General features: G+C 41.6%; 3 protein-coding genes, 2 non-coding genes and 2 pseudogenes across 8 annotated transcripts; 2 read left to right on the forward strand and 5 right to left on the reverse strand.

Annotated features, from left to right (window-relative positions):
* Positions 1–10,553: 10,553 nt before the first annotated feature.
* On the reverse strand, positions 10,554–45,937 carry Znf143 (zinc finger protein 143). 3 transcript variants are annotated; one of them, XM_032892920.1, is made up of 16 exons: positions 45,849–45,937; positions 36,316–36,435; positions 35,909–36,001; positions 34,843–34,926; positions 34,102–34,182; positions 32,179–32,375; positions 31,142–31,216; positions 29,462–29,581; positions 26,339–26,414; positions 25,181–25,306; positions 23,095–23,274; positions 20,269–20,496; positions 17,319–17,467; positions 14,302–14,463; positions 12,775–12,921; positions 10,554–11,685 (listed from the first exon to the last, which is right to left on the reverse strand). In XM_032892920.1, the coding sequence occupies exons 2-16, from the start codon at positions 36,425–36,427 to the stop codon at positions 11,602–11,604; spliced, it is 1,914 nt and encodes a 637-aa protein (XP_032748811.1). In that variant the 5' UTR covers positions 36,428–36,435; positions 45,849–45,937; the 3' UTR covers positions 10,554–11,601. The 3 variants fall into 3 exon arrangements, with proteins under 3 accessions (XP_032748811.1, XP_032748809.1, XP_032748810.1); XM_032892918.1 differs by having other exon boundaries at positions 34,102–34,185; XM_032892919.1 differs by lacking the exon at positions 45,849–45,937 and adding an exon at positions 45,338–45,482 and having other exon boundaries at positions 34,102–34,185.
* A 7,490-nt stretch (positions 45,938–53,427) lies between these two features.
* Ipo7 (importin 7) lies at positions 53,428–93,039 on the reverse strand. The gene is made up of 25 exons (XM_032892917.1): positions 92,795–93,039; positions 85,010–85,091; positions 81,985–82,138; positions 80,260–80,418; positions 74,791–74,947; positions 72,557–72,646; positions 71,437–71,531; positions 71,250–71,334; positions 69,415–69,549; positions 68,630–68,729; positions 66,642–66,718; positions 66,358–66,474; positions 64,052–64,141; positions 63,501–63,666; positions 63,184–63,344; positions 61,970–62,098; positions 60,706–60,772; positions 60,503–60,628; positions 59,870–59,967; positions 58,691–58,786; positions 58,195–58,415; positions 57,891–58,096; positions 56,615–56,821; positions 54,707–54,823; positions 53,428–54,161 (listed from the first exon to the last, which is right to left on the reverse strand). Exons 1-25 carry the CDS (start codon positions 92,876–92,878, stop codon positions 54,064–54,066), a joined length of 3,117 nt encoding a protein of 1,038 aa, XP_032748808.1. The 5' UTR covers positions 92,879–93,039; the 3' UTR covers positions 53,428–54,063.
* LOC116894960 lies at positions 63,753–63,935 on the reverse strand. The gene has a single exon (XR_004387154.1). It is a non-coding gene; the product is annotated as a small nucleolar RNA SNORA23 (small nucleolar RNA).
* A 9,729-nt stretch (positions 93,040–102,768) lies between the features above and the next one.
* LOC116893942 lies at positions 102,769–103,223 on the reverse strand (annotated as a pseudogene).
* A 7,538-nt stretch (positions 103,224–110,761) lies between these two features.
* LOC116895011 lies at positions 110,762–110,906 on the reverse strand (annotated as a pseudogene).
* Positions 110,907–128,157: 17,251 nt separating this feature from the next.
* On the forward strand, positions 128,158–143,096 carry Tmem41b (transmembrane protein 41B). Of its 2 annotated transcripts, XM_032892921.1 has the most exons (7): positions 128,161–128,501; positions 132,701–132,818; positions 134,632–134,760; positions 137,166–137,259; positions 137,822–137,926; positions 138,768–138,906; positions 141,567–143,096. In XM_032892921.1, the coding sequence occupies exons 1-7, from the start codon at positions 128,381–128,383 to the stop codon at positions 141,734–141,736; spliced, it is 876 nt and encodes a 291-aa protein (XP_032748812.1). In that variant the 5' UTR covers positions 128,161–128,380; the 3' UTR covers positions 141,737–143,096. The 2 variants fall into 2 exon arrangements, with proteins under 2 accessions (XP_032748813.1, XP_032748812.1); XM_032892922.1 differs by lacking the exons at positions 138,768–138,906; positions 141,567–143,096 and adding an exon at positions 137,499–137,529 and having other exon boundaries at positions 128,158–128,501; positions 137,822–137,930.
* Positions 135,638–135,770, forward strand: LOC116894982. The gene has a single exon (XR_004387173.1). It is a non-coding gene; the product is annotated as a small nucleolar RNA SNORA9 (small nucleolar RNA).
* Positions 143,097–144,179: the final 1,083 nt, after the last annotated feature.

The raw sequence follows: 144,179 nt of genomic DNA on the forward strand, positions 1-144,179 counted from the left end.
GAGGCAAAACACTCAGGCACATAAGAGAATGTTAAACCCCAGAACAAAAAACACCAAAACACAAACAACAGCACACCGTTTTTATTTATTTTCTATTATTTATTGGCCTCTCAGGCATAAGACTTATTTGATAACCTAGTGAACAGGGGCAGTGTCTGAGGCTGAAGAGAAGGCTCCATGGTTAAAGACTGCGTGTTCCTCCCGCAGGGGACCTGAGTTCCTAACTCCTGACTCACAAGTATTCACAGACCCAGCTCTAAGGTGTCTAACGCCCTCTTCTGGCCTCCACAAGCACCAACACACAGGACACTTAGTCACCCAGACAAGCACACGCGTATATGATGTTCAGAATACATCTGTAAAGAGAGCAATAGAAAAAAGAACTAACTAGTACCATAGTAATAAAACCTTCTGAAGGTACCCAGGTGTGGTACCAGCACTTGAGAGGCAGAGGCAGATAATCTCTGCGCCTTTGAGGACAGCCAGAGAGACAAAGTGAGACCCTGTTTCAAAAACAAAACAACAGAAATTCTCAAAGTTGTTGTAGGGACGGAGAATTCAGGGATCAAAAGAAGAAAGATGGGGATTGGGGATTTAGCTCAGTGGTAGAGCGCTTGCCTAGCAAGTGCAAGGCCCTGGGTTCGGTCCCCAGCTCTGAAAAAAAGGAAAAAGAAGAAAAAAAAAAGAAGAAGAAGAAAGATGAATCTGAAGGTCTAAGATGCCAGCCCCAGGCTGGGCTTCAACAATAGCAGGAAGAATTAAATCTTTTGGAGGGTTCTACCAGGATAGCCTTAGCCACAGTTTAGAAAACTGGTGTCCAGGAGAGGTGATCAAGGGAAAACCCACCCCTAGGAAGTAGGTCATAGCCTCCTTATAGACCCAAGGGCAAGACAGCAAAGGAGACATTTATTCTAACAGTTCCTGTCCATGAACATGGAATAGGGCACGCATCTGTGGTCCCTGATCTCAAGAAGCTGAGGCAGGAGATTGAAAATTCAAGGCAGCTGAGGCAATATAGACTGTGTCTTATAAGCTCTTGAGATGACCTAGTGGGCAGCATGTCTGCTACCAAGCCTGATAACCTGAATCTGACCCCTAGGACCCACATGACCAATGGCTGCAACCACAGAGCTTATGACCCACCTTCATTTTCATACGACTAAATGAAAATTAAAACGCAGTGGGGCTGGGGAAGTGACTCAGCACTGGTAGATAAGGCACTGGGCTGTTCTTACAGAGGATCCAGGTTAGACTCCTAACATTCACGTGGTGGCTCGCAACTATCCGTAACTCCAGACCTCCGCATGTACCAGGTTCACAAGCAATGCACAGACATACATATAAGCAAAACACTCGTTCACCTGAAAATAAAATAAACCCAAAAATATTTGAAGCAAATGAAAATGTAAACATAAGAAAATGTAAACCCAAGGGGGTCTGAGAGATGGCTCAGTGGTTAAGAGCACTGATTGCTCTTCCAGAGGTCCTGAGTTCAAATCCCAGCAACCACATGGTGGCTCACAGCCATCTGTAATGGAATCCGATGCCCTCTTCTGGTGCATCTGAAGACAACTACAGTGTACTAATATACATAAAATAAAAAAAATTTTAAAAGCCAACAAACAAACAAACCAGGGCTGTGGAAATGGTCTGGTAAGGACCCTTTCTGCACAAAGCATTAGGCCTTGAGTTTAGATAATGTCATATAAAAGGGAAATCAGATGGGTGGGTGTGGCCGTGGTTCCAGCATTTCCAGGAATATGTAGAGAGTGGTTGAAGAGACAGAGGGGCTTGCTGGCCTGGTGTCCTGAGCTTGATTTCCCCGGAAGTCCTATAAAGTCAGCACAAGTGAAGGGACTTCGTTTTCTTTTGTGTTTGTTTTGTTTGTTTTTTTAAGGCAGGGTTTCTCTGTGTACCCCGGGCTCTCCTGCTCACACTGTAGACCAGGCTGGCCTCCAACCCAGGGTTGTTTTGTGCACTGTGTATTCAGATGCTGATTACTGTGTGGAGATCTGTTGGCAGTTAGGAAGTTGGCATTGTCAAATATCTTCTGTCTCACTGTTGTGTAAGAATTGGTTTCCATCATCTCTGAATGGTTAGTAAAGAGCTGATCAGTCAATGGTTGGCTGGGCAGAAGAGGAGGAGGTGGGACTTCTAATCTCTAAGAGGAGGGTCTCTGGGAGCTATGAGAGAGGGGGAAGGGGAAGGGAAGGGAAGGGAGAGTGGGAAGGGGAGGGAGAGGGAGAGGGAGAGGGAGAGGGAGAGAGGGAGAGGAGGGAGAGGGAGAGGGAGAGGCCTGAGATGAGCCACATTGGCCCTGAGGTCACGGTGAGAGAGTTGCAGTGAGCAGATGGAGCGAGAGCTATCGAGAGAGAGAGAGAGACTGAGACAGCAGGTAATGGTGTTCCTGGCTGGGTTGCAGGCTACTTACCCTCTGCCCAGCTATAGTGCAAGAAGCTCTTTAATAAAAATATCAGCTCTTCTTGCCATTACTTCAGAGCAAGAAGTAGGTAGAGGGGTTGGGGATTTAGCTCAGTGGTAGAGCCGCTTACCTAGGGAAGCGCACAAGGCCCTGGGTTGGGTCCCCAGCTCCAAAAAGAACAAAAAAAAAAAAAAAAAAAAAAAAAAAAAAAAAAAGCGCCAGGGGAAAAAACCCGACCCCCCACCAAAGAAATAAAGAAGGGACCCTAAAAGGTTGCAAAAAACCCCGTAAACCAGAGGAGGGGGCGGGAAGCACAAAAAAAAGAAGAAAAAAACAGCGAAAGGCCCTGGGTTCGGTCCCCAAGCCCAAAAAAAAAAAAAAACGAAAAAAAAAAAAAAAAACAAAAAAAAAAAACAAAAAAAAAACAACACGAGGTGCACCCAAGCAGGGCATGTCTTTAATCACAGCTCTTAGGAGGCAGAGGCAAGCAGATTTCTGTGAGTTGGAGGCCAGCATAGCCAGCATAGACAAAAAAATGTCTACATATAGAGACACTGTTTTAAAAAAAAAAAAAAAAAAAAAAAAAAAAAAAAAGTGGGTTAGAGAGATGGCTCAGTGGTTAAGAGCACTTCCAGAGGTCCTGAATTCGATTCCCAGCAACTACATGGTGGCTCACAACCATCTGTAATGGGATCTGATGCCTCTTCTGGTGTGCCTGAAGACAGCTACAATGAACTCACATACATGAAATAAATAAATAAGTCTTTAAAATAAAAAAAAAAGTTAAGGGGGCTGGAGAGATGGCTCAGCGGTTAAGAGCACCCGACTGCTCTTCCAGAGGTCATGAGTTCAATTCCCAGTAACCACATGGTGGCTCACAACCATCTGTAAAGAGATCTGATGCCCTCTTCTGGTGTATCTGAAGACTGCTACAGTGTACTTATATATAATAAATGAAAAAAATCTTTAAAAAAAAAAAAAAAAAAAAAGTTAAGAAAAAGCAATAAAAACCATCCACTCCTGTTGCTGCAACAGAATAACACAGAGTAGTTCATTTATAGAGTCAGACATTGTAACACACACTTGTAATCTTAGTGTTTGAAGGCAAGCAGGAGGACCAATGCCAGCCTTAGCTACAGGAGGCTATTTTTTAAAAAATGATTGAGTACAGCCTGGTTTATATAATGAGTTTTAGATCAGCAAAGGGCTATTTAGTGAGATACTGTTTTAAAGAAAAGTCTCAGTTTTAGAGACTAGGATGTCCAATTATCTGCTAAAGATCTCACCTTTTTTACTTTAAAATAGACAAACCAGAAAAGAAAATGAAAACATGGCCTTCTTACCCTGTAGACCAGGCTGGCCCCAAAGCCATTAGCTTTCTTCCTGCCTCGGTTTCCTGGGATTGCAGGAAGGAGTTGTCGCTGCCCATTTATCCTTTGTTTTATCAGACTACAGTTTTCCAAAACAAATTTTTTCTTTTGTTATTTTTTCATTGCATATAGATGCCTGAAGTGCGGGGGGGGGGCGGGGGGGGTTGGGGGGTGAGGGGGGTTCTTGGGAAGTCCGGGAACTGGAATCTGTGAGCCACCTGAGGAGAGCGATGGGAACCGAACCCAGATCCTGTGAAAGAGCAGCGAGTGTTCTTAACCGCAGAACAGACTCCAGACTCAGTGCTTGAGCCTTCAGAGGGCAGAAGGGAAGGTTTTTTGGCTCTTACAAAGGTTAGAAAGACTCTGTCCCTGCCAAGGCCACACCAGAAATGCAGTGTCCAGCAGAGGTGGGGCTGTAGAGGACCGTCTGCGCTTCACCGTGCCTCCTGCGTCACAAGAGCAAAGCCCATCTATCTATACAGGAGGAAAAAGTCCTTTTTCGATTGCTGCTGCTGCTTTCTGATTAAAGAACGACACAGGAGACATTTCAGGATGTTAGAAAAGCCTCAAGGAAGAGGGAAACCTGTTTGAGCAGTTTTACCGGGTGAGCTGTTATCTCTGCCCTCCAAGGGCCCTAAAGGCACAAAAGCTTTTTTTCCTTGGAGCAAAAGTTTCCTATTTTAAAAGGCAGGCAACCGCCCAGGGCATCGAGATTTTAACTCATTCTTTTCCCCTTAGAACTGCAGGGTTTCCGCGACAAGTCAAGGGACTGAGGCTGCAACCCCGCTTAGAGCTTGTTTCCTGCCTCCTTCTTTGGTGCCTTGGGGCTCTGGATACAGGGTTCTGGGTGCCTGGGAGTCCTGGGCTTCTGAAGGAACCCAACAAGAGGTGAGACCAACCAGGGACAAAAGTGGGGATCGAATCTAGGGCAGTGGTTAAGTTTTGCACTGCTGTGACTCTTTAATATAGTTCCTCATATTGTTGTCACCGCCCTCAACTACAGAATTATTTTTTTTCTTTTTCTTTTTTCTTTTTTTTCGGAGTTGGGGACCGAACCCAGGGCCTTTCGCTTGCTAGGCAAGCACTCTACCACTGAGCTAAATCCCCAACCAGAATTATTTTTTTAATATTTATTCATTTATTATATATAAGTACACTGTAGCTGTCTTCAGACACACCAGAAGAGGGCATCGGATCTCAATAAAGATGGTCGTGAGCCACCATGTGGTCCCTGGGATTTGAACTCAGGACCTCTGGAAGAGTAGTCAGTGCTCTTACCACTGAGCCATCTCTCCAGCCCCGGAATTATTTTTGTTGCGATTTCATAGGTGTGATTTGGCTGCAGCCAAATGGAAAATGTATACACTTTGGAGACAGGAGTTTGCTGAAGGGGTCGCGACCCATAGGTTGAGAAGCTCTGATCGGGGTCTGGGTTCCTGGGTTCCTGGTAGGCAAGCACCTCCATTATGCCACTGAATTCCATCGCCAGCTCTGAGATGACTTTCAGGACAGATCTTATGTCTTTTTTTGTTTGTTTGTTTTGTTTTCTTCACTTGAAAGCAACAAATAATTTAACAACACTTCTGTTTTCATGATGAGCTTAGAGTAGAGGCGGCCAACTAAGAGGCCATCTGTACAATCTCTAAGGAAGGTCACTGAGATGGTTCAGGGTGCAAAGGCATTTGAATAGAATCAACACCTGCAGATTAATTATCTTCTGACTCCCACATAAGTGCACACACACGCACACACACTCACATGCACACTCACACTCACATGCACACACACTCACACTCACATGCACACACACACTCACATGCACACACACACGCACACACACACACACACACCCCATGACAAAAAAAAAGACAAAAAAAAAGGCTTAAAACAAAAGAAAAAGGTTTAAAAAAATCGAATAAAGATAAATAGGTATGTTAAATGAGAAAAGACACAAGGAGGACCACACATTTCCAAAACACAAGTTGCACATCTACAGCAGGAAAAGAGCTCAGACGAGTGTGTCCCTAGAAAGGCATGCTGCATCATCAGCGTGACTGAGGCCAGGATGAAAATACAGCTTCTCTTTGTGGAAAAAGCAGAAAAAACCAAACGAACAAGTATGGTATGATTTGTTTGCAGGAGTCAGATTCATAAACACAGAGTGTGGTTGCCAAGTACCCATGGCTGGGAGGGGGGCATGGGGAGTGTGGGAGAGTCCTACGCTTCAGTCTACGTGACAGATACACACACACACACACACAGAAGAAATTTACTTTATCCAGGCTGGAGAAATGGCTCAGAGGAAGAGGGAATCCTGCTTTACAGAGAATCTGAGTTGGATTCCCAGCACTCACATCAGATGGCTAACAACTGCCTGTGTAATTTCAGCTCCAAGGGATCTGATGTGGCTCTCTCCCAGGATGCCTGCATAGAGAGAGAGAGAGAGAGAGAGAGAGAGAGAGAGAGAGAGAGAGAGAGAGAGAGAGAGAGAGAGAGATGCCTTTCTGGCTGTCCTAGAACTCTGTAGACCATGACCATACTAGCTTTGAACTCGGAAATCTGCCTGGCTCTGCCTCCCAAGGGCTGGGATTAAAGGCATGTGCCACTCTGACCCTCCCCTCTCATTCTTCTTTCTCTGCACTACTCCCTGGTTCAGCAGCATTCAGTGGAGCGCCCACCCTACCTCCACTGCCCCCTCACAGCTCATTTGTGACCAGCGTTGGTTTGTCAATCTTTGGCCTGACCAATTGGGTTTGGCCCTGGAGCAAACTGGGCTTCATGTCCATGGGTTGGGATGGCCTCGCGCCTCAGGAGTCACTCCAGGTTAGACCATACCTCCATCAAAATCAGTGTGGTAAAACTGGGCCTCATCCCAGCAACAGGAGAGTTCCGTTCCTCTGTAAGGGAGCCTGGGTGGTGGGTGCTGCCCCTTCAGTGGGGCCCTGACCTCTTACCCTTCTGACTTACTCCCAGGGCGTATTCTGAAACAGTGGTCACAATTTGATTCCCAAAAAGAAATGCATTTTCTTTTGTAACACAAATGTTTTCTTGCCTTCAACTAGATCAGGAATACCAGCTACTGAATGACACATTAAGTCACACTTGGATTTCTGTTCCTGTAATCTAGAAAAGAATGCCAAGATTTCTTTCCTTAAGAAAAAAAAAATATGTGCTAGAGAGATGGCTCAGTGTTTAAGAGAATTGACGGGGTTGGGATTTAGCTCAGTGGTAGAGCGCTTGCCTAGGAAGCGCAAGGCCCTGGGTTGGTCCCCAGCCCGAAAAAAAAGAACCAAAAAAAAAAAAAAAAAGAAAATTGACTGTTTTTCCAGAGGTCCTGAGTTCAAATTCCAGCAACTACAACCATCTGTAATGAGATCTGATGTCCACTTCTGGTGTGTCTGAAGACAGCTACAGTGCACTTATATATAATAAATGAATAAATATTTTAAAAAAGAAAAATTACCACATGAATCTAGTGCCCGGGGGGGTCAGAAAAGTGCATCATATCCAGTAGAACTGGAATTACAGATGGTTAACAGCCACTATGTGGGTGCTGAGAATTGAACCCTGGTCCTCTGGAAGAGCAGTGTTCTTAACCACTGAACCATCTTTCCAGCACCTCAGATTCCTTATAGCTAGACTTCATACTCTTGTCACAGGACCCTCAACTGTGAGCAAGCTGTCATGCACATTTTTCTTACATACACAGTCCCTTTTATACAGTCTTCCGTAAACTCAGCCCTGAAAAGCATCCTGGATGATCCTTCCTCTGCACACTCAAGGCCCTGTTCAGTCTCTGGCTTCTCTGTTACTAGCCACCCCTCTGCTGCTACCTCCCCCTTCTACCTCTCCCTTCACTCTCTCCTTCCCTTGTGCCTGTAGGTTGCCCCCTCCAAACCCAGATACACACACACTCTCACACATGTGCCTAGGAGCTTCATACAGGCACTCGGGGAACCAGTGACAGTGGCGCTTTTCTCCCTCAACAATATTCTTCCCCTTCTCAAGGTGGTGAGTGGGGACTTTGATGTGGCTAACCTGTCCCCAATACAAAAGTGTGCCAGTCTCCTGTCCAGCCTAAACTACTAGACACATCAGACTCTATTTCCCTTAGTCCTCCGGGGAAAAAATAGCCTTCCCTAGTTCTTCAGGAAAACAAAGGCCTTTGTATCCCAAACTGAAATTACAAGGTTAACATGAAAGGTTCTTGGCTGTCTCCTTCGCCTTTGTTCGTAATAGCTCATTATCCAGGGCCACTGGGCGACTTACCCACATTTGGTAGGACTGTAACTCGGCGTAACTCTTAGGAGACAAACAAAAGGATGTGTAGGAGAACCTCTAACAGATCCAAGTAGAATAAAGTATGCCTGAGACCTACCACAGACCAAACTTTACAGCTTAATAACATTAACAGGCAATTTAAGTCTGGTACGTTCTGTCATGATTATAATTTAGATTCAACTCTTTTAAAAAAGTGGTAAATTTGTTATGTTGCTTTATGATAGGACTTAAGGAAAAAGGAACCAATAAGAAAGAAAAAAATGTAATGGCTCGATAGGTATCCATGCCTTTAATTCCCAAGGAGGCAAAGCAAGGAATCTCTGAGGTCAGTTTACAAGCCAGCCAGGGCTCCATAGTGAGACCCATCTCAAAAGAAACAAAAAGTAGGAGAAAGGAAGGAGAGTGTGGGGCTGGGTGCTCCATGGTTAAGAGAATGCTCTTCTGCCCGGTCTTTCCGAGGCCCTGGTTCAGGTCCCAGCAGCAGTATGGTGCTGCAAACCCTCTGTAACTCTACCAAACCCAGCATCGTCTTCTGGCACCAGGCACACTGTTCTCATCTACTGAGCCATTTCTAGAGCCCCACACTCAGAGTTTGTTGACAGCAACTGAAAGAGAATCCAACCATTTTGAACCATTTACCCTAGGCATGGTCTCCAGGGAGGTTCCTTAAACCATCCCTAGTCTGAGGCCTTTAAGATCCACACGGTGGTGTTACAGGTTTACATTTCCTTTGGCATCTGTGCCTGCCTCCCCCCACGCAGGACCTGCTGACGACCCTACAACCGACATTCCCTCACTCCTGACCCCACAGCCCTATCCCTGATCCCTCCCTCCCCGAACAATCCCACTCAGCGCTGACCTAGCTCTACAAGACGGCCTTTGTCCTCAGCAGTGATGTGACCTTGCTAATCTGTGTGGGGAGTGTGGGTGCCCCTCCGTGGTGACCGAAGTAAGTGCTGAACTAATCTCAGAGACTGTTTGGCCTCTGCTCCTGAGTGAGGCCTTTGTTGCCTCCAACTAGGATCAAAAGGAGTTACTCTTTAACAAGGCCTGGCTGCAGCCTGTCCTAGGGCACCGAAGAAGCCACTGTAGAAGAAGCCAGTCTTTAATGAGCAGGCTCACAGACGGGAGTTTGACCCGTCATGACCTTGGCTGCAATACGCCTGTCCCACAGAAGAAACAATTCATACTGTAAAATCTCATTTATCAGCAAAATAATGAGATACTGCCCAGTCATCCATGTCTCAAGGGACAACTCCCATGACATGGAAACACTGACTTACCACATTAGCTAAAGGAAAAAAACCCAGATGTTTCTAAGAACTTCAAGAGTGGGGTAGAGAAATGGCTCAGTGGTTAGTATGTTCTAGAAGACCTGAGTTCAGGTCCTAATACTCACCAGGAAACCCACAATTCTAGCTGCAGGGGATCCAGTCTCTCTTAGGGCAAACATACTCACGTGCACAAACTCACACTGAGGCACACACATACACATAACTTTGTATTTCTCCAGCCAGTGTTTCTCTGGCTGTCCTGGACTTGCTTTGTAGACCCCCGCCCTCTGAGCCTTGTGGAAATCATGTGGAGCACAAACAGTAGGCAACTGTTCCTTCCCTCTTTGTAAATTAACTCGTTAGGGGATGGAGAACGGCTCGGCAAGAACACTCTTGGTTCATCATGCACCTTTGGAGGATTCATTTTTGGGAGAACTCCTTTCTGCTGCTTCTGTTGAGACGCACAGCGGCTGGAGCCCACCTGGAAGGAGCATGCTACCTTGCTAGTAGACACTAGATGGATTGGGGACAAAGGACAGCAACCTATGTCCCATTTTCTCTGGGTGTAAGTAGGAGGTCCTTTTAACTTTATTAAGCTCTGGATAACAGGACCTATCAGAACTGTTCAGCTCAGCACTGTTCAGTCAATGCGGGTGGCAGGGGGCCTGAAATGGAGTACCCTGGAATCTGACTACAGCTGGATATAAAGGCTCAGAGTGGCCCGAAGTTTGGGTTTCTGTGCCGGAAGGCAGAAGTTCATGTGTGATCCACACGCTTCTGCCTCTCACGTGCTGAAATTAACGGCCTGAGCCACCACTGCCCAGATAAAATAAATCTTTTTAAAAAGCCTTTCAACTCTTGCCATTAGCAAAGAGAAACTATCAAACAAGTCACCGTGATAACCTCTACTCCAGATACTGAGGTATAATGGTATAAAACCCATACCATCCTGGACTCTATTGGAGGCATAACACCTTGGCTGTCCAATCTTGGCCTGCCTTGTGTTTTAAAACTGCCAAGCCTGGGTAAGTTGGAGACAATAGATCTTAAATTTTCACAAGCCCGTGGGACACAGCCATCTATAGAGCAGAGCTTGTTCTGTGCCTGTGTAGGACATACTCTTGGCCTGTGTGTTATGTTGTTACATCGTGGACCCCTGTGCAGCATTCCCCAACACCAGATCAAGTTAATGAAACAAACAAAAAGTATTGTTTTAAAAATTGCTGTATTCAAAGTCAATAATAAACTTTAAGGTAAATAAGCTTTAAAACAAAAGCTTAGGAGCAAAAATAAATAATTTACACAACTTACTAACCCAGTTTTTTTTGGAGTAAATCCATTCTCAGCCATAGAACTATAAGCCTAGGCCAGACCCGTGGGAAACTCTCATAGTTGATTATCATAAAAAACAGTAGCAAAAAATCAGAAGGCTGAATAGAATCTTTAACAACCCAAACAACAGATATACTTTGTTTTTGAGAAAGTATTTACTCTGTAGCTCAGATTAGCCTGGAATTCACGACATAGTCCAGGCCAGTCTCAAATTTATGTATGCCTCCTGCCTCAGGTCTTTAATGCTGGGATTACAGGCACAAGCTACCATTCCCAGCTTCAAACACTGGATTTAATGTTTAATTTAAAATAAGCAAACTTTGTAATTTTATACATAATCCAATGTAATGCTAAAATAATCAGCATTTTAGCTTGAAGAAATGTTATATTACAGGGATGGGAGACTATAAATGAAGTCTTCAAACTTTGAAATACAAATAAAAATGGGTGTGTAGTAGGACAAAAAAATCCAGACATTAACTGGAGGGACAGCTGAAGGCTTGCATCCTTTATTTTCTGTGATGGCTTTGGAGTTATGATTGTTTCACATGTAGAACCTTCAGCACATTAGATACAGCCTTTTTTCTTTTTCACAGTAAGTTAAAAGCTCATCTTGACTGTGTTAGGACCTCGCTGGTCTTACGGGTGGCCTCACAAGTCTGCCGTGTGATCAAGAGAAACATGAAGAACTGCCACAGGGCTCTCACTTCATTCTTCCTTGTACACAATGAATCACCATGGGAATTTATTCCAGGGGCTATGTACACAAAAGTGTCAAGAAGAAAACGTTCTCTACTCTTGCATAAAAATGTGTCCAGTGCTTCAGGAATGGGACTTCTGCTCTGCCGGGCCGGGCTTCAGGAATTCTGCCGCAGAGATGAAAGGCTCTTCTTCCTGCTTTATTGCTCTGTGGTTCTGAGTACTAATCATCCAACCCTGGCGTCTCTCCTTGCTGGATCCTAGATGCTATTCTAATAGCTTCTTCCAGAGATGGCTGCTCTCCAAGCTGAAACCAGAACACACACATCAAACATGAATAATCCAAAGCCCTAACCTGGCTAATGCCAGATAGTTGTTAGATGGCAGACTTGCAAGTTCACATGCGAAGTCACAGCCAATGAGTGGCTCCTCAGCAGCTCACTGCTATACCCAGGCACTAAGGAGAACTAACCAATGTCCATCCAGTAAACATAAGGAGACACCACCTCCCCTCTACAGAGGGTATCTGCATCTGGCATGTGGGATTTTATGTTCTCTACTGTGTACTAGGAGGGCCTTCCCCAGCAAATGCTCTTTCTGTGTTTTCTAACACGTCTCAGTTTTATACAGAAGGTTCTCCTCCAAGGAGTAGCTCCCTCGTGCTTTATAGAAACCTGTCTCCTTAGATTCCATCTTGATGGTGAAGATGGCTGTCTGGGTACATAAAAAGGTACATGTCTAACAATTTTTTCTTTTGGTGTAAGTTCTCCAAGAATATGCCAGGCAAGGGTGGAAAAGAACCATGTCAGTTTATGTTTTGAGTAAGGTCTCATGTAGCTTAGGCAAATGACCTCAACTTCTGTTCTTCCTGCCTTCACCTCTTGATGTTCAGATTATAGGTCTGTCCAACAGGCCTGGCTTCTGTGGTGCTGGGGACAGAGCTCAGGGCCTTCTAAACAAGCACTCTACCGAGCTACACGCCTGGCCCAGGGTGGTGGTTTGTTTTGCTTGTCTGAGGAAGGTTCTCTCTATATAGCCTGGCTGTCCTGAACTCACTGAGATCGCCCTCACCCTGCCTCTGCATCCTGAGTGCTGGGGTTAAAGGTGCATGCCACCACTGCCCAGCTTCTGGGCTTTTTGGTTTCCTTTATTAAATGTTTCCTTTATTTACATTTCAAATGTTATCCCCTTCCCCGTTTTCCCCTCCGGAAACCCCCCGTCCCATCCCTCCTCCCAGCTTCTGGTCTTTTTGAGATCACCTCCACCACAGTGACTGTCTTACATGTACTATATTAATTTAGGCACCTGGATGGTTCTGCACATGGTATAAACACAGAACAGCTACGTAAGACCCAGAGTTGCCAGCACCGCTGCTGTTCACCTAATCTGTACTCACCTGAACTGCAATCTGGGTGCCATTGGATGTTGCCACTAAGGTCAGAGGTCTGGTTTCTGTAGTTACTAAATGATGGCTATGTGGCTGGTGTCCCATTTCTGAAGAGGCCGCATGGAATGCTGCCAGGTCTTGAGCTACAATTGCAACCTTAAGTGAAGCAAAATAAACAAAACACATGAATAATTATATCCATAATTCAAAGAGATTAAAGTCCATCTTGTGTTGGGTACAGAGATGTATAGGCCTCACTTACTGTTGGGAAAGGGCGCATGCACTTTCTAGGCTGTACTCTCATTTGAGGAAGTTAAGGCTCAGAGAGCCTTAACTACTATCATGAAGCGAGCCAATGGCAAAACAGTTACAAGACACTGGAAAATGGATCTGTCATGCCTAACTCTCAGGAGAAGAGGCCCTTGAGGTTCTGTTACCCTAAGTAGATGCTGAGAAAGTTACAAATGTCAACTAATGCACACCATACATGCTTGCTTACTCCTGAGTATGGGTCAATTAGACAATTAGACTCCCATCTAACTGAGAGCCTGGAAGGACAGGTGGCATTACAGATCAATGGCATTGTCTCCTTAGACACAGTCCCCACCTGAGACTCATGGATCTCGGTAGTGTACCCTGAAGCCTGTAACTAGATAGGTTAACCCAGCTGCAGTTACAGCTTAAAATTCTATTATTTTTATTTTACGTGTGGCTGTTTTGCCTGCATGTGTGTCTGTGCACTCCTTGTGCACCAGGTGGGGAAGGAGGCCAGAAGAGGGCATCAGAATCCCTGGAACTGAGTCACAGATGTTATTAGTTGCCATGTGGGTGCTGGGTCTTGAGCCAGGTCCCCTGGACCAACAGCCAGTGTTTTTAACCACTGAGCTCTCTCTCCAGCCCTTTTTTGGTGGTGGTTTTGTTTATTTGCTTTTTTTGTTTGTTTGTTCTTTTAAGTATAGAATAGTTTATTCGGGGTATGGGGAGGGGAGTTAAGAGGGTAGTAAGGGGCAGAGAATCCCTGGCTGGCCTAGAAATTGGTGTGTACACCAGGCTGGTCTCAAACTCAAGAGATCTGCTTGCCTCTGCCTCCCAAAGTGCTAGGACTAAGGGCCTGCACCTGCATGTCTAGCTGTACGTGTGTGTGTTAAATTTACTTCTAATGTGTTTGTGTTTGTGGAAGTACATGCTATGTATGTGTGAAGGCCGCTAGATCACAGGCAGTTGTAAGTTGCTTATTGTGGGTGCTGAGAACTTGGGTCCTCTGGAAGAGCAGCAGCACCCACTCTTAACCACTGAGTTGCTTCTCCAATTACTCATTTCATCCTCCTGTGAACGTTATGGTGCTGATGTAACTATAACATCTGTAACTATTTACAGATGGAGAAAAAATAACACCACAGACTAATTGGCTAAAGAAGTTATAAAACTGGAAGTCAGCCTGAAGTTCACATTCCCAAATAAGAATGTACTGCCCAGCTTCTGAGCAAGTTTTGACATTGCTGAATGTGTTGACCAACAGTGAACAAAAACAATTACCTGCTGTCCTTCTGTGCCCTCAGCGGTGACCATAGCAACAGAATGTGTTCCTGCTGAGGAGATGACTGCATCGTGAGTGGGGACTGTGATGGGTGTGCCATCCTGTGTTACCATGGTGATGGTGTTGCCAATGGCCTGCATGTCGGCTTGAGATATGTTGACCTGCAAATACGGTGCATTTTACAAACCAGTCAATATTTCATTACATTTGGCAATCTTAACTAAGGACAGAGCCTAATCCTCACATAAGCTTCCTCTGTAGGAGCAAATAAACTTTGTAATGGAATATAATCTTTCATTCACCAGACAAGTCTATGTCTAGTGGGTTTTTGTATGTGTTTTAGACAGGGTCTTTCTGTTTCCCAGACTGGCCTGGAACACCGCAGTAATCCTCTTGCCTCAGTCTCCTGCTTACTGGGGATACAACTGCCAGCCACTACTCCCCCATTTCTGCTGTAATCTCGTATCTTCAGGGGTCTTGGGCCTAACTCTTCCTTCTCCAGCCATCTCTACCTTGACACCTTGCACTCTCACCTTGCTTAAATCTGTTCCCTTTTTTCCAGATTTCCTGTGTGTACTTCACCTTTCAACTTTTTTACAGACTTTTAAAACGTATCTTCCATCATTCTATCACCTCAACTCTGCATCTGACATGCCAACCACTACTGCCTCGAAATACCAAAAGCCCTGTTTCAAAGAACTGAGACAGGGGTGTGTGTGTGAGAGAATTCCAGGCCGGCCTGAGGTACATGAAACTGTTTTAAAAAGAAAAATTATGAAAAGAAAGAAAGGTGGAGTGTGTTAGCACACACCTGTAACCTCAGACCTTGGGGAGTGAGGCAGGAGGATTTCCCTAAGTTCAAGTCCTGGTTTACACATTAGTCTAGGTCAGGGTGGCTACCTTGTGTCAAAAGTCACCAAACCAAATCAAACACACACACACACACACACACACACACACACACACACACACACACACACAAACCCAAAAGTATACTGACTCTAGGAAGCAAGTTCTAATACAGATGGGCAGGAAGAAGGTTCCCATGGGAGACAGAACACAGGAGGGTAGAGATACCCCCATAGTCCAGGTGCCTTTCTCTCTCCCTTTTTACCAAAACCAAAACAACTCTAGTAAACACTTCAAAATCACATGAACGCTAAGTTCTTTTAGGTTATTGGCACCTACAAACAATGCCACGTCGAGCTCTCAGAGAATAACCAATTCCACTACTCTTCCTCAGAGAATTTAGAGATTCCTACTGAATCAACCGGACTCGATGAAACCAGCTAAACACCTATGGCTTCTGGTAAGGAAAACTGCTCCAATATGTGAATTTTACAAGCATTCCCTAACTTGCTTCCCAGGATGATGTCACATGTCCTCACCACCTCAGTCAGGCTCTGCTGATTTCTCATCCTCACCCCTGGAGGTAATTAGCTGCCAAGGCCTGGCCCTTCCCTGCTATGCTCACCTGGACCTGTTACCTGCTTGTCTGGGACAGGGTCCCACCATGCCATGTAGAACAGGCTGGGCTGGGACTCACTGAGACTTGCCTGCCTCAGGAATGCTGGGATTAAAGTCATTCACCACCACACCTAGCCAGACCCATTAACGTTAAAAATTATTTTCTTACGTAGAGCATTTTGTCTACATATACATGTCTGCACACCAGGAGATGACATCACATTCCACTATAGGCAGTTATAAGCCAGCATGTGAGTTCTGGGAATTGAACTTAGGATCCCTGGAAGAGTAGTCAGTGCTCTTAACTACTGTACCAGCTCTCCAGCCCAGACAGTACTTTTGAAGCTCACAATCTCCTTGGGGTCCTGATCTTTGTCACTCCACCTTTGAGCCACACCAACTAATGCCATTTGGATTCTATGGATGTAAAACCATACCAGGAAGTTTGGTAAGGTAGGACAGGTAGAGAACGGGAGCCTTGGCAGGCACACACCTGAGGCTTAGGTGACTCCCAGCAGCTTGACAGACTCCTGACTTGAAAGAGACTTGACCTGTGGTTGAGTAGGCCCAAAGCAGAGTTCTCCATGCTAATGAGGTACCTAGAGGCCCAGAGGGCGTTCCCAGACACTCCTCCATGCAAAAGGTATTTAATCTCAGGCACACCCTGAGAAGGGGGGTATGTTTTATGCATCCATTTCTACCACGACAGTAAACTGTTTAGAACCATGGTCTGCCTCTTTTCATCAAGATCTGCTGTGGGAAGCCATGAAGAAAGCCTTCTACAGAGCTAATCTCCTGTAGAAGGCTTCTCTGCCCTCCCAGCTACAACTACACCAAGCCAGTAGCTGCCATGCCAAGGACTGTACCCCCCACCCCCAGCTCCTGCATTCCTACCTCTCAGACTGCACTTTCCCACCTGCACATGTCTCTGTGCTTCCCTACAGTCCAGCACCCTCCCAGCAGGGGGCAGCAGTGTGCACAAAAGCTCCGAGTACCACCTCCCCAAGGCCTACAACCCTACATGGATGAAAATGTCCTCTACTGTTATTACTTCAGACAGTTCTTTTCAGCAGACCATGGAAGGTCTGTGGGAGATCTAACACTGCTGAGAGGTTGTGACCCCTTCCCTTTGGGGACGAGCTTTCACAGGGGTTGCCTAAAACTATTAGAAAACACAGATATTTACATTACAATTCAAAACCAGCAAAATTACAGTTATGAAGGAACAACAAAAATCACATTATGGGTAGGGGTCACCACAGCACGAGGAGCTGTATTAAAGGGTCACGGCTTGGGGTTGGGGATTTAGCTCAAGGGTAGAGCACTTGCCTAGGAAGCGCAAGGCCCTGGGATCGGTCCCCAGACCGAAAAAAAAAACAAAAAAAAAAAAAAAAAAGGGTCACGGCATTAGGAAGGTTGAGGATCACTGGCCTGGAAGCTTAAGTCCAAATCTCATGCTTTGCTACTCAAGAGTTTCCTCCATGAGGACCCAGCCTGTCTTTCAATTCAGAAATATATTTCACCTCCTTGGCCATTAGCAGGTACTTACGTGTTGAGTCCCATCCTGCGATATGAGTGTGACTTGTTGACTCAACCCAGACTGGGTTACTGTGGCTACTTGTGTAGATACGATGTCCTCTCCTTCTACACCTGTAACATATGTGATCTGGGACCCTTTAAGAACATCATCACCTTGACCTGTTTAAAACAAATGAATGATTTACTTGACCAGCCAACCGACCTATTAAGACAACATTAGAGATTTTAAATATGAAACAGAAAACTGAACTGAGAGCTAGGCCTGGCCACGGATGCCTGTCATTCTAGCACTTGGGAAGTAGAAGTAGTTCAAGGGCAGCCTTGGCTACACAGGCAGTTCAAGGGCAGCCTTGGCTACACAGGCAGTTCAAGGGCAGCCTTGGCTACACAGGCAGTTCAAGGGCAATCCAGGTTGTATAAAACCTTGTCTCAAAGAAAAAAAAAAAATCCCAAAACCAAAACCAACCAACCAAACAAACAAAAAAACCCAAAAGAAAGCAAAACCCTGTTTTTATACTGGGAAACCCTGAACAGTCTCAGAACCTCTTCTTCACAGTCCATCTTCACGTCTGCTAGGCTGGGCCAAATCAAACCACAGCAACCCAACCCGACCCAACCCTCCATCCACTTCAGTGTTCTGATCTGGGAGGCCTCTCCTTTACCCTTGGGTGTGATGGTTATGTGATACTGTGCACATATGTGCAGGGGACACAGAGGGGAAGAATTAAATACAGAGAGATTTGCCCTCTTGGCAAGGCAAGTCATTATCAAGCTCCTGAAGTCACTTGAGACCCATGAAGGTAATAAGAGTCTATAAACATTAACCACAAACCAGAATGGCCTGTACGCACAATCTACTGACCTACTCAATCTTTTACACACGTGACTGACAGCAATCTATCAGTACACAGTGACATCACCGTGTAAAGACTGTGCAATGGCTATGCAATGTAATGACTATTTGTGCTGAGGTTAATCATTTACGCAGTGACTAAACAGGACTCCATCTAGCTCAGGCACTTTTTTTCTTCCACAAAGAACCAGCGAGTGAATGAAGGTTTCAGCAGCAGAACTACTAGAGCAGGTGACTGACTGGGAGATCACTGACCTCTCTCTCCTCTCAACACTTGTCAGCTCCCATGGAGCAAGGAAGAAAGGGAAACTTTCCCTCTTTAAAGAAAATCTTAATATTGTACATACTAAATCTAAGAATTAGTATATGAAGGATTTCAGTGTCAAATGTAACTGTTGTGTGTTCAGATGGCAACAGTCACTGAGGTGTAATGTTCTTACCTTTTCTTTTCATAGTTTTCTATACACCATTATTCCCAAAGGTTACAAACCCAGAGATCATGTCAGAAAAAGCATAAATTTGTTTTTTTTTTTTTTTTTAAGTTCTTTTTTTCGGAGCTGGGGACTGAACCCAGGGCCTTGCGCTTCCTAGGCAAGTGCTCTACCACTGAGCTAAATCCCCAACCCCAAAATTTGTATTTTTTTTGAAAAGTAATCATAGTTTGGCTTTTGTTTTGTTTTTTTCTTTTCTCCCAGGGTTCCTCATTGTAGCCCTGGCTGTCCTGGAACTCACTTTGTAGCCCAGGCTGGCCTGCTTCTGCCTCATAAATGCTAGGATGAAGGCATATACCACTACTGCCTGGCCAATCATAGCTTCTCAAATATATTCTATTACAGGCTATTTTACAGAATGGAAAAACTTCTTATGTCTATCGACATATAAGGAGGAGACTAAAGAAGCTTGGAAAGACATGCTGTATGTCTTATAAATTACATCTGACATTATTAAAGCCTGCTTCTTCCCATGTGTGTGATGTGCATGCATGTACACGCAGAGGCTGGGAGTTAACATGAGGAGTCTCCCTTGATAGCTTTCCATATTATTCATCAAGGCAGGGTCTCTCAGTTGAGCCCAGAGCTCACTGATACAGCTAGTCTAGCCAGCCAGCATGCTCAGGGAGACCACCTCTGAATCCTAAGACTGGAATTACTGGTGAAATTCCAATAGGCATTTGTGTGGGTTCTGGAGATCCTAACTCTGGTCCTCACAGCTGCTGCTTGCACAGCACTTTAACAATGTGTCATCTCCCAATCCCCATTTTTTTTTCTAATTAAAAGGATTTAGCAGTTATATCTTAGTTTCTTTCTTGTTAGCAACTTCCAATTATGAAGTATGTTCTCAACACCCGTATGTAGTCAACACTGTACGATGTCTTCAGGACTTACGCCTCCCAGTGAAATGGAGACTTCTACTCTTTACCTAGGTGCAGTTGCTCATGCCTATAAGCCCAACATTTGGGAGACTGTAGCAGGAAAACTATTTGCAATTCAGGGCTAGCCTGGGCTACAGTAAGACTCTGAGGGAGGGTGGTGAAAGAAAGGGATGAATTTTGTATGCCCCTGGGCGTGAGACTGCTTAAAGGGTTTTGGCTAGGGAGCAAGCTCGCACTAGATACACTTGAGCAGATGGTACTTCTCTACGAACAACTTTTTTTTTTTTAACTTAAATATTTCTGAACATTTCTTTCGGGTGCTGAAAATGAGAAAAGAAGTCTTCGCTTTTCCCAGGCAGAACTGGCCAGGCTTTCTCCAGGGTGTCCAACATGCTCTCCTCTCGTAGATCGATCGCTCAGGCTTCCCCATGTGCCAAACCTTCCTTTTATCTCCAAGTCCCCTTCTTCCCTTCCCTCCCCCCAGGCATTCCTTCTTTGCCTCCTTCACTCCCATCCGCCTTCATAATCTTTCCAAGAACACAACATTTCTTCAGGAAGCGTTCTCTGCTCTCCCAGAAGATGCTAAGTTCCCCCTCTTCTACAATTCAGAGCACTGTGAGAATCAGGCTGGCATGATTATATGAATGAAACTGAAGGTTTAGAGAAGACAGCTTGGGTTATATGCTCATAACTGATTTTCCAATGCTAAACAGATAGAATTGTTAAAGCACTTACCTGGGGGAGGCTCGAAGAAGGCTTCCTGCTCCTCCTCAATGGGCTCTGTGTCATTGTGGGCTGTCCGTTTGTGCATGGCCAGTGTGGAGATCTGTTTGTATGTTTTCCCACAGTGGTTACAGTTGTATGGTTTCGAGTGAGTGTGAACGACATGATGTTTATACAAACTGGAATATTCTGTAAACCGTTTGTCACACCCAGGAACTGTACAGACATATGGCTTTTCTCCTAAATAAAGAAGACACACAATAAGGTCAGTTTTTAAACAGGTAGACGGTTACTCCACAGCTGTAAAAACAGACAGGCAAACCATCTGTCACCATAGCGCAGTGGCAGAGCACTCGCTCAGCATGCATGGTGCAGAACTCGACCCTAGTACAGGGGAGTGTGTGTGAGGTGTCCCTTTTCATCCAAAGATGAAATAGCACATAAGAAAAAATCCCTTATGGTTTTAACTTGGCTCAAAAGTAGTCTGAGTAGCTGGAGAGATGGTTCAGTGGTTCAGAGTGCTTGCTTCTTTTCAGAGGACAAGAGTTCAGTTGTCAACACCCACAAAAGGTGGCTTAAAACCAACTGTAAGTTCATTTCCAGAAGACCCAATACTGTTTTCTGGTCTAAATGACACTACACTCCTGTGCACACCCTTTCCCTCATATACATAAGGGCATGTGGCACACAACCATAATCCCAGCACTCGGGAGGCAGAGGCAGTGTCTGTCCCAAGCCAGTATGGATTACAGTGATTAAATACATGCAACACCAGGCCTGACTCCAACTATTACTGAACCTGAAGCTCGCTGGTTTGACCAGATTGGCTGACCTCCTGTCACTGCCTCCCCAAAGATAGGGCAACAGGTACATTTTGCTGTGCTCAGCTTTTTCTATGGGCGCTTGAATGCTTGTACAGCAAGTGTTTATCAAGGGAGGCAGCCCATCACAGTATCCGGTACTCTAGTGTTTGTATGACTTGTATGATAAGTGTGTATCAAGGGAGGTGGCTCTGTAGCCATCACAGTGTCTGGTACTATAGCATTTAACCAACGCTTTCAGTTTGGGGCTAGGTATCAGGAAGAGTTACAAACTAATCTTTAACTCTCCTTGTAAATTAAGAAAAAATTACGTATACATGTGTGTCCCTGTATAGGTGTGTGCACATGAGTGCAGGTGCCCAAAGAAGCCAGAAGAGGGCGTCACATCCCCTTGAGATAGAGTTACAGGCAGCTGTGAGCCACCTGATAGGATGTGTGAGTGTTGGGAACCAAACTCAGGTCCTCTGCAGGAAGTTGCTCTTGACTATCTCTTCAGCCCTTTATAAATAAAAACTAACAACAAAGGATTTTGTTTGTTTGTTTGAGACAGTTTTTCTGTGTAGCCCTGGCTGTCATAGAACATAGTACATAGAGCCGGCTGGCCTCCACTTTGCGGATCCTCTAACCTCTCCTCCTAAATGCTGGCAGTAAAAGTATGCGGCACCACACCCAGCTAGTTATTTAATTTATGTGTATGGGTGCTTATCCTACATATAGGACCATATACCAATTGTGTGCAGTGCCCAAAGAGGCAGGAAAAGAGAATCTTTTTCTCTGGAAGTGGAATTACTCATGGTTTTTAGCCTCCATGTGGGTGCTGGGAACCAAGTCTGGGTCTTCTGTTTTTGTTTTTGTTTTTTTTTTCCAGAGCTGAGGACTGAACCCAGGGCCTTGCACTTGCTAGGCAAGTGCTCTACCACTGAGCTAAATCCCCAACCCCATGTCTGGGTCTTCTGAAAGAGCAGCTTTTAACTACTAAGGCATCTCTCTAGCTCTTGTTTGTAACCTTTAAACAATTATGTTCACTTACTAGTGTTCGAGTGCATGTATATGGGCTGTCTTGCCTAGCCTTGAAGAGATTTGAAGTGCCAGGTTGGGAAGGGATATGGGGTGCGGGGAGTACCCACTCAGAGAAGCCTCCTTCTCTGACAGGAATGACAGTGGGAAAGGGGCAGTGACTGGGATATAAAGTGAGTAAGTAAAAAAAAATAAATAAATTAAACTTTATAAAAACTTGGCAGGTGATTTTTTTTCTTTCTTTTTTTTTGAGACAGGGTTTCTCTGTGTAGGTCTGGCTGTCCTAGAACTTGCTTATCTTGAACTCAAAGATCCATCTGCCTCTGCCTCCCAAGATGTGTGGTGCCACCACTGTCTGAGGCAGGTGATTTTCTAAACAGGAAAATGGCTGTCAATTATAACTTGGAATATCAGCCCAACTGCTATTTAGGCTGCAGCAAAAACCACCACTAGGTGGCACCAAACAGTAAAAGGGAACACTTTCACTGTAAGCCTTTTTTTCCCCTTTGTTTTTAAATGCCCACCTATGGCTGGCCTCACCTTCATTATATTGCTGAAGATGACCTTGAACTTCTGATCCTGCTTTTCCAGCTGCCTAGTGCTGGTATTCTGATGCTCAGAGCATTCCTCCTTCACAAGCTTGAGCTCCCTCCTGATGGCTGTATTGACTCACCTGAGCACTTGATCAGCATTATATAAATAAATGTACTGTTTTATATTCTGAATCTTTCCCTCCCTGTCTGCTTGCTTTCTCTCTTTCTTTCTCTCTCTTTCTTTCTATAGTTCTGGAATCAAAAAGAGACCCTTACTCTTGCAGGCACTGAGGCAGTTACACACCTGCCTGTGGCTCTGCCTTCCCAGTGCTGGGACTAAAGGCGTGCTCCACCGAAGGTGAGCTCATCGAAGTTTGAAGCTGCTTAGCTTCCTCTCATCATGTGAGCTGGAAGGAAGAGAATAGCCCAGGCCTTGAAAGACAGGGCAAGACAGAGGCAGTCATTACCTGTGTGTATCCTCACATGGTTTTTATAATTAGTTGCGCTGGCAAACGCCCTCCCGCATCCTGGTTCTGTGCAGTAGTAAGGTCTTTCTCCTGTGTGTGTCCTAATGTGTACTTTTCTGATATTTGACGTTGTAAAGGACCGACCGCAGCCTTCAATAGGACATTTAAAGGGCCTTTCTCCTAAAGATACAAAAGGGAATAAATTAAACAGTGGGAAAAAAAAAAACAAAAACAAAAAGAGATACACAGAGATGGAAATGTCACTTGGCTCTGTCAAATGTCTCATCACAGGGTCCCACCCCATCTGCAGCCTGCTGGCTGCCCTCAGTTTCCCTTCTAAGCACGGTCGTGTTTCTGAAGAGAGAATCTTCTGCTCAAAACTTGGCATTCAACATTCATCAGTGTCTGTGACTTTGGAAGACAGAATCATCAAGTAGGCACATAAAAAATGGAGCTGAGAAAAGCATGCACCAAAATGTCAGAGGAAGATAAAAGAAAAACAGGAATAGAACTGAGGTTCAATAAGATGGCTTAGTGGGGATAAATGCTTGCTGCCAAGCCAACCCAATGGAGCTGGATCCCTGGAACCTAAAGTTAGAAGTGAAGAATCAACTCCAGAAAAACTTCCTAACCCTATCATGTGCCATGGTGCACACATACGCATGCATGTACAAAAGTAAGTGCAGGGGTTGGGGATTTAGCTCAGTGGTAGAGTGCTTGCCTAGCGAGCGCAAGGCCCTGGGTTCGGTCCCCAGCTCCGGAAAAAAAAAAAAAAGTAAGTGCAATGAAATTTTATTTTAAAAAAGGATTAAGTATGAACCATAGGAGTCCCAGAGCTGATTTCCTATTTTATTTATTCTATAATACCACAGAGAAAAATAATATCTGGGTCCAGTGAGATAGCTTGGTAGCTTAAAGCCCCCGTGACCAACCCTACTAACAGGTTGAGTTGTATTTCTGGAAACCACAAGGTAGAAAGTGAGAAAGAACAAAGTTCTGTAAGCTGTCTTCTGATGTCCACACACACAGTGTAGTGTGTGAGCCCATAATAACAAATACAATAAAAAAAATTTTTGCTTTTTCTTTAATCTTGTGCCCCCACAGCAGAATTCATCAAAATATCTGCTGAATGGGGTTGGGGATTTAGCTCAGCGGTAGAGCACTTGCCTAGCAAGCGCAAGGCCCTGGGTTTGGTCCCCAGCTCAAAAAAAAAAAAATCTGCTGAACTTATACACACACACACACACACACACACACACACACACACACACACACACACACACACACACAAAATGGGAGACAGAATCAACCTCGCCCTCTCTGCCTCTGCCTCTCTGTCTCTCTTCCTCTGTGCAGCCCTCGGCTCTGTAGCCCAAGCTGGTGTCAAACTCAGAGATCTGCCTGCTTCTTGTCTGTGATTACCATATCTGACCTCAGACATTTTCTTTACCAGCAGAAGAGGGATCCTGTACCTTAAGGTCTGTTCTCAGTTTTGCTACTTATTAAATGTGTAATCCTAGGATAATAACCTTGGTGCTCAGGTAACCTTTGAAACTGAGAGGGTTGGTCATCTAGAGCTACTGAGCATATTTATGAGTCTTCAACTTGGACAGAAGTACACACACACAAACAGCAAACTGGATGGAATTTTAGGGATTTAATGACTGATAATGACTCCTTTCACCTTTCTCAGAACTCCATTCTTTCCCTCAGATTAAGAATTCCAAGCCTGAGGCTGGAGAGATAGCTCAGTGATTAAGAGCACTTCATGCTCTTCCAGGACTCTGATTCAATTCCCAGCAACCACATGACAGCTAACGACTATCTGTATGTAACTTTGGTTCTAGGGTACAGATACCCTCATACCAATGCACATAAAATAAAATTAAATACATTATTAAAAATAATAATAAAGTAAAAGGCATTCCTGGCCTAGCCTGATAGTACTAGCCTGAAATCCCAGAACTGAAAGGGCTGATGCAAAAGTATCCCAAATCCAAGGTCAGCCAGGCTAGGCTAGACCCAGGAATCACAAGGTACGGAAAGTATTGCTGGTCTAATTAGGGCATTCTGTTTGCACTGGTACCTGTATGGGTTCTGATGTGCTTCTGTAGGTCTCCTGAAGTTTTGAAAGATTTTGTACAATTATCTTCTGAACACCGATATGGCTTTTCTCCAGTATGAGTTCTGAAATGACTTTTTAATCCATAACCTTTAAGAAAATTAAGAAGACAATGTATCTATGTAATACTCCTGTACACGTCTTTTTGGATATTACCTATGGAAACATAAACTAAGTAGGGAGGATAAAATACTGGCAGACATAACAGGATGGTTGTGAAGAACATACAAGGCAAGTTAGCTGACGCCAGTACTCCCAGTTTACGGGGGAGCGGAAACAGAAAGACTGACATCAATTTGAGACCAGTGTGGAATGTAGTGCAAGACATTTCCTCAAAAAACAAACAACAAAAATACCCAGTATTTAAAAGGGTGGGGTTTGAGAGATACCTCCGTGGTTTAGCACTCTTGCTCTTACAGAGGTCCTGAGTTCAGCACCCCAGCAACAGAAGGCTTAATTCTTTGTGGCTCCCTAGGCCTGTTTTAGTTATATTTTTAATCAATTTTTTATGGGGGGGGGCACGGGACATGGCAGTTTTACTGCCATACTAGGTTCCAGGCTGGCCTCAAATTCATAAGACATTTGCCTGCCTCTGCCTCCCCAGTGCTGGAGTTAAAATCATATACTGTCACGCCCAGCTTTTAAAATTGTGGCTTTTATTTTTCCTGATAGAAGAAAACAGAGGAAGATATGAGGAATACCAAATACGAAGACACAGCTACATCTTTGGAGAAAAACAGTAATACAGAAGAGGGTTCAGAGCCAGCAGGAGGCAGTTAATAAGAGACTGAAGGGGCTGGCTGGATAGCTCAGAAGTTCGAAGTCTCAAGCACAGGACATGAGTGTGGGTCCCAGTACCCACACCAGCTGGTTCACAACTGCCTTTACGTCCAGTTCCAGGGGATCTAATAATCACCTCTTTGGGCTTATAAGGGCACCTGCACATACATGGTGCACATAAAGTCATGCAGGCATACATACATACAAATAAAAACAAATGCAAGGCTAAAACCCTGATCACGTGCTTTTTTGGACTCAGAAAATGGAAGGGGTCAGTTCCTGCCTCTGGCTTCCTCTGGGCAATCCTACTGAAACTAAGAAGTAAAGAAAATTTGTTTTTACCTGTTGCAAATGCTTTCCCACAGCCTGAATGCTCACACTGATAAGGCCGGTCTCCTGTGTGTGAGCGCTCATGGACCTGTTAGGAAACAAGCACAATTGTTTCCTTTACATGTTCTGTAAGCAAGACGTTCAAGATAAATCTACTTCTCCCCTCTACTAGTGAAGTAAATGGATCTGGTTCTCCCCCTTTCTCTTTTACCATACTGGGGATTAAATGAGATGCAGTAACTATTACTGAGCTCTATCACTAGTCCTGCTGTATATTTTAAAATAAAATAAAAGGCAACCTTTCTACAAAAACTATAGGACAATAATTTTTGAAGCAGACTCAAATGTTACAAAGCAACAAGGGCTTTTTTAAAATAAGGAACAGGATTGTCTGAGTGCTTTCAGAGTGGTCACAGGAGCTCCTAGGACACATGCAAAATGACAATGAGGAAGGCAGCACAGGGACAGGCTTCCCAAAGTGAACTGTGGCATGCTAAAAAGCCATGCATCTGAAGCAAGGCTACACTCTGCCGATAGGAGTGGCTTTGGGCACCTGCCCGCCACTGTCTGTCTCTGTCTCTGTCTGTCTCTCTCTCTCTATCTGAGCTGAAGTGTCATGAGTCCCAGGCTCACCCAACTCTCTATGTAGCCAAGGATGACCTTGAGCTCTTGATCCTTTCCTCCTCCCAAGAGGGAGGTGCTGAGGTTATAGGTGTGCATTTCCACAGGGTTCGTGGAGGGCCACAGATCCGCTACACAGCACCCTACTAACTGAGCTACATCTCCAGCTCTGCACCTACCTCTCTTTAAAGATTTATTTATTTCATGTGTGTAAATACACTGTCGCTGTCTTCACACACACCAGAAGAAGGCATCAGATCCCACTGCAGATCTGACGTAAGCTACCATGTGGTTGCTGGGATTTGAACTCAGGACGTCTGGAAGAGCAGTCAGCGCTCTTAACCACTGAGCCATCTCTGCAGCCCCTGCATCTACCTTTCTAAGCCTGAAGTTCCTGTCTGTAAAGTGAGGTACGCTATGACACTTGAGGACTCATGTCAATGGCCAACACTCCCTGAACCTTTAATGGGTCCATTCTTTTTAGAACTTTATTTGAACAGTATTACCTAATTTCCACACCATTCTGTAAGGGGATGTTATGTTATTGACAGAGTCTCGTGTGTCCCAGGATGGTTTTGTAGTGAGGACAGCTCACTTCAAGGACATCTGCCTCCAAGTCTTGTGCATGGACAAAGGGCCTATCCCACCATGACCAGGTTATATTGTGCTAGATAGTGAACCCGGGGCCAGGCAAGTACTCTACTATGTGCGTGACATCCCCAACCTGAGGTAACTAGATTTTTTAAATTATTTTTATTTTATGTGCATATTGGTGTTTTGCCTGCATGTATGTCTGTGAAATGGTGTGAGATCTTAAGAGTTCTACATAGTTTGTAAGATGCCATGTAGATGCTGGAAATTGAACCTGGGTCCTCTGGAAGAAGAGTTGTGTGACATTAAACCATGTAAGGAAGTTGGGCAAGACAGAGCAGGTTGAGACCCAGAGAAGCGGTAGGTACACATCTGAGGCTTAGGTGACTCCCAGCTCCTTGCCAGACTCCTGTGGCAAGCTTCTCACATAAAAGAAATCTTTCCTATAGCCACACAGGCTCAAAGCAGAGTTCTCCATGCTAATGAGGTACCTAGAGGCCCAGAGGGCGTAGCCAGCAAGCTTCCCATCCCAGACACTCCTCCATGAAAAAGGCATTTAATCTCAGGCCCACCCTGAGAAGGAGGGTATGGTTTTATGCATCTACTTCCCACCATGACAATAAACTGTTCAGAACCATGGACTGCTTCTTTTCATCAAGATCCAGGGTGGGGAGCCATGGAGACGGCCTTCCCTACAGAGCTGCAGCCTAATGTCCTGTAGAAGGTCTCTCTGCACTCCTAGCCACAATCACCACCAAGCCTGTATCCACCAAGCCAAGGACTGTCATCTCTGCTTGGACAAGTCGGAGCTCACCCCTGGCTTAGATGCTGTCCTCAGCCCTCGGGCTCCTGACTCTGTTCTCTGCTCTTTTGTGATTCCCAGCAGAGCCTGGATGTCCAAGAGCCAGTTCCAGCTTTCCACACCTCAGACTGCACTTTCCCTCCCCTAGAGTGGTGCCTTAGTGCTTTCCTACAGCCCAGCACCCTCCAAGGCAGATGAGGGTAAGCACAGTCAAACTCACTCAGGGCCACCTCTCTAAGCAACCTGTGGCAGAGCTGACCCAGGGCCTACAGCCAGTGCTCTTAACCACTAAACCATCTCTCGAGCCCAGAGATGACCAGTTTTATAGATTAGGGAAAATGGGGTTCCAAGAGGTCACTCGACATGTTTAGATTACACATTGATAAATAAAGGAAGTATGCTCTAAGGCCACTGTTCCAAATATACTTCCTGATACAAGGTAAGCTACTCATTAAATCTGAGCTATGTGTTAATAGTCATGGCATACTCTATTGTGTTTTGTTGCAATTAAAATAAAAACATTGAGGCTGGGTGTAGTAGCATATACCTTAAAAACAACCCCCCTCCAATTAATAAAATGTCAATGGGTATAGTGCCATGTACCGACAACCATAGAAAGTAAGAGGCAGAAAAGGAAGGATCCAAATCTAAGGCCAACTGAGCTACTCGGTGAGTTTAAGGTCAGTCTGAACTACATAGTGAGATGCTGTCTCACAAAACCAAAGACAGACCAGGCGGTGGCGGTGGTGGCGCAGACCTTTAATCCCAGCACTTAGGAGGCAGATCTCTGAGTTCAAAGCCAGCCTGACCTACAGAGTGAGTTCCAGAACAGTCAGGGTTATAAAGAGAAACACAATCTCCAAAAACAAAAACAAAAAGGTATGTTCTGTAACTGAAATGGAACTGTATTAAATTTAATGTAAACTATCTGCTAAGGAACATGCTGGAATTTGGGATACAGTGATAAAGCATCCAAGCTCTTAGAGAACCGACAGTTGTTGAGTTTGTCCAGGTTCTTGTGTAGTTGGTGTGAGTGTCAGTATCTTCTGAATGGAGTGAACAGGGATGTCTGGCAGTTAGTGTCTGCCATTAGTATGTAGAGTCCTACACCGTTCCTGTACCTTAAGATGGTGAGCTGTTGTATACAGTTTCCCACATCCATCATATTTACACCGAAACGCCTTTTCTCCACTCTGTTGAGATTTAGGAGTTACTCTCGTAGCATGTCCTTGTAAGACGATCTGGACAAAAACAAAATAAGACATAAGGCACTCATATAAAATACAACAGATGAAATTACAATTTTCACAATAAGAAAGACAAAGCCATATCAAGAGCTATAGCTCAGAGCATCCTGATGCTAAGAGTCTAGGAAGCTAGGGACTTCCTTCAAGTTAGGGAGATTCTCTCTGTTTTAAGGCTTCAAAAGTCAGTGTTCTGCAAGATTGCCCTTTGACCTCACAGATGTACTGCCACTTAGCAAACCTCTATCTACACGTATCTGTGCCATGGCACTACCTAAAACCCCAATCCTTGGGGGGCTAAGGCAGAAGTATCATGAGCTTAAGGCCAGGCTGAGCTCTACAGTAAGAGTCTACCTAAGATATCTAAAATCAACAAAATTTTCATTGTACATGGCTATTTCCTGATATACTCAAGGGGTCCATCTCAATAGTTATACTTTCTTTAAAAAGGAAATGGAACCTTAAAATAATTTTAAATGTATTTTTAACTTCAAAGACAATGGTAGAGAAAGTGTCAGGTCAATTGAATCCCCGTGAATCCCCATGTGATCTTAGTCTACACTTCAACTCAATAGAGGGTCATTTTATGGATCAACATCATACAAATGTAAACAATGACACTTGACCTATGCTCTTGAAGATTTCTATCTATTTCAGAAATTATAACACCAAGCAAGGGTTGGATCTTGTTTAATCCTAAATACTGCCAACAAAACAAATCAAACACAGAAATTTCTAAAACCATAAAAGTTGCAAATGGATTTACAGAAAGATGACCCAGAGGTTAAGACACCTTGCTGTGTACCAGAGGACCAAGTTTGATTCCTAGCACCATATCAGCAATTCATAACTGCTTTTAATTCCAACCTCACGGCGCATCACATGCCTCTGGCCTACATGGGATGCCAGTATTCACCTGCACACAGGACGCACCTGGACATCCAGGCATGCACACGTACACCTGAACATCTAGGCATACACACATGCATGCACACATACACCTGAACATCCAGGCATGCACACGAACACACCTGAACATCCAGGCATGCACACATACACCTGAACATCCAGGCATGCACACATACACCTGAACATCCAGGCATGCACACATACACCTGAACATCCAGGCATGCACACATACACCTGAACATCCAGGCATGCACACATACCAACATCAGGCATGCACACATATACCTGAACATCCAGGCATGCACACATACACCTGAACATCCAGGCATGCACACATGCATGCACACATACACCTGAACATCCAGGCATGCACATGAACACACCTGAACATCCAGGCATGCACACATACACCTGAACATCCAGGCATGCACACATACACCTGAACATCCAGGCATGCATAGGTATACACCTGAACATCCAGGCATGCACACATATACTTGTACACATACACCTGAACATCCACATGCCAGGCATGCACACATACACCTGAACATCCAGGCATGCACACATATACTTGCACACACACACTTTAAAAATTAAAAAACAAAACAAAAAACCTTAAAACAAATAAGACTTGGTTTTACATACCTGCATTTTTTTCTCTTGCTCATTTTCTCCAATCAGTCCTGTACTTGTCACACCTTCACTACCATCAATAGACACCTAAAGAAAAAAAGCAAACTTTAAAAGGTTTTATTATTTATTTGCAGTGCTAGGGACTGAATCTAAGACCTCACACACATTAGATAAATATTATACAAACGAGCTATTCCTCAGGCCCCAGTCCGGTATTTTGATAATGTTTTAGGCTGGGTGAGATGCAGATTTATTATTACTATTGTTGTGTATTTTAAAAATTCTCCCAAATTAAAAAGTAACAAAGCACTATTTATTATCATGGTGCTAGGTATTGAACTCAAGGCCCCAAGTTTTATACACAAGCACTGTAATACTGAACCATACTACTAGGTTCTCCAAATTGGGGTATGTACACGAGATAGGCTCTCATGTGGTGCAGTAGGTCCTGAACTCAAAGCACAGTCAAGGCTGACCCTGAATCCCTGATCGCTCTGCCTCCACATCCATAATGCTGGGATTACAGCCATACCTCCAAGTCCCACTCCCCACCCAAGCTTCTAATTATATGAGGTATATTTTTAGGGCAGGGTAAAAAAATTCAAGAATCCTCCCTATTTCTCTCTCTCTTTTAAGATGAGGTTTTATTATATGCTCCAAGTAGAGTCCTAAACTCCTAGACTTGAGAGATCTTCACTCAGTGTCTTAAGTAGCTGGGCCAACAGGCATGCACCCTCATGAGTACCTCAAAAACTAGTGGTTTTTATGTAAAATTCAAGGCTTTCCTTCACTTTTTTCTTTTCTTTTTTAAAAAGATTTATTTACTTTTCAAATGTTATCCCCTGGGCTGGTGAGATGGCTCAGCGGTTAAGAGCACTGACTGTTCTTCCAGAGGTCGAGTTCAAACAATGAACTTCTGACCTTCCCGTTCTACCTCCTAAATGATTTGTACAGTGCCAGTAGCGACTAGAGCTTCGAGCTCAGTAAACTCTGCCAGCTGAGACGCACTCCAGTCCAGAGGCTGGGACTGCAGCTGCACAGTGCCGTACCTTTGCTGCATACTGCTCCAAAGCACTAATGGTATCGGGGTCAATCGTGGCATCTCCCGTGTGCAGCCCCGCCACTGTGCCATCAGCCTGGATTGCCAAGATAGTGTCAGACTGTGGGACTTGCACTGCATGGTGGATATACGCTGTTGTACCGTCTTCCAACTGGACGGCCTGAAGGGAGCTCTGGTCATAACTATCTGAGGGAGGAAGAAAAAGGCATCATAGTAAAAGCATATTAGTCCACCAACCCTCTCGGCCTTCCCTTAGAGTTCACCGCCATTCCTTTGGGTCAGTCACCAATCTACAGAAAGACTTTCTACCATGAGCCCACAGTGACCACAATGGGCTGGGATGCAGGTAGTGATTTTATTATTGTCCTTCCTGCCCTGATTCTGATCTCTCAAGACTTAGTCTTCCTTCTGACGTAGACTGCAAGCAGGAGGCCCTCCTTGCATCCTATCTTTATTTCCTAGGGACTCTGCCTCTTGGCACACACCCTAGCCCCGTGTAGCTCTTCCCATGGCCTGTCTCAGACTTCCCTCCTAGAACATCTCCATCCCTTTGTGTAACTGACCCAAAAAGTACTAGCACTGCAGAAGTGCTCCCTACCAGGGACCCCAAAGCACATCTACAACACCAATATCTAACCCAAAAACATCCAATACCACAACTCCAGAAGCCCAGATTCAGCACAAAAATGCAAATATAGCTAAGCCAGTCGCCTTGCTGCAACAGACTGTGAGAGATGCAATTAAGCTGAAGCATGGGACAAAGACTTAAAGATAACAATCTTGAACATGTCCATGGGCCTTAAAGAAGATAGGAAAGAATGTCTTAAGACTATGAAAACACAACTAGAATATATTTTTAATAAAGTCATATAGCCAGGTAGTGATGGTGTACACCTTTAATCCTGGCATTTGGGAGGCAGAGGTAGGCAGATCTCTTGTGTTCAAGGCCAGCCTGGCCTACAGAGCGAGTTCCAGGACAGCCAGAGCTAAGCAGAGAAACCCTGTCTCAAAAAAAAAAAAAAAAAAGGGCTGGAGAGATGGCTCAGCGGTTAAGAGCACCCGACTGCTCTTCCAGAGGTTATGAGTTCAATTCCCAGAAACCACAAGGTAGCTCACAACCCACTATAAAGAAATCGTAAGCCCTCTTCTGGGTGGTCTGAAGACAGCTACAGTGTGTACTTATATATAATAAATAAATAAAATTAAAAAAAAAAAAAAAAAAAAGAAAGAAAAGAAAAAAAAAAATCAACCTCCCCGCTCCCCAAACCAAACCAAGAACCATCCTTCTGCTGAATCTAAAACACAAACTTCACCATCAAAGACAGACATCACCTCAGGATAAAAGGATGGGAAAGATGTTGCCTGTAGCCTAAGGTGTCCTGATGCTGTTCACTGTGGAGGTAAGGCTAACTTCAAAGTTGCAGTGATCTTCCTGTCGCTGCCTCCCAAATCCTCGGACTACAGGTTTAAGCCCCCATATCTAGAATTGACTACATGTCTTATATTCATTTAATCTCTACAAAAATAGTGTGAGTCAGAATTTACCACCTTTTCTGTATACATAGGAACCTGAGGTCTGGGACATTAAAGTCACTTTCCTTAGGAACATTAAGAAAAAAGCGTCCACATTTAACATTTAACAAACTCATTTTTAGTACAAACAGAGAAACCATAATTTAGACTCATGCTAGCTCCTGGTATTCAAACACCAAAATTCGCGCTGTTTGTTGTGTTTAACTGGACAGCTCAAATAGCCACAAAGTTTTCCTTCCATGATGTTCTAACCTGATGCCTTGTGCTTCAACAAGTATACAATTGTTTCCCATGTCAACAACACTCCAGACGCAAAGACTGTTCTTATTTCCCACAACCCCCCTTCCTTGTGTTATTTACATTCACAAAGCTATCGTACCTTTCGAAGTGTGGTGGATAAACGCAGTGGTTCCGTCTTCCAGCTGCACTGCCTGCCCATCCTCCAGCCGCAAACTGTCCCCTGCTCCAGAGCAAAGCTTACATTTAGATCCCTTACCACAGTCCGTTCCAGTTAACTCACATGGCAGCAACAGAGGCCGATTAACACATATATCTATTTTAAGAGTCACGGGACACTTAAGTAATAAGCTTAGGAAAGCTGCTTTGAAAAAGTATTTCAAGGAAAGGGGAGTTGTGAGGCTCATTTTAGGAATATATGCCAGGGATGAAGAGAGTTAAAGAAGAAAGGAAGAAGAAGAGAGTGGGGTGGGGTTCAGCTCCAGCGAGAGCCACAGCTCCTTAAGTCTGCTGTCTGCTAACCTCCTGAGCCCGGCCCAGCAAGGTCTTCTCCAGTCCCTTTGGAGGAGACCTGGATAAGTCTGATGCTCTGTTTGGTTTCTACTGACTCATCTTTTCAGAGGAAGACCAGAAACCAGAGCAAGTTTATGAGGTAAGAACCAGCTGAGACCGCAAACTCCGAGATTGGAAAATCAGAGGAGTTTCTTTTTTTTTTTTTTTTTTTTTTTTAATAAAAGAAAATAAAAAACAAATGGTCTCGTTGCATGGGCCTCACTATGCAGACAGAGACACAGACAGAGACACAGACCTAGACCTGACTGCACTGAGTGCTGGGACCGAGGGCAAGTGCCACCATGCCTGCTGCTGTGTCTTAAATACTTACTACTTTTAGGTATGGGGACATGTTGAACATAGGCAGCAGAACCATCTTCCAATTGAATGACCTGGCCATCAATGAGTCTCCCATCTAGAACAAAACATTGAAGCCAATAATTTAGCAGCAAACAAAATCTAAAACTTTATACAATTTCAAAATGATATCAACTATAAAAACATACACTACTTAAGCTCATGTTCATCTTGTTTCTTCCCTCAATGTTCTGAGGCAATTCAATATCACATCCAGTGATCCTACAGAAAGCAGAAAATCCTCCCTCAGCCATCCTTCCTCCCTCCAATTTTCAATCAGATAAATTCAAGAGGAAGAGTGGCTCATCACAGTAAGCTACATGCATCGAACCTCTGTGCACCTCTCAGAACCACTCAGTACCGATGACCCTGAACATGGAGCTGAGCACACATCAGCCAGTGTAGGTGAATCCAGCTGGCATTCTCAGGCCTACGGGCTATGTATATCTTAGCCTACATATATATGTACATAGATGTCAATTTTCCATATAAAGAAGTTTTTTAACTTTTTTTTAAATTTATTCATTTATTATATATAAGTACACTGTAGCTGTCTTCATCCACACCAGAAGAGGGCATCGGATCTCTTTACAGATGGTTGTGAGCCACCATGTGGTTGCTGGGAATTGAACTCAGGACCTCTGGAAGAGCAGTCAGGTGCTCTTAACCACTGAGCCATCTCTCCAGCCCAGAACTGGACTATTTCTTGAAGCAAAGTAAACACCAATTCAGAGACGACGCCATTTTAAGAAAATCAACAAAATAAAGCAAAACAAAAAAGTGATGTCTCTTTGCATGTTTATAAACACATTAAATCACAATGGAGAGTAAAAGAAGCAACAAATGTCTTACTCCCCGTCCCTTTAAGTCCCACAGTATCTTCCAGCTATTTCAAAGGGCAGCCCAAAATTATCAAAGCAAAACTTAAGACTTCAAGAATCATATGCAACACAGCATTTCCAGGAGACTGAAGTGAAAGTCTAGTTGGTAAGGGGCTGAGGCACTGGCACTAACCACTTGGCCACACGTGAGACACTAACCTTTAGAATTATGCTGTATGTAAGCAGTAGAGCCATCGGCAAGAGTGACAGCTTGTAAACTCACACCTTCCATATTCTCTAAATTGTCACCATCTATGATAAAACAAAGTCATTAAGACACCTATAGATATGCATGTTAATGACATTAAACTCTTTTCTATAAAATGAAAATTAGGGAAAAAGCAAGTTGTTTAATTCTTGAAGACACTCAAGTAGAATCTTTTTCTTTAAAAAGAATTTACCAAAAAAATTATCTAGCCAAATAGAAAATGTCAGAGAATGGGAGGGGTCTGGATGTCATCAAGACACACTGGATACATGTATGGGATTCTTTTAAAAAGTAACAACAACAATAACCAAGATCTTTAATTGAAACCTACATGATTCTTTGAAGGAAGACTGCTTACCTGCCACGGTAACTGCCTCTGTCAGGCACAGAGTGACATGCTGAGCCTCCATTCCTCCTCCAGGAAATTCTGTCATTCCCTGAGAATCCCGATTTATTTGCGCTAACAACATTTTCTACCCTAAAGAAAAATATGAGCACATGAAATACAAGCCAAGATAGCTCAGAAAGGAAAGGCATTTACTTTCAAGTCTGAGGACCTGAGTTTGATCCCCAGAACCCTCTTAGTAGAAAGAGAGAGCTGGCTTCTGCAAGTCAACACAAGTGAGCTGACTAAACACACTGTGATGTATGCTTGGGCCAGGAAGTGGCACTACTAGGAGCTGTGGCCTTGTTGTAGCAGGTGTGTCACAGGGTGTGGGCTTTGGGACCCTCATCCTAGCTGCCTGGAAGGGAATATTCTGCTAGCAGCCTTCAGATGAAGATGTGGAATCCTCAGTTCCTCCTGCACCATGCCTGCCTGGATGCTGATGCTCCCACCTTGATGATAATGAACTGAACCTCTGAACCCGTAAGCCAGCCCCAATTAAATGACGTCCCTATGACAGCTGTTTTTGTCCTGGTTCACAGCAGTAAAACCCAAAGACAGAAGTTGGTGCCAGGGCCTGGGGTATTGCTGTGATAGGCCTGACCATGTGTTTGGAACAATGTGGGTTTGGGAACTTTGGATATGGAAAGCAGTGGGATGTGTCTGCCTGAGGCTAAGGTAAAGAGATTTATACTAATTGAATCAACAAAGTCTGAAAAGAGCCCAGCAGAGACTTTGTTCTCTGGTTAAGTCTCGTGAAGAGCATTTTTTTTTTCTTTTTTTTCGGAGCTGGGGACCGAACCCAGGGCCTTGTGCTTCCTAGGCAAGCGCTCTACCACTGAGCTAAATCCCCAACCCCTCGTGAAGAGCATTTTAAACAAGCGTAGCAATCAGAGAAAGGAAAAATATAAAATATATGGCTTGAATCTTAAAGGGGAACCACAAAGTGAAACAGAATTGAATCCTATGTTCTTGGAGATAACAGTTTTAAAGAATTTTGGGGCAAGATCCTGTCCAGCTAAGTTTAGATCCAGGCATGATGATATATACCTTTAAATCCCAGGAGACAAAGTCAAACAGATCTCTAGCCTGGGACAAAGCAGGTTCTAGGTGAAGAAAAGCTTAAGTCCAGAAACGGTGGTAGAGGCCTTTAATCCCAGCATTACAGAAGACAGAGCCATGGAGATCTCTGAATTCAAAGTCAGTCTACAGAGCAAGTTCCGGGACAACCAAGCTTAGGCAGTGAGGGAACTGGAAAACAGAAAGCTGGTAATAGAATAAGGAGGGCCATGTTCCAGCACTAGCAAGAATCAGAACACGGTAGCTTTGACCACGTGGCTCTGGTTTTAGAGTGAAAAATAGAAGCGCTTAGTGGGACAACTGACACTGGTTAGCTGGAGCTAAGGAAATGGTAGTGATTAAGAAGAGACGAGCATGGGGCCTGGAGAGATGGCTCAGTGGTTTAAAGCACTAACTGTTCTTCCTGAGGACCTGAGTTCAATTCCCAGAAACCACATGGTGGCTCACAACCATCTGTAGTGGAATCTAATGTCCTCTTCTGGTGCCTGAAGATAGGGACAGTGTACTCACTCACATAGTCAGTGCTGTACCTATCTCCAAGGTGTGCTGCAGCTGTACTTGGTAATGTATAAGAGTCACCCGGACTGTTTTGAAGGCATGAAGGGGTCATGAAGAGCAGCTGAGGCTGGCAGTGTGAGAAGCTATGGAAGGCCATTGGTGAAGGTGCAGCCTCAGTTGTAGTTGATGGCCCAGGACTAAAGGGATCATTCAAAGCATTTAAGACTGGCACCATGAAGAGAGCCTATGAGAGGCTATTGGTGACGCCTAGTTGCAGTGGAAGACCACAGCGTATGATCATGGAATGATCACCAAGAACAGCAGCAACAGTGGAGTGGAGTCAACTTGAACTTACAGTGCTATAGAGGGCAGAGCTGGAGAAGTGACAACAGCCCTTTGGAGGAGCCAAGATGATTATGTGTGGATCCCAGACATTGGAACAAGAAGCTTTAACACTGAAGTTGCCTTGGAGACCCCAAGATTTTTGAGATGTCAGAGTCATAGGACATTTGCTGAGGAAAGCTGCTAACAGGAAGTGGAACCGGCCCAGTAGAAAGAACTTTCTTGCAGCCAACAAAGATGAAAAAGGAGTTGGAGATCTGAAGACCACTTTGACATCAGACGTGGAGATGCAGAGTCTGGAGTTTGCCCAGCTGTTTTCCTGTCTTGCTTTGGGGATTACAGGTATGGTCCCATAGACTCATATGTTTGAAGAAGCCTATAGGGGCCAGGGAGTGGAATGTGATGGTTTGTATATGCTTGGGCAAGGGAGTGGCACTATTATTAGGTGTAGGACAGTGGGTATGGGCTACAATAACCTAGGTCCTACCTACCTGGAAGTCAGTCTTCTACTAGCAGCCTTCAGATGAGGATGTAGACCTCTCAGCTCTGCCTGTACCATGCCTGCCTAGATGCTGCTATGTTCCCCTCTGAACCTGTGAACCTGTAAGCCAGTCCCAATTAAATGTGATCCTTACAGACTTCCTTTCTTTGCCACAGGGTTTTTCTATACAGCTGTGGTTGTCTTGAAACTCATTTTGTAGACCAGGTTGGCACTGAATTCATAGAATCTAACTGCCTCTGTTCCCAGTGCTGGGATTACAGGGGTGTGGCATGGTGCCAGCATTACTGTTTTCTACACTGTTACACGTTTTCTTATAATACTATAATATAAAGTTTTAAATTAAGAAAAATGATTTTCAGTAGCTTAACAAATCAAATTCTTTCTCCTTTATTCTATACTGCTTCCTATGCATATGCGGTTTTCAAGTAAACTATATAAGGTTTTTGTGTATACGGTGTTAGAGCTTTTAACACTTTTTTTTTTTTTTTTTTTCGGAGCTGGGGACCGAACCCAGGGCCTTGTGCTTGCTAGGCAAGCGCTCTACCACTGAGCTAAATCCCCAACCCCAGCTTTTGACAGTCTTAGGCATGCTAGATAACTACTGTTACATTGAGCTATATTCCCTAGTCCAATTTCTTCTTTTTTTTTCTTTTGTTTTGGTTTGTTTCATTCTGGAACTCACTCTGTAGATCAGTCTGGCCTTGAACTCAAGAGATCCACCTGCCTCTGCCTCATGATTGCTGGGATTAAGGGCGAGTACCACTATGCCTAGCACAATTTCTATTAAACTACATAAATGATCTTTAAAATTATAGTCTCGGACTAGAGAGATGGCTCAGTGGTTAAAAGTATTGACTGTTCTTCCAGGGGTCCTGAGTTCAATTCCCAGCAACCACATGGTGGCTCACAACCATCTGTAATGGGATCTGATGCCCTCTTCTGGTGTGTCTGAAACAGTGTACTCACATACATTAAATAAATAAAGCTTTAAAAAAAATAAAATTATAGTCGCCAGCATTTTTCACTTCTGTAAATCCTTATGAGACCAAAAGTATTCATAATCATTTTTTTGTTCACATAAACAATTTGGGGGGTTGGTTGTTACTGTTTGAGCCACTTAAGAACTGAGGGTATAAACTTCAGATGACTAAATGCATAATACACACACTGTCTTAGTTAGATTTTACAGCTGTGAACAGACACCATGACCAAGGCAACTCTTATAAGGACAGCATTTAATTGGGGCTGGCTTACAGGTTCAGTCCATTATCATCAAAGTAGGAACATGGCAATATCCAGGCAGGCACGGTGCAGGAGGAGCTGAGCGTTCTACATCTTCATCTTGCTAGCAGAAGACTCCCTTCCAGGTAGCTAGGATGAGGGTCTTAAAGACCCCACACACAGTGACATACCTACTCCAACAGAGCCATACCCTCTAATAGTGCCACTCCCTGGGTGAAGCATGTTCAGACCATGACACACCATCCTGGGCTCAGTCCCCGGCACTGAACAAGACCAATTCTTTTCCTTATAAGCCAGTTAGCATTTTTCTGATTATGTACTAGGCATATATTGCTTTCTCATTAAAAATAGTCATTTTGGACCAGTGATGGCTTACTGGATGCCTGCCATCAAACCAGATAACTTGAGTTTAATTTCTGGGACCCACATGATCAAAGTTGAGAGCTAATTACCCTGACCTTCCCACAAGTGCAATGACCTGTCTCACACGCTCTGTCTCAGAGCGAATAAATTAATTAAATAAGCTACCAGGATTCAAAAGTGCACACTTGGGCTGGGGAGATGGCTCAGTGGTTAAGAGCACTGACTGCTCTTCAAGAGGTCCTGAGTTCAATTCCCAGCAACCACATGGTTGCTCACAATTATCTGTAATGGGATCCCATGCCATCTTCTGATGTGTTTGAAGACAGTGGCAGTGTACTCACATATATAAATTACATTAAGTGTACATTTTTACAGCTATTAAATGTGCTGTAAGGATCCAAATAGACAGACCAGTCTGCACTTAAACCTACATGAAGAAGTCCTTCCTGCCTGATTTCTGAGAGCTGAGACTACATGCTCCAGACTGCATTACACCCCTTGAACCATGTTTTCTGACAGTATCTCACAGGGCCTAGGCTGGCCTTGAACTTATTATACAGTGAAGAATGACCTTGACTGAATTTCTGGTTCTCCTGCCTCTGCTTCTGCAGTGCAGGGATTACAGGTGTGAAGCACCACACAGGGTCTACTCACTGGTAGATGAAACCAGGGCCTCCTGCATGCTAGGCAAATACTATCAACTCGGGGGTGGGGTGGGCTGGGGTTGGGGCAGCTTTTTAAATAGAGTCTGTAAGGATATTCTACAGGTTGGGGATTTAGCTCTGTGGTAGAGCAAGCACAAGACCCTCAGCTCCGAAACAAAACAAAACACCATTCTAGTTTAGGCTCCTCTTAAGAAAAGGAAAGACTCAGGATCCTTACAATGAAATCTTAGAATCCCTTCAGAAATGGACACTGCCACCCCCATGCCCCAGGCTCTCCATCATACTGTTTGCAGAACCCCAATTCAGAAGTAGCTCCATCCGGCTCCTGACCTACCTCTGCAATGTCATCTCTATCGTTTTTCTTAAGATTCTTACCTTTGGCAACCTATTCAAAAGTGCGTGCATACAGTGTTGATGTGTGTAAATACACACCTAACTGCCATGTGCATGCTAGCATAGGAACAGAGGGGAAATCTTTTTTGTTGTATATTTGTTACTAGTATTGTGTTTTTGTCCCCCCATCCCCTTTTCTTTGGAGTTGCAGAATAGAGAGCCCAAGACCTCATACCCACTATCTGAGTGCTTTATCACCAGTATCTCCAGCAATCCTCATTCTTAAGAAACTCATTCCTGGACCAGATGAAATTGAAAGCTGAACATTAAAGCACAGGTAAAAAAAAAAAAAAAACAAACAAAAAAAAAAAAACACACTGTAACTGGACAGCTTGCATTGATTATTAAAAGGACAGGCAAGGGCCGGAGAGAAGGCTCAGTCACTGAGAGTATGTACTGCCCTGCAAAGGGCCCAAGTTCAACCGCCAGCATCCACATCAGGCAGCTCACAACCGCTTGTAATTACAGCTCCAGAGGCTCTGATGCCTCTGACCCATCACAAACACATAATTAAAATAATATAATATATATATATTTTTTTAAGACACAGTCTTACTATGTAACCTTGGCTGGCCTGAAAAGAGATCTGCCTCCCTCTGTCTCTCAGGTACTGGAATTAAAGATGTACACCATCATGTCCATCAATAAACACAAACATGTTCCACCATAGGGTTCTTCTTCTTCTTTTTTTTTTTTCCGGAGCTGAGGACCGAACCCAGGGCCTTGTGCTTGCTAAGCAAGTTCTCTACCACTGAGCTAAATCCCCAACCCCCCACCATAGGGTTCTTAATATTTAAATTAAACCTGCCCTGAGGGCCTGTGAGGTGGCTCAGCAGATGCCAAGAATGAACGGATCCCTAGTTCCTGCAGAGGGCAAGGAGAGAGACTCCCTCAAGTTGTCCTCTGACCCCTGCACAGGCACTGCAGCAAGTGTGTGCCCACCTTCAAATAAATAAAGTATAATGAAAATCTTTAAAACACTTGTGAAGTGAGCACAGTTCAATGAAGCACTCTTTGCCAGATCAAAAATGATCAACAATGTAAAAACCCATCAAGAAGATGTTAAATATCCTGCCCACAAATGGAGTGTGAAGACAGTCAAGAGAAATCGATGCTCAGAACAGAGCTCATCTCTATGGCCCCTGACTACTACTTGTAAGACCCTGGCTCTGACCTCAGTCAGCGTGTCCACAGTATGAGTGAGGAAAAAAAGCAAATGGCATAAGAGTATTCCTGGTGTGACTACACTCGGGATTTAAACACCATTTGTAACAAAAAAGCAAACATGTTATATAAATTCAAATGGTGGGCTGGTGAGATGGCTCAGCGGTTAAGAGCACTGACTGCTCTTCCAGAGGTCCTGAGTTCAATTCCCAGAAACCACATGGGGGCTCACAACCATCTGTAACAGGATCTGATGCCTTCTTCTGTGTGTGTGAGTAAGGTGATAAAATAAATCTTAAAAAAAAAAAATAAAAAACTAAAAATAAATTCAAATGGTATGCCCCGGGAATAAGAAGGACTAAGAGACAAATGTAGAGAGACTAGATTTTCAATATCCCATCCTACACACTGCAAAGGACCCAATACAGGATAAGTGCTCTACCACTGAGCTATATAGCCAAGCCTAAAAAACTTATTCCAATTGCTGGGTCCCACATGGTAGAAGGGGAAACTGACTTCCACAGCTTGCCCTTTGACACAGGAACACCCAAACTTGCTCTCCCTTCCCCTCTCTCACACACTTGCACATGTGTGTGAACACACTTGTGAATAGGGAAAGGAGACAAACATTTCAACAAAGATAGACAAAGAGTCAACAGACTAATGGACAACAAATGATGAATTTCACTAACAATCAGAGAAATGCAGGCAAATCCTACAAGAGACACCACCACTTCATATTCAACAGGATGCCTATGATAACATAGGATGCCACTGTGTGTGGGAGAACCCAGATAGTGAGGCAAGATGCTAAGTTTAAGCACGGCCTGGACTACATAGCACGAGAAGACTAGGAAGAAATGGCCAAGAAAGCTGAGCATAATCCCAGCACTTGGAAGGCAGAGGCAAGAGGATCACAGTGAGCTCAAGGCCAGCTTGGTCTACAAAGCAGGACAGCTAGGACTAAGCAGATGTACCCTCTCTCAAAAATAATAAACAAATAAAATGAATAAATATTGCCAAGGCATGAAGAAATCAGAAATTATGAAACCCAGGCTGCCCTTGAACCTGCAGCAATCATCCTTTTTGGCTGCCCATGTGCTGGGACTACAAATGGGTGCCCCTCAGCTGTGAACAAAGTTCCATTAGGATATTATACCTGAGACAGAAAACCCTGTCTAGAGGATCAGTACAATGACTTATGGGTAAAGGTGCTTCCTGCCAAGTCTGCCAAGACTTAATTCCCTGAGACCCCTACATGGTAGAGGGAGACAACACTCTACCAACTTGTCCTCCAACCTCCATATGTACACTATAGTACACACACACACACACACACCAAGAAAATGAAAAAAAAAAGTGTAAATTTAGGTAGCTGGAGAGATGGCTCTGTGGTTAAGACCACTGGGTCCTATTCCAGATGACCTGAGTTTGGTTCTCTGCACCAACATGGAGGCTCACAAGCACTATAACTCCAGTTCCAGGGGACCTGACACCTTCTTCTGGCCTTCCTGGGCATCAGGCCAAGTATTTATAGTTTTTTGTTTTTTGTTTTTTTTTTCATTATGAGACAAGGTTTCTCTGTATAGCCCAGCCTGGCTATCTTGAAATTCCATTGTAGATTCACCTGCCTCGAGTGCTGGGATTAAAGGCATATTAAAGGCATGTACCACCTCCATAGGCTAATTCCTTTTCCCCTTTCCTGAGTCAAGCTCTGTGATGGGCTGTCCTCAAACTAAGTATATAGCCAAAAAATGACTCTGATCTCCTGATCTTCCTGTCTCTACTCCCAAGTGTTAAGATTATAGGTATGCATTAGCATGGTGAGTTAATCTGTAGTCTTAAGGACTGAATATAAGGCCTTGTAGCTAGTAGGTAAGCATTCTACCACTTGCTACATCCTCAACCTGCTCTTCACTTGGGATAAGGCCTCATTTCTAGGTAACTCAGGTTGGCCTTAAACTCAGTATTTAGTGGAGGCAGGCCTTGAACTTGTAACATTTATTTTTGCCTTGACAGCTTAGATTTCAAAGTTGAACTAACAGACTTAGTTGGATTGTTTTAGAAGGTGAATTTGAAGGTGTGTGAAGTCTGTCAAAAAAGCTTATATACTTATTTTGAGATCAGGACCTCAGTGTGTAGCTAGCTGCAAATAAGTAATAATGAGTAGCCTTGAACTTGGCTCACATTCCCTGAACGCTGGGATTATTGACAAGAGCCACCATGCCCTGATAAAACAAATCAAAATAAACAAAGGGGGAAGAGTTGGATTTGTAGCGTTGATTGACTAAATCTCAAATACTCAAAATGTCAGGGTGAGATTTATGCTTTTTGTTGATGTTTTGTGGTCTTTACACTTCACAATGAATTTAACGTATACTTAGAATGAATTAAGTGTTAAAATGTTACACAGGTTTTTTGCCGACTAGAGCAGAACACATCTTTCCTAGTAAAACCAAGGACCAAACTGAACACAACCTTAAACTTGCAATTCCTCACATTTCCAACGGATTATGCTAGATGATTTGATATTTCCAAAGCGAAGGCAGTGCTAGAGTCTAAACAAGTAGATGGGCACTCGTATTCATTCCTATTTATTAAATCTTCGTTTAATGAAAGGGAGAAAGTTAAGAGTGAACGAAAGTCCCACCATAAAACATTCCAAAGAGGCTATTTTTGAATATTCGATGTTAGGCCTCACAGACTTTTGAAGAAAAAAAATGTGAAAACGAATAAATGTGCCTACGATCAGAATAGGAAGAAACCCGGGGGCGATGTGCAGGCAGTGTCCCCAGCCGCAGGGCCCGCGCCCCTGTTGGGGCCTGCTGTGAACCGAGGCCCGGAGGCCCAACCCGACGAGCTTCGCCACCGAGCAAGCGCCATGGGACTCGCTCCGCGCGAAGGTCAGGTCCAGCAAAGCCGCCCGGCTCCCGAGAGCTCCACCCTCCCCTCTTGCTCTTCCTTCCCTCAGCGGCCCCCTTAGGGGACAGGCGGGGCGCTGCGTGAAGTGGGGGGTGGGGTGGCGTCTTCAGAGAGAAAAGCTCCGCCGCCCTAGAGTGGCGGGCTAGGGTTATTAATAAACTCCACTTCTGCCCGGGCTCCGCTACGAAGGCGGCCGTAGGATCGGCCAGGCCTAAGGACGGGCATGAGCAGCTGGAGGTAGAGCCCGGGCCCAAGTGGGCCCGCGCCGCCGCGCTGAGGGCGGCGGCCGGGCGGAGAATAATGCACACTGGGTAAAAACACATTTATATACGAACCTCCGAGAAAATTTTCCAACAATTCCTTCGTCCGACCACCATGCACCAGGACAGGAAACAGCCGCCCGGCCCCCAGGCCCCGCAACCCGCATAGCAATTCTGAGTCCCGCCCCTAGCCTCCATTGGGCTGCCATTACGTCACTCACTGGAAGACTCTTACTCTCGATTGGTCCAAATTTAGCTGACGGGTAGGAAACCGCCACTAACCACGCCCACTTCTTCTGCGTCATTGTAGCTTGGCCTTTCTACCCGCGCCTGAATGGCTGGCGCCAGGTACGGAATCATAACTTCTGTGCCTGACTGGTTGGCAGAACTGCTCATCCCGGACCACTCCGCCCCACTGACGAGTGAATTATGCCGATTCTGGGGCCCCAGCGGGAGGCGCCATTTTGTAGCAAAGGAGGGAGGTTCGTCCTTTTGATTGCCCGGGAGGGAAATAGAGTGATGGGCGCCATTTTCCCTACAGGCCGATGTGTAGGCAGGCTGTGGCGCTCCGGGCGGGCCAGCCGGAGCGTGTGTCGGAGACCGGATGGTCCTTGCCTTGCTATTGCGGAATGTTATTTCATTGGAAGGGAAGATGAAGGCAGAAGTAGTGCAGCACGAGGGGCCCACGCGCTCCCTTGGGGCTCTCGGAGTCGGCTGAGGCCTTCACATTGGGGCTCTGTGTCCCTAGCTTTGCTGATGCCGGAGACTTGGTTCGGAACCTGCCTGACCTTGCCTGATTTCCAGGCAAAGCCATGCCATGGGAAGTGGAGCTTTCTGCTGGTGCTGAAATTCCGGCGGAGCCGAGCTAATGCAGGGCGACATAGCGAATGCTTTAAGAGTGTCCGTGGACTTGTGGGTTTGAAGTCGACCAACTTTGGCATCGCTCCGTTCCTTTACATGCGCTTTCTCTGTTGTGTCGAACTGAAGGATGAAGAAAGCATCCGTTGGGTTCTTTAACCTATTGAGACATTAGTTGTGGTGTGTGTGGTATGTTTTTTGGTCCTCTCGGCCCAACTCTTTATTTAAACCATTGCAAATATGAGGCATTTAAGAGATAAGCATGCAATATCCGCAGTTAAGTAGACTTGCCAGGAGTATATTCCAATAGGATAGGGAGACTAACCGGCACCAGCAGTCCCTTGAATTTCAGATGACGTTGTCATAGATAAAATAAGTCGAGAAATGTGAAAAATAGCCTGAGAGATTTGTGTAACAATCTAGTCGGAACTTACAGTATTACTCTTGCCCTCACCCAGTCTGAGACTGAAATTTGTACAGTAATCCTGGAGGCTATGAATTTGGCGGGAGCTTCAGCTTCCAAAGTGCTAAGAGTAGTCTATGCCACAGCATCAGGTCTAATAAACTCCATTTTTTAAATGTTAATCTAACCAGGGCATAGTTATATAACTGGCATATAAAGGTCATTTGAAGGGTAACGGGACTTAGAGCATACATTCTCTTAGGATTTTCTAAAGCGTGACTCTCTGGCTTCATACTTGCTATGTAGAGGTCTATCTATAACATGAATTTGCACTCATCCACCTGCACCACCTACCAACAACCCCTGGGATGACTGGCACATGTCAGCACTACTTTGTTTGGTACTCTTGAACCTTTCTACCTCCACATGGCCAGTAATGGGGAAAAATTAATTTGGGCCCTTAAGAAAAATAAAAATAGGGATATAACACTAGATTTTTCAAAGAGATTTTATTCTATACTTCAGTGCTCTATATGCATATACAACTGATTGACAGGAGAGGGCATCAGATCCCATTATAGATGGTTTCGGCCCACCATTTGATTGCTGGGTATTGACCTCAAGATCCCTGGAACCACTGAGCCATTTCTCTAGTCCCAGATAGCATTTTATAATCAAAACATTTAAAAGCTCTTTTATTAAGTTTAGTAAATCCTATACTCCAGGCTACTCTTGAAGGAACTGTTAGTTGTGGAGGTTCTATAGTAAGCATTTTAAAATCACTAATGTCTGATTCTCTGGGAGCACGACTATGTGATACAAGGGAACAAATCTGAGCACTGACGGTGCTAGGCATATTTGTTTTTAAAACCATCTTATATTGGTAAGGCTTGAGTGGTGCTAGATTTAAACCAAGAGCCTTCTACTACAATTTTATTTTTGGATACCAGCCCATCAGGTTTCTGACTTAGTAGTATTTTCTTGGTTGATTTTCAGGGCTAATATTTGAACTCTAATCCAGCCTTATGCAAGGTAGGCAAACACTCTTGCCACTTCAGTTACAATTTCAAGGACTTATTAGCATAACACTGAAAAATGACAACTTTCTCAGCAGCTCAAGTTGTCAGATTTATAACCCTGTGAATGTGTAAATCTAGTTTAATTTTTCTGATTCTACCTTGTCTAATCTAAAACCAAGACACTCATTAGGACTCTTTGGAATATCATGAGCTGAGAGACTTGTCTTTGAATGTAGGTACTTGCTCTTATCAGGGCCTTTAACCCCCCCCCCCCCCAGCTGGGGAGCGAACCCAGGGCCTTGCGCTTGCTACGCAAGCACTTTACCACTGAGCTAAATCCCCAACCCCAGCCATTTATTCTCTATTAAACGATCACATTAGTGTAGCCTTTCTCAACTCTTTATTCTTTGGCTAGAACTAGTACCACTATTAACTATACTGTGATTACTAAATTATGTTTTTTTTTAAAGACTTATTTCAGTACACTGTAGCTGTCTTTGGACAAATGAGGGCATCGAACCTCATTACAGATGAGGCACCATGTGTTTGCTGTGAATTGAACTCAGGACCTCTAGAAGAGCAGTCGGTGCTCTTAACTGTGAGCCACCTGTGCAGCCCTATTTGTTTTTGTTTTTTTCCAAAAAAGGCTTCTCTGTGTATCCTAGAATTTATTCTATAGACCAGGCTAGCTCCTAAGGGATCGAATTGCCTCTGAAGTGATTGGACTAAAGGCATGTGTTGCCACCACTAACAGGCCTAAATGTTCAGGGGCTGTTTTTTGTGGTGGTGGGATATGTGGGACATTCTGATCCCTCTTGAACGCTCAAACTGAATAAAAATCTGTCATTTGCTGGTAGTTAAGATTCTATCTCTAGCACATGTAGATTGGCTTGGAATACACTTGTAATATTTGTATATGCCCGGCCCAGGGAGTGGCACTATTAGAAGCTATGGCTTTGTTGGAGTAGCTGTCACTTTGGGACCCTCATCCTAGCTGCCTGGAAGGGAATATTCTGCTAGCAGCCTTCAGATGAAGATGTAGAACCCTCAGTTCCTCCTGCACCATGCCTGCCTGGATGCTGATGCTCCCACCTTGATGATAATGAACTGAACCTCTGAACCCGTAAGCCAGCCCCAATTAAATGACGTCCCTATGACAGCTGTTTTTGTCCTGGTTCACAGCAGTAAAACCCAAAGACAGAAGTTGGTGCCAGGGCCTGGGGTATTGCTGTGATAGGCCTGACCATGTGTTTGGAACAATGTGGGTTTGGGAACTTTGGATTTGGAAAGCAGTGGGATGTGTCTGCCTGAGGCTAAGGTCAAGAGATTTATACTAATTGAATCAACAAAGTCTGAAAAGAGCCCAGCAGAGACTTTGTTCTCTGGTTAAGTCTCGTGAAGAGCATTTTTTTTTTTCTTTTTTTTTGCTTTAAGTGGGGCTTAATGGGCGATCCTAAAGGAAAATGGAAGACTTTGTTGCTACTAATTTGAACTCTGCAGACCTGGCTCAAGAGGTTTCAGAGAATTTCAGTATGTGGCAGAAACTGTTTTGGAGGTATTTTGGTGGCTACTTTTTGCCCTTGTCTGAAGAGTATGCCCAAGGATAAGATGAAGAGATTAATACTAATTGCATCAACAAAGTCTGAAAAGAGCCCAGGAGAGACTTTATTCTCTGGTTAAGTCTTGTGAAGAGCATTTTAAACAAGCGTAGCAATCAGAGAAAGAAAAATGTAAACTGTATGTTTCAAGCAGTGAAGGGAGCACCAGTTGAAATGGAGCTAAATTCTGTTCATGGATATTAAATCGAATTAGGGAGTGGAACCAAGCTGAGTCAAGGTCCAGGCATGGTACCAGGAAATAAAACCAAGCAGATACCTGAGTTCAAGGCTAACCTGAGACATAAGTTGTAGGCAAAGAAAAGCCTAAATCCAGTGTGGTGGTACACACCTTTAATTTCACAAGACAGGCATACAGATCTCCCAGTACTGAGCAGAAGCCAGGACAGTCAAGCTTAGACCGTTGGAGAGGTGTTGTAAAACAGAAAGCTAGTGATAATGTAATAGAACAAAGGGACCATGTTCCAGCCCTAGCAAGCAGCAGCTTCAGCCATGTGGCTCCAGCTTTAGAGTGAATAATAGAAGGGCCTACTGGGACAACTGATGCTGGCTAGTTGGAGCTAAGAAACTGGCGCTGGTTCAGAAGAGACCAGCATCACTGAGGTGAAAATATGGGAAGTGTTTTCTGACAGCACCAAGAAGCTGGCTCTAGAATTACCACAATAGCCTTATGCTGCAACTGTACTTGGTCATGTGTTGTGTAAAGATCACCCAGGTCAGAGCCGTAGGAGATCTGCTGAGGAAAACTGACAGGGAGTGGAACCCGCCCAGATGAAAGATGATTGTTGCTGTCAACAAATATGAAAAAGATGTTAGAGATCTGAAGACTGCTTTGACATCAGACATGGAGATGCAGACATGGAAATATTATTGGTTGTTCAATTTAAGAACTTCTGTTCTGTGGCTGCAGATGGCTCAGTGGTTAAAAGCACTGGCTGCTCTTCCAGAGGTCCTGAGTTCAAATCTCAGCAACCACATGGTGGCTCACAATCATCTGTAATTAGATCAGATGTTCTCTTCTGTGTGTCTGAAGACAGCTACAGTGTAAATACATACATACATACATACATACATACATACATACATACATACATACATACACCTGTTAAAAAAAACTCTAGTTTATGAAAACACAGGGGTCCTGGAGAGATGGCTCAGTGGTTAAGAGCACTGACTGCTCTTCCAGAGGTCCCTAGTTCAAATCCTAGCAACCACATGGTGGTTCACAAACATCTGTAAAGGGATCTGATGCCCTCTTCTGGTATGTCTGAAGACAGCTAAACTGTACTTACATATAAATAAAAAACAAAAAAACAACAAAACCTGGGATGGGAGAGATAGGTCAAATTAAGAGCACAGGCTTCATTCTCTGAGGATTCAGTTCTCACCACACAGTGGCTCATGGCTAACCATCTAACTTGAATTCCTGAAGATCAAATACACTCTTCTGGGTGCTTTGGACACCAGGCACACCAACATATATGCAGCCAAAACACCCACGAATTTTAAGAAAAAACAGAAGCTGGAGAAATGACTTAGTGGTTAATTGGTCTTTTTGAGGACTGGACTTTGATTCCTGGCACTTACTTCAGGCAAATCCCAACTATCTGGAAATCCAGCCTCAAAGAGATGACACTACAAACCTATGGTATAGATGTACACACACTGACACACATATACATAAAAAACCAGTGACTATCTTGTGACAGTACCAACCTGTCTTCAAAAACAAACAAGCAAAAAAAAGAAAAAAGAAAGAAAGAAAGAGGGAAAAAAAACCACCAAATTCCAAAACTAGAGGGATGGCTTAGAAGGTGAAGGTACTTGCTCTTGCAGAGGAGACCTGGGGGTTCAGATTGGAGTACCCCACATAGTGGCTCCAAATCATCCTTAATCATCGTACAGAAATTAAGGTTGATCCAATGCCCTCCATTTGCCCTTCACTGCATACACTATAAAATAGGTTGGTCAACCCTGCTCTACATTCAGAGCTAAGAATACCATACTTGTATTTTAATAATAGCAATACTGTGAGAAAAGGCAGTTAAAGTGGCTAAAGTTTGCATACAAATTACAGGAATGAGGTTAAGTGCACACTGGCTGCTTTTCCAAAGAACCCACATTCAATTCAAAGCACCACGTGTTGTCTTATCAGCATCTGTAACTCCAGTTCGGTGAGATCTGGCACCCTCTTCCGGGCAATGAATGCATTTGGGAGGCAATACACATATACATATACATAAAATGAAAATTTTATACTTTTGCAGGGCATAGAGACACATCCTCTATTAAGGAGGCATAAGGTACAAGGTCAGCTTTGTCTACATAGTAAGGTTCAGGAAGCAGGGGTATAATGGCATCTTATAGAAACTTAAAATTCAAGTATAAGAAAAGAATATGAAAATTTAAGGAATGTCTACTACCAATTCTAAATAGAATTTTGAATTCTAACATCAAATTAAAAATATATAACCTATGTAATGAGAATTTTCACTGTATAAATCCTTTTATAGATATGATGTTCTAAGTAACAATGTGAAAATTGAATTAATTTAAATATAAGTGAAGTCTGAGAACTTATAAAATAGACTAGGTACAGAAATGAAAAGGAAGACGATGTTAATAATATTCTCCCCTCTGCACACAATGTAGAATAACTACCGCATTTTTATTGTTTTGATTTTTATAGAGCCTTAAGCAACCTAGGGTATACACTTGGTGTCCTAACTGTGAGACAGGAGTAGAAGCACACTCAATTTAACAATTTGCACCCACACATTGAGACATTGCTTTCCTTTTGCCAACATTTTAGTATTAAATTCAGAAGTACTTTGATTCCTTCAGAGTCAAAACAGAAAACCAAGCAGTGCCAACATCAGTGGCTTAAGTATTGGTACACAAGAAAAACACAACACCAAAGGGTTTTCTTAATTATGCATTTTAAATATCAATATGTGCATTTCATTTGTACAATTATAAATTTTGTTTTAGACAACAGTATGTAGTAGTTTTGAATCCACTGAGATGTTGCTTTCAATTTGAAATATTGTGTATACATGTATATAAAAAATAATCCAATGTATGACTCATCTGACAGATGTTTAAGATCAATAAAGTTTTTGAACATGCATTTAGGAAGAGAGGGGAGAAGCCCACCCCACTACCCTGTTGTTGCTGGCTTATTTCTGCAGTGGTATCAATAGTGGTTTTTAGAGGGAACCATGTGCCTTCAGACTTCAGAGTTACGATAAGATACCATAATCAAGACGGGAGAAGAAATGGGGAATGGGCAGGTATTAATCTTAAATACATTTTGCACTCTATCTGGTACAAGATAAAAACAGGTTAATGGGGATAGGTATTAATTAGGAATAAATTGCAATCAGATCAAGACATAATTGCCGAATTGAGTTTTTAATAGATTGCATATATAGATGTTTAGCCATACTCTAGATCAACTCTTTAAGAGTAGAATTTTATATCCAATTTACATGCTTCAGGTATCACCTCTGTTTGTTACATAAGGTCTTGTATCCAAATGTCCACTTGTACACTGAGAGCTTTAAGGAACAAAAAAGGACACAGAGGGAGTTGCCATTTTTAGCAGCAATGAAACATCACTAACCCTTTTACAAACCGAATTCAAGTCACTACCAGAGGTGAGTGTACCACAAAGTCACCAGATACAAAATTGCTAGTTCATTTTAAATTAATAATTAAACCTGAAATTACCCCTTCCCCACCCCATTACATCCTTTTTATAAACAGCAAACAGTTTTGCTTTTATACATAGGCTAGCAGGCTTGTTTCAATATGAAAGTGCTAATTCATTTACAGATTTTAAAATCAGTTATGTAGTGCTACAATAAATGTCCAATCTACATAGGAACAATCTGGTGAATGAAAATGATAAAGACCGAATAAGGCTATCTGATTACCTTATCTTATTTACATATGAAGGATACCCAATGGTAAGGAAGAGACAGAAGTAGGACAAATACTTAGAGGTGTAAAAATTACATCTACCTTTGAACTTTATACTGTAAATGAGACATTTTAAATAGTCCTGTAGCCCATGCCTATTTTTTTCCTCAGAAAAAGAAAAGCTGCCTTCATGACATCCCCTCATTTCAGATTTCCACAGTGTCTCTTGAAGCTTCAGAGTCAGGATCTTACTTTCTTCAAAAAATAAAGAAAATAGCCCCCCAAGTTACCCCTCCCCAAATCCCTCTAGTTTCTCGTCCAGTGCCAGGTTACATGATCAGCTCCCACCTCCTGGGGTTTCTGTCCTTCTATTGATCAGTTAGTACATAACATGAACCGGTTCTGGAACCACTACTAGGAGGAACACAAGCTCTTCACTACACTCACACAGCAGGAAAGAAAGTGGAAGCTCAATTCATCCCTGGTGCCGGGCCTCCAAAATTGAAAGAACTTGGCACAACCGGAGCACTGAATTTATATCCTCCATGCTTTTCAATCATTTTGGATTCTAGAAAAAGAAAGAGGGGTATGAAACATTATGGTCATCTGATCAAAAGGAACTGATAATACATTTACAAGGAGAGTTTAATCCAATAATAGATACATATACTACGTAAGTTGTATATACAGAGTTCTTAGAAACCACCACAAAAAGAAATACATCTAATGAGTAAAATGCAACCAAATCCAAAATATAAAATACATTAGAATGCTATGCTTCATCCTTGTTTGACTATGGCTAATCAAATAGCAGGTTGGATATTAACACTTCTGGAAAACAGGCTGTATATCTTATTATTTAGATGAATTTTAAATGCATACTGAACAAAAGATGAAATGCATATGATTCTAATATATGTTTTGTAAGAAATTTATTAGGTCCAAAATTTAGACCTAAAACAGCATTTCTATTATCATGAACGTAAGCATTTTTCCTAAACTATTTGCACTGCATGTAATCTAATATACAATAATTCAGTGTTTATACCTCGAGCCCACATTCCTTCAAATATAGTTATTGACTGCATCAGAGTATATGGCAGACTGACATACCATGTGCTGCTCTTCTTTGATCAGCCAGAGTTGCTATGTCCTGTAACTGTTTTCTTTGTTCTTCATTAAGACCGTGAGTCAAAGCCTGATACCATACAGGATTACGATTTTGAATAGCTATATGGGGGATAGGGAGGAGAATGAGGAAAAAACCATTAGATAAATAATGAAATAAAGTTTCCGAGTCCCATTAGAGCACACCCACCCCCAACCCCCAAAACAGTTATTCTGCATAGTTCTAGATCTCTCTTCGTACACTAGGCTGGCAAGAACTCAGAGAACCTGTCTCTCTCCACACCCCACTGCACCCTACCCATTAGCATATACATTTTCCTGACTTGTTAGTTTTTATACAAGTAAAAACCTTGATAGACTACAGAAACAAAATTAACCTAATTCACTTAAAAGAGATTAAGCGGGTCTTACAAATAAATGCTGTAAGTTAGTGCTTTCCTAATTTAAAACCTGGAATGGAGACGTAACCTGATGGAAGACAATGCTTACCTAGCAGGGGAGACACCCTGAATCCAATCCTCAGTCACCAAATAAACACACAAATCTAAGTGTGTAAAAAAAAGGTGACTTTGCAGTTCAAGATGAAATTATAATGACCATAAATTTTTATTTTCTATGCTAAACCATGGTCATTTTAATGTATTTTGAAAAAAGGTATCTCCAAATTGTAATAAAGACATAATATGGCTCACAGCATCTGTAATTCCAGTTTTAAGATATCAGTCTATGCAGATCCTCTGATCTCCATAGGTTCACATTCATGTGTGAGCAGCCACTACAGTCAGATCTACAAATAATTCAGAACAAAGTAAAAAATAGGATGGAATAGAAAAATTGCACTTAAAATGTTTATGTAGGCCAGGAATGTGCATACAGTAATTTAAGCAGCCGGGTGCTTGTCTAGCATGAAGCTCTAGGATTTGATCTCCTATGCTACATAAATCGTGTGGTTTTTGATTCTGAAATTTCAGAACTTGGGAAAAAGTGGAAAGCAAATCAGAAGTTGAGGGTCATTCTCAGCAAGATAGCAAACTAGGCCAAGGCTGAAATATAGGAGATCCTATCTCAAAAAAGGGAGGGAGGGAGTCAAAGAAAACAGGGGGAAAGAAAAAAAAAAAAAAAGGAATCCTAGATACACTTTAGTAGTCAATACTTAGAGCTTTTGCAGAATATCTAGGTTTTTAGATCCCAGAACCTATACCGTAGGAGAGAACTGAGTCATAAAAACTGTCCTCTGACCCCTATATGTAGACAATGGAATACTAATAAAAATTTTAATTACAATAAACTGCTAGAGGGATGGTGGGACGTGCCTTTAACACCAACCCTAGGAAAGCAGAGGCCGGCAAATCTGAGATAAAGGCTAGCTGCATCCAAAGAGCGAGTTCTAGAACAGCCAGGACTACATAAAAAGAGCCTGTCTCCGAAGCAGAAACACCACAAGTTCAAGCCAGCATGAATTACAAAAGATGTGCTACAACTCTAGGACCAGGAGATTCAATGGTCACTCTTGCACTCTTAAACACCCTGCATTCACAATACACAACCAACCATATAAATAAGGGGAGGGGGTGTGTGCCAAATACCACAAACCAAGTAACTAGGATTTTAACTATAATTTTTGAAAAACACTATTTTCTTATAATGTACATCTTTCTAACTATAAGCTAACTAAATGAAATAGGATAAAGAAGCCCCCGAACATGGCAGTACATATTACAGGCATCTTGATCTACATAGGAAATTTTGGTTTCGAAAACAGGAGGAAAGACTTCCCTATATGTCAAAAGAAACCAATAGATTTTATCGCTTTGCCTCACTTCTTGTCCAAGGGACAGACACAACAATAGATTTGTTCAGTTAAATGGCTCTACATGTAAGAAATTGGCTTACTTTGAAATATAGCTTTAAATATTTGATACTCATCAACAGGGTTATCCTCATCATCGATGATTGTGGAATAGCCTTCTAGAGCAGTCTCCTCGGCATCATCTTCTTCCCAATCTTCATCATCTCCATCTTCACCAGCTTGTTTAGCTAGGATCTCCAAATATTCCTGCCCATCTTCATCAATATCATCTTCATCACTCCCTAGTTCCTCTGCCAATTGAGTTTATGACAATGAAATGTGCTGTTGCTCAGTAAAGTGACATTTAATTTAACACTCTTAGTAAATTAAAAATTTTGAAAAGTTTGAAGAACAGTTCTAGGAATAAGTGTTTAAATTACATGTCCAGCAATGAAAGAAATAAAATTCCCAGTGTCCATAAACCCTAACTCTTTGACTGATGATACAGTAATGAAGCTTTGCTGGTCTACACAGCCAGTTCCAGGACAAGGCTCTATAGAGAACCTGCCTGAAAAAACCAGAGGGAAAAGAGAACTTGTTGTGAGCTATTTGTTCTGTTAGAACAATTACTGGTATCAAATTCAATCAATTTATATTGTTAGTCTACAGTCTCTCGAAAGTTAAGAATTCTGTCACATTTTTTTAAGATTTATTTATTTCATGTATGTGGTTACACAGTCACTGTCACATTTGTAAGGGCAGTGTGTGTGTGTGTGTGTGTGTGTGTGTGTGTGTTTGTGCGTGCTGCCTGTGCTGGGATGAAATCCAGGCTTTGTACATGCTATGGGAGTACTTACTCTAGCAACTGGAGATATAACCCAGCTCATCTTCTTAACTTTCTGTCTTGCTTTGAGAGAGGGCTTCCCTGTAGCCCTGTAACTTGCGCTGTCCTCCAGACATCTGCCTGCCTCTGACTCCTGAGTGCTGGGAGCAAATGTGTATGCCACTAACATTGGCTTTTCTGAAACACTTAAGGGAACTCTCTCTCTTCAAAATGAACTCAACATTCCACTCAATTTACTACAATATAGCTAAATAGTAACTAATGTCTTCTGTTAGAAGGACAGAACATTTTCATCTTTAAAACAAACAACAATAATACCCCAACAAGGTCTCATTCTAACTTATGCTGGCCTTAAATGGGAGAACACAAGAAGTGTCTTAGACTGTCAGGCACCAGGATAAGGGAGTATTGGCCACCATATCTGGTTTCCTATCAATGAATTGGAAAGCATTTGGCTACTATCCTCTGATAGAGACCTCTATGATGGTTCTATGCAGACACACTGTTTCAGAAGAGCATCAGTATAAATCCCTTACCAGTCTCATCATCATCTTCGGCATCATCATCATCATCACTATCATTCTCATGTTCTGCATGGCAGGCATACGCTCTTTTTAATCCATTAAATAAAAGGATAAATGCTGGCAAAATCTGTCCTGAAACCTGATTCAAAACCTGTGGTATTTGTTCCATATCTATAAGAGCACACAGGCCAAGAACACACATCTTCCTGTCATGAAGCCTAAAACAGTTTAAAAAAAAAAAAAAGTAATTTAATTTGTTATCTATTTTATAACTTAGGCAGAGCCCCTCAGAAAGTTACAATTTATTGTTACTTACCCCAGAAAACAGTCAACGTCATTAAGCCATTGTGTGATAAAATGATTTGTAACAGGTTCAACATTATTTGGGAAGCGAAGATTTTCTAAGGTATTAAGCAGTAGGTGTGGATTATAATACAATGCTGCAATTGCAACCTGCAAGCACATTGTTCGGAGCTCACTTGTTTTAACCTCCCTCGTCAGTCTCTCTAAAGCTGCCTCCACGAATAATGGGATACACTGTAGAGAGAGCGTACAAGGCCTTATGAGATTGCAATTACATTCTACACAACTCAATCTATAATTTTACTATTACTTCATCGGAATCATCTCTTTCATCAGATGACTAGTATTTGCAATTAAACCCTGGATTAAGAATAGTCCTATTTAAAGTGACTGGTAATGCAGTTACTGAGTTAACTTCTTAACTCTTTAACCAACGTTAAGTTACACGACAACAAAATATGTATTAAACATACTGCTGAAGCCTGGAACAGAAAATGAGCCTCACTAACCTGATCAATGCCCCGGCCTTTGCACTGTAGAATGATGACCTCTAATAATTTTGCCGCATGGCACTCTGCATCTTCTCCTGCAACTCCAGTAAGAACCTGATCAACACAGAATATAAATTAAGAAAAAATGTTTAAATCAGAGAAATAATCCCCACTCTATAACTATACATTTACATTTCAAAGTTACAAGACTAAGTACATATTATCATGTTCATTGTAAAGAGAATAAATGCCGTTTGTGTTCCACAACATACCTGTCTGGCAACCTATTTTGTAATGTAATATGTGTTCTGAATTCTTATTTTGACACTAGCATGTTAACAAATACTTAAGTTCTCCACAGAGATATAAGCTAGAACAGTGAACCTTTCAAGAAAAACTGGCTCTTCTAATAAAGAACAAAGAAAATAAAAAACTCACCACCCCAAGTGTGATAGCACATGCTTGTAATCAAAATGCTAGGAGACGGAGGATTTGTTTGGCATCAACTATAAAACCACAAAATATAAGCCAAATGGCAGAGTATCTTACTCCTTTTTTTCTTGAGGTCTCATAGTTTGCCTGAAGATAGGGTTTCACCATTTAACTCTTACTAGTCTCAAATTTGCTATATAGACCAGTTTAGGCTCTAACTCACAGTGCTGGAAAATGGTGTGTGCCACCATTTTCTTTTTTTCTTTTTTTTCTTTTTTTTTTCTTTTTTTCGGAGCTGGGGACCAAACCCAGGGCCTTGCACTTGCTAGGCAAGTGCTCTACCGCTGAGCTAAATCCCCAACCCCTCTGAGCTAAATCCCCAACCCCGTGTGCCACCATTTTCAACCAAACCCTTGCATTTTCTTTTTTGCAAACCTCTTTTAGGTCTGATCTTCAAACAAACAAGCAGAAAAAGCCCTCAGAAGTCATCTACTCAGAATCTTCTATTTAAAAGGCAAATGCTCAACACTGAATTCTTATTTCCAACCCAAGCACTTCCTTTTGTTTCATTCCAATTTTGTCAAGATATCACCATGTGCTATATACCACATCATCCTGGTTTAACCCACAACCATGAGTAAACGATGCCCTTCTCTGAAATAATTTTAAAGCCCTTGTCTGTCCAGGCGTCCTGTGTTCAGCAAATTATGTAACATGTATCTTTATCATTTCATAACAACCCTCTGGCATTATAAAATGGCCTACCTTTTTACACATGCTGTATATCATTTCAAGATACTTGGTATCAGATAGAAGGGTATCTGTATCAACTGTTACATAGTTATGTAGAAGAGGCATCATGTCTACAGTAGAAAAGAAAAATCAATTGTACATCATTATCTTTTGTGTACCCCCTCTACTCCCATGACGGAGTCTCTTACAGTTATAGCCGAAGCTAATCTGAAACTGATTAGGTACCAAGGAAGGATACACTTCCTGACACACTTGCTTCCAAATGCTGGTACATTTAGGCACCATCACACCCATCTCATACATTTTTATAATAAAATATCTTCATCTTCTTTTCTTAAAAATTTTCCTCACCAAAAAGGCAAATATGACAATATAATGTCTCTATCCTTAATTGTGAACAAAAATAATATGCACATGTATACTTATTATATAAAGAATTACAGAATGCGTTTGTTTTTAAAAAGCAAAAATCCCAACACAAAAGCAGTTAATGTGCACCACATCCTTGGCCATTAATTGCTAACGTTTATCTGAACAATTCAGCAGTTAAAGGAGAAAGTGCACATGATGTTCAAATGATAAGTTATGTGTAACCACAATGAAGGAAGAGGAAAAGTAAACACGTCCACACTGATTTGACTTTACCTGTAAAGTAATCAAAGCCATCTTGCTGGAATACCTCAAATACAAGGGGCAGTAACTGCCACATCTGTGGAGATACTTGTTGACATGTCAGACTATGTGCCAAAGAAAAGATCTCCTCATAGAATTCTAGAAGAGAATAGCCAAATTGTCATGGAGTGCTTACCACTGGTGAACAGTATAAACAGTAAACAGAGGTGAGCTACCTAAGACGTGCTGCTGTAAAACGGTCCCGATGACTTGTAAGCAGATCCCCTCAAGCTGCTGGGTTATCTAAAAGACAAGATGAACTGGTAAGGGACCCTAACCAAAGTCACAATGTCACGTTTCTGTTTAAAACAAGACACCCCCCCCCGAAACACCACATATGAAATTCTGAACAATTCTAACACTGACATTTAATGTCACATCATTACAAGAAAAAAAACCAAAAAAAAACCAAAAAAAAAAAACCCAAAAAACAAGGAACCACTTACTTAATTAAAAAAAAAAAAAAAACAACAAACCCACAATACTCTTTTGAATATGCAAAACGCATATAAATAACATCAGTACAGACTAAAATAGAAAGTCACTATAGTTAATTTATACTGAAATTATCTGAAAGGAGATTATTTCTACCAATGCCAGTAACTATGTAATTTCCATTTCCTGTCTTGATTTCTAAAACTGGGTCTTACAATGCAGTGTTGGATTCCCTGGAGCTGACTATGTAGACCAGAGTAAACTGAAAATCAGATATCCTCCTGTTTCTGTCATGATTAAATACTCATGTTACCATGCCAGGTTCCACTTTTCAAATCAACAGATAGTAAGCCATGAAGCTTAAGTCTCAACTCCATCAAGATTAATGGCAAATCCCACCTGAATGGAGTCCTCCGTAATGTGTGAAAACCATTCAAATATTAAATGCACAAGGTAAAATTTATCAACAAATTACATACAATAAATCAGATTTATTACATACAATAAGATTTATTTATCTATTATAAGTACACTGTAGCTGTCTTCAGACACACCAGAAGAGGCCATCAGTTCTCCTTACAGATGGTCATGAGCCACTATGTGGTTGCTGGGAATTGAACTCAGGACCTCTGGAAGAGCAGTCAGTGCTCTTAACCTCTGAGCCATCTCTCCAGCACCCCCTTTTCAACTTCTAAAAGATACTCATTTGCTAAACAAAAAACAAGGACATGATTTTACATGGGGTGTGCCTATCTCTAATTTTCAAACAAAAAGCAAAAATGGCCTGGAAATACATATGTAAGTATTGACACTAAATTCATTACAGTGGAAGCAGGGTTAAAATTCTCTCTAGCCAAGCACTGTGCAGTCATATGGCCAGGTTGAGAGGCTGAAAGGGGTACATAAAACTAGGCCTTGACATACACATAGACACATAAATCAAAGCAGATGAAGCTTTATAAACCCTCACTGAGGTTAACTTTTCTATACTTGTTTAGATTTTACCTCTTTGTGATCTTCAACCACACTCAGAAGTGTGTCAATTGTATTTAAAATTCCCATAGCAGTGACGGCTTTGTCATCGCTTCCTTCCTCATCTGGCCCAGTCTGGATTACTTGGTTAAATGTCATTGCCTAGAATCATGAAAATGCAATGTATTCAATGTTTTGTTCTTAAGACTGGGGTCTCCGGAGACACATACCCACATGCAGTCAGAGACTAGGAGGCAGGCTGCATATCCCAGGCAGACCTCAAACATTCTGTCTGCAATACACAGACACATTCTGCTGAGATTACAGGTAAGCAACATCATGCTGAGAATGACCTGGGAATTTCATTGGTAAAATGTCCAGGAGGGAGCACAACCATGTCTCTAATTTGATTAACAAGATTGAGAGGTCCAGAGTCAACTGGTACTGCTCTGGCATTAAACATCTTCTTGACATTTCTGTCACTGGAAATGAGAGATTACATGCTAACACCATGAGGGTAATGAGTCAAGGTACAGAATGTGTGTATCATTATTATCTTTAATACAATCAGCACCAAAGGAATGAATGATTGATTTCAAAAACTCATTGCTAGAACCAGCAACATGCTGAGATCCTTTATTTGATTATCCTCAAATACAGGTACAGACTAACCAAGTTGCGGATTTGCCTATTTTTATAAATTTCACTTAATATGAGTGTTTTGATTTCAAGAATCTCTGTGAAACACTTTTATGCCTGGTGCCTGCTGACATAAACCAGAAAAGGGTATCAGATAGCTGCACATGACTCTCAGCCTACATGTGAGTGCTGGGAGTCAAACCCAGGTTCTCTGGGAGAACACCTATCGGTCTTAACCACTGAACGGCCTTTGCTCCTGTTTTGCCATTTGTAATTTTATCAACTATTCTGAGTATTCTGGAAACCCACAGATACTGAACTAACGAGCCTGCCCTGTGACAGCAGTAAGATGAGCTTCAGCAACACTACATGCAGCTCTAGCAAGTTGTTCAGACTTTTCCTATCTCACATTGTCTCTATGTAAAATAGAGACCCATGTGAGAAATAAATGAGTTAAATAGTAATCAAGTGGTTTATACTACATGGTACACAGTATGTTCTAAGGAATATTTGCTTTGAGGGAAAGTAAGTTGCTTTTGACGCACTATAGGGATGAAACAGAAAATCGACATCTTTGCAGTAAAAAGAGGTTCAGACAACAAACATACCAGATGTTGTGTCATTTCTACAGCAATAGGAGTAACTTCTTCACTATATTCACAGATCATTTTCTGAATTACATTTGTAAGATCATCGTTTTCTGTTTCTCTTATAATATGAAGAAGAGCCTGCATTACAGGTCTGATAAATGGAGTGATGTATTCTTTAGCTGAAAAAGAGGGGGGAGGAGTATTATCAAACAGGTAATTAATAAGTTGGATACAGAAACAGCAAAAACTAAAGCGCATTCATTTATGTTAAGCTACTTTCTAAAATTCTATTTAAGAGTTTGTGTAAAGGTGTGTGTGACATACAAACCACTTACCTTTTTCTTGATTGCTGATCAACACTTGTAGTGCAATGGCAGCTTCCACTTTTACAGGCATTTCTCGATCATCAATCAGACATCTTCTTGTCAGCTCTAAAGCTGTTTGGAGGTTTTGATCACTTTTGAATTTCACTTCACAAAAATAGTGAAGAACCCAGCAAGCCTTTAAAAAGAGGAAGGAGGGATGGGTGTATATATGATTCTGAAGACATTACAATAGATTTCCCCAACTTAGCTCTTTCCAAATGTTTTTGTCTGAGAATTTGGAGGCTGGCCAGTGGGAGATGTGTTCAAACACACAACACTAGACCAGTACTATGATCCCAAGTTATTCTTTGGCTGTACTCTTTTGTGTGGATAGCAAGATCTGAATGCAAAACACAGACAGAAACTGCTACCAGACATAGATGACAACTATGCACACAGCACTAGAGCAGCCAGACAGACTCGCAGAAAAAGAAGTCTTAACTTTATCAAGTCAAAGTTTTTATTTTCAGTCATTCCTTACAAAACAAAAACACATCAAATAATACAACATTAAAACTTACTCTTGCTCTCATGTAGCCTAGTTCACTGCTGAAGAGAGGAAATACATGATTTTGCAACATGTATTCCATTTGATCTTTGTAGATCTTTTTCTGTAAATATAAAAAAAAATTGATACAGTTCCAAACATAATTGTCTCAAGTTCAAATACACATGACAATGTTAAAAGGGACTAATAGTGACACAAATTGATTCTAATCCCTTAAATCTCATGTTATCCATCCCATTCATTTTTATAGTATCTTTTTCTTTGAAGCAGGGCCTTAACCTGAGCACGGCATGGAATTCATGCTCTTGCTTGCCTCCTTACCAAAGATGAATCTCACCTCTGATTCCTGAGTTCCAGCAATTATGGATTCGAGATTTCTCTAACTGGAAAGCAATCAGCCTATGTTTTGATAGAAAATGGTCTAATAGCTACTTAGGGGGCTGAATCGATAGTATAATTGGTAAAATTAATCAGTAAAAGTATTAAGACTTGAGTTTGAGCAGCAGCACCTAAAAACCTAGGCATAGTAGCCTATGCTTATAATCCCAGCACACAGGGGTAGGTAGAGCTGATCTCCAGGAGCTATTAAGACTTCTGCCACTAGAGAGATGGCTCAGCAGTTAAGAGCGCTGACTGCTCTTCCAGAGGTCCTGAGTTCAATTCCCAGCAACCACATGGAGGCTCTGTAATGGGATCTGACGCCCTCTTCTACTGTGTCTGTAGACAACGACAGTATACTCCACATATATAAATAAATCTTAAAAAAAAAAAAAAAAAAAAAAGGGGTGCTCAATAGATGGCTCACGAGCTTTGACTGCTCTTCCAGAGGTCCTAAGTTCAATTCCCAGCAATCACATGGTGGCTCACAATCATCTGTAATGAGATCTGGTGCCCTCTTCTGGTGTGTCTGAAGACAGTTACAGTATACTTACTTATACTTGATAAATAAAATAAATCTTAAAAAAAAAAAAAAAGACTTCTGCCATGTCTCTCCATCTCTCTCACACACTCACACACATGGAGGAAATACAATTTAATTCCAATTCCAAAGAAATAGCTAATACCACACGAAACTATTTTTGGTGTATATGTGAGTCACAAGAGACATACAACTCAAAAGATGCTACGTCACATAAGAAAAATGGCTCTAGTCATAAAAATGGTTTGGTGGCTCAAATGTACAAGCCTCTCACCTGGGAGGCTGAAGGGTTAAAAGATCACTATTAAACCTGATGTTAGCCTAAGATGGCTAAAATAATAGGGAAACACTGTGAACAATAGCTTGAAACTGGAAACAGCATTTCAGACACGGAGACAGAAATATCACAAGTTAGAGGCTAGCTTGAAAAAAACACATTAAAATCAAGACAAGCAAAAAGTAACCTTGGATTAAGCATGCAGAGAAATAAAACTGTCATATGCTGCTGCTATTAAAATGTTACTGCCATTAGTTTTTATACATTTTTCTGCATTTATAAAACATGAGAAATTTAGTCTCCTAATTAGATACATGCAAAATGAAAATGTACCTCCTTACACAAACCTCTAAAGGAATATTCATAACATTTAATTACTTTTTATTACATTTATTTTATGTGTGTTTCCCTCAGTGCCATGTAGATGTCAGAAGACAACTTGTAGAAATTAATTCTGTCATACCACGTGAGGCCCAGGATTGAACTTAGGCCTCAGGTTTGTTGGTTCATCAGCCATAGTTATATACTCTCAATAGACAAACCTCACAGTATGTATATTATACTTAAGGCTGAAAAAAAAAAAAAAAACAAGCAAATACTAATTTAGGAACTGCCAAGGTGGCTCAGCAGTTAAAACCATTCATTGTTCTAGATAACCTGTGTTCAGATCTGAAAGCCCACATCAGAATTTTACAACAGCCTTTAACTCCAGATACAGTATCTTCTGGTTCTGCAACTAGGCACTGCACACAAGTGTTACATTTACAGACATACTAATATATGATTAAATGTAAGTGTAAACAATATAGTTAAAAATACATTTCTAGGGGGCTGGAGAGATGGCTCAGAGGTTAAGAGCACTGTCTGCTCTTCCAGAGATCTTGAGTTCAATTCCCAGCAACCACATGGTGGCTCACAACCATCTATAATCAGGTCTGGTGCCCTCTTCTGGCCTGCAGGTGCATACATGCAGGCAGAAAGGTGTATGATATATACATAATAAATAAATGTTAAAAAAAACATTTCTAAGTATATGATTGCATATATAAAATGTAAATATATTACTAAATATATCCATTAACATATAAGTTTCCCTCTCACTCACTCATACACAAAGGAATACCTTCAGAAGTATTTCAGCTAAAGAGCCAATCATATGCAAAGCTCCATCTTTTTTACGAGGATCAGCATTCGGCTCAGTAAGAATCTGGTAACAAAATCCCATAGTCTTTTGCAGTACCTGAATAAGAAACAAACAAACAAACAAACAAAAAAATCAGTTATAGAATAAACCACAGTTCTTGAAGAGTGTAAACAAAAAAAAAATCCACATTGTTAACATTTTAAAAAAGTAAACCTGAAGAAATTTAAAATAATAAAGCAAATATTAAGTACTTCATAACTCACCTCCTTCCTTTTACTACAGGCTGTAAACAAAAGTGTTTGAGCTGCAGTAGTAGGAGAAATGAAATCCTCGAACACATCTAGAGAAGAAATATAAGATGAAAAATTAGAGAAAACAATTTTTGCGTGTTTTATGACAGGGTCAAACTTCTCTTCCTCTTGCTTCCCTCAATTATGAGTATACACATGGAATAGGGTGGCTGGTTTATTAATTTTCTTTGTAAAATATTTCATATCCCATAATCTACAAATTATATTTTGTAAAAATCAGGGGTTGGGGATTTAGCTCAGTGGTAGAGCGCTTGCCTAGGAAGCGCAAGGCCCTGGGCTCGGTCCCCAGCTCCGAAAAAAAGAACCAAAAATAAATAAATAAATAAAAATCAATTCCTTTTATCAGATGTACTGGTGCATACCTGTAATTCCAGTAAAGGAGGCTGAACCAGCAAAATCTTAAGTTCAAGGTTAGTAGCAGACCCTATCTTAAAAAAAAAAAAAAAAAAAACCACACCAACTATGTTTAATGGGCTTAGGGTATACTCTATACTCTATGGTAGAAAGCTTGCATGGCATGCACAATGTCCCACAGCTGATCCCCATCACCGGGAAATAAAGCATATAAAAGCGGAACTTTTTTTTTTTTTTTTTTTTTTTTTTTTTTTTTTTTCCCAGAGCTGGGGACCGAACCCAGGGGCCTTGTGTATAGGGCAGCTCTACCACTGAGCCAAATCTAACCCCAAAGCGAACTTTTAAATACTTCAAATCTTCCCAAGTGTGAGCAAAATTAATCTAGGTATACATCTAAAATTCCATCATTTTCAAGGTTAACTTGAGAAAGCCTCAGCTACTTAAGATACCCATTCCCAGAAGAAGAAGAAGAAGGAGGAGGAGGAGGAGGAGGAGGAGAAGGAGAAGCAGCAGCAGCAGCAGCAAATACAATTTGCAAACTGTTCTTTTTTTTCCTGAGATGGGATCTTACTAGGTCTCCCTGGCCAATGCTGAACGTCAAATTCAAATGATCCTAGCATTTGAGCCAGGACCCATCACACTCAAATTACATCTTTTCTTTAATTATTAAATGTCCTTCCACCAGAATATTTAATAATATTCTTCATATAAAACACTAGCACAAAAAAACTCCCAGTATATTCATAACAGACAAGATCAAGTACAAGACATTAATCTTTTAGGTTTTCTGGTGCTTTCTGTGTCAACACCAATATGCATCTTTTCAGGTCCCATCCATACATGTGACATGAGACTCAAAGCTACAGTACCATGTCAGAAAAACATCCAGTTACCACACCTCAAGATGTGTCCTTTAAAAAAGAATTATGATAATGTGCAGTAATGAATAAATAGGCCTAAAAGAATGTACAAGACAAATTAAGATTTATGAAGTCGAGGCGAACTGCTCACAAGTTTTTGTAACCAATCTTAAACTAAAATACTAATTCTAAATTCTGAATGTGGAAATTTTAAAATATTTTCTTTAGAAAGCCAGGCAGTGGTGGTGCATTAATACCAACACTTAGAATGCAAGGGCGTGGGGGAGATATCTCCGTAAGTTCCAAGTGAACGTGGTGAGTTCCAGGACAGCTAGGGCTGTTAGAAAAATCCTTGGGTGACAGGAAAACCCTTGGATTGGTGAGGACCAAAAAAAGCAAATCAAATCAAAACAAACAAAACAAAACACCAAACCTTTTCATTCTATTCCTTAGAAGTGTGTGTGTAGACGGGGAGGTACGTACCATAGCAATCAATATATGGTAGTGGTCACCTCTCTCCTTGGTGAATCCTCAGTTCATCAGGCAAGGACCTTGCCCATTGAACTACCTTGCTGACCCTGCTTTGTTTTTAAGATAGTGTCTTATTCAGCTCATGCAAGCCTCGGATTTGTTTATGTAGCTGAAAATAAGCTTGCACTTTCCTTCCTAGGTTTGGGATTGCAGGCCTACTCCACCATACCCAGGTAGCAAGGCAAATTTTCTTACCAAACTTCATGCGTATATATTCATAAGGATCTTCTTGCCAGAGTTCCTCATCAGCATCTGTATAGCACATCAATGGAAAAATAACATCTTGGATAATGCCCTGCAATTTAAAAGTTAAGAAAGTAACAGCCTTCAGCTTTCAAATTTAACCTGTCCAATCTACAATAAGTAGCAAAACAAAAAATAAATATATAAAATTTAACAGCAATCCCCAGTAACTTATTTAAGACATTTCAGCCTAAGTCCTAAGCTGTCTATCAATGACAACAATTATGTTCTGAGACATACTTGTGCATAGGTAGGCTGTTTCATTTACGCTGACAGCATGACTATAAGCATTGCTATAAACTGCATGCAATCTCTAGTGCTCAAAGAGCAAAAGACAAGTAACAGAGAAGCAAACTCTAGGACTCTTAAACCTAGTAAATTACCAAAACAGTTAAGACAATTAAGTGAAACACAATCTGAAGAAATCGTCCTCTACACAGTCCAAATCACGTGACTAAAAAATATCACTATAATCTAATGGTCATAGCTTAAATACTAGCTTGATGATTGAATTTTAGATAAAAATGTACGTGGATGAATGTTCATAATACCTTTAATACTCCAAAGTATCTTTTTTCTGTTGCACTATCAAAAAAAACTAAGTTTTTTTTACACTAAGAAAAAAAAACTCAACAATTTTTCTACCTTTATGGCAAGTATTTTATTTCCATTACAACTACTAACAAAACCACATGAACCAATCAAGAAAACAAGCATTGCAAAGACAAAATTATTACTTGTATATGAGGCTTCAGGTTCTTCCATGTAAGAGCGTGGGAAACTCCTTGATTAATATAATTTAATGTCTGCTGTAAAACGCGAGGAGCCATATACTGTTTCTCCTTGTACTGATACAACACTTTCAATAAAACCTTTGGAAAAAAAACCCAAAAAGTTAAATCTAAAACAAAATTCACATAAGATTTAACACTCTGAATTAGTAAAAACACATGCCTAGATATCACCACAAAACAAAAATACATTCTTTAAAAGGATATTTAAAATCTTTTGTGAAGAAATATATTTGTTTCCAAGGTATTCAAAATAATAAACAGCATGGTAAGATGGCTCTGGAATACATACACTTCCAAATATAACCCTTTAAAAGAAGGGCGGAATCTGGAGATACGGCTCAGTGGTTAATAATACTGGCTCTTCCTTCCAGAGGAGCTGGGTTCAATTCCCAGTACCCATATGATAATTCACAACTGTAATAACTAGTTTCAGGAGATCTGATACTCCCACACAAACATACATGCAAGCGAAACACCAATGAACATTAAACAAACAAACCTAGAAACAAAAAGCCCAACTGTCTACAACAGAGAAGAGAAGCTTGAAGTTTAGTCAGGGTAAACTGCCCTGACAAGAAACCTAAATGAGAACTCTTGGCGTAAACTCTAGACAGTTTCTGCTTGGCACATTTAGCCGTCAATTTCATTTTATCTCTGACATTTTTACTTTAACTTAAAAGCCTCATTGAAAAAACACTATGCTCTGCCCTGACTCTTTCCACTGGGATCTCCAGAAAACTCATGAATATGCTAAGTGAGTTTCTATCTTACAGAATGTATTCAACATGATAATTCTTTCCTTTCTCTCTCATTGGCCACCATTAAGTAAATCCATTTATTCAAACTGGGATAATATCGACCACTCCCAAATCAGCATTTGAGAAGCATTACTATATTCAAACTCATAGCCTTAACCCCACCACCCAAAAAGACCAACTTTAAGCCCAACAAGGCAAGAAGATTACAATTCTCAAAAACACTTTTGAAATTAGGACTGGAGTCAGGTACAGTGGCATATACCTCTACTCCTATTACTCCAGAGAGGAAAAAAAGTGGATCTCTGTGACTATAAAGCCAGTCTGAACTACATAGTTCAGTCCAAGCCAGCCTGGGCTACATAGTGAAAATGTCCTATAAAACAAAACCAAAGCCGAATACTGTTGTGCATTCTTTTAAACCTATCCCTCATGAAGCAAAGATATGTTGATTCTGAGTTTGAAGCCAGCCTGGTCTACCAACTGAGTTCCAGGACAAAGAGATAAAACCTTTACTGAAACACAACAAACCCACCCACCCACATCAACTAACAACCACAAATGGAACTGCAAAGGATAGGCAATCATTAAGGGCAACAGCTACTTTTCCAAAGGACCTGGTCTAGACTCCCAGCACTCACATGTTGGCACACAATTATTTATAACATTCTCTTCTAGTCTGTAAAACAGTGGTTCTTAACCTTTCTATTGCAGTAACCCTCTGAATCAGCTACTCACGTTATGACCCCCAACCATCAAATTATTGTTGTACCTACTTTATAATTGTGATTTTGTTGTTATAAATCATAATGTAAATAAATAACTAATATGCAGGATATGATATGTAACCACTGTGCAAGGGTTGTCTGACCCCCAAATGGGTCGCAACCCACAGATTGAATACTGCTGCTCTAAGGGCACCTGACACGCTCAAATGGTATACATACATGCACGCAATACAGCCATAAACATAAAATCTTTAAATCAAAAACTTGAAAGTGTACTTAAACACCTTTGACTTACTTGCTGGACACCAACAGCAAATGCCTTCAGAAAGACTTCAGCAAACTCATTATACTCTTTAGAAACATTCCCAGGGCTTCCATATCTATATGAACACGAATGTGGCCATTATTTCCTTTGTATTTATATTCATAATATCAAGCAGCAAAAAATAAATTTAAATTACTATGTATGGACAAGAGCATACCTTTCAAAAAGTCTTGCTAAAATATGTAAGGCCCACTTTTTACATTTCCACCAAGGTAACTCTGGTCTATCATCTTCTTCAACTTGAAGTGTTTCCTTTAAAGAGACATTTATTTAATAATATTGAGAAAATAACTGCATCAGGTAAGAATAAGCTTTCATGAAAGCAAAGAACCTAAGCATAAATAAATAAAAGTATGACCAACAACAAAATCATTAAAAGAATAAGCTGATTCCTACTTAACATATTCATGATACTTTTAAGTTAACAAAGAGAGACTATAGAACTGAAGTCTTCATATACTGCCACTGAAAACAATGCCAAATCTGGTAAGTCAAGTGGACTATCCATTCTATCATCAACTTCTATCCTTTAGTATTTATATAAGAGTGAAAGCACATAATGGAATATACTCACATAACACTTTTGCACTGAGTATCCCCATCAACATGTGATTACTAAAGATATATCTACTTATAGTGCATAAGTCACCAGGTATTTAATAATCTACTTATTCCCTATCTGAGAAAGTTAAGATTAGTAGGAATATCAAGGCAACTGTAGCTAATCACCATTTAAGTGTTAAAAAGAATACTGGTGGATAGCTCTTGATGTATTGTACACCGTGTTAAAAAGAATATCGGTGGATAGCTCTTGATGTATTATACACCAAGTTGCATACGTAAAAACAGGCTAAGTTCTCTGGCATAGGAGTTATATATCAGGGATGGAGACACAGTGGTTTATTAACAGTTAAAAGCATACTGACTCCTAATGGTATATAAAGTTCTCCATGGCACCAGGCATATACATACATGCAAACATAATACCCTTACATATAAAATAAAAAAAAATTAAAAGAATTATATCAATACTTTGGGTTTTTTTTTTTTTGAAGTGAGGCAACCACAAAATGTGGTAAACAAGAAGGTTGAATTGTTCCTCTGTTCACGGCCAGATTATTAGGTTACAATGTAGCAGTAGAGTTAAAATGGAAATAAAACAAGAAACCTAGCATGAAATACAGGAAGCAACTTATTTTTCTGAAATAACTCTTAGCACATACAAAAAAAAGAGGAAGGGGGGTGGGGAACAGACAGATGAACACTTTGGAACTTACGTTAGGTACATCCCTATTCACAACAGTCTTCAAAATTTCTACCCATTCAGTCAGGTTCTGTTGATTTATCAGCTCCAGGGGTAGTGTATACTAATAAAAAAAAAAAAAAAAAAAAAAACAAACAAGAATTAATATTTTTAAAGTCCAAAAAAATCCATCCTACAACACCTACCATTTCTACTTAACACATAAACTAGTTTCCTTAGTGAACAATGGCAATTACCAAGGACAGTCTTATCTTACTTTAATTATACTATTATCACATCTTATTTCCACCTTGAAGGAGTTATTTAGGACAGACTCTAGTGAGCACCTTTTTTTTTCTCTCTCTCTCTCTTTTTTTTTTTTTTCGGAGCTGGGGACCGAACCCAGGGCCTTGCGCTTGCTGAGGCAAGCGCTCTACCACTGAGCTAAATCCCCAACCCCTAGTGAGCACCTTTTAATCAACCTTTTTATCAAGCTGGGCAGTGGCAGTGGACACCTTTAATCCCAGCACTTAAGAGGCTGAGGCAGGTGAATCTCTCAGTTCCAGGCCAGCCTGGTCTATAGAGCTAGTTCCAGGACAGCCAGAGCTACACAAAGAACTCCAGTGTCAATAAAGAAAGTGAAATGAAACAAATTAATGTCTCTGGACTCTTTATAGCAAAAGAAAAAAAAAAAAAAGAAAGAAAGAAATCCACAGATAAAGTAAGATTCTATAATCTGTTTACTTCCCTTTTCCTATTTTATATTGCATATATGTATTCATTCATCCATTTATTTATTTTTGCAGTGCTAGGGATCAAACCTTGGGGCTTGGTTATGTTAGACAAAACTATTATCACTGTTTTCCCCAGCCTTGTTCATTTTTTAAGAAAAAAAATTGCTTTAAAATTTGTAATAAATCTACTGGGCATCTGGAAATATAAATCATGCAATTTAAGATTTCTGTTAATTTTGAGATAGGGACTCATGATGTAGTTAGTAATGGTGCCCAGAAATGTGGTATGTATACAAGGAAAGCCTCAAACTGTGGCACTTTCTGCCTTCTCCCTCTCCCACTCAAAGTGCTGGGATTACAGGGCACCCATTTTTAAAAAATGGTACTACACTTTGGTATGATGACTGGTAAGTCTATGTCTGTCTCTGTCAATTCTCTTTCTCTGTGTGTTTATTTAAAAAAAAAATATATATATACAGGATATATTTGATCTCAAAGAAATGCAAGGCAGACTACTCCCAAGAGACTGCCTAGCTATTAGATGGACTCCTTCCTAGAAATGTATATCATCCACAGCCCCAGTTCCCCCGGATGCTGAAGAAGAGAGATCAACAATAGCCTGGCCTACAGAGCAAAACCTCCATCTTGAAAATTAAAAAATTGGGCTAGAGAGATGGCTCACTGACTGCTCTTCAAGAGATCCTGAGTTCAAATCCCAGCAACCACATGGTTGATCACAACCATCTGTAATGACATCTGATGCCCTTTTCTGATGTGTCTGAAGATAGGTACAGTGTACTTAGGCTGGGCTCATAATGCACTCCTGATTCTACCTCCTGAATGGTGGCATCCAGGAATATTTAGGTTTTTTATATTTTTCCATGAGACAAGGTCTTTTGCCATGCTATCCAGACAAAACTGTAACACACCATGCAACACAGGCTAGCCTCAAACTCATGATTCTCCTGTCTCAACACCTGGGAGAAGGATTAGAGGCACAAACCACCATATCCAAGTTAAGATTATCAAATGCAGTCATTAGCATAAATGCTACAATTTTTTTAAATGGTAAATGATAAGCAAACTTTACATGTATATGCATACATGCTCTTTTTTTTTTTTTTTTTTTTTGGGGTTTTTTTTTTTGGAGCTGGGAACCCGAACCCAGGGCTTTGCGCTTCCTAGGCAAGCGCTCTACCACTGAGCTAAATCCCCAACCCGCATGCATGCTCCTTAAAGAAAATGGTACATGCCTCTAATTCCAACCATTCAGGACACAGTTGGAGGACTAAAGCACTTCAGGCCAGCATGTGCTTTGTGAGGAAAAATTATGGTAGAGGGAGAAATTTTCCTTGCTTTGAAAAGTACCAGAGCTGTGACAGTGGTAGCACATGCCTTTTATCCTAGCACCTGGGAGGCAAAAATGGAGGGATCTCTATGTTCAAGGAAAGCCTGGCCTACAGAGTAAGTTCTAGGATGGCCAGGATTACACAGAGAAATGCTGTCTAGAAAACAAAACAAAACAAAAAAGTACCTGAACAAGAGCATAGAAAATCTTGAAAATCTGCTTTTGGATGAGAACAGACTGGTCAGATTGATCAGAAAGCAGCTGGATAAAGCGATCCTTCAGAACTGGCAGGAAGTGCTGCATGGCTGCCACCAATGGGCTTCGCTCTTCTGGTTTCTTGTACCTATGGGTAGGAATACAAACTAATTCTGTAAGAATGTACACACACAATGTATATATTTCCATAACTGATACATGCATACACACAAAAGCCTGCCTGCTTTTAAGTCCTAGCAATAGTCTCTAACGAAACTGGGTACACTGCTGTGGAAAAATAACAAAAACCATGCCCAACATGAAAGGTATTTTACCTCCAGCACATACACACTGAAACTGAAATGACACAAAGACAGCTAGCTAGCAGGGCTCCTGTTTGAGGAAAACATACTTGGGAAGCATTCCATATTCAGAGTGGGATATTTTTCCATATTCAGGGTGGAATATTTTCTTTAAAAGTTGGGTTCCTGGGGTTGGGGATTTAGCTCAGCGGTAGAGCGCTTGCCTAGCAAACGCAAGGCCCTGGGTTCGGTCCCCAGCTCCGAAAAAAAAGAAAAGGAAAAAAAAAAAAAAAAGTTGGATCCCTGGGCTGAATGTGACAGTGCACACCTTTAATCCCAGCACTGGGAGGCAGATGTAAGCAAATATCCTGGTTCTAAGCTAGTCGTAGCTACAAAATAAACCCCCTACCCACAAATGTCTCCCAAGAAACCTTTTCTTTCCTTTCTTTGTTTGATTTTTCAAGACAGGGTTTCTCTGTGTAGCCTTGGCCAATCCCAGAACTTACTTTCTATTCCAGGCTTGACAGGCGGCAAACTCACAGATCTGCCTGCCTCTGCCTCCTAACCGCTGGGATTAAAGCTACATGCCACCACACCTGACAAAGACCCTGTCTTTAAATAAAAGAAGGAAAAGGACTTCTCAGCCATACATGGCAGTACATATTGGTATTCCTAGAATAACAACCCAAAGCAAAGGATGTTACAGCAAACCTGGACCACATTAGGTTCAGATCACGATTCATTTATCTTACAGAGTTTAATGATAACCAAAGTAAACTGTCAAGAATTAAAAAACCAAACAAACATACAAACAAACAAACTAGGCAGACTGAAAAGAGAGTTTAGTCCATAAAAACTCTTTTGCTTCGCAAGCATACCTGGGTTCATCACATTAAAAATCCAGGTGCAAAGCTACACATGGCTTAGAGTACTTCCTGCTTTTGCCAAAGACTAGGGTTCAATCCCCAGCATCCACATGATGACTCACAACTAACTGAAACTCCAATTCCAGGGAATCTGATGCCTTCTTCTGATCTATGTAGGATCCTGCACATGTATTACACACATACACCATGCACACACATACCCATTTAAAAAAAAAATCCAGGGGTTGGGGATTTAGCTCAGTGGTAGAGCGCTTGCCTAGGAAGCGCAAGGCCCTGGGTTCGGTCCCCAGCTCCGGAAAAAAAAAATAAATAAATAAAAAATAAAAAAAAAAATCCAGGTGCAAAACATGCAGATAATCCTAAACGGCGAGGTTGCTGTGATAACTTGAGTTTAATTTCTAGAATATACATGGTAGAAAGATAACTAACCTCTACAAGTTATATGATCTACACATGCATACTGTGGTATGCACGTGCTAAGAAAAACAAAGTTATAAAACAAACAAGCAAACAAAACTTTGTGTTCTGGCTGGTGACATGGCTGGGCAGGTCAAAGTGTGTCCTGAATCTACAGAGTATACAGGTCTGATGCACAGCAGCTGCCTATGACTCTAGCCCCAGAGGATCTAAGATCGCTGGCTTCCTAAGAGGACCACAGACACATAATTAAAAATAAATGGTTAAAAAAAAAAAGGAGGAAGAAATGCAGAAACAAGATTTCATTCTCTAGCCTCTACAAAAAAAGCTAAATATAGAGAAGAAATACCCAGTCTAATAAGCAACGTGGCTATTATTTTAAATATTTTAATAGGGCAAGAAATTATACCCATCATGCATTATTAAATAATTATCAAGGGCTGGTGACATGGTTTAGCAATTAAGAACATCTGCTGCACAGGCCTGAAGATCCAGTTCCATTCCTAAAACCCACTGTGGGAGGAAAGAACAAATTACTCAAAGTTGTCCTGACATCTGCAAGCATTTCATAATTCACACATGCCCCCCAACATATACATGCATAACACACATTTAAAAAGATTACCATATGCCAAGTCAATAAATAGTTATAACGTATAAAAGAAATTTATATAATGAAGGCTGGCAACATAGCTTGTCATATGGTAAGAGACTGCTGCAAAGAAGAGGATCTGGATTTGAAATCCAGCAGATGTGCACCCTATACCTGGGGGTCAAATACCTCACACTGAGGTACTCAAATACTCCCCTGACAACACCAACATACCATGTGAACTCTCCAGTTGGAGTACATAAACTACAGACAAATCCCTACTAAACAATACAGGTAATAAAAACCATATAACTCCTTCCCTCTTTCCAGCCCAGTTGGTCATCTACAATAACTGAAAACTGGTAAGGGAGAACTTTTCTTTTACCTCACTAATCACATTGAATATTAAATTAGGAATTGGATAGCAAGTTAGTGGCAATTAAAATAATTTATGGTATAAAATACATTATTACATTGTGAGAGACCCAAAATCTTCCAAATGTGTGACAATGAACAGATTATGCCAGGCAAAGGCAGGCTGATTTCTGTAATAAATTAATTGAATTAAATAAAACAAAAAGCTTACTACCACAGTCTCCAGTTATACACCAAACTGATGAACCACACTTATAGGAATCCATTAAATCGAATTTTTTTACTTTTTTTTTGAGACAGTTTCTCTGTCTAGTCCAAGCTATATTCAAGCTCAGAGGTCTGCCTGCCTCTGTCTCCCAATACTGGGATCAAAGGTGTGCACTGCCACACTTGGCTTGATTTTTTGTTCTTGCCAAACAAAACAATCCAGCTGATAAAGTGCTTGTCCAACATACATAAGAACCCAACCTCGGAGTTGGGAATTTAGCTCAGTGGTAGAGTGCTTGCCTAGCAAACACAAGGCCCTGGGTTCGGTCCCCAGCTCGAAAAAAAGAAAAAAGAAAAAAAAAAAGAACCCAACCTCGATGTTCAACAGTGTGCTGATATCCAGAATGTAAGAGTTTAGAGACAAAGGGACCCGAAAATCAAAGTCATCCTCTACTATATAGGAAATTTAAGGCCATCTCTGTCTCAATATATAAAACCAAAACTATTACCATAACATCTCAACAGGGGTTACCTGAACTCCTAACATTTCACAAGGCTGGCTGTGACCCTAAAATGTACCCAGGGACTACATGTCCCATTAGGTACTCCCGTTATTACTAGCTCATGATCATGGCTTTCCAGCCCTTTTCTTGCTTGCTCATTCAATAAGATGTGATACAACTTTATCATCAATATGTTCCCTTTGATCTCCTACAAACATTTCCTGAGGATATATGATGCTAAATGCAATCAAAATCCAATTTCCTCATGAATTTTCATAGAATTCCAACAGTTCTATTATAAATACCTTGTGCTCAATAAACACTATGTGAAAATAATCTACAATTCCTATATTGTAGTAACCTCCTCTATAACACATTTAAAAATCCCTAATATTCTTTCCTGCTAAGGTTATAAGATTATTATTAAAATCCTCTTAATGACATTGCCAACCTGTTCTCTCTGGCTTTAGTCACTCACTTACCAGGAACTACAACTGGCACTCTGATAGAAGTTGGAGCGACAGCTGGAACATTCCTTAGCAGGAAGATGGGTAGCTGGTGGGGACACAAGAAAACACCAGTACCAAGGGTGTAAATGCTGTGTTTTCACGCCCACTCAGAACAGCACAGTTCTTTGAAAAGGGATTCCAAAAAGGTATAGCTCCATAACTAGAGGACTTAAGGTGGCGGTGGCATCTATTCAGTTCTCTAGAATGGAGGGTCAGGTCATCAGTGCTATACTATAATGCTTCCTCATAATTTGTCCACACCATACTTTCATATGCCTATCAATTTCACTGCTGTGACCACATACTTGAATGAAAGATCCTTTACCATTTGGCTTAGTACTCTTTAAAATAGAAACAAACCATTTTCTTCTTAATTTATATATATCAATGTTTTACCTGCATGTTTTATGTTCTGCATAGAACTTGTGTACCTACTGCTGCCAAAACAAAGAAGACTTTGGATTTCCTCAAATTGGAGATACAGATGGTTGTGAGCCACCATGAGGGTGCTGGGAATCAAACCCAGAACTAAGATAATTCTTTGGTCTAAAATCTTTCTTTTAAAAAAATAATGGGGGCTGGAGAGATGGCTCAGTGGTTAAGAGCACTGACTGCTCTTCCAGAGGTCCTGAGTTCAAATCCCAGCAACCACATGGTGGCTCACAACCATCTGTAATGGGATCCGGTGCCCTCTTCTGGTGTGTCTGGAGACAGCTACAGTGTACTCATAAACAAAGTAAATAAATAAATTAAAAAAAAATAAATAAATAATGGGGCTCGAGAGATGGCTCAGTGGTTAAGAGCACTGACTGCTCTTCCAGAGGTCCTGAGTTCAATTCCCAGCAACCACATGGTGGCTCACGACCATCTGTAATGGGATCCAATGCCATCTTCTGGTGTCTGAAGACAGCTACAGTGCAGTCGTATATATATAATAAATAAATCTTAAAAAAAAAATTTAAAAAATAATGTATGTGAAATATAATTCATTCAAAAACAGGAAATTAGGTTAATGTGAATTTCTCAGAATACATTGACTTCAAAAGATCGAAAGCTGGACACGGTGGCACACATTTATAAGCTTAACTCTTGGCAGGGCAGACGCAGGAACTTACAGAAGCACAAATCAGAAACTCGCAGAAAATGCAGTCCAATCATCTTCAAACAAGCGCACGCATACTCACAAATCTAAAAGCCCATCCCAGTACCTACTGAGGAGCCCCAATTTTAGAGAAAATTTCAAATAAGAGACAATGATTTTAACAAAACAATGAAAACAGTGGGGGCAAACAGAGTTTCTTAGTGGTGTTGAAAGAAACAACATCAGCATTAGAATGAGTATCCCAGGCAAGCCTGTGTGAGGAGTCAGAAGGTGGGTGTCCCTGCCAGATGTCTGAGGTTAGGGACCTTCATGTTGCAGATGGAGGAAGAGGCTCCCAGCTTGTCTTCTGGCCTCCAAATGTGTACTGGACCACTTAAACACAAAGGTGCGGGCATGTGCACACACGCGCACACACACAATTAGTAAAGTGTTATAAAGAAAAATTCAGAATACGCATCTACTTCAACATTAAATTGACATATAGTACACTACTTTTGTTATACTGAAAGCAATTTTCTATATTCACACAACTCAAAAATTTAACTGGAATTAGGAGGGACACTTACTCATAATTTTTCACAAGCTGATAAAGGCAAAGAAGAATTCCCAGCCAACAAGCACTGTTATCAGACTGGAGATAAAAACCAATCTTGTCCACGATGGCAGTCCAGCGGCTTGGATAGTCATGTTTGATGATATGATGGATACATGTAGTAAGCTGTACCCTGAAAGTCAAAAGGAAAGTCAGTAAGGAAAAAGAATCTTAACCTAGAGAGAACTCTGAATAACTCAGACAAAGGAAAATGTATTGTTTCAACAAAAACTAATTTCAAATAATTCTTCAGATAATTGGATACGTAAAATGCAGATAATTCAATACATACACTCAGCAACAACTACCTCTTCCTACCAAATTAGAAGAAACTCAATAGCAATCCAAGCCTGATTGTACATACACATAATCCCAGGAAGCTGCTGTTCAGAGGCACGTGGATCTTGTATTTGACGCCAGTCTGGGGTATACAAGACCCTAGTCTCAAAAGGCCTTTGTAGTTTTCATTGTAGAAAATATCAACTGCAAACATCTGTATAGCCAAATACTCATACTTCTCAGGAAGTTTAGAGTTCAAAGCTAGCCTGAACTACCAGGTTAACCAGATCTACTAAGAAGACCTTTTCAAAACGCTAAAAGTTCAGAGTAAAAGATCTAGTCAATACAATATTTGCTTTGTAAGCACAAAGACCTGAGTTTAATCCTCCAAAATCCATGGATAAACTCAAGTGCAGCACTGTACACGTGTATAATCATGTACTAGAGAGACAGAAACAAGAGGGTCCCTGAATCTTGCTGGCTAACCAACCTTGTCAAATCAATGAACTCTGAAAATCCCTATCTCAAAGATGTCAAAAAGAAGGTAAGAAACAATTCAAGACAGCCAACATCAGACTCTGTCTTGTCCACACACAAAAAAATAATTTTTATGGTCCTATAAAATAAAGAGTGTAGCCAGGCACACCACTGATTCATTCATGCACTTGTAAGGCAGGTAGATCTCTTTGAGTTCATGGCCAGCCTGATAGATGTTCCAGGCTACCAGACAGTATAACATAGGAGCCCGTGAGCAGGCCTTATTGCAATGCCTGCTCTGAAGAAGTGGAAGTCTTTCAAAATCAACCTACACATTGTGAACAGCAGCCTGCAATTTTTCTTTCCCCGTAAAGGAATAAAAATTAAAAGTTGGGACATCATATGACAAGTACCCTACTACTGAGCTACACCCTCAGCACTTGCCGTTTTGAGACAGGGTCTTTCCGCTGGTCATAAACTAACCGTCATCCCACCCCTCTGCCTCTGAAATGCTGGCAGCCATGACTGAAAAGATTACAGCCATGCACCCTGTCAAATGCCATGTACCATTTAGGCTCTACCATTTTTTATTCTTTCATCCAATCATGCTATGTTGCACAACTTTTATATAAAAAATTTCATCTAGGCTTTGTAAACATAGTACAGTGGCAATACATGGAATCATAAGTATATTCTACAACATCTTATTTTATGTTATAAAAATAGCAGGTTAAATGCTTTTAATCCCTGCACTCCATAGGCAGAGGTAGGTGGCTCTTGGAGTTCAAGGCCAGCCTGCTCTACAAAGATTCTGTCTCCAAGTATTTTAAAGAATAAAATTAAAAAAAAAAAAAAAAGGTTGTATATTCTGAAAAAAGAAAATTTTAAAAAGCCAAGCACAAAACATATACCTGTAACAATTGGTAAATTTCAATAAACATACCTAATAAGCTCAGGTGAGTGGATAATGGCTTCTACAATATTTTCTCGAATGCAGTGTCGGTCTTCTTCTGGAATAGTATATGGGGAGATGTCCCCTGGTGTGGCTTCGCGATCAGGCCAATATTGTGTTATCATATTTTTCAAATAAATAACACCTAAAACAGACCATCCACAAAGTAATATTTACTGTAAAAACAGAGAATAGTACTTTTTTGGGGAATATCAACAACAGGAAGAGATTCTTTTGTAAGTAAACTAATAACCAATTGTTTCGAGTCAATAATCGAAACTCAGTTGCAGGCATTTACCCACAAATTAAACACACAGGACAAGAGAACCCAGCAAATAAACACTGTATACGGGCTGGAGAGATGGCTCAGTGGTTAAGAGCACTGACTGCTCTTCCAGAGGTCCTGAGTTCAATTCCCAGCAACCACATGGTGGCTCACAACCATCTGTAAGAGGGGATCTGATACCCTCTTCTGGTGTGTCTGAAGACAGCTACAGTGTACTTATATAAATAAAATAAATCTTAAAAATAAATAAAAATGGGCTGGAGAGATGGCTCAGCGGTTAAGAGCACCCGACTGCTCTTCCAGAGGTCCTGAGTTCAATTCCCAGCAACCACATGGTGGCTCACAACCATCTGTAAAGAGATCCGATGCCCTCTTCTGGTGTGTCTGAAGACAGCTACAGTGTACTTATATATAATAAATAATCTTAAAAAAATTATAAAAAAAAAAATAAATAAATAAAAATAAATAAACACTGTATACCAAGATTATCTTCTAAGTCAAAGCTCTAAGGATCAAACCATATAAATACAGTTCCTGGGGTTAGAGAGATGACTCAGTAGTTAAGAGCATTGACTGCTCTTCCAGAGGTCGAGAGTTCAATTCCTAGCAACCACATGGTAGCTCACAAGCATCTGTTATGGGATCCGATGTCCTCTTCTGGTGTGTCAGAAGACTGCTATAGTGTACTCACATAAATAAAATAAATGAATCTTTAAAAAAAAAAAAAAGTTCCTACAACTCATCACATGAATGAGATAAAATGTTTGATTATAGAAAAAATAACCATAGTATTCTCAGTGTCTAAGTCCCGTATTTCTATTACAAGCACATCAAATTTGAATTTTATGAGATAATGTGATGTACTCAAAAATCAGAGATGCACAATCTGACAGCCACCATATATACTGCTACCCTTGCACATTGCTGTCTAACAGTTAACAAGCTGATGATGCAAGATTTAGATCACTAACAAGGCTTTTTACTCAGTCATCTGGGGAATGTGGAGTACAAATGTATAACATGAAAGTGATTCCTACATTCTGTGGGAGCCTAGTTTTCTCACTGGTAAATTCTACCTTAAGTCCTATACCCATTTAAACAAAGGTAACTATATCTTAAGAATTTAATTAATACTTAATCTTAACAGTATTTTTTAAAAAAGGCATTACATCTATAATAAGACACAGGACTGGGTTGGGGATTTGGCTCAGTGGAAGAGTGCTTGCCTAGTAAGCACAAGGCCCTGGGTTCGGTCCCCAGCTCCGAAAAAAAGAAAAGAGGAAAAAAAAAGACACAGGACTGACATATTCTAGATTTTCACCTCTATAGGATTAACTTATTTCCCTGAAACACAGCAAGAGCAAAATTAGGAACTCACAATGCTATGTCGATATATTTCTTTTCATTATAATGAACACAAGAATTGAATTCATACTTATTTGACTTAGTACTATCAGCTTTTCATTATGACAAAACAAGCAATTGAAAACTATAGGCAAGTTTATCAGGATTCAGTATACCCAAAACATACTACTACAAAATTCAAATGAATTCAGCATTCAAGGCCTAGCAGAAGAAAGCACTACATGCCATGCACTAAAATTTCAATTAGCCAAAGAATGTCATCTTAAGATTAATAATTATTTTAAACTTATATTAAGATCATGGGTAGGTGGTTAATTGGCCTATCTATTCATCAACACACTAAAACATGCTCTACCATTGAAGTACCACATTGGAGTGCAAATTCCATAGTTTAATTGCTTCCATTTATAAATACTAATTCTCCAATATAATTTCATCTTCCAATATATAAAACCGAGACTATAATGTGTTAAAAACAAACCATATTCTTACATTCTTATATGTCAAACACTTTCTTTCTCGTTAAAATTTGGGAATTAAAGACTACATAAGCTTCCTTTGAACTGTAGCTAAAGGCCCCTTAAGAATATTAAAACTAGGGGTTGGGGATTTAGCTCAGTGGTAGAGCGCTTGCCTAGCAAGCACAAGGCCCTGGGTTCGGTCCCCAGCTCCGAAAAAAAAGAAAAGAAAAAAAAAAGAATATTAAAACTAAAATCTTTACTCAGAGGATAAGAGCACTGTCTTTTTTTAAAAAAGATTTATTTATTTATTATATATAAGTACACTGTAGTTGTCTTCAGATACAACAAAGAATGGCATCAGATCCTATTACAGGTGGTTGTGAGCCACCATGTGGTTGCTGGGATTTGAACTCAGGACCTCTGGAAGAGAAGTCAGTGCTCTTAACCTCTGAGCCATCTCTCCAGCCTACATTGGCTCTTTTTTAAGATCACTGGTTCAATTCCCAGTACCCACATGATAGCTCACATACACCTTAATTCATGTTCAAGAGGATGTGATACCCTTTACTGACCTCCACACAAGGGTAAAAACATTCATACACATAAAGTTTTTTGAAAAATAAAAGAAGTATCTGGCCTGGGTTCAATCATCAGCACCCACAAGAGCAGCTCACAGCTGTCTGTAAGTCCAATTCCAGATCTAATGCCCTGTTAGCCTGAGGGTAGTGGGCACAGGGCAGATATAAGCATCAAGTATCTGCTGTTGCTCTAAACACCAAAAGTAAATGGATTCTTATGGAAGGAAACTACAAGGGCCACCTAAGGATACTTCTGCTATTTTATAAACGTACCCTCCAATCAGTATTTTGTTTGTACACTCAAGGAAATAATTCAAGAAACTTGCCTGCCTGTCTCACAGGTAAATCCAGTTGTTCTGACATAGTAATCTGGAGCAGTGTTGAAACAAAATTCAGAGACTTGTGTGCCTATAAACAAGAAGAAGACTTTAAATTTCTGCAAACGAACATACTTTTATTTATTTAGACACATTTTGAAATCACCATCCTTTTACAGCCTTCTCAGCACTGGGATTACTCTGGTATATTGTTTATAAAAACTGACTCCTTGGAAAGACTGTATCATGCTGGGTACAGTAGCTAACATCTTTAATTCCAGCTCTTGAGGAAGCTGAGGCAGGAAGATAAAGCCAACCAGAGCTAAAAGAGTAAGATACTCAGAAAAATTTCAAAAAAATCAATGGACTCAAATGCGGCTCAGTTGGCCTGGTGCTTACATAACACACACAAAACCCTGGGCTTGACCCCTAGCACCTCAAAAAAACAAGTGTGGTGGTGCATACCTGCAGTCCCTGAACTCAGGTAGAGGAAGGAAAAGGAGGAGTTTGAGCTTCACAACCATTCCTTAACCCCAGTTTCAGGGCATCACAAACCTCTTTTGGTCTCTAAGGACATCGCAAATATGTGGTGCAGTCATACACATAAAATAAAAACAATTAAAAATTGGAGCTGGAAAGATAGATGGCTCAGGTTAGGATCACTGGCTGCTCTTCCAGAGAACCTTTTGATTATTCAATTATTAGCACCTATATGGAGGCTCACAATTGCCTGTTCCTCCAATCCAGGGATCCAACTCTGGCCTCCCCAAGCATCAGACAACAAGTGGTGGACTAACATACATTCAAACAAAACAATCATGCACATAATATTTTTTTAAAAACATATAGTACAAAAGAATTATGAACTGTCAGGCACTAATGGCACACATCTTTAATCCCAGCACCATTTAGGCAGGCAGAGGCATGTGAAAGGTAAAGAGAAGCCCTGTCTCAAAAACAAAACAAAACAAAAACAAAGAGAATTATGAACCATCTTGCTTTCATCAAGTAAAACATATGCACAAACTTTCCAATTAGGACAGTTTGTTTTAGAAGTTACTCAAAAGACCAAAAGGTCTACTTTAGAACTATCATTAAGGTGCTGCTAATGGAAAATTAATTAACAGACTATCCACCTACTACAATCGACAGATTTGTCCCAGAGGCTAGAAGGGGCATGCAATTCCTTGAAAGATCAGCAAGTGCTAACTAAGCCATCTCTCCAGACTGTTTTCCTAACTTTTAAACTACTCTATAGCATTGATTTGACCTACTTACAAAGACAGGATTACAAATACCAATATAGTATTATCTTTTAGATCTTTACAATGCTGTCACTAAGTTCTTGTCTCATAACCAAAATATTCAGAAAATTTCTCCCTTCCAAATTCTGAATAGTAGCCTTGGCTAAGAAATGTCATGAATTTACTGGTTATTCTCACATGGCCATTTCAAAAGTAACCTAGACTACTGTCTCAAACAAACAAACAAACAAACAAACACCAATAATAACAAGCTCTCAGAACACATCTGTTATTCTAGCACTTGGGATACTGAGACAGAAGGATCACTTCAAACTCAAAGTAGCCCAGGATTCATCTTGCACAAAACCCTGTTTCAAGCAAACAGGGTTTTCAAATCACAATTCTGGTCTCTCAAACATATACCAAAGATCCTGATGTTCAAACTTCTAGAACCCCAAACTGTCCAACAAATGGGTCATTATTTTGTCTCTTTTCAAATCCATTTCTTTTTTGTTTTGTTTTTTGAGCACAGGTTTCACTGTATAGCCTTGGCTGGTTTGAACTCAAGAGATGTGCCAGTATCTGCCTAAGTACTGTCTTCAGTAAACATTTTAAGTCCTTCACTATTGTTTTCTTAGATGGGAGAAATACTACAACTGAACCAAGGACCTCACACATTCCAGCCCTCTTTAAATAATAAAATAAAAATCAGGTGTCTTTCTCTAGGTCTAGCCCAGTAAATGGATGGAACTAAACCAGAAACACAAATGTTGCATTTTCTCTTCTTTCATCTGAGGCCCCTATTTCCAAATCTTCAATATTCTGGAGTAACTGCAGAAACCAGAAAAGTAGAAGGGGTCTGTTATTGGGTGAGGAGCTAACAGAATTAACAATGTACAAATGATATGCTCTGGGAAATGGGAAAAGGACTAAATTAGGGAACAGGGAGAAAGATAACTACAGAAGAGGGTAAAAACAGTTAAAAAAAATTTTAAAGATACAAGGAATAGTATAGTTAACTATCTTTAAAACAGAACGTGTAATACAAAATATAGTTTTAAGACTAAAATCTGGGCTCCCTCCAAAAACCAAGACCATCCAACAAAATCCCCAACACTTGGCATGAGAAACCCCACCCCTTCCAGGGTTTCTCTTTGTAGCCCTGTAGGTTCTCTCCTGTCCTGGAAGAGACCATACAAGCTTCCAAAGGAGGAAAATAACTAACAGTCCTACCCAGCTCTAATGCCTACAAGCACTACAATGACAAGCATGGCATGACAACCCTAAGGGTGCAAAAGTGGCACATATTTCTTGGTAGTAACCAATGACTCTCATATTGGACTTAAGATCCTCTAGACAAGAAATCATCCCTCATACTGAAAACCTAGCTAACTACCCAGGACTAGTAAAGTCAAGGATCCTGGAAAAGAATCTATAAGCACTGCTTTAACAAGCACAATCCCTAAGTACATTCTAAATGTCTTTGTTCCCACAAATAAGTGTAGTTTTTACACTTCAAAGAGACTTCTCCTTGCAACAGATAAAGACCGTCCCCCCAACCAAAAAAAAAAAAAAAAAAAAAAAAAGAAAATTATAGAGCCCAACCCAATGGGTACATCTACAAAATAATAGCCACTACTAAGGCTCAAGAATCATTGTGGAAACACAAACTGAACAATGACAAGAGCAAAAGCTCAACTTTACACAAAAAACTACAGGCAACTAAGGAATGTTGAAAGTCTTTTCCAGGGACGATCACATCAATTGGTTATCCAATACAAAGTGGTCAGCCCTGACAACATACATAACAAATAACACTAAATAGACTAGTAGACTATTCATGCGCTTAGGAATATATATGTATATACATGTATGTAACTAAAGTGAAAAAAGGAGCCCTGAATTAGTTTGAAAGAGAGCAAGGGGGGTAGGGGGTGACATGGAAAGGTTTAGAGTGAGAAAAGGTGGGAAGTATTATAATCTCAAAAAATAATACTAAAAAAAGAACAAACATTAGATTATGCTTGTATTTTCTGGGGTGGCTGAGCAAAAGATATTCAAGCACACACACAGATAAAGCTACATAACACACTAAATGAAAACAGAAGCCTTCTAATCTAAAAAGGATACACCAATTAATCTCTAAAATATGGCATTCAAATGAAGCTTTACCTAACAGATTTTTTTTAATCTATTTTCTAAGACAGAATTTTACTTTTTCATCCAGGCTAACCAGAAACTCTTCAACTTACTACAAACCTTTCTCAGGATCCCAGGTGTTGGAACTGCCATGTCTAACCAAAAATCTATTTTAAGGATTAAAAAATTAGTTTCCTAGATGGCTCAGAGGTTAGGAACGCTGGCTATTCCTCCAGAGGACCCAGGGATTCAACCTCCAACACCTACACAGCAATTGTAATTCAAGTTCTACAGGATGTAACGCTGTTTCCCTGGTCTTGAAGGATATCAGGCTCACTCACATGTGGTACAGACATACATACTGCCAAACACCCGTACACATAATCTCTTTTTTAAGTGTTCTTTAAAGAAATGTGTTTGTGGGGTTGGGGATTTGGCTCAGTGGTAGAGCGCTTACCTAGGAAGCGCAAGGTCCTGGGTTCGGTCCCCAGCCCCGGAAAAAAAAAAAGAAAAAAGAAAAAAGAAAAAAGAAATGTGTTTGTTAGGGTTCTGTTACTTGTATCTGAGTATTCTGTCTGCATGTATGTGTACATTGCCTGAGGAGGTCATAAAAGGGTGTCAGATCTCCTGAGAAACAAATCTGGATCCTCTGGAAGAACAACATGGGTCTTAATTACTGAGCCACCTCTCCAGCACAAATGAATGTTCTAAACACTTCTATTTAGGTTTTTGAATTCAACAAATATTTCCTGTGTCTATTATGTGCCAGTCACTTTTTGCTTAGAATTGTTGTCAATTTTCCTATTTATATAATGGTGCCTCATAGTGACTTCAGTATCCAAATAAGCATTTGAATTAAAGGTTCTCAGAAGAACTAATTCAGAAGTACAGAGGCAGGAAACAAACTGTAGGCTTCATCAACTTGTACATTAAGTAATATACACAGCTCAAGGAACTTGAACCTTCCCTAGGCTTTTATTTACACTATTCCTTGAACCACACAACACAGTGGCAGATACTATCTAATTACCAGCACTCAGCAGGTTCCACAGACTGTAGATAGAAAAAATTTAGGGAGAAAATTGCACCTATACTGATATATAGACTTTACAGAGCATTTGCAATAAACTGGACATTATAAAGATTTAAAGTACAGGGGTCTAATCATACAACTCAGTAATACACAGTCTAATGCTAATATGTAAATATCCCATCTTTCACAAGAGACTTGACCACTGTTGATATCCATGGCAAGATATATTGAGAGGACAGTACATAATTTAAAAATTTTTGGGGTTGGGGATTTAGCTCAGTGGCAGAGTGCTTGCCTAGCAAGCGCAAGGCCCTGGGTTCGGTCCCCAGCTCCGAAAAAAAGAAAAGAAAAAAAATTTCTATTTATGTATATATTTGCATTTGATATAGACATAACCATGTATGTTGACAACTTGCTAGATTTGGTTCTACCACACAGGCCATTTGAAAATACTATCTAGGCTGAGCATAGTGGTGTGACACTTACAATCCCTGCACTCTGGAATCTGAGGCAAAGAAACCACGTCTCAGGAAGAAAAAAAATACATGCCCCAAACTGTTGTTAATTTCTTAGTCTAATGTCATTTTTAATTATAGTTATGTGACATACATATATGAAAAAAGATACCCAAGTATCCCTTACATACACACGATATTCATGAGAGCTTTATAAAACAAGAGGAGATGGGAATGTAGTCAGAAAATGGTAACTACTCTACGATAAGAAGACTGAAAAGATAGATGAAGGAGCTTGTCAGGGAGATACTTGAAGGAAGAGTTCCAAACAGAATCCAGAGCTGAAAACTTTGCAAAGTTGGGTGGGCATGGTGGCCTTTAGTGCCAGGCAGAGGCACGTATATGTTTTGTGTTCAAGGCCAGCCAGGTTGACAGCAAATTCTAGGCCAGCCAGGAACTTAGTAAGACTAAAAACACACACACACACCCAAAATTAATTAAAATAAAACTGCTGAAAATATCTCCAGTTTTCAAACAATGATTATCTCAGTTAAGGGACTCACTCAATTGTCAAAGATCTTTTAACATGATGAGCAATTTTTAATGTCTAAGGAGTAAAAAAAAAACAGCTTTAATGAATGAAAGATAAAGTGTGAACCTCACCACACTGAATGCAAAAGCCTCTCAAAGAAAGAGGTTCTTTTCTCACTCTTCAAGACTTATCTGGATTGTTTCCTAAGTCAAGTAAACATTCTAAGTTACCTTAGGAAGATTACCTAACAATCTAAATGTAGTAGCTGAAAAACATAAGGAGCTAAAAAATTGCAGAAATGCCAGCCAAATGATACATTTTCTTTGGCAGAAAAGATTATCAGTGTTCACTGTTCCATTGTATTCTAGAATAGCAGATCAATGGCTGAGTCAAAGACTTTGATTAATGTTTTAATTATTCCTTTATCTTTTAAAATGTTAACCTGTCAATATTTTCTCTAAGTCTCTATTATACTAGTGCTCATAAGTAGACATGCAAACCTGCATGCGCTGGTACAGGGACCAGGAAGGCTGAGGTAGAAAGATTACCCAGAAATTTGAAACCATCTTGGGTTAAAGGGTGAAACCCTGGTCTGAAGAACAAGAAACTAGACAATAACTATTCATAAAATTTCACATTTGAAAAAAGCATTATTTACCCAATCTTACGCAAAAGAAATCAATTCTTTTAAGAAAAAATTTTAAGAGTCCCATGTATTCATGACAAGTATACCTAAGACAAAACTTTCAGGTTTTCTAGACTTATTTTAGAGAGCCAGGGTCTCACTCTGCAGCCCAGGTTGGCCTGAAACTCCTGAGCAATCAATCCTGCCTCAGCATTCCAAGTGCTGCAATTATAGATGTAAAACACCACACAACACTTGGTTTTATTACACGTGTTAATATTCCATAAGCAAAATAATATTCACTATAAGGAAGAACATAGAACAACTGACCTATTAACTTGTTTGACTTAACATTTTAAAGGGGCAATGTCTCACCTTACCATTTTACATTCCAAAGTAAGCCCTTCCCTAGGTGACTTTGGGTCTAAAAATTTCAGCACATTGATCATTCAGCCTGCCTGGTCTCACTTACATATAAATGACTTACCTTTTCATTTTGAAATAATTCGATTTATTTGAACTGTGGGTGGTCTTGGGGAACTGTAAATTCCTTAAGGGCAGGGATATCTTTACAGCACAGTAAACTTCAGATGCTCAATTAATAGTCTCCCTGATGTTTCCTTTAAGTCAATGCTTTAAGATTTCTTTAAGTAGGGATTTCTTTTTGCATTAAAAAAATATTTATAAATATATGTGTGTAAAATATGAGTTTATGTTTTATTATATACGTATATATATATGTGTGTATATGTACACACGTACATAACACACTAAAACACTGAGACTCAGTAGAATACCAAGATCGTTGATCTGGAGAGGTTACAGAGCTTTTTATAAACTTCTTAAATTCTTACTAATATATACAATAGCAAAGTTCAGAAATAAAGGACGATGATGAAATCAGTACAACGAAACATTCTGGTTTTCCAAGGGGCACTGCCCAAAACACGTGGAAGAGAAACCAACTCTTCACAAATGTAGCATATGAAAGCTCTATAGGCGGACTTAGATTATCTCACTTGACCATCACAGCAACCCTGTGGCCTAATTTCATGAATGAGCACAACTCAGGATGCGGAGGCTACCAGACTTGCCCAAGGTCACTCACTCCAGAAATCAGTGAAGCTGCTATACCTAGAAGGTCGCACTTTATCTGACCCTTTCCACTGTATCATCCTGCCTCCCCACTCTGGTACTATGACAGTACCAGAGCGGGAATCGCACTGTGTAACCCACACTACCCTTTCCCTACCAGATCTGAAATCTGTCCCTAGCAGCTCTCCGGCGAGAAGAAAGTTGTGCGGGACAGGCAGGTCACTGATCCGCCCAGAGCCGAGACAAGGCTGACAGGCGCAGCCCCCAGTGGACTAGCTAGCCTTCCCAGGAACCCGGGCGGACAAGACTGGTCTGGGACACATCTCTACACCCTCCCAGTTTGTCTCGCCCCCTCCCGGGAGCAAGGAACAAGCTGGGAGAGAGCCAGAGGGCGGCGGGCCACGAGAGCCGGCCATGTGTCCAGACCGTCACGCCTGCCTAGCACGGCCGGCTCCTCACGCCCAGACTCAAGCCAGAGGCCCACTCGGAAGCCGACGGAGAGGCGGCCTGGACGCCGCGTCCCCACAGCGGAGCCTGGCACGGCGGGCAGATCTCCGCCCAACCCCTCCAAATGGGCTCGTCGGCGACGCGCTCCGCGTCCGCAGCCAGGCCTGGAAGGCTTGGCCTGCCGGTCCACCAGCCCGCAGCAACCACTAGCCGGCCGTCCTTACTTCATTGAGCTGGCGCTCAGCGGCCTCGCGCAGGGCTGGGTCCATGGTGCCCCGAAGGGCCTCGATGATGGTGTTGGGATCCATCGCCGCGCGGTCGGTCAAACCCGGGACACCGGTGCTACTGAGGCAGAAATAGCGCCACTCACTGCGCACATGGACCGGCCGCGCTCCGCAGCGGCAACCGGCGCGAAAGGAAAGAGAAGCGCCAAGGCCCCGGATAGAACCTTCTCGCCTCGGCGTGGAGGCGGGAGATGCTCCGGCCACTTCCTGTCAGCGCTCCCGCGGAGCACCTTGGGAAATGTAGTCCGTAAACGCAGACAGGGCCCACGTGGCTGGCTCCCACAGAATAGTGTACTGGAAGAGAAAACGTTCAAACGCCACAAAGAGAAAAGTAAAATAGCTACAAAATTTTATATGATATCCCTAGAGAATCTCAAGAAACTTGTGATGCAATACGTTGTTACTAACTGTATAATTAAAAGAAACTTCTGTTTTGTTTTTTGAGACAGGCTTGCAATGCAGCCCAAGCTGACCTGAACTTGTTGCAATACCACTGGCTCAGCCTCCCAGATGGAACTTTCTCAACAATAATTCGAGATGGATTTCTAAATGCCATAAAAACTGTTCCACTCTGATTCACTAATCTCATTTGTGAGACTTTATCCTCAGAAAACAGTGTGATACAAAGGATTGATTTTGCGTGAATGATGTCAATTTAAAAGACGTAGCTACAATACATTGAAGTTGTGTCTTATTAAAGGAGTTAAAATAAAAACTTCATAAAAACTACAAAAAAACAACAGATAAGGGGACAGGACTGAACGGGCCTGAGACGTGCCCGGCCAAGCCTAAAAACAAGGTCAAGAGATTGTTCCAAGAACTAACAGCCACCGTCTCCTCTGAGTCAGGGGCCATCCGGACAGGCAACTCCCTGCTCTACAAATAAAGATAAGACGCTCTCCTATATTATGAACACCCCAGCCCACACATACTGCTTGCTGATGAGACCTTGTACCCATTTCCCTTGCTGATATATAAATTAACCAATCAAGTATAACAACGTCAAATCCCCTTGCCTTCCCCTATAAAAATCCTTAAATTTCAAGTCTTGGGGTCGACTCCTCTGTCTCCTGTGTGAGATACGAGCCGTCCCAGAGCTCTGATAATAAACTGCCTCGTGTGCTTTACATCAAGAGCCGGTCTCTCGTGTTTCTTGGGGGAGTACAATCCCGAGACTAGAGTGGGGTCTCCCGAGAGAGGGTCCTACATTATTAATTAGTGTTCAAATCTCAGCAAGGTCAGTATATACTTTTTTCCTAAATTCAGAGTACATGCATAATGTTCGTGAAAACTCCCCATCCCAGGTATGGGTATTTAAACCTCTACTTCAGTGGTTCTCCTCCTGTGGGTTGTGACCCATTTAGGGTCAAATGACCATTTCACAGATGTTGAATATCAGCTATCCTCTCTGCATATGATATATTGACAGTACAATTTATAACAGTAGCAAAATTGTAGTCATCAAGTAGCAATGAAAATGCTATTCTTATGGTTAGGAATCATCAGAAATTCAGTTCTCCATGTAGCATATACTGTTGTTAAATGTGTAACCCTGCTCCACCCCCTCAAGTGCTAGGATTATAGGAGTGTACTACCATACTCTACGATACATTTAAATTCTCATGGAATAAGAATATTTTGATTTTCTGCTTTAAATTCCAGCACTTAAGAGGCAGAGATAGTCAGATCTCTGTGAGTTTAAGAACAAGCCTGCTCTACATATCAAGTTCCAGGACTGCCAACCTGCATACCCTGTCTCAAAAAACAAACAAACAAAAACAAAAAGACCCTCGAAAACAAGCAAACAAATGAAAAAGACCACATACTGCATTTCTTCCTTCTGGTTCTAATGTGTGTAATGGCTGAAGTGATGTCTTCTCAATTCTCAGATTATTCATTTTGTCCCCCTTGCAACTTTCTTGCTCTGGTAATTTGTTTCTGTTGATGGTGTTTATTCTTTATAGTTTTGTTTTTATTTCCAGACAGGATCTTGCTATGTTACTCAGGTTGTTTCTAATTCATTATGTAACACAGGTGGCCTCAAACCAGTGTCCTCCTGCCTCCACCTTCTAAGCATTGAGAAGGTTGGATAATTATTAATTACATGTTGGATATTGTGCATGTTACATGGCTGAGTGAGTTGCCTTATTTCTCTTTAGGAATATGATGCATTGTCTAAATATACAGTTGGATTGTTTACAGTTCAGTGAAAAACTTCCAGGTTTGGTTTCATGGGTTTTGGGTTTTTTTTTTTTTTTTTTTTGGTGGGGAGTGTTTTGGTTTGGTTTGGTTTGGTTTTGGTTTTGGTTGTTTTGTTGTGGTTGTTAATTTTTGAAGCAGGTTTGCACATAGCCCAGACTGACCGTGCCTCATCAGGTACTGATGAATGACCTTGAGTTTTCTGCCTTTCTCTTCAGAGTTCTGGGATTACAGGTAAATACCATTATGTAGTCAGAATGAAATATGGTCACAGTAGTCTCAGGCATTTCAACACTTGGTTCCCAGTTGGTGGCACTGTTTATGAAGTGCAGCCTTGCCAAAGAAAGTATGTCTCTTGAGACAGGGGTGGGGGTCACGGGGTGGATGGAGGTTGAAGGGGTTGTTTAGAGTAAAAAGCCTACCTATCTGCAGTCTTTGTGTCTGCTTGGTGCTCTGGAGTTTGGAGGTATAAGCAGCTTCGTCTAGCTCTCATGCCTCTACTCTGCTGTGGATTCAGCCCTCTGGAATCAACAGCCACAAACAGCCAAAACAAATGCTGCCTTCCCTAAGTTGCCTTCTTTCCAGTCTTTCATTACATTGAGATTGTAACTGATACAGTCATAATTTATTTGATTCTGGGGATCAAAGTTTCTGCCTGCTAAACAAGCACTCTGCCAACTAAACTACACCCCCAGCTCCTGTTTGTTTTTTTTTTAATATTTTAAAACAAACAAACAAACAAACAAAAAATGTGTATGGAACTGGAGTGAGGAGCAGGTACATGCACATGAGTACAAGTTCCCTCAGAATCCGGAAGGTGTTGGAGCTACTGGAGTAGGAATTACTGGCAGTTGTTAACCACCTGACATAAGCGCTGGGGACCAAATTCAGGTTCTCTGTAAGAACAGTATACACTCTTAACCACTGAGCCCTCTTCCTAGCCCTCTTTATTATCTATCTATCTATCTATCTATCCATCTATCTATCTATCTATCTATCTATCTATCTATCTATCCATCTATCTATCTATCTATCCATCTATCTTGGGCCTTGTGCTGTCTAGCCTTATGTCAACTTGACACACAGACTAGAGTTATCTGAAAGGAGGGAACTTCAGTTTTGGAAAATGCCTCCTAAGATCCAGCTGTAAGTGTGGAGAACTCTTGGTGCCACTTCAAGAATATTGGCAAGAACTTGGCATTGGGCTAGGACAAGGAAGTAGGCTCAAGATCTTGATCATCTTGATAAGTCCCTGAATACCCTGGGGCCTTTGTTTATGCTTCGTCCTTTGACCACTTTGTATATGCCTTGTTTGTTCCTTGACTACTTTGTTTATACCTTAGAACTAGCCATATTCTTTGCATGTACCTAGAATGATATAAAAGCAGAGTGGGAAAAATTAAACCCACTTCAGTACTTGCTGGAGTCATACTATAATGCTGTCTGCTGGCAGCCTATATAAAGGACATAGAAAAGGGAAGTTAATTTTCTCTTTGCTTAGTTGCTATTGCTGGTAAATTCATCCTTTTACTGGTATTAGAGCCTACTTCTTTGGGATTCCAGCATATACTGAAGACCAGCTGAGACATGCAACCTCCTGGACCTAACAATTACTGGATTCGTGGACCTTCCACTGGTAGGCAGCCATTGTTGGACTAGCTAGACCATAGCCTGTAAGCTATCCTCTTCTCCCACTCTCTGTGAGAGAGAGGGGGTGGGGGGAATTCATTCTCTAAGTTCTGTTCCTCTAGAGAACCCTGACTAATAATATACTTACCTTGTACCCAAGCTATTGGCTTAACCTGCCTTAAGAGAACAATGTAACAGGCAAACTTACTTGTCTTGAATTTCCCATGTGATCAGTTTTTACAACCTAAGCTAATGAGTAGCTGCCAGCTTTAGTTACATACTCTTCCAAGTCACTGACCCAGTTAGCAGCATTGGCTGAAAGCAGAAAATACAGAAGCTGAAAGAAACTCTCTAAAATCTAACACAAAGTTTGAAAGCAACTATTTATGGGTATTAGTTAATAAACAGTGTTGTTAATTATCTGGTCAGTTGGAGTTAGTTGGAGCCAATGACTTAATCCCTTGTTAATCTCTGTTACATTTTTCTGTAAAGTATTCCATTCCTTCCCCAGCAATGCTTTCTAGGCTATAGGATAAATACAGTGACACTACTCACAGACAGGGACACACACAATAAGATAGACATAGAGGCAGGGACAAGCAGATTCACAAGGCAGCCTTCAGGCAAGCACAGATTCAGACTCATAAAACAGGCAGACAGAGGATAAAAGATACAGGAAGCATGAAGTAGAGAATTCAAATCTGAACTAACTCTTGGTTAAATAACTTCAAAGGGAAATACTTTTATTTCTTTCCTGTATGTGACACCAATCCATAATTGGTAATTTAATCACTAATGCATTTTAATTCTTAAAGCCAAAGATAGTGTTGAACTTCTGATCCTCCTTGTCTCCATTTCCTAAGTACAGGAATTACAGGCATGTGCCACCATATGGTGCCAGGCATTGAGCCAGGGTTTTGTGCATGCTACACAAGCACTCTATCAACTGTGTTACATCCCCAGTCTCTTCCTCCCTCCTGCACATACACACAAAAGTTAAACATTATGCAAAATGAATATTAGGAAATACCTAGCAGAGTATTCAAGGGAAAAGGGTGACATTTAACAAAATGCACATTGAGAAGAGGAAAATAACTACAAACACACAGTGGTTTTGTTTTGTTTATTTTAGGATTAGTGTCTCACATTCACCACCTTTGTGCCTCTCCCTATCAAGGGCTGGGATGACAGACATACACCAGATATTTTCGTTTCTTTAAAACTGTATTTTGGGGGTTGGGGATTTAGCTCAGAGGTAGAGCGCTTAACTAGGATGGGCAAGGCCCTGGGTTCGGTCCTCAGCTCCAAAAAAAAAAAGAAAATGGAAAAAAAAACCTGTATTTTGGTTGGACATTGTGATACCCTTCCTAGAGGTGAGTTTCTTAAGAACTGTTTGCCTACATGATTTTATGTGCATCACAAACTTCACAGTTAAGAAGAGGGCATTGGGGGTTGGGGATTTAGCTCAGTGGTAGAGCGCTTGCCTAGGAAGCGCAAGACCCTGGGTTGGGTCCCCAGCTCCAAAAAAAAGAAAAAAAAAAAAAGAAGAAGAGGGCATTGGGGGCTGGAGAGATGGTTCAGTGGTTAAGAGCACTGACTGCTTGCTCTTCCAGAGGTCCTGAGTTCATTTTCCAGCAACCACGTGGTGGCTCACAACCATCTGTAATGGGATTTGATACCCTCTTCTGGTGTGTCTGAAGACAGAACAGTGTACTCATATAAGTAAAATAAATCTTTAAAAAGGGGGTGGAGAGATTGGATCCTCTGAAACTAGAGTTACAGATAGTATGAGTCACTGTGTGGGTGCTGGGAACTGAACTGCAGGAGCAGACAGTGCTGTTAATTCTTGAGCTATCTATCCAGCCTCCTAAAGACCTGAAGTATTTACTAGTCCAGTTAGGAAGAGGTGTGAAGGCTTCCTTACCATATAAAGGGTATTGTCAGAACTTTTTCTCAGTGCATTTTCAATACCAGTTTATGTAATGACTTTTCTGTCTGAGGATTCCTTCAACAGAAACTGAAACAAAGACTCAGAGAACAAAAATGATGGCCAGGCATGGTGGGACACCTTTAACCCAAGCATTCAGGAGGGAGAGGCACCTGGATCTCGTGTAAGTTCCAGGCCAGCCTGTTCTACATAAGTGATACCCTGTCTCAAGAGAGGGATGGGGAAGAAAAGTGAAGGACAGTCTGGGAGTGATCAAAGAAGGGGAGAAGACAATTCCAAGTGGGTTTAGTGCTGAGCCTTTGTTTGAATAATTAGATACTAGATCTTGTGAAACTTCCTTAGCAATTATTGGAAATGCATCTCAAGACTTTTTATTTAGGGAAAGAAATTAAGAAACATTTATCTGTCTGTTCCTGTTATATTGATAAAGGGTCACCCCCTTGGGGTTCAACCTGACTGAACACTTCTGAACTATGACATGCTAAGTTCCCCAACAGGTGGCCACAGGAAATCAGAGTTGCGTAACACAGATGTCTTGGAGCAAGATGGCAGAGATAAATACCGATGTGAAATGGGGTGCTGCCAAGTTGCACCTGAAGGACGGTAGGTGGTTGGCAGACTGCACAGATTAGTCACTACAACTAAACCCCAAAGGACTTGAAGGGCTACCTGAAAGATATATGAAAGACCTTTGAGGGATGGGGAAATGGCTCAGTAGGTAAAACACTCACTAAGCAAGCATGAAGAACTGAGTTGAGATCCCCAGACCCACATAAAAGCAAAATTGGTGTGACAACCCCCTGGAAGCTTAGGCAGGCAGGGTAGCTAGAACAGCTGGAAATCAAGAGGTCCTGATTCAGTGAGAGAATCTCTACTGGTAAAGAAAAGTGGAGAAAAGTTAAGGAAGACTCCGAATACCAACTGCAAGCCCTCTCACACAGGCACATATGAGTATGTGCACAAGACTATATATAAGGAAACACAACACACACACACACACACACACACACACACACACACACACACCACAAATACCCATGAGTTTTACCTTCCAAAATACTGCCCTCTAGTAACCCCATGTGCATATCTTTCCACTGTGCTACAAAGCCCTTTCATCTAGTTTTATCTGCAAGCCCATCAATTGCTTCCAAGGCAACCTTCATATTCTCACTGGGATCACTGGTGAGATGGCTTAGCTGGTAAAGGTAGTTGTTACTAAACTGATGACTTCCAGAGGATATCTATCAGTCTCTTGGCTCTGCATGGTGGAAAGAGAAAGCCAACTGTTAGCATTCTGTCTAAGCTCCACCCCCACAGTTACCTGTCAACAGCCAGGTGTGCTTGACACTATAAAAGCAGCTGCTTGCCCCCTCCTCAAGCTCTTGCTCTCTTGCTTTTACCCTCTTCTCCCTTGTCCCTTCTCTCCCCATTCCCTTCCCCCAACTGACCTCTGACTTCTGAATGTACATGCAACCACACAAAAAAAGCGCAATAAAATTTAAATAATAACATTAATTTGGAGGAAGCTAAACATTCAGACCATAGGACAACCTATCAGTCTTCCTGGAAGTTATCTGTTTAGAACCCACTACCCCGGTGGCTAGCCGGTAAGTTCCCAGGTAAGTGGGACAAGTTAAATTCTCGGATTGAGACAATAAGGTTCCCGGTTTTGGGACCAGGGTTAAGTTCTCGGATTGAGACAATAAGGTTCCCGGTTTTGGGACAAGTCGCACAGTTTCTGCCGCCGCAGCCATTGCTGCAGCCATATCCCTAACCTCCTTAGTACAGACTGCAGCAGCTGTAAGTAATTTATCCGCAGGTGTTGCAGAAGCTTTAGATGTTCAGGGTAATATTAATAGTCAGTTGAAAACGGGAATTTTGCTGCTGTATCAAAGGGTCGATTTGCTCCAGGAACAAGCGGATATTATGATAGGTGTGACTTTGAGTTTTATGGTTATATTATTACTCTGGGAGAGAGTACAAGATACAAGGTTTTCTGGTTTCAGACTAAGGAACACAGTATTTTGGGAGAAAGATTTTGTCTTTGTGTTTTTAAAAGGTGTGATTAGGCTCTGGAAACCTCCCAGAGTCATACTGATCAGATTTGATAGAGGTAGGCCACCTGAAAAATTTATTCAGGAGAATTAAACAAAAAGATATCTGGATTCGAAACTTTTGTCTTGAGAGTTGTATTTTACAGAGTGTGCCTACTTGGATTCCTGGTCTCAAGGACTTTCAGCTGGGACCAGTCAGGACACATCAGCTATGGCATTTGTTTCATTTTTCCTTCCCCCCACCCCCAAGGACATCTCAACGCCCATGTACAGCTTGATGGAGTTAATGCAATTGGGTTGTGAGTGAAAATACTCCTATTGGAATCTGGGTCCCTTCGGTGGGAAACCATATAGTATTTCCCCTCTATGTCTATTGTCTGTCCTTGGTGCACGAAGCTGTCCATGTATGTCAGTTTATGTCTGTGGTTTTTGTTTCTCGTTGCTTAAATGTTTTATGTTTCATGTTCAGAAGAGAAAATGGTAAAAACTTTATCTGCTGTTGTTCACACCTTGATTTGATTTTAACTCCTTTCAAAAAAGGAACAAATGAATAAAAAGCAGTTTCAATCGGCCCTTGGTGCCCTGCACCTGTAGCTAAGAGCCTAGGTCAGCTGGAGAAGCTGCCCGGGGATGAGCGTCTGCATGAGCTGATTATTAGACTTAGCAGGTGACAATGTGCTTCTCTTAAAATCACAGCTAGAAAAGTCATAATGGTGTTTGGTCTAAATATTAAAGATATGTGTAGCCACTTCAATTTTGTTTCTGATTGGTTCTAAATATATAATTATTCTCTACATGCCTTGGTTATGGACTATTGGCGTTTATGTTATTAGATATGGTTAAAAAAATGTAACATTGGTAACAGAAAGTTGAGAAAAAAATGTCTCTTTGTTGAGGTATTGGAGACCACACCATCATGCGTTCATACGTAAGAACTGACAGTCGAACCTTGTATATACTCGGTGTCTTGGAGACTGGATTTTGGAGACTAGATTGTTTGTTGGAGGTTGAGTTTTGCTTTCCAAAGTTGTTTGCCCTGAAGTTCTCTGTATTTTTGATGCTAATTCCACTGCCTCAAGGACAGCTGCCTCGTCACATACTCACAACTCTGGTTCCTAACAGCTGAAGCTTCCAGACTCACAGGCGAACAAGACAAGATGCCCACCACATATCGAGAAAGGCTCAACTTCCACAATCTCCTAAAGTAAAGCCATCTGGCCCCTACCCTTTCGTCCCTGGGCTTTTGGGAGGAATGGTAAGATGACCCAAGGTAGCCATCTCAATGACGGGCAACTTCCTCTAGCCCCTGACCAACCTAAGACACAGGGCCTTGAGGACGACAAGGTGACCCTACGACGGGTAAGGCTGGGGTTGAGAGGTCGATCCTAAGACAGAGATGGCTACACCTCTTTCGGTCATTTGCTCCTCTGCCCAGTTTCTCCCCGGAAATCTTAATGGTCTTCTATAAAAGAAAAAAAAAGGGGGAGATGTAGGGAGCCATTCTGAGCTATACAGTCACAAAGGATGTGGGGAGCGGGTGTGGCGGCAGTCCCAAGATGGTGCCCGGGACTGCAGCTAAGTACATGACTAGCACCTGACTTTCTCACACACCTGAAACTAGCCACGTCCACTGTGAGAGCTGCGCAGGTGCACCATGACGAAAGATCAGGCCATGTGACGTGGACCTATGAACTGATACCATGAAGTCTGGACTGAGGAGGCAGAGTTGAGGGAGGATATAAGGGTGTGTGCTTGGGGGCTGCGGGGAGTGGATAAGACTCCAAGCTAATTTCAAATGTGCTATACATCAGAGGCTAGTTGTTTTTTGTTTTGTTTTTTTGTTTGTTTGTTTTTTCACCTTAGCATTTACTTCTATTCCATAATCTTGGAACTGTCTTCATCAAAGTTCAAAAGGAGATGGCAATAACGACAAAGATGCTGGCTCTACCTCCAAGAACAGCTGCTTGGAACTGCCTGGGAAGATCCACACACCAAGAAATCAGGGAGATGCTGTTAGGGTGGGCAGCCACCTGCAGCCAGCCCACCATCTATTGAAATAGGGGCTGGGTTGTAGCCCAAGTCTCTCACAGAGGTGTAGCCAATGTCTGCACTTCCTCCAGGCACTTGTCATAGGCCTCCTGATATTCTTCGTGGAGCTTCACCATGATCACACAAGTGGGATGCTTGGAGCCTGTAGCTGCATCCAGGTCCGTTAGAGGGAATATAGACGTAGTACAAATTCTGGTCCTCGCACATAACTGGAAGACGGCAGTACCCCTCAATGTGTCTCCTGTCAAAACCATGATCCCTTTCTCACCCTTGTTGACAAATTTCTGAACCTCCTTCACCCCGTGACGAATCTGCTTCTGCTTCGTGGGCCTTCTTGATGCATTCCTAGCGCTTGCGCATCAGGTGGTGGGAAGCCAGGGTGCTGTGTGATGGGGTTCAGGTAGACGAGCAGCTCTTGGTACCTGTGCTGCTGGCTGCAGCCCTACCCCTGTGCCTCAGACTCCTCGGTAACGGCCTTTATTTTGGTCATCTTAGGAACTACAATTCAGTTAGGGCATAGAGGAACCATGCGCCAGAGGCTAGTCTTAAAATCCGTTGCTCTTCTGTCTATCTCCTGAGTACTGGGATTACAGGCATGAATGTAACACCATACTACTTGGCCCACTTTTAGTTGTTTGCCTAATACTTACACATTTTAAGAATTTGTTGTATACTTTAAGTATCAAACTTTTTTCCAGTATAGGACTAGTTTTTAACTGCATCCTGCTGCCCCCAACACACACACACACACACACACACACACACACACACACGGGCTCTCTCTAGTCCTGGATGGCCAATGTAGACCAGGTTGGCCTTGAATTCAGAGATCCACCTGACTCTGCTTCCAGGGTTCTGGGATTAAAGCATGTGACTTTCTGAATCTCTTAACATTTTATTTATTTATTTATTTATTTATTTATTTATTTATTTATTTATTTTTGAGGCAGAGTCCGTTACTTTGAGGAACTCTCTACATAGACATCCATTTGCCTCTGACTCCCAAGTACTGGGATTAAAAGCGTATGCTCCTACATCAGAAGTATCTAATAGACTTGCTGCTATATCTTACTTGTTCTAATGCTGTCTGCTGATGATTTCTAGATGGATAATCAAATAATGACAACTTTGTCCCTTTTGTACAAATAATTTTCTTCTTCCTTTTTCCTTCCTTTCCTTACATTTTTTCTTCTATATCTACCTTTATTTGTTATTTGTGTACAGAGATACACACATGCCAGAGAACACGTTGGAGGTCAGTGAACAGAGAAAATAAATTGCAAAACAAAAGCCTCGTAAGCTTGGCTAACATGTCCCCACAGACCCTGAAGGAATATAGGTTAATGGTGTCAGAGCCAAGTTGGAAAACAAAGCTACAGGAGTGGGAATTTATTACCATGGGATGATTCATCTATGACTCAGATCTCACCTCTTGGCAAGAGCACAACTAAAGCCTTTCTGGACACTATGCTTCAGTGAATGTTTTGAATCCTGAACACAGGTAGCATGTGAACAGAACTTCCAGCAATTGTGCAACTATGTAGAAAGTAAGACTCAAAAGTATCCTGTTAGCTGTGTATGGTAGCATGAGCCTACAACCCCAGGACTCAGGAAACTGAAGCACGGACATTAGAAGTTCAAAGCTAACTTCAGCTACCCTTTCTCTGAAACCAAAGCTAAAAGCAACTGAGAGGACACAATTTCTACTGTGTACTGCCCACTGTCCATTGCTATCTTTCCTCGAGTCTATTTATTTATTTAAATGCAGGGGCTTAAATGTCCATGTTAGACAAATGACTTATCATTGTGTTATACCCCAGTCCCAAGGTTGTTTTAACTTTCTTGCCCCACCATCTTTATGGTTTTCAGTAACCTTGATCTCTTTTTTTTTTTTTCTTTTTTTTTTTTTGGAGCTGGGGACCGAACCCAGGGCTTTGCGTTTGCTAGGCAAGCGCTCTACCACTGAGCTAAATCCCCACCCCAACCTTGATCTCTTAACATTGTACAGAGCACCACCATACTGGTTCAGTATATTGAAAACATCAGACACGTCTTCCTTCCCTCTTTCCCTTCCTCCTTCCCTCTCTACTTCCTTTTAATTCTTTCTGTTTTTTTTAAACTTTACAAAAGAGAGAAAGCAATTAAATTCACAGCCTTTTGAACTATAGGACCGACCCCCATATAAATGTTATAATACAGTGTGGGGGATCTCGAAATATTTGGCAACAGTAAAAGGTTTCTGAATGTACAACAAACAAATACCAGTTGCAATGACTCTGAGTTCTTGCCAGCTGTTCTAGCCCTTGCTGCCACCTACTAGTTTTCACCACAGACTGGGTTCTGGACATGCAGTGTGTATACTTTATACTGTGTGAGCCATCACCCTACACAATGTGGGCGAATGCTGCCTCAAACACCTGGCTAACATTGGACATTATGGACTGTGGTGTTTTTACTATACATACAAAGCTGTACACTCTTGTAGAAACATAATGGTTTAGTTTCTTTGTCTGTCTGTCTGTTCGAGACAGGGTTACTCTGTGTGGCCTTGGCTGTCCTGGAAATCTCTGTATAGACCAGGCTGCCCTCAAATTCATGGAGATCTGGTTGCCTCTGCCTTTTTTTTTTTTTTTTTTTTTTTTTCGGAGCTGGGGACCCGAACCTTGGTCCTTGCGCTTGCTAGGCAAGCGCTCTACCACTGAGCTAAATCCCCAACCCCATGCCTCTGCCTCTTGAGTGCAGGAATAAAAGGTATATGCCACCACTCCCGGGCTAATATTTATTCTTATGTACAAATAAGCAAGCAAACCTACATTGTTACTATGCAACATTGCTTTTATCTTTAACAAAGTGTAAATTTATGTATGACAAATTATTGCTGAAAAATAAATTGCTTAGCCAAGGGTAAGCAATGTCTTTAATTCCAGCACTTGGGATAAAGAGAAGGTTTATCTCTATGAGTTCAAGGCTAGCTTGGCCTACGTAGTAAGACTTTGTCTGAATAATAACAACTGTTGTGGTTTGCCCTGGAGTTATCTGTATTTTGATGCTAATTCCACTGCCCCAAGGACAGCTGTCTAGTCAGGTACTCAGAAATCAGGTGACTTCACCAGAACCTTCTCCCCCATTGAATTTGTAAAATACAGGTGAGGGGCAGGTACAGGATAGAACGAGGCTTGTCGTGGGAGGCTGTACCTTTACAGGTTGTTACAAATGTTCTTAAGGGATGGATGGTACTGGGCTTTGTATGATTAAGTGGACAATTATATCTTATCAATTAGATCTAAGATTATTGTGTTGTGTGTTCTTTTATGTGAGGGTTTGAGTGTAGGAAAGTGTGCAGCAGCTAGAGACACTGGGCCACTGCAGCGAAGTTGGGATATCTTGGGGCACTGCAGTGCAGGACCAAGCGAGGTAAAAGACACCAATACTTTTTTTTTATTTTTTATATTTTACAACAACAAACAACAATTTTTAAAGCATAAAAATGCTGAGATTCTGGGTGGTTCTGTGTTGTGGTTTGCCTTGTATTTTGATGCTAATTCCGTTGCCCCAAGGACGGCGGCCTAGTCCAGTACTCAGGAATCTGGTGACCTTATCAGAAACTTCTCCCATTTAATTTGTAAAATAAAGATTTGGGCAGGGGAAGGAAGTTGGAGGGGAAAAGTAGAGAGAAGGGGTCAGAGGAGAAGGAGGAAGAGGGAGCTGAAGACATGGCATGGAAAAACCACAAGTGATGAGGGATTTCAGAGCGGGGAATAGGATAGTGTAGTGGTAGATCTGCCCAATCTAGGTGCGAGCTTGTACTCATAGTAATTTTCTTTGTGCGGCACATTCAGGTTGGAGAGGTTACTGCAACAGCTCTGTAGTTGGTGCCACCCTGATACTTGCTTGTCTGCGCATGTGTCTGTGCATCTGTTCTTCACTTCCTCATCCCCAAGCCCAGCCAGACCAAGCTGTACAGAATGTGGGGCTTTACCTTAAAGAGTGACGACAGCACAGCTTGATTCCCCGGCAAACTAAGCATGGTGCTCTCTTGCCTGTAATTCAAACATTTGGGAGGTAAAGGCAAAAAGATCAGGAGTTCAAGGTCATGGTAGCTATGGTCAGGTAGAGGAGTTGGAGGCCGGCTGGAAACCTGGAAACCCAGTCTGAGTGGAAAATAGAGAGAGACAGTACTCCTGCTGGGTATAATGGCCACATCTCTTTTTTTTTTTTTTCTTTTTTTCCGGAGCTGGGGACCTGTCGGCGCCAGCACCGACACAGTACCAAGAATCGGGCGAAAGCCTACGGGATGAAAGAAACACACATACACACACACAGGTTATCATGTCAAGCCAGGAGAGGAAGAGAGGAAGAGAGAGAGAGAGAGAGAGAGAGAGAGAGAGAGAGAGAGAGAGAGAAAGAGCGGAAGGAAGAGTGAGAGTGAGGAAGAAGAGTGAGAGACTCCTGTAGCTTTATTCACCACTTATATACCCAAGTCTCCAGGTAGAAAATAACTGGGAAGCACAGTGGGAAACCCTGGCTCGTGACTACCTGGCTCGACTTCTGTAACAAAAGACCGACTACAAGACCTGAATTAATTAGGGAGAAATCCCAGAAGACCAGCCTAAATCTCAAGGATAAAGGCTGAGGAAGTAAAAGGCAGAAGTAAACTGACCACCACCCAGGTGTGGTCCAGGTGTGTCAGTTCCACATGCATCAGCCGGGCTCAGCAGAGGTCATGCAGTGGAGATACGGGTGTTTACTACTTGGTCTTTTCTTCCTGTGCCGTAAATACATGGGAGAGGCCTGTTCAACAATCCCATAACTTCTTAACTGTGGCCATGCAGTTACAAAGCGGCCAGGCCCAAATCCAATATGGCACTACAGGGACCGAACCCAGGGCCTTGCGCTTGCTAGGCAAGCGCTCTACCGCTGAACTAAATCCCCAACCCCAATGGCACACATCTTTAATGTTTGGACCCTAGAGGCTGAAGCAGGGGAGGATTAGGAATTGGGATTAGTCTCTATCTCCAAAACAAGAAACAGGGAAAAAGAAGCAGAGCAATGGGGAGGAGGAGAAGAGATAGAGATGGAGGAGGAAGGCCTCTGAGGAACTAGGGAGTCACTGCTTGTAACTAAAGTATCAGGGAGGGCAGGGTGGAGGAGGAGGCATCAGAGCTGGCTCTGGGCTCTGAAGCATAACAGTTTTGTGAGTATTTCATGGGCAGAACGGTCCAAGCAAGCGAAGGAGATGATAAATGGGTAAATAAATGCACAGAAATGGGAAAGCCCGATTTGAAGAAAATAAGAGCTAGAATCCTTGGTTACAAAGATCACATTACTTAAGATGACTGATTTATTCCAAGGCTTTGTGGGAAAAGAAAAGGAATGTCAGTCATCTAGATTAAGGCTTTGAGGGGTATTAAATTCACTCTGGGTCCTGAGAGGCTATACTAGATCCCAGGCAACCTAGAAAATCAGGTATGTTGTCTGGACGTTTTCCTGGGCCCTGTCTATATCTAATGGTCCTACTTCATTTCCTTCTATGCCTCTGAATAGCAGACTCATGTTTGCCTCTGGTTTCTGCTGTGTCATATCTTCCAGTCACAGCCCTTTCTCTGTGTACCTTCTAGCTTCTGTCTCTGTTATTAAGCACTTATTATCTGGGTCTCAAATTCAATCTTTGAAAGAGAAAATTTGATTCTTCTAGTTAATTATTATCATTCCTATCAAACAGCCCTCTGGGACAGACTATGAATAGGCTTGATTAGGTCAACCAGATGAGTCAAAGGTAACACAGAGTTCTGTAGTGTTCCGTGTCTGTAGAACTAAGAAGTAGCTTGGTTGGGTGAGTGCTTGCGTAGCATGTGGAAAGCCTTGGACTCTTACCAGAATCACAGAAAACTATGCATGGTGGTGCATGCCCATAATGCTAGCATTTTAGGAGAACTGGACTTTGGGCCTCAGGAAAGCTAGGAGAGATCTCTACCCTGGATCTCTACCCTATTCCTATCTGAGGAAGAACTTTTTTTTTTTTTTTTTTTTTTTTTTTTTTGAGCTGGGGACCGAACCAAGGGCCTTGCATTTGCTAGGCAAGTGCTCTACCACTGAGCTAAATCCCCAACCCCGAGGAAGAACTTCTTGATGGCCATTTCCCTCTGGAATGCTAGGAGAGAGCTCTACCCTAGAGCTAAATTCCTATCTGAGGAAGGATTTCTTGATGGTCATTTTCTTCCATGTATAGTCTCGTTGCTCAGGATGGGTACAAGTTTCTAAATACAAATCTTTTCAAAGTATCTAGTAGCCAGCATGGTGGCAGCACACACCTTTAATCCTAGCAATTGGGAGGCAGAGGCAGGTGATCTCGGAGTTCAAAGCCAACCTAGTCTACAGAGCAAGTTCTAGGACAACTAAGCCTACACAATGAAATCCTGCTTTGAAAAACAAAACTGGGGCTGGAGAAATGGTTCAGTGGTTAAGAGCACTGACTGCACTTCCAAAGGTCCTGAGTTCAAATCCCACCAACCACATGGTGGCTCACAACCTTCTGTAATGAGATCTGAGGTCTTCTTCTGATGTGTCTGAAGACAGCTACAGTGTATTAGATATAATAAATAAGTCTTAAAAAAAACGAAACCCAAAAGATCTTGTGACATATCTATTTTCAGCATTATCCACTTCTTTATGAAATCACTGATCTAATTAAGGACTTTGAGTTCATTTTCACAGGTAGGAAGAGTTTGTAAAGAAACATTTCCATCATTTCATCCAAGACAGTCATGCCAGACTCAACCACCGTTCCTCCCTGCAAGCTGGATACAATGGATCAATGTCTATGATCCCTGCACTTGGGAAGAGCTAGAAGGATGGAGAGTTCAAGGTTGGATTGGAGGGATAGCTCAGTGGCCAAGAGCAGTTTTTCTCTAAAAAACAAACAAACAAGCAAGCAAAGCCAAATAAACCGGAGTTAGGTTCCCAGCACCCAAATAGTGGCTCGATAATTGTAATTCCAGTTTCAAGGGTCCTGTGCCCTGTCCCAAAGGCTCCTGCACATATGTGGTACCTATACTTAGGTATACAGACATGAGGTAAAATAAGTATAATTTTAAAGAGTTCAAGGTCATCCCCAGCTACATAGCAAATTCAAGGCTCGTCTGGGCCTCTTAAGTATTATCTTGCCTCATCAAACCAAACCAAGACAAAATGACTCACTACATACCATATTCTCTTCAATAGCAAAAGGACAGTAATATTTGTTTATAAGCAAAACATTCTAGAGCATTAACTACATCATTCTTAGTACTCACAAATATGATTTCATTTAGCTCTCGCAAGAACTATAATATTATTTTCCCCACTTTTTTTTAAATGGAAAAACTGAGACAGTTAAGACACCTGTTCAAAGACACATAGCTAACTTGGTTGAGGGGTCATTCCTCTGATACAGCCACCCAAGCGAAAGAGGTACTCTAAGTTTCTGGCCAGCCTAATCTATACAGCTAGTCCCCTCACAGCCAGAGACCCAGTCACACACCCCAAAAAAAAAAAAAAAAAAAAAAAAAAAAAAAAAAAAAAAAAAAAGGTGGGTGTTCATATTTAATCCTATTTGAATTTCATCCTGGAGATCAAGTTTCTATTTTTCTTGCGATTCTTAAAATTGCCCTTTTATAATTTCTCATTTAATTTTTTTAGTTAGTATCTCAATAATGTAACTGGCAATGGCTTTGATTCCCCTGCTTCTTGCCTCCAGGGTGATAATGAGACTATACATCCTGATTCTTTTGGTTTGGTTTTGTGTCTTGAGACAGGGTCTCTCTCTGTAGCCCAGGGATACACCTTAGCTTCCATCTTGTGACAAGTCTCCTGCCTAGGCCTTCCAGATGCTGAGATTACAATAAAATTTAAAATGAAACAAACAAATAAACTTGTGGTTGTGTGTGTGCATTGATATTGTTCATTGAACTTTGGAATAGATTTAATGAATCATTCTGTTTGGCCCTAGGCAAGTTTCTTTGGTTTTTGTTTGTTTTGTTTTTTTTTGGGGGGGGGGCGGTGGTTCCCCTATTACAAACTGCGCGGTCGAGTTTCCCGGAATTTGGGGTCAGTACACACGGAGTGCAATGGATTAAACCTCGCTTTGGAGAAATCATCTTTCGTGATTATGGTATTTCCCCTTCCAGGTAAGTATAAGTGTCTTTGATCTTCATCTAACCAGTCTTGGAAGCTTGCGGATTTTGACAGCCTCTCATAGCTCAGGATGGCCTTAAACTGCTGATCCTCCTCTTCCACTTCCCAGGTTCTAGAATTTCAAAGGTTCTGCACCTGGCCCAGTAGACCAACCTTACTGCGTGTCCTTTACCAACAAGGCAGCTTTCACTGAACCAGTGTACAGCGTTTGCAGTTTGGACCACTTCATGACTTTAGATTCCAGCCTCAGCTCCCGAGAGCGCTGACTCAGCCCTTCCGGTCAGCCAGCAGCGTCATCCTGAGTAGTCCAGGCCGGGAGGTGCAGTTGCCAGAGTCACTGCGATGCTTGGCCCCTGACTCAGCCACTTCCGTAGCATCTGATCATCCTAGTGTGGCCGCCTCTGGCACTAGGCAGCCTCCTACACCCTCCTCCCCAATTGCTCTTCTCTCTTGCTGGAATGGGAGCGCAGCATGGCAAAGCTCTTCCCGGTGTAGTGTTTAGAAACTGAGGGTCTCAGGAGCACAGACCCTTGCTTCGCCCTGTGTAGCCAGAGTTTTATGCTTTAGCTACCTTAATTAGCTAGGCTAAGCTACCTTCCTTAATAAGCCAATTAAAAGAGTAAATTACTATTGAAAAGCAGAAAGAGATTCATTCCATGTGTGGCCACACTAAGAGGCATAGTTAAGATTGAGGGAACCCTTTCTAACTCCTTCCCAAGTCCATCTTCCTACATGGGATTTAGGATGAAGTAGAGGGCCAATATTAACATAGCTTTGCCAGTCTCCAGGATACAATATTCCCCCTCTGGCTGGCCCAAGCTTCAGCCATTTTCTTCTAGCATGGGATTCATGGGGCAGAGAAAGGAGAATTCCAATTTCTTGGAATCCATTGTTTGTTTAATCTTTTTTTTTTTTTCTTTTTCTTTTTTCTTTTTTTTTTTTTTTTTTTTGGAGCTGGGGATCGAACCCAGGGCCTTGCGCTTACAGGCCCCACCACTGAGCCAAATCCCAACCCCTGTTTGTTTAATCTTATTGCTTTTGTTTTGTTTTTCAAGCTAGGGTCTCTTTGTGGCCCTGGCTGTCCTGGAACTCACTCTGTAGAACAGTCTCTGCCTCTGCCTCCCAAGAGCTGGGATTATAGGCATATGCCACCACCACCAGGCAAGGAGTCCATTGTTTTAATAGTCTGATAGTCAGAAGGAGGGACTCAAGTGTCCTTTAAAATGCCCTCTCTGTTAGGATTGTTAACTAGAGCCATTTGATCTGACTGAATTTCACCTAATACATGGATGCAATAGGAGTGACTCTATACCCATCTTGATGTCCTTGGCATAGCATACAGGAATTTGGTGGACTGCTTTTCAAATAACATTATCTTTTCACTAAACTTATGTGTTTGCATACACATCACCCAACTGTATGTGTTGGACATGAGTGCTATGGTCAGAGTACAACTTGAAGAAGTTGGTTTTCTTCTTCCACCAAGTGGGTCCTATGGAGGAAACTCAAGTTGTCAGTCTAAGCTGCAACCTCTGTCTGTCTGTCTGTCTGTCTGTCTGTCTATCTACTTACTTACCTATAATCTTATCTATCTTTCTATCTACTTACCTACCTATAATCTATCTGTCTGTCTGCCTATCTATCTATCTATCCTCTGTCTGTCTGTCCTTCTGTCTGTCTGTCTAGTTTTTCAGGGCAGGGTTTCTCTGTGTAGTCCTGGAACTCACTCTGTAGACCAGGCTACGCCTCTGCCTTCCAGGAGCTGGGACTAAAGGCGCGTGCCACCACTGCTGGGTTCTGGGTGGAAATTTAGAGAGGGAAGCTTTAAAATGAAGGCTTTATTTTCTGAGAGTACAGGAAGACAGCCTTCTTCCATGAAGGGAGATTGTACATTTTTTAAAAGATTTATTTATTCATTTTTTTATGTACATGAGTACACTGTCACTGTCTTCATGCACACCAGGAGAGGGCATCAGATCCCATTACAGATGGCTGTGAGCCACCATGTGGTTGCTGGGAATTGCACTCAGGACCTCTGGAAGAGCAGCTGGTGCTCTTAACCGCTGAGCCATCTCTCCAGCCCTGTACATTTTTATAGAATGGGAACACAAATCGAGGGGTAGGAGCTGGGGGAACTGCAGTGTTATTCAATTGTATTTTGACATTATGGGTTAAACAAGGGAGTATCCATTGGAGACTGGGCTGTATCTAGGGCACCCAGCTTCAAGGTCCTTAATTCTTTCTCCCAGACATTAGGTCCCAGGTTATAGTGATAAGGGAACAACGGAGCAGGTCGACTTCATGTGAACTTGTCTAACCCTGCCATCAAGATGGGGAAGTTGTCCTTGAGATGTCTTGCCTCACACAACTGTTTATAGCAGAAGCCGTTCAGCTATAGGGAAGTCCCCAGTTCCCCTAGGGCCTGGTGCCTTGAACTTATTTTCTCCCTATGACTAACTGGAATTTGAAAATGAAATTTTCTTTTGCTTGCTCCCAGCAAGCTGCTGTGATTGAATATGAGCAGGAGAGGGAACAAGTGATTGTAAAGTCTATCAGGCAGATCTGAAATGTGCTCCTGAGCTGCTTTTCTTTCTTTCTTTCTTTTTTATAAATATTCTTTTTAAAGACTTATTTATTTCATGTATGCAGGTACACTGTCACTGTCTTCAGACACACCAGAAGAGAGCATCAGATCCCATTACAGATGGTTGTGAGCCACCATGTGGTTACTGGGAATTGAACTCAGGACCTCTGGAAGAGCGGTCAGTGCTCTTAACCACTGAGCCGTCTCCCCAGCCCGTGAGCTGCTTTTCAGTCCCACTTCCTCTTTGACTGGAGGTCAGAAGACAACCTGCGTGATTCATTCTTTCCTTCTACTATGTGGGTCCTAGGGTTTGAATTATGGTCATCGTCAGGCTTGATTCAGTGCCTTTACTGGCTGAGCCATCTCACCAGCCCTGGGGACATCTTAGAGACATTAGCTTTATCAGAATCTCTCGGTTACCAGAAACCCTAGAGGCTCTCTGAGATCACTCTATCCTTGGTATTCCAAAATTCATGAAATATCTAGTTCTATCCCTTTGATATTTCTGGTCATCCTCTCTCAGTCTCACTTCTATAACTCATGTAACCAACGGTGACCTTCTATCCCCTAGCCTCTACCTCCTGAGTACTAGAATTACAGGCCTGCATTGACATCTCCTATTTGTTCAAACCCAGGATTATAACCATGTTAATGCCTGAGCTACATCTCCAAATTTACAAAAGGGTTTACTCCTTTGGCTACAATAAACCATAGAGCCTATGTGGTACTGAAGATAGTTTGGGGACCTTTGGATCCAAACTCAACTTTACCAAGTGTTCCCTAAGTCCTGTGGAAGACAGTATGTACCGAAGTAGAAAGAACTTAATCACCTGGGGCCCAGGTCCTCCGCTGGGTGGACCTAAGTTTGGTTCCCAGGACCAACAACTGCCTATTACTCTAGCTCCCAGGGTTCCGCGATACCCTTCTCCAGACTCCTGCACATACGTATCCTGTGCTGCCATCATCCAGCCAGAAAATGACTTTTGTTTGTTTTGTTTTTTCCAGTCAGGCTTTCTGTCTGTAACAGAGCCCTGGATGTCCTAAACTTGTTTTATAGACCATACTGACCTCAAACTCGCCGAGATCTGCCTGCCTCTGCCTCCTAGGTGCTGGCATTAAATGCATGTATCACCATGTCCTGCCCTGAAAATAGCCTATCTTAATGAGAGACAGGTTTTTAAAACAGTCATCAGAGTATCAAATAGATAATTTTGGACATTGGGTGAAGCTGAAGGTTGTTTTTCAGATTGCTCAGACCAATACAACTCCTTGGATCTGGAGTTACAGGTAACTGTGAGCTGCCTGCTTGAGTACTAGGGAACTCAAGTGCTGAAAGTTCCTCCTTCTGCAAGTTCCTCCTGCTGCTATCTCTGGACAGGATTTTGTTCAATGACAAGACCAAGACTGAGCCATATGCGGTGTTGGATGCTTCCATGGAAAGGCATGGAGGGGGCCAGGAGCTGGTTCCATGACAGGCCTGACAAACCCAGAATGTAGCGGTGAAGTGACTAGTCAGCTCAAGCATGCTTAGCATAGCTCTGGGCAGTTAAAATTAAACACTTCATCCTAACACGGGGTTTCCCCTTTTACCTTCATAAACAGCCATTTCCCTGTATGCCATGTCTGTCTTCTCTCTATCCAGAGGCAGTACTTTATCCTCTGGGGCAAATGTGCCTCCTCTCTCTCCCTTGTTCCCTTCACCTTCTCCCTCATCCTCTATCTCTTGTCTCTTGTTCCCTGTTTTCTGTTCCTTGGCAGGAAATAAATCTCTGGTGCTGAGAGCTTGGTCTTGGGAGTCCGGAGCTGATTCTTTCCCTCTCAGGCAGTAAGTTCTTTGGCTAGAACATGTGAAGTATGGTGGCTCACGTTCATTCTCAACCTGCCTAGGTTTGAAGTCACAGAGGATAAGCATCCCTGGACAAGGCTGTGAGGATTTTTCTAAAAACGTTTAACTGAGGGGAAAGACCTACTCTGATTATAGATGTCATCGTTTCATGGGCTAAGGTTGTGTAGAACAGATAAAGAAAAAGGAGAAATCAAATGAACATCAACATTCATCTCTCTGCTTCCGGGGCTAAATAGGGCTACATACATAGACAATCAGCCTAAGCAGTGTGAAACTATCAGGAATGTCTACTAACTCCCTGTTCTCTAATTTGTTAAAAATGTCTTTTAATAAACCCTAGTCCCTTTCGTGTTCGGGGATATTAAGAAAAAAAGATTCTTGGGGTTGTTTAGTTTATAGGGTAGAGCGCCCTAGCAAGCGCAAGGCCCTGGGTTCGTCCCCAGCTCTGAAAAAATAGAAAAGAAAAAAAAAAAAAAAAAAAAAAAGAAACAAAGATTCTGGTATCTTTGTCTCTCTTTCCCTCCCCTCCCCGACCTCTGAATTTCTCCCTGCATGGGCAGGCTCCCCCTTCCCCCATCTCCCTATCTGCTTGGTGATTTCCCTTCCCTGCTCCTTAGGAGCTGCCCTCAAATAAACCTGACCTTTTAACTTTCAAAAACAAAAACAAAAACAAAAAAAAAGAAAGAAAAGAAAAAAAGAAACAAAGATTCCAAGGGCAAGAGAGATGACTCAATGGTTAAGAGCACTGATTGCTCTAGAGGTCCTGAGTTGAATTCCCAGCGTCCACAACATGGCTCAGAACCATCTATAGTGGGATCTGATGCCCTCTTCTGTCATGCAGATGTACACGAAAATAGAACACTCATTCACATACATGAATAAATCTTGAAAAAAAGAAAAAGAGGTTGGGGATTTAGCTCAGTGGTAGAGTGCTTGCCTAGCAAGAGCAAGGCCCTGGGTTCGGTTCCCACCTCAGAAAAAAAGAAAAGAAAGAAAGAAAAAAAAAGAAGTCGTTCAAAAAGAAAAAGAAAGATTCAGGAGTTCCTATCTGTAATCCTAGCTCTTGCGAGGTTGAGGCTGAGGGAGTCAGAACTCCAGTCTAGTTTTGGCTCCATACTGAGACATTGTTTCAAGGCAGAAAATAAAAGGCAGACTCTCCTTTGAGAAGCCCACATCCTTCTCCCCCCCTGTCTTACTTTCTTGCTGAACACTTTCTTTCTCTTAACTCTAGTGCTTAAAATCTGTATTGAACTCTTAATAAACTCTAATTTGGTGCCAAAAACAAGGAAAGGAATGGCCTATATGACTACCACCTCTTCCTCCCTCCCTCTTCCTCCTCTTTCTTCTTCATTTCATTTACATTTTTAAAAAGATGTATTTATTTATATGAGTACACTGTCACTGTCCTCAGAGGAAGACACCAGAAGAGGGCATCAGATCCTGTTACAGATGGTTGTGAGCCCCCATGTGGTTGCTGGGAATTGAACTCAGGTCCTCTGGAGGAGCAGTTAGTGCTCTTAACCGCTAAGCAGTCTCACCAGCCCATTTACATTTTTGAGACAAAATCTTACTCGATAGCCTTATTTGGTCTCCAACTCATGGTGATCCTCCTGTCTTAGTCCACCAAGTGCTAGAGCTATAGGCATGAACCATTGTGCCTGGTCATGTTATAAAGCAGTGGTTCTCAATTTTCTTAATGTTTTGGCCTTTAAAAACAATTCCTCTGTTGTGATGACCCTCAACCGTAATCCTCTCTTCCCCCCCAAACAGGGTGTCTCTGTGTAGCCCTGTCTGTCCTGGAATTCTATTCTCTAGACCATCCTCAAACTCAAAGATCTGCCTGCCTCTGTCTCCCAAGTGATGGGACTAAAGGCATGTACCACTACCACCCGGCTACAGAATTATTTTTGTTGCTACTTTATAACTGTAATTCTACTACTGTTATGAATCATAATATAAAAATCTGATATGAAAAATAGCTTATATGTGACCCCTGTGAAAAAGTCGTTCGGGGCTGGAGAGATGGCTCAGTGGTTAAGAGCGCTGGCTGCTCTTCCAGAGGTCCTGAGTTCAAATCCCAGCAAAACACATGGTGGCTCACAACCATCTGTAATGGGATCCGATGTCTCTTCTGGTGTGTCTGAAGACAGCTACAGTGTACTAAAATAAAATAAAATAAATCTTTAAAAAAAAAAAAGTCGCTCAATTTCAAAGGGGTTGCAACCACTGCTATAATAAGAAGTTGTGTTCTTTTTTTTTTTTTCTTTTTTTTTCGGAGCAGGGGACCGAACCCAGGGCCTTGCGCTTGCTAGGCAAGCACTCTACCACTGAGCTAAATCCCCAACCCCAGTTGTGTTCTTTATATGCAAGATTTATTCAGAATCAGTCTTCCAAATTAGTTCTGAAACCTGATGCCCGTCATATACTTTGGGCTGAGAAAAGAAAATCAAAAGTTTTTTATTTATTTTGTTTTATTGAGACAGCATTTCTCTGTGTAGCCTTGGCTGTCCTAGAACTCACTCTAGGTTGATCTTAAACTCAGAGGGAGTGAAGCATCCCTTTAATCCCAGCACTTGGGAGGCAAAGTCAGGTGCATCTCTGAGTTCTAGGCCAGCCTGGTCTACAGAGGGAGTTCCAGGACAGCCAAGAGAAACTGTCTCAAAAAAACAAAACAAAAACAAAAACAAATCAAACACACACAAAAAACAACAGAACAAGACAAAAAAAAAAAGTGTGCATCACCGTTGTCTGGCCAGTTTTTTCTTCCTATTACTATGGGGGCAGGGTAGGGTTAGAGAGAGTGCATGTTTGGAGTCAGTTCTCTCCTCCCATGTGGGTCCCAGGGATCATATTGAAGTCACTAGGCTTTGCAGCAGGAGCCTTTACTGGCTGAGCCATTCCTATCCCTGTTATCATCATGATCATCATATTATCGTGTATGTATGTATGATGTGGGTGGTATGAGTCAGTGCATATGTGGAGTCAGTCTCTCTTTGCACCTCATGTGTGTTCTGGAGATTGACCTCAGGTGATAGGCTTGCACAGCAAGCACTTTTATCTGCTGAGCCATCTCACTGGCCCAACTGAAATGTTCAAAAGAGAAAGCTATCTGCAATATCACTCTGTGGCAAATTACCAACTGTACTTTGAGTATTTCTTTCAATACATAATGACCTTTCATGGAGTTGCCCCATTACAATTGTTAGCACACAGTTTGGTGTGTGTGTGTGTATGTGTGTGTGTGTGTCCTTATAGAACCTATATATGGTAAACTGTGTAAAACCACTACAGTGAAAATTTAGGGGTTTCTTTTACCATGGCACAATAAAAGTAGGGCAAAGAGGGTTGGGGATTTAGGCTCAGTGGTAGAGTGCTTGCCTAGGAAGCCGCAAGGCCCTGGGTTCGGGTCCCCAGTCAAAAAAAAAAAAAAAAGAACAAAAAAAAAAAAAAAAAAAAAAGTAGGCAAAGAGCATGTTGCCTTTGATAGGACAAAATGCCTCACTGAGGCCTCACTTCCTCCTCCGTCTCTGTGAGAGCTAATATTGTCAACTAGATGGAATCTAGAATCGCCTAGCACACAAGTTTCTGGACACACCTGTAAGGACTGTCCACACCAGGTAAACTGAGGAGTGAAGACCTGCGGTAACTCTGGGTGGCGCCTTTCCATGAGCAGGGCCTGGAATACAACAGAGTAAGTGAGCCAAGCACCAGCAAGTCATTGCTGTCTGCTTCCTGACTGAAAGCAATATGACTGGCAGCTGCATACCCTCCCCCATACCTTACTCTGGATCTTTGAACTATAGGGCAAGTAAACCCTTTCTCGCTTAAACTGTTAAGGTGTCTTGTCACAGCAATTAGAACAGTAAATAGAGAAAAGTGGTACAGAGAAGTGGGTGGTTGCAGTTAGAAGCCCGAGCATGCGGTTCAGAGGCTTTCAGGACCTTTTGTGGTAGGAATATGAAGAGTTTGGAACATTAGGCTAGCAAACTCCATGGATATTGTACACAGAGCTTAATGGGCCATTTCACTGTGAGCTTGGAAGAAAAGACTTTGCTTTTAATCCTAACACTCAGGAGGCAGAGGATCTGTGGATCTGTGTGAGTTTAAGGGTACTCTGGTCTACAAGTGAAGCAGGAATTATGAAGGGCTGCTGAACCTAAAAAGGGGAAAATGTTGGGAGTTGGTCTGGTGCTGCTATGTATTCAAATGCTAGATTCTGTACCCCCAGATCTTAAGGTGAATCCCCACATATACCAGCTTTTGCTATGCAAACCCTTCTTTTCAATGTAAAACTATTGGTTAAATAAAACTGGTGTAGCCAATTACCAGGGAGAATAGAGAGACGCACGGTTTGAGCTACCTGGCTGGGGGTTGCAGGTTGGGACCATGAGAAGAAGAGAGAGGAGAGAAAGGGGGAACAAGGAAGAAGATGGAGATAACTGGTGTTCATTAGATGTGATGAACCAGGACATATGCCCAAGTGAAATGCACCCCCAGGCTGGAACAGAAACAACTCAGGCAAGATTTAAAGCAGCATTTAGCTCAGTGGTAGAGCACAGCTAGGAAGCAGACAGTCTAGTTTGGTCCCCAGTTCAAAAAAAAAAAGAGCCAAAAAAAAAAAAAAAAAAAAAGATTTAAAGCAGCAAGTACTTGGGTAACACAGCTAGGAAGCAGACAGTCTAGTGAATGGAAATATAGATTCACTATATCGTGCTAGAGCTGATTTTAAAATCCATAGAACACTGCCTTGATTATTGGGGGCTGGCTGGGTCATATTAATAACTAGTAGAGCTTCTTAAACTCCATTTATTTTTTTTTAAACTTTGTACTTTTTTAATTCATTTATTATATATAAGTACACTGTAGCTGTCTTCAGATACACCAGAAAAGGGTATCGGATCTCTTTACAGATGGTTGTGAGCCACCATGTGGTTGCTGGGAATTGAACTCAGGACCTCTGGAAGAGCAGTCGGCACTCTTAACCGCTGAGCCATCTCTCCAGCCCTTAAACTCCATTTATAACTTGACACTTGTTTTATTTTTTAAATGTGTATGAGAGAGAGAGAGAGAGACAGAGACAGAGACAGACAGAGACAGAGACAGAGAGACAGAGACAGAGAGTCAGAGAGAGTCAGAGAAAGAGAGAGCATGTGAGTACAGATGTCCTTAGAACTCAGAGATATCAGATCCCCTGAAGCTAGAATTAAAGGTTGGGTAGTTATAACTACATGATGGGAATTGTACTCAGGTCCTCTGAAAGGACAGTATATGTATGTTCCTCACCACTGAGCCATCTTGTCAGTCCTCCATTCTATTTTTTGAGACAACTTTTCTTACTGAATCTGAAATTTGCCAATTCAATTAAACTGGCTAACCCTCAAGTCAGTTTATCTCTGTTTTCCCAAAGCATTCTACTAAGGCAGGTTTTTACAGAGCTTGTGGGCATCCAAACTCATGCTTGTATAGAAAGGACTTTACTGATTGAAATATTTCCCTACCCCCTTATCCTTTTTATAACATTTTTTGGTAATAATTACTTTTTATATAATTCAACTAATAAATTTACCAGTTGTTCATGCCAGACAGTGTTCTGCCCTTTGGGGAACAGCAACAGATAAAGCATAGTCATCACCTTCTCCTAGGCATGACAAGACAAATACCTATATGCTTTATAATACAATGAGGACTGATAACAAGTCTTATGGGAAAAAAAAACCCAAAAACAAAATTAAAATTTCTCTTACTAAACAATTAAAAGGTAAACATAGGGCAGGAAGAACCTAGAAGGTGAAGGCAAGAGGATCAGAAACTCAAGGCTGTCCTCAGTTTTATTGTCAGTTTGAGAGCATCATAGAACACATGAAATCAAAAGATAAGACTCAAAGATAAGTAAGTAAATAAATAAAAATAGGACATCACAGTCTGATTTGTTCAGATAAGCTGGTCTCTTTCGAGATCTTTTTGATGGAGATGCAGAAGGCAAGGCCTTCTCTATGTAGGCCTGTCTGGCCTGGAATTCCCTTAGTCCACCAGGCTGTCCTTGAACTTGTGAAGATCCTATCTTATCTGCCTCTGGAGTACTAGGACTATAGGCATGAGCTACCACACCAAGGGCGACTTTATTTGCTTGAGCATATCATAACACTTGGAGAAATGGTTCAGAGGTACAGAAGCATCAAAGCTTAAAAAGTTCTTGTTGATTTTTTGAAGTTTTTTTAAACTTTTTTTTTTTGTGTGAATTTCTCATCATAAAATTTTCACATTACCCCACCCCACTCTTCTCCCCAGCCTGCCAGTTCACCTGCACCAACAGGATGAGTTCTCTAGTATTGCCCAGCTAGCTCACCCAGTGGTGTAGCTAGCAAGGAGCAGAGTCAGCTCTCCTGCTCCCAAGGCCAGCTCACCCATACCTCACCACCAGGGCCAGCATTACAGTGCTGCCCAGGCGAGGTATGGGCCTGATCTCCCAAGAGCTGCTTTAGCCTCCCAATTTCAGGAATTACAAGCATGAGCCACCATACTTGGCTCAAAGCCTGCATAGTTTTGACTCTTGTCCAGCATTCTCCCTACCCGCATAAATAAAAAAAGCAGCTGGAAATGCCTGTGTTCTTTTCATACACAAGTGATGTCAAGCCAAAGAATTTGACTTGGCTGGCTACCCTCAAGTGGAACTGTCATTTTCCCCATTACAGTGCTGTGACCATGTTTGAAGGTGCCCCATCTGTGGCGTAACTTCATTCCAGCCCATTAGCTGCTTTCCAGGCATCCCACTGACTTCTGGTCTGCCTTGTCTGGTGCTGCCTGGGTATCAGCACTTGGAAATGAGTTCTGAAGTCAGGCTTGGTGGCATATGCCTATAATCCCAGCACTCTGGATGTGGAGCAGAACCCTATGGGGGGTGGGGGTGGGGGAGGCAGGGCAGGCACTGACTCTCCCTAAATGTCTGGCTTGGGCCACCACATTCTTATCTATTTTTAGGACAGCATCCTTTCTTTGGCTCCCTGAGAAACTGCTCTTCTTTTTCTGTTCCTAACTGTTTCCACTCCTACTTTAGACTGAGGCATTCGTACATGGGAAACACAAAGTTTAGGGTTCTAGTCCCTCCCACCCCCCCACCCCCCAGCTAAGGTGCTGGTTATGCAGGTAAAGCTGAATATCAACAACACAACAGAACGTGTATGTACTGTAGTGTTACAAAACTAAAACACTAAATAAATAAAGACACAGTCCCTTACAATCAAGGCTGGCCTTGAACTCACTGTGCAGCAAAGGTTGGTTCTAAAAAATGAGAACTTAAATATTTTTTTCTTTTTTCTTTTTGGTATTTAGCTTTGGGTCTTGCTATAAAGCTAAGGCTGGCCTAACTTACAGTGTAAACGAGGCTAGCCTCAGACTCCACACAATCCTTTTGTCTCTGCTCCCCACGTTCAGCACTTCTCTCCCTTTTCATGCTTCTAATTCTGTGGTTGTAAGAAAATCACAAGTTCCTTGATAGTAGATCTTTCTATGGCTACCAGGCTCAGACCTGCTATGATAATTCTCTTTGCATACCTGGTGATAAAGGCATGCTGGGGGAGGGTCAGTTCAAAGTAGCTTGAAAGTCAGATGAAGAGGCTGAGTATGGTGACACATGCTTAGTAATTCTATCACTTCAAAGACTGAGGTATGAGAACAAAAAGTTCAAGGCCAGCTTGGGCTGCCTGGTTAGAGCCTGTGTCAGGAAATGAGAAAACAAACGCTGAGCTAATCAATGTAAATGAAACAATGTTAACAGAGGACAGTGATGGCTTAGCTTGATAGAAGCCAAAGCCAGGTAAAAAGAGGGGCTGTGGGGGGCTGGAGAGATGGCTCAGAGGTTAAGAGCACTGTCTGCTCTTCCAGAGGTCCTGAGTTCAATTCCCAGCAACCACATGGTGGCTCACACCATCTATACTGAGATCTTCTGGCTTGCAGTCATACATGCAGGCATGCTGTATACATAATAAATAAATAAATAAATATTAAAAAAAAAAAAAGAGGGGCTGTGGAAGGAACTCAGTTGGTAGAGTGCTTGCCGAGCATTCTTGAATTCCTGGATTTGATCCCCAGCACCATACAAAAAGCACTCAAGATGTGGAGAAGGGAGTGTCAGAAGTTTTCAGTAATCCTCAGCTACATAGTAATTTGAAACAGCCTATGTTGCATATGACCCTACTTCAAAATCAAAACACCTAGGTAAAAAATAAGTCCGGCTGGAGAGATGGCTCAGTGATTAAGAAGAGCACTGTTTGCTCTTCCAGAGGTCCTGAGTTCAACTCCCAGCAACCACATACATGGTGGCTCACAACCATCTGTAATGGAATCTGGTGCCCTCTTCTGACCTGCAGGCAGAACACTGTATAGATGATAGATAGATAGATAGATAGATAGATAGATAGATAGATAGATAGATAGATAGATAGATAGATAGACAAATAAATAAATCTTTAAAAAAGTCTACTTAGGGACGCTGGTGCAGGAGAAAGAAAGGTGAGAAAATAAAGACTTGTTGGGCTGGGGATATACAGCTCTGCAGTGTGCGCCTAATATGCAGAGATTAAGCTGTGAGATCAATCCTCACCAAAAAGTTGCTATAACCATCCATGCCTGTGTCTTTGGATGGACAGTTTTCAGGTGCCAAATGTGAGCATCTTAAAACTGCTGGGCCAAAAGTTGACTGTTTGCTTAGTTGTATGAGAAACTGCCAGTTTGCTTTTGTTTTTTATGTTTTTATTAGGGTGCTGGGATCCAAATGAAGTTTCTTATGCTTGCCTCTTTTTTTTTTTTTAAAGATTTATTTATTTATTATATACGAGTACACTGTAGGTGTCTTCAGACACATCAGATCCCACTACAGATGGTTGTGAGCCACCATGTGGTTGCTGGGATTTGAACTCAGGACCTCTGGAAGAGCAGACAGTGCTCTTATCCACTGAGCCATCTCTCAGCCCTTTTTTTTTTTTTTTTTTTTTTTAAAAAAGAGAATGTATGGCCTATTCTTTTTTTTTTTTTTTTTTTTTTTGGAGCTGGGGACCGAACCCAGGGCCTTGTGCTTGCTTGGCAAGTGCTCTTCCACTGAGATAAATCCCCAACCCCTTTCGCTAAATCCCCAACCCCTGCCTCTTTTCTTTCTGTTTTCTTTTCTCTTCTGAAACAGGGTTTCTCTGCATAACTCTGGCTGTCCTGGAACTTACTCTGTAGAGCAGGTTGGCTTCAAACTCACAGAGATCTGCCTGTTTCTGTCTCCCAAGTGCAGGGATTAAAGGCGTGTGTCACCACCTCTCTCTTGTGCTTCTTAGTTGACTATCTCCCCAGCCCAGGAGCTCTCTCTTGTCATTGTCATCACCATCTTCATCATCTTCATCGTCATGCTCCTCCTCCTTTCAACTTCTTTCTCCTCTTCTTCTCCTTTTCTTCCTTCCTTCCTTTCTTTCTTTCTTTTTTTCTTTCTTTCTTTCTTTCTTTTTTTGTAGTTCATGCTAAGTATTGAATTTACTTTTTAGAAAATTTTCTTTATTTTTCACTACAACTGCACTTTTTGCTATTTGGCCTTGTGTTTACTGGACAAGTGGTCTGCCACTGAACTAAACAACCTTTCCGCCTCTTTTGTTGTTTTGAAGTACTAGGGATTGCACCTTAGGCCCCACACTTTAGTCCAGCACACTACCAAATTCCTAGCCCACCTTTTCTTTTATATATTTGTTGTGTACATGTACACTCATGACACTGCATTAGTGTGGAGGTCAGAGGACAACGTATATAAATTAGTTCTTTCCTTAAACCTTGTGGGTCCTGGGATCCAATTCAGGTTGTCAGTGATGACCTTTATCCACTGATTATGTCACCAGTGGTTTTCTCTTATTTAGGGCAAATGTTTGGACTAGGAGCTAAGCCTTATGATTGAAGGTTCCAGCAACAGCAATTTACAGGTTTTTCTCGAATGTCCCCAACCCTCTCTACCTGTCTACTCCCCTCTAGGACTTCATGTAGCATTGGCTGGCCTCAAACTCACTATAGAGATGAGAATGGCCACTGACTCTTGAGCTATAATGACAAGGGTAGGGTATCACATTTTTTGAGCTCTTCTTGTTTCACTTTTTTGAGGCGGTCTCATACACCTTGGGTTAGCTACAATTCACCATGTAGAAGGGGATGATCTTCAATTCCTGAGCCTTCTGCCTCTACTTCACAAGTGTTGAGATTACAAACTTGAGCCACATGGCTGGCTTTATGACTTTAATGAAGATTTAATAAGAGATTAAGAGGGGTTATTAATGGAAAGCCTACATATATGTACGTAAAAGGTGTACACATCAACAGTCCTGGTTGGGGTTAGAATTTAGCTCCCTAGTAGGTATATGTTTATTATACAGAAGACTCTGGGTTCAATTTCCATCAGTGAAAACAAAGTATTTCAGTGAATGGGTTTTACAGAGTTTACTCAACCATTTTTTAAAAATTTTTTTTTCAGTGTTGGATTAAATTTCTGTGAACTGAATTTCCCAGGAGGTGGGGGAACCCAAACCAATAGTAAATAGTATGCAGTTGACTAATGGATTAGAACATCATGACTATGGACAGTTGGCAGGTAGTAGATCCAGAGTCAAAAGCCAGTCACTGAAGTGCTAACTTTTAATCTCAGCACTGAGGAGAGACAGAGGCAAGTGTATCTCATTTTGAGGCCAGCCTGGTCTACAAAGTGAGTTCCAGGACAGCCAGGACTACATAGAGAAACTGTCTTGAAAAACCAGGAAAAGAAAAAAAAAAAAAAAAAAGGCATTCACTCTGTTTTTAACCTATCATTTTGTGATTATCAGAAAAAACTTTTTGGAATGAATTAACAATATATAACAAGCTTCTATCAATCGAAAGCTAAGAATATCAGCAGATACTATTTGAAACTTACAGATGAGATTTCCCTCACTCTGTTGCAAACCCGTTACCTAATGTTTCCATGAGTATATACATTTTTAAGATTATATTTGGGGCTGGGGATTTAGCTCAGTGGTAGAGCGCTTACCTAGGAAGCGCAAGGCCCTGGGTTCGGTCCCCAGCTCCGAAAAAAAGAACAAAAAAAAAAAAAAAAGATTATATTTATATTATGTTTATGAGTGAGTGCCTGCATGTTTGTCTGTGCCCCATGTGTGCTGAGGTTATGAAGGAGGACGAAAGAGGGTGCCTGGTCATTTGGAGCTGGCAGTTGTGGACTTCCTATTGTGGGAGGTGAGAATCAAACCCAGATTCTCTGGAAGAACAGCAAATGCTCTTAACCACTAAGCCAACACTCTAGACCCTGTTTTTGTTTGCATAGGGTTTTTTTTTTTTATTTTTTATTTTGTTTTTGAAACAGAATTTCACTATGCAGTGGTGGCTGTTCTGGAACTCGAATATGGTCCAGTTTAGCTTGGAACTCAGAGTTCCTCTGCCTCTTGAGTGCTGGGATTAAGATTAAAAGGATACAACATGTTCTATCCTACCAATGCATTTAATAACTTACAGTTTTATCCTGTAACTAGAATAAATTCTTATTCCCTTGAGGGTGAGAGTTGTTTTGTGTTGACAACTACCATACTAACATTATTAGATATGACTCCTCTGTTTACTTTTTATGAGTTTTTCCTTCTTTTAATTTTTTTTTTTTTTTTTTTTTTTTTTTTTTTTTTTTTTTTTTCAGAGCTGGGGACCAAACCCAGGGCCTTGCGCCTCCTAGGCAAACGCACTACCACTGAGCTAAATCCCCAACCCTCTTTTTAATTTTTAATACTACACTTATTATTGTGTATATGCATGAATGCCATGTCAAAATTGGAGGAAAACTTACAAAAGTTGGTTCTCACCTACCGCCTTGTGAGTCTCAGAGACCGATTTCAGACTGTTAAGTTTAGAGACAAATACCTCTACTCACTGAGCTGCCATGCCAACTCTCCAGATGTCAGATTATTTCTTATAAGTGTAACTATTGGATAGGAACAATCCAATTTCCCACTCCCCTTTTTGTCCAAATTTAAAAATAAACTGCCAAGTTGCTTTCACGAAGAAATTCTCCATATTACCTTTGATACCTGCTTTTAAAGATGATAACGGGGGGGGGAAAAAAGAAGTTAATTGGATAGGGGCATAACTCAGCAACAGAATGGTGTGGTTTGCATGCCCAAGGTCTAGGAGTACATCGACAACAAGAACAACAACAACAAAAAAAAATCCTAAAACTTAAAAAGAGGGGTTCTCTAATAGACTTACCAGTGAGAAGCTGGATAGCTGTTTTGAGGGGTGGGAGTAGAAAAATGTCAAGAAGCTATACTTTGGCTCAGGAAACTCCAAAATGTAATGAGTAAGGGTGAAATTTACTTGTGACAGGTGAGTTGATGGCGGGAAAGCATTTGTTTTGAACCAGAAAACCTGGACTCTAAACTGCCACTCTGCCACTCTGTGACCTTCGTAGGTTGCACCTTTTCTCTGGGCCCCAATTTTTTGAGATTCAGGTACGTTTGTCTTAGGTTTTAAATTTTAAGCGCTCTTAAGACCACTGTGTTTGTCAATCACTTGCTGCGGAACGTACAGAATCTTCAAGCGGGAAACACCAACTAGTAGCGCGCAGACACTTCCGGTCGGCGGAACAAAGAGTCTGAAGTACTCAAGGCCTCACTTCCGCGTGACGTAAGCTGCGCAGAGAAATCGGTCCTTAGGCCGCAGACCCATGACTTGCCAATGCGACTGCTCATGCGCCTTGCTCGAGTGAGGTGGGCGGGGCCCCCGGAGGGGGCGGGGTCGGCCCTGACTTGTCTCGCGGTTACTGGGCGTGCGGGCGCGCGTGAGGCTCGTGGGCGGTTCTGGGCGGGCCCTCACCTGATATCTCTGGAAGGCTCCGCTGACTGTCAAGTTTTCGAGGTCGTCTCAGGTGAGGGGGTCGTGCCGGAAGTGGCTGTGCGGTGCGCCCTGGTGTTGAAAAGGAAGCTGCGGGAGGAGCTTTAATCGTTCAAGGGGGTGCGGCACCGCTGGGAGCTCTTCACGGCCCCCTGCAGCAGCCATGGCGAAAGGCAGAGTCGCGGAGCGATCGCAGACCGAGATGCTGCACTCGACCCCAGCGGGGGACCAGGCAGTGGGGACGCAGGGTTCCGCTGCTCCAGGCAACAAAGATCTTCTGAAAGGTGAGTGGACCTGCGGGCTAGAGTTGAGGCTATCCCAAAGACTAGGATCTCATGGTGCAGGTCGTAGGGAAAGAGGGACCTTTCAGTGCCTAAAGATCTCAGCAAGAGAGTCGTGTACTTGGCAGGGGACCCCACACGACAGAGTGCTAGACTCCTAGTAGGTACTTTCTCAATAGACTTTAGTTAAAGGAACCAGTGATCCCGACTTGTTGTGACACTGAATAGAAAGGTTTTTACCCAGGCTACCCAGACAGGTGTTTAAGAGACTTGAGCTTCCATTGCATCCTTTTACAGATGAGTATATTGAGGGCTATGCAGCTACATGACTTGTGTAGAATCACAGAGCCACACTAAGGTTGTCATTAAGGGCAATGACTTACCCTTCCAGGTGCCAATTGCAAGTGTCAGATTCTAGCCTGGTGGTAGTGGTGTAGGGCTCTCCGGAGGCAGAGGCAAGCTCGGGGCCAATTTGGTCTTCTTAGCGAATTCCTGTGCAGCCAGGGTTACACAGAGAAACCCTGTTTGGAAAAAACAAAATTTTCAGATCTTGTGTTTTCGTTTACCTTGGTTTGTAACTTAAATTTGTTTGTTTGATATGTTTTCAAACCAAGTTTCTCCGTGTAGCTCTGGCTGTACTGGAGGACTTGCTCTGTAGATCAGGCTGGCCTCTAAGGCAAAGATTCGCCAGCTTCGGCCTCTCAGTACTGGGATCCAAGGCGGGCACTACAATTTCAGGGTTTTTTTTTTTTTTTTTTTTAAAGACCTTGTCTGGTTCCGTAGGCCAAGCTAATTTGGAACTCTGAGATCCACCAGCCTTAATTTTCTGAGTACTTTAGGAGTGGGCCACCTGCAGAGATGGATTTGTAACTTTGAAAAAGTATCTGAATTTTATTTTAAAAATTATTTTAATTCAAAAATAATTTTTAAATTTATATTAAAATAATATTAAAATTTTAATTAAATTAATTTTAAATCTGCTTAATTGGCTGATGTGTGGAGTAAACAAAACAGTTCACCTAAGCGTGGCTCCTTCGAAATGGTGGCACATGCTTTTAATCCCATTATTCTGGAGACAGAGGCAGGTGGCTCTCTATTGAGTCAGTCTGGTTTACAAAAGAGTTTCAGGGGGGTTGGGGATTTAGCTCAGTGGTAGAGCACTTGCCTAGGAAGCGCAAGGCCCTGGGTTCGGAAGGGTTTCAGGACAGCCAGGTAAGTTACAAGGAGAAACCCTGTCTCAAAACAAACAAATGAACCAAAAACCAAAACAACAAAAACACCCAACAAAGTACTAAGTAGTAAGGAGACCCATTCATAAGGTGCTTTAGCCTTATACACTAACCTGAAATTTCTTGGTTCTTTAAATATAGTTGTGGGGTTTTTTTTGTTTGTTTTTTTTTTTTTTCCTTTTTTTCGGAGCTGGGGACCGAACCCAGGGCCTTGCACTTGCTAGGCAAGCGCTCTACCATTGAGCTAAATCCCCAACCCCTATAGTTGTGGGTTTTTTGTTTTTTTTTTTTCAAAGATTTGTTTATTTAATGTATGTGAGTACACTGTTTCAGACACAACAGAAGAGGGCATCAGATTCTATTACAGATGGTTGTGAGCCACCATGTGGTTTCTGGGAAGTGAACTCAGGACCTCTGGAAGAGCAGACAGTGCTCTTAATTAACTGCTGAGCCATCTCTCCAGCCCTTAAATATAGTTTTAAGGGGGAAAATGTAAGTGCTTTGATATTTGTAATGGCGAAACATTCATTGCTGTTCAGCAACTGTAATGATGGCATCCTTTTACATGCCTTTGACCTCACACATCCGAAGTGATTAGAACAAATAGCCATTGAGTTGTTTGCATCTCACTCACACTGCTGTTTTCCATTGCTACTCATGGCCAAAACAGTGGGCTTGTAAGACTATGTAGTGAAGGGCTGGGGAAATGGCTCAGCGGTTAAGAGCACCAACTGCTCTTTGAAAGGTCCTAAGTTCAATTCCCTTCAACCACATGGTGGCTCACAACCATCCGATGCCTTCTTCTGGTGCGTCTGCAGACAACAACAGTGTACAACAAAAAAAGATTTTTTTTTAAATGAAAATGTAATGGAGAGGCTGGAAAGATGGTTAGCTGGAAAGCCTCAGTGGTTAAGCACACTGGCTGCTCTTGGAGAAGACCCTGGTTCCCAACATGTACATGTCAGCTCATCACAATCTAACTCCAGTTAATCTAAGACCATCTTCTGGGTGACCTGCACTCACCCCCACCCCCACACAAATAATAAAATCTTTTTAAAAAGTAATACACAGTGGAAATAACTGTCGTACTCTAGTTTGCCTCTTACTTGTATTTGTATTTGGGTGTAGATGTAGCTAAATAATTGTCATATTGCTTGAGATGGTCTCAGGTTGGGTGGGTTTGTTTATATTTTGTTGTTGTTCCCCCTTAGAATTAATGATGATGATGATGATGATACCCCAAAGCTTCCAGAGTGCCTTTATGGTGGTTTCTTTTATCTAATGACTTGAAAACCACACTCACATAAGCTAAAGGGTAGATACGTGCGATGTGCCCTCTGGATAGTGAAGGATAGGGCAAAGGGATGTGGGCCTAGGGGGAACAGGCCTGAAGGTTAGTGTGACCCCTTTATGTGTCAGTAAAGACGTTAGTTTGTCAGCCATGTTGAGTGGCAGATTAGGCTAGTCTATTTGACATGGTGTCAGATTATATTAGGCAAAAGGATGTTTTTTAAAATTCATCTTGTTTATAAATGACTTAATTCTTTTTCCCACTTCTGCCTTTTCCTAATGTTAGGAATTGTGATAAGATTTAGTTTACTTGGTATTATGCTTGTCATGGTGCATTAGTAGTAACTAATTAGCAAACAATTTTCTAGGATTAGAAAAAACAATTTTTGTTAATTGTAGATAGCACCTGCCATCTCCCAACCCCCACAAAATCAGAGAAGTAAATATTCTAATATCCGTAGATTGAAAAGTACCTTCTTACAGATTCTGTAACACTTTAGTGAATGGTTTTTGTTCACTTTTAAGATAGTCTCTATGTATCTGGAACTGACCTGGAGATCCCTTTTTCCTCAAGAGTGGGCCACTATATACCAGGCCATGACATTTCTTTGCATGACAAAGTCTTATCACTTAGACCAAGTCTAAAGCTCACTGTGTGGACCAGACTAACTGGTCTTCATCTTTTGGCAATAGTCCTGTCTAGGATTGCAAACAGACCACCATCAGTGTGGTCTTTTGTATATGTGAGGTTTTGGTTTTTTTTTTTTTCCCCTTTGCTTCTTTTCTTGTTTTGGGGTTTGTTTGTGTTTTACCTACATTAGATGCAGGTAGATAGGTTCAAAGGTCACCTTTGATTACATTTTTGAGTTGTAGGCCAGCCTCATCTACATGAAACCATCTTAAAACCCCCCAAAATGTAGAAGTTCAATATGGTTAATTTTTATTTTTGAGGCTTATCTGTCTGTCTATCTATCTCTGATTCTTACTGTGTTTCACTGACTGAATGTGAACTCATCCTGTGGACCATTCTGGCCCGGGGCTTACAGAGATCCATGTGCTTCTGCCTCCCTGAGTGCTGAGGCTCTATATAGAAGTTAGGAAAAAAGTGCTTGCAAGAGGCAAAAATTGAAGATGTCAATGAATAGAAACAATTCACAGAGTAAGTAATATCTAAGAAATCTGTTAACATTTAACAAAAAGATAAAACAAAGGAAGTTGATTTTTGTAAACAGATCTTGGAATAGACGGGAGTTCGCTAGTAGGAGTCAAAGTAATCGGGAAAAATGTAGAATTAATGTTTTGAAAGAATGTGTTAATCATTTGGAGAGTGTTATGACAGAATTCCTGTTTGTCGTGATAGCCCATAGTGAAGCAGAGGAAGTATGTGGACTTGTAGGGTGATGAAGCATGATTCTTTCTCAGGCAGTACCTTTGACCTGGGAGAAAGATTTAGACGCTAATGCATTCAAGTGCAGGCATGGTTGCTGTAAGAGCTAAGAGCACGTGTCTAATACAGGTGTGGAAAGACAGTAGTATGCATCATAGTACAGACTTACATGGAAATTATAAAGAGACTTATAACTAGGTGGACTGCGTGCTAGCTTTTAGCTTTCATAGAATTACGTAGGAGCATTACCGAATCACAATCATCAGCACTGTTTACTGTATACTTTTTCTTTTCAGAAAAGCCTTGTGTGGAAGCTGGGTCAGCAAGAACGTCACTCCTTATACTGGTGTCCATTTTTTCATGTGCAGCTTTTGTTATGTTTTTGGTGTATAAAAATTTCCCTCAGCTTAGTGAGTAAGTATGCCACAAAAGAAACTGAAAATGTCTAGATATTTTAGACGTGATATGAGTTAAAAGCTAAATTTCCATTAGCAACAGAGCTATTATGGTGCTTGTGTACTAGCTCTTGTCCATATATCAAGTCCATAAGCACTGTTCAGATTTCCTGGTTGACTTCCTTCTTGCCTTCCTGCCCATTGTTTTTTTTCAGAGATTCTCTTAGCTTCTCTTTGATTTAAACTTTTTGAACTTGTAGTTCTGCTGTCTCTACCTCCCTAGTCTGAGATTGCAGGTGTGTCCACCATCCCAGGTTTTGGTCCAGTGTTCCTGTGTGCAGATACACCTCAGTCCTCCTTCCTTCATTTCTTTTTTTTTTTTTTTTTTTTTTTTTTTTTTTTTTTTTTTTTTTTTTTATTTTGGGTTTCCTGCTCGGGTGCTTACGCGTTCTAGTCGTCTTCTCATCCACTGACATAATTCTCCAACCCCATCTTCCTTCATTTCTTTAAGGAAAGGGTAGGAGAGGCTGGAGAGTTGGCTCAGCTCTTAAGAGCACTACTGCTCTTCTAGAGGTCCTGAGTTCAATTCTCATCACTTATATGGTAGCTCACAACCATCTGTGATAAGATCCGATGCCCTCTTCTGGTGTGTTTGAAGATAGCGAAAATGTATTCATATACATAAAGTAAATCTAAAAAGGGGTTGGGTAGGCAAATAGTGGTGGTACATACCTTTCACTACTCCAGGGCAGAGGAGAAGGTAGGTGTATCCCTGAGTTGAGACTAACCTGGTCTACTGAGGAACGGTAGGAAGGCTAATAGTCCAGATCCAAGGATTATCAAAGGCTTTTCAAGCTAGAAAATTGCCTTGACTTTTATTTTGGGCTTTTATAGAACTAGTTCCCTAATTAAAAAATTGTTTTGCCAGGCTTTGGCAGCACATACACCTTTAATCCCAGCATTCCTCTGAATAGAAGCCCTATCTCTCACCACTGCTAGATAAGAGCTTAAGCCAGGGCTCAAAAGAACATACCTCCACCCACCCAACCCACTGACCCTCAGCCCTTCCCACTACTCCACCAGTAGCCACCTCTTCCTCACAATACACGGGATACCTGGCAGAAATGGTGTCACATGCCCTTGATTCTAGCACTTGGGAGGCAGAATCAGGTGGATCTCTGAGTTTGAGGCAACCCTAGTATTAGAGTTCCAAGACAACCAGGGCTGTTGCATAGAGAAACCCTGTCTTAAAAAACAGAAAAAGTGGGGTTGGGGATTTTGGGGATTTAGCTTAGTGGTAGAGCACTTGCCTAGCAAGCGCAAGGCCCTGGGTTCAGTCCCCAGCTCCAAAAAAAAAAAAAAAAAAACAGAAAAAGCCTGTGTGAGATGAGACTAATGCATAGGGCATTCCGAATCCGAACCAGCCGAGCCTACCTAATGAGCCGGTCTCTGGAGGGAAGGAAGAGAGCAGTTTTCCTGAACTTTGACCTGCAATATGTTTCTGCTATATAAAGTTTATAATGCTCAATATAAAGGATTATTGACTTTAGAAACATTACCCAAAATAATGTTAAATATGTTTTCAATATGTTAATGCTAATGGTTACTTTCTTAATGTTTAATTTAAAATTTAAGCCAATATTAAAAGGGACGTATTTAATTTTTGATTTGTATCATTTTTAATTTTAGTTTGTGTATGTTTGCTTAGACTGTTGAGACTAAAAAATGTGAATTTGTCCCTATTACAGATCAATTGCTTTGCATCATTTTGATTTTTATCATGGAACTCTCGTTTTTATTTTTTATTTTTTTACATTATTATTTTTCTTTAGGGAAGAGAGAGTGAATATGAAGGTTCCGAGAGATATGGATGACGCCAAGGCTCTAGGAAAAGTTCTTTCCAAATATAAGGACACCTTTTATGTACAAGTATTGGTTGCTTATTTTGCTACATATATTTTGTATCCTTTTATCTGAAAACATATTTTCTAATTTATTCAAGAGAAGTTTCCAAAGGTTAGAAGTGATGACTGCTTCCTTTCAGAATGATAATGCAGGGAGCAAAGAGATGGCTTCAGGTAAAGGCACCTGCTAGCAAACCAGCATGATGTCCTGGGTTTGATGCCTAGGGTCACATGGTAGGAGAGAACCTGCTCCTAAAAGTTGTCCTCTGACCTCCACATGTCACTCATGCCCTTACACATACACACCCCAGTAAATTAATATTTAAAATAAATAAAATGGGGTTTGGTGTATTTTGAAACAGGGTCTCAGCCTGGAACAGTGCATCATGGCTGCAGTTTGCCCTCCCTCCATTCTTCCCGGTCCCCCCAACCTTCTGTGTCCTTCATAGCCATTTCACATCTGTCCCCTTCAGAAAAGAGCAGGCCTCCCAGGGATAGCAACCAGACATGGCATCCCAAGATGCAGTAGGACTAGGCACAGACCCTCATAGCAAGGCCGGATGAAGCAGCACAGTAGGAGGAAAGGGTCCCAAGAGCAGGCAGCAGGCAGAGACCCCTCCACCCCACTGTGAGGAGTCCCACAAGCAACCATAGCATGCATGCAGGGGGCTATTGCAGAGCCACACAGGCTCCATAATGGGTGTTTCAGTCTCTGAGCCCCCGTGAGTCCTGTGGGCTGTGTTCTTGTGGTGCCTCAACCCCTCTGGCAGCTACAGTCCTTCCTCTCCCTTTCCTGCAGGTGTTCTTGAGCCCCACCTCATGTTTGACTGTGTGTTTCTGCGTCTCTCCCATCAGCTGCTGGAGTAAACTTCTCTAACGACCAGTGGGCTAAGCACTGGAAGTTGATACATTTTTTAAAAATAAAATATTTGTATAGCAAGCCTCCAGCGTGCTTGGGTCTGCAGTGACCCTGTGCATTCCTACAGTGCTTGCCAGAACAATTTTGAAGTGGTTTGAGGCCTTGCCCTGCTCTCTCCAGAGCAAGGTTATAGAAATTTCAGACAATATTACAGAAAAAAAAAATGTAGGTCCTGTTCCTTGTTCCTTTTTTTTTTATTTTGCCCTTTATGGAAAAATCAGTTCTACCACTGGAGGAAACCTGTTCCTTCTTTTTTTTTTTTTTTTAAATAAAATCTTGTTTAATTTTACTTTAAAAAAAAAATAAATAAATAAATAAAATATTTGCTTTATTAGGTTATAATTCAACTTTTGCCAGCCTGGAACTCTAGTTCTTCAGCTCTCAAACATTACAGTTCGTTTAATGCCAGCCAGTACTCCAGAGGCAGAGTTGAGTGGTTCTCTGAGTTTAAGGCCAACCTGTTTTTAGCAAAGAGTTCTGGGACAGTCAGGACTGTTACACAGAGAGAAATAGAGACACTTATAACCCAGGCTGCTCTTAAGCTTGCTGTGTGGCCAGTAATGACAGTAAACTCCTGTCCTTTTGTTTCTACTTCATAGATGTTTAGGTGCTGGGACTTAAACCAGGTCCTCTGGAAGAATAGCCAGTACTCAACCACTGAGCTATCTCTCCAGCCCCTTTATTTTATTCTTTTTTTGGCTATAATTTTAAGGTTTTGTATCTTAATTGTAGTGTTCGTTCATTTAACCAGTTTTTTGAAAATGGTAAGTTTGTGCTAAGTTCATGTCTTTTGAGTATTAAGAAGGGTTGGGGATTTAGCTCAGTGGTGCGCAAGGCCCTGGGTTCGGTCCCCAGCTCCGAAAAAAAGAAGGAAAAAAAAAAGACTTCAACTTAAGTATTAAGAAAACATTATTAAACAGCTGGAACAGTGGGAGAATGGTAGGTGGGGCCATAGCATGGTTAACCAGCCAGTCTTCATTAGCACTTAGTGTGCTTTTAATCTCCGACTTTTGGGTCTAACCTTGTCTATAAGGAAAGTTCCAGGCCAAATGAGACTGTCTCCAGAAAAAAAAAAAAGCCTAAACAACCCAAAACAAAGAGACATTACTAAATTTCCTGGCTGAGCCACCCAGTTTGTCTCTGCCTGGTGCCTGTTGGGGACATTTGTCTTAGAGTTCCTCTCAGCATAATCTTACCAATGTTGTATTTATTTGCTTACAGCATTTTATATCATTTGTTAATGGGTATCTAGCTTGGAGCTAGAGGCATTCTGCCTAGCAACTTACATACCTTTTAAACATTTGATTATGATTTTACATTGTCCTTTACTGTAGGTTGGGTATTGCTAATCCCCAAAACAGAATAGCCAGAATCTCTACAATACACAACTTGTTTTAGTGCAGCTGTGATACCACAAGTAGAAAAACCCACCTGACCTTACTCTGGGCTATTACCACAGTTTCTGTATTGTAATGTTATGTCAACTTTATATTGTAAAACTTCCACTTCATTATGTTTTAATCCTTAACTTACAAGTTAACAGTCTGCAAACATTTGCTATCCCAGGTTCCATATTCCTCAGTATACTCTCCGGGTTTCTTTATCCCTTCCCACTTGCCTTATTCCTTGTTTGCTTGGTAAGTACATGAAATGAATTTGGAGACATGAAAATAGGTAGAGCATCGGGGATGATAATGGCAGCCTAGCTCTGCTGGGCAGTCTCCTCTTACGTCATCAGTTTTCAAGGCGCTAATGTTAATGTAGTTTTGTTCGGTCTCATAAGGAGCTCTGAAGAGTTTGATTTTCCTAGAATGAGGGTCCTGTAGACTTACTTGCAGTTACATTACATAGCCTTTCTTTCTGTTGTCTTTTGTAGGTCAGATGGACTTAAGAGTGTAGTGGACACAGTGAGTCCCTGGGCTGGGGATAGTGTCTTTATGCATAGCTATAGTAGGGGGTGGGAATGGCTTCTTATTCTTAAGCTAAAGGCTAGCAGTAATTACAGGGTTTGGTAAAAGTTTAATCACAAGTGCCAGTTTATTTTAACTGATCTTGTTTGAGTTAGTTTGAGAAAGGACTAGATCAAATGGGTTTTCAGATGGGCTAACTTGCCTGGCTCTAAAAGAGATAAATTAAGTAAATGCATCTACAGGAATGAGATGGGAATAGACAGGATACATGAGACTTCTTGTTTTCCAGTGCTCTGGACTTGGTGCCTCATTCTGCTACATGCTCTCCTACTTAGTTGGAAGACCCGTTGTATACAAGTACCTAACAGAGAAGGCAGTGAAGTGGTCACAGCAGGTAGCTATAAACTTTAGTTTGTTTCTTTGTGGTTCTTTGGTTTTGTCATCATTTAAAAGAATAATGTTACAAGAAAATTGTTTTAAAAATTTGGTATTTGAGAATTTTATACAGTATGTTTTGATTAGATTCACATATGGCAAAGAGGAACTCCACAGGATCCTGGGTGGGATCAAATCACAAACAACTCCAAGAATACCTTTCAGTAGACTCTTCTTCCAGCCGAGCCCCACGTCCCCATTGCCATCACCTTTACTAGCTCCAGCAAGTAGAGACCTAGGCTTCACCATTATCATAGTTGATGGGAGCATTTTTACTTTTAAATTTTTTATAAAAAGATAAGAAGAAATAATTACATCTTAAAGGAAATATAGAGATTATCCTGCCTTAGCTCCTTGTTTTAGAGAAGAATGTTTTATATTTTACTTGAATTTGTGATCATTTATTTATAAAACATTTGTAAATCTGAAATCTCTGGCTAGACTTTCAGTTTAGACCTTGAATCTAGTGCCCTTTTTGTTACTAGATTTACATACACACTTTTCTTTGTAATAGCTGTTTTGTATATTAGTGATTTTGCTAGTTATGCAGATAGACAAGTAATTAGTATTTACTCTCCAGCCTCTGGTCCTTGGTCTTGCATGTGGTAAGCAAAAGTTATACCACTGAGCTAAATCCCCAGAAAACATACATTGTTTTCCTGTTGGGTAAATTGTGATGTGTCTTGGGGGAGAGTTTAAGGTATTTTATTTAAACAACTTACTTACTTACTTACTTACTTACTTACTTACTTACTTTGAAGATTGGTCTTAACTGATATATTTTTTTTTTCTTAAAACAGGTAGAGCGTCATAGAGAACATCTTATTAACTACATTATATTTTTGAGAATCACACCGTTTCTGCCTAATTGGTTTATTAATATTACATCTCCTGTGATAAATGTACCATTGAAAGTTTTTTTTATTGGCACTTTTCTAGGTAAGACCTCTGACTCATGTTGTCTGACAACTCATTGGGTGCATGTCCAACTATCCAGCTGGCCTAGATTGCCTGCTGTTTGCAAAATCACCAGGACCATATATAACTCTTGGGGACAAAGCCTGGCCTAGATACATAGCTTGTTCAGTGTGTTGTAATGTCTTACCTCTTTAAAAATGAGCACTTTCTACTAGATATTATTTTAATAATGTGAGATTAAGCAGAATCCCCTCACCGTATTAAGTCTAGGGGAAACAAGATCAACATAAAGGAATCAATACCAGATTTTGAAATTAAGTGGACATAACAGTTCACTTAAGAGGGTTGAGCACATGCCTACTTACCATGCACAAAGCTCTGGGCTTGATAAAAAAATTTTTTTTTAAATTAATTTTGTGACTTTACCTTTTTTTTTTTTTTAAGATTTTATTTATTTACTGTATGTATGTGTGTACACTGTAGCTGTTTTCAGACACACCAGAAGAGGTCATCGGATCCGATTACAGATGGTTGTGAGCCACCATGTGGTTGCTGGGCTCAGGACCTCTGGAAGAGCAGTCAGTGCTCTTACCCACTGAGCCATCTCTCCAGCCCCGACTTTCACCTTTCTTTAGGAAGACTATTGTTTTTCTTTGCATTTTAAATTGCTTGAGGGGTTGGGGGATTTAGCTCAGTGGTAAAGCTCTTGCCTAGCAAGGGTGAGGCCCTGGGTTCGGTCCTCAGCTCCAAAAAAAAAAAAAAAAATGCTTGATTCAGCTTGTAGGTTTTTTATGTATTGAATATTTACTAAAGTTTAATGTTTAATGCTTGTGAGGTCTTTTTTTGTGGCTTACTTGTTTTTGTTTTGTTTTTTAATTTATTTTTAATTATGTGTCTCTGTGAGAGTATATGCATGTGGATGTGGTAGCTGTGCAGGCCAGAGGCTGGAGCTCTGGGCATTTGTGAACCACCCCGCATAGATGTTGGGAACCGACTGTCCTCTACAAGAATAGCCAGCTAGTATTGTTAACCACAGAGCCATCTTTGTATCATAGACTGCTGTGTCTACTCAGACTGAGTGTCTTCCCACCTCCTACTTTTATTTGTCTATGTTGGAGGTAGAGCTGGAAACCAGGACCATCTGTGTGGTAGGCTGGGCTGGGGCGAGGGGTTGGTAGTATGTACGTGGGCTTGACTTATGGCTTCATGCATACTGGGCACACACTCTACCATTAAGTTAGACCCCGGCCCTGTTGTTTGTCTGTTTTCACTTTTTACTCTGAGACAAAGCTTGATTTCCTGCTTTAGTGGCTTACAGCAGTTGGAATTACAGTACTCACTTTTTTTTTTTAAAGATTCATTTATTATATATAAGTACACTGTAGCTGTCTTCAGACACACCAGAAGAGGGCATCACATCCCTTTATGGATGGTTGTGAGCCACCATGTGGTTGCTGGGAATTGAACTCATGACCTTTGGAAGAGCAGTCAGTGCTCTTAACCACTGAGCCATCTCTCCAGCCCCAGGACTGACTTTTTAAAAAGTATCTTTTTAAATGATTTTTTAAAAGTTTTTTTATGTGCATTGGTGTTTTGCCTGCATGTATGTTGGGTTCCCTGGAACTTGAGTTACAGACAGTTGTGAGCTGCTATGTGGGTATTGGGAATTGAACCCAGGTCCTCTGGAAAACTAGCTGGTGCTCTTAACTGTGGCGCTATCTCACAGCCCCGAGAGTAACTTTTAAAACATAAACTTGCTATGTAGACCAGGCTGACCTCTCAAACTTAGAGATCCTCCTGCCTCTGCCTCCCAAGTTCTGAGATTAAGTGTGTGCCACCACACCCAGCCTGGTTTTTTCCTACTTTTGTGTTTGTTCCAGAGATGGAACTCAGATCCCTAGGCTTCTTTCCGAAACAAGTGCTGACTCAACTGAGCCATCTGACTTGCCTTGTTCTTTTGAACATTAAGTTCAGTTTAAATTGAGACAACATGGAGAGTTTTGATCTTGGTGCACGTTAACAAAGAGTTCATTTTACCTAGCACACAGCTGTTGGTAGGACTGGGTGAGCCATGTATGAGGAAGAGTAACATCTAAAATTAATTTTACTTCCATGTTATCCTTGAGTCTGAGTCAGGTAATCTTATCATTTCAAAATATAGTCCAGTGAATGCTGGTGTCATCAGCGTTTAATTCAGTGCCTCCTGCGTGCTAAGTACCTGCTTTAAATGCCTGATCCTTTCTTCACAATGCAAATAGCTGAGTCCTGAAAGACATTTTATGCACACAGAGATTTGGTTTTTTAAATATGATTTGGAGGTCTGGAGAGATGGCTCAGTGGTCAAGAATACCTGGATTCGTGGGCTGGGGATTTAGCTCAGTGGTAGAGCGCTTACCTAGGAAGCGCAAGGCCCTGGGTTTGGTCCCCAGCTCCGAAAAAAAGAACCAAGAAAAAAAAAAAAATTAAGAATACCTGGATTCGGTTGCCACATGGAGGTTCACACCTGTCTCTAACTCTAGCTCTAGAGATCTGATGACCTCTTCTGGCCTCTATTGGCACTGCATGCACATGGTGCACTTATACATGTGCACAAACATGTGAACATATGAAAATGGTGGTTTTCCTTTATTTGACAGGCTGCCAGTGCTCCTCACTCACTGTTTCTTTGTTTTTTATTTTAGGTGTTGCACCTCCCTCTTTTGTAGCAATTAAGGCGGGAACAACTCTTTATCAGCTCACAACAGCAGGGGAAGCTGTATCCTGGAACTCGGTATTTGTTCTGATGATTTTGGCTCTTCTTTCTATTCTGCCAGCCATCTTCCAAAAAAAACTAAAGCAGAAGTTTGAGTGAAAAATCATGGCTTTTTGTTCACCACCACCATCACTCCAGCTGCCGACACCACCACCATCATCTCAGGATCGGCAGGTGTATTCATTTTATGTTGGAAATCATCTCTTCAGTAACTGAAAGAAGGATTTGTAAAGTAAAATATCCCATGAGATAGATAATGCATATATGTGGCACGGGAGAACAGAAATTGGCATGCTATGAGAAGTGCTGTCATCTGACCTGTGAGAGATACCTTCCACGTTACTGGTTACTGTTCCAGGATTGGCTCTGAGACATCATTCATAGTGGCGTGGTTTGGAATTCTTACTCTAAATGATTCATTTAAAGTGTTTTTCTCTTTTTTGTTTAACTAATGACTAAAATAGTGAACTCAGGTACAGTGGAACATACTTATAACCCCAGCTGCTCAGGACACTTAAGGCCAGAGTATTGCTAGTTTGAGAACGTCACAAGACACCCTGTATTGAAATAAGGAACAGTGGAATTAAATAAAATAAAAATTCAGAGCACAAACCGAATACTTGAAGCAAAAATGAGTTTTTCATTTTCTTTCTCTTTTCAGACAGCACTTTCCATAGGCCAGTGAATGTAGCAAGGATGGGTTATTTAAGTTTTCCTTAGAAATTTGCATCATGGATTAGTCTGATAATTTGAATTCTGGCCAGTCTGTTTTTATCCTTTTTTTCTAGGTTTTACAGTATTTCCACCATACATATAGAAAAGGAGAATTATATATCTGTATCATATTGGTGTTGATAATGTATATTAAGATAATGATATTTTGTTACAGTGTCTTTATTATCTCAAAAGGGGTTCTAAAAGTAAATACTCAAAGCATATACTTTTTAGACATTAATTATTTTATACTGAAACAACTGACAGTAGGACATTAGTGATTAAATCTAGTTTCTTTGTTCCAATGACTGTAAAATTTGCCTCAGTTTTTGTCTGCTCATTAAAGAATGTATTGTAATTACCTTTCAAGCATGATACATCTTCAGTTGCTTTGTTGCCTTTCCTCTGATGGCCTCCTTTGGGGCAGCACTTGATTAGTACTGCAAAGCTTCTACCCTCTCACCTCGACATGGTGATTGGTGTCTCCACCGTTCCTTGGAAGAGACTTAGCTGCTTACGTATGTCTCCTGTTCCGTGCCAGGACAAACCACCTGAAGCATAAAGCACTATGATCCTAGTTGGCATGTCGAACAATTGCTTTAGTGGAGTGGGAAGTCCTAGTGTTTATTCAAAGTCTGATCACCTCAAAGCCTGTTTCTCCTGCAAAATGTGGACTAATCCTTTTCTGTCACAGTATTAACATGTGGATATATTACAAATACAAGGAAGACAATACTGATCAATACTGTAGTTTGTCTTGTGTCCTTTTGTGTGAAATTGTTATGTCTAGCAAGTTTTCTTTCTTCGTGACCAAAGACTGAGTGATAAAGCTCTTGTTACTTTTAAAGCTTGGATTTTGGGGAAAGCCTGCTGTTTATTTGGGTTGGTTATGGTGCTTACTCAGTGCCGAGAGTATTCTCTCCATCCTCTCGTACATGAACTCTTTCCCTTTGCTTTGTTTTTCCTGCATTCAACAGGAGCTACCACATTAGTTGGATATATTTTCTTCTCCCAGTAGAGAGTAACCATTGTTTTAACATTTTACCCTTGACTGTCAAGAAAGAACTTGGATGAAGCATTGTGACTACTGCCCAGTGCTTGGAAGGCTGAAGCAGAAGAATAAGGAGCTTGTGGACAGCTTGAGGCCTTGTCTCAGGGAGGAAAAACTCAACTCAGCAGTAGATTGTACCCCACAACCACCTGTATGTCACCTGGTCATGGGCACAGACTTGACAATGACAAATGTAGGTAGTCCAGCTTTACACATGATCCTTTATCTTTGGTGCCAGAGATGAATCCCAGGGCCTTGCACCTTAGGACTGAGGCTTGACCACAGCCACGAGAGATTTCCTAGTAGTCCCAACAGACCATCCTATGTAATGGAAAGGTGAGCAGCTAGCTAACTAGTCAGTCCACACTTAGAAAGACAGATTCCTTTCTAGTGTGACTTTCCTGGAGCTTTGCTACCTTGAATGTAATATACCTATGATCTTAATAAATGTAAACTAGCTGGGTGGTGACAGTGGTGCACGCCTTTAGTCCCAGCATTCAGGAGGCAGAGGCAGATGAATCTCCCGGGACAGCCAGGGCTACACAGAGAAATCCTGTCTCAAAAAACCTAAATAAAGTAGGTTAATTAAATGATGTCAGATAAAATGAAGAGTACAAGTACACTGGAGAAACACATGCTTCAGTTTTAGTTCATCAAAGTGTATTTTAAAAAAACATCCTGATTTAAAAATTGTTTTAATTTTTATATAATTATTATTATTGTTGTTTTGAGTTGTTTGATTTTTCAAGACAGGGTTTCTCTGTAGCCCTGGCCATC

Source organism: Rattus rattus, chromosome 2 (assembly GCF_011064425.1).
Source record: "Rattus rattus isolate New Zealand chromosome 2, Rrattus_CSIRO_v1, whole genome shotgun sequence".
Lineage (NCBI taxonomy): Eukaryota > Metazoa > Chordata > Mammalia > Rodentia > Muridae > Rattus > Rattus rattus.

Excerpts from the sequence above, each read along its gene's own strand:
- Znf143 (XM_032892918.1), bottom strand. The coding sequence starts at position 36,427 with ATGTTGTTAGCGCAAATAAATCGGGATTCTCAGGGAATGACAGAATTT. Across the intron at positions 34,186-34,842 it reads TGTCCCCATACCTAAAAGTA|CAGGGGACAGTTTGCGGCTG; the intron begins GTAAGTATTTAA and ends TTTGCTCTGGAG. Across the intron at positions 11,686-12,774 it reads GCACCCAGATTGCAGTTCAG|CTTGGAGAGCAGCCATCTCT; the intron begins GTGAGTACAGAT and ends TTCTGGTTTCAG.
- Ipo7 (XM_032892917.1), bottom strand. The coding sequence starts at position 92,878 with ATGGATCCCAACACCATCATCGAGGCCCTTCGGGGCACCATGGACCCA. Across the intron at positions 64,142-66,357 it reads TAGCTGAAATACTTCTGAAG|AAAAAGATCTACAAAGATCA; the intron begins GTATTCCTTTGT and ends TTATATTTACAG. Across the intron at positions 56,822-57,890 it reads CGAAGATGATGATGAGACTG|AGGAACTAGGGAGTGATGAA; the intron begins GTAAGGGATTTA and ends CTCAATTGGCAG.
- Tmem41b (XM_032892921.1), top strand. The coding sequence starts at position 128,381 with ATGGCGAAAGGCAGAGTCGCGGAGCGATCGCAGACCGAGATGCTGCAC. Across the intron at positions 132,819-134,631 it reads AATTTCCCTCAGCTTAGTGA|GGAAGAGAGAGTGAATATGA; the intron begins GTAAGTATGCCA and ends ATTTTTCTTTAG. Across the intron at positions 137,260-137,821 it reads CCTTATTCCTTGTTTGCTTG|TGCTCTGGACTTGGTGCCTC; the intron begins GTAAGTACATGA and ends CTTGTTTTCCAG.